Source organism: Delphinapterus leucas, chromosome 21 (genome assembly GCF_059928025.1).
Source record: "Delphinapterus leucas isolate spDelLeu-1000000601 "Yukka" chromosome 21, BTC_Dleu_Yukka2, whole genome shotgun sequence".
NCBI lineage: Eukaryota > Metazoa > Chordata > Mammalia > Artiodactyla > Monodontidae > Delphinapterus > Delphinapterus leucas.
Window position 1 is genome coordinate 32,285,502 of NC_143149.1, and position 142,434 is coordinate 32,427,935.

The 142,434-nt window shown below is 52.1% G+C and overlaps 1 protein-coding gene across 5 annotated transcripts; it reads right to left on the bottom strand.

The window, feature by feature from the left end:
- Positions 1-2,251: 2,251 nt before the first annotated feature.
- On the bottom strand, positions 2,252-99,554 carry ANK1 (ankyrin 1). 5 transcript variants are annotated; one of them, XM_089903788.1, is made up of 42 exons: positions 98,893-99,554; positions 93,128-93,229; positions 74,582-74,680; positions 70,545-70,643; positions 69,902-70,000; positions 68,736-68,921; positions 67,618-67,716; positions 67,140-67,238; positions 66,766-66,864; positions 64,370-64,567; positions 62,876-62,974; positions 62,356-62,454; positions 61,771-61,869; positions 60,150-60,347; positions 59,509-59,607; positions 58,590-58,688; positions 54,619-54,816; positions 52,147-52,245; positions 50,264-50,362; positions 49,946-50,044; positions 48,863-48,955; positions 48,321-48,393; positions 46,596-46,692; positions 45,317-45,395; positions 43,242-43,339; positions 42,936-43,160; positions 41,822-41,976; positions 41,299-41,510; positions 40,597-40,801; positions 40,212-40,308; positions 39,770-40,001; positions 38,204-38,329; positions 37,958-38,077; positions 36,858-36,936; positions 36,521-36,595; positions 34,825-34,956; positions 33,398-33,544; positions 19,447-20,005; positions 16,250-16,508; positions 12,003-12,086; positions 10,997-11,062; positions 2,252-4,629 (listed from the first exon to the last, which is right to left on the bottom strand). In XM_089903788.1, the coding sequence occupies exons 1-42, from the start codon at positions 98,929-98,931 to the stop codon at positions 4,603-4,605; spliced, it is 5,547 nt and encodes a 1,848-aa protein (XP_089759914.1). In that variant the 5' UTR covers positions 98,932-99,554; the 3' UTR covers positions 2,252-4,602. The 5 variants fall into 5 exon arrangements, with proteins under 5 accessions (XP_089759914.1, XP_089759912.1, XP_089759913.1 ...); XM_089903786.1 differs by having other exon boundaries at positions 10,922-11,062; XM_089903787.1 differs by lacking the exon at positions 98,893-99,554 and adding an exon at positions 93,360-93,601 and having other exon boundaries at positions 10,922-11,062.
- Positions 99,555-142,434: the final 42,880 nt, after the last annotated feature.

Below are 142,434 nucleotides of genomic sequence, written 5' to 3' on the forward strand. Positions count from 1 at the left end.
GAGAAGCAACATTTCCCTGATAAAGATGGGGCCCATTAGAATACAGACCCGAGACTGGCTGAGCTGCTCGAGCCGCGTCGCCATTGGTGGAAACCCTCACGGGCCTCACATTGGCTTTTCCTAGACAAATTGCACTTTGAAAGATTGACTGTAAAATCAGCCAGCGTGTGTGTGTGTGTGTGTGTGTGTGTGTGTGTGTGTGCGCGCGCGCGTCAGAGAGAGAGAGAAGGAGAGAGAGAGAGAGAGAAAGAGAGAGATGGGGGGGTGTGGGGAGACAGAGGGCGAGAAAGAAAAGAGAAAGTGCTCTGGAACCTATGTTCATTCTCAGAGGGTCCACCAGCTCCTGGTCCCCCAAGTGAGCATCTAGGAAAAAGCGCTCCGGGGGGCCCCCCCTGCGGGCTCAGGGGATGCTGTTCTGAGGTGTCCAGGCCCCTTTCTGTGCACATGCCCAAGCCTCTGGGGGAGTGTGCAGTCTGGACACGATGCTTCGCTTCCCTCCTCCGTGCTGGGCCGGGTAAGTGGGGAGGCTGGACTTTGGGGCCTGAGAGCCTGGGGGTGGGAACCTGCCCGGCAGCCTGGGGCAGGGGGTGGGAGTGGGGCATCTCTGGGAGTGCTGGCTGTGGGTGCTTCCTGGCTCTGCCTCTGCCTCTGGGCAGCCTTCCCTGATCCCTCTGTCCTCCCTTTCTCCTCCTCTGAGGACTCATTTGTGCCTCTGTCATGTTCTGCCTGGCTGGGCACCTGGGATGGAAACCTCTGAGGGCTGAGATGGCCGCTGATTCAGTGGCGGCACCCGTGCCGGGCTCTAGGTTGGTGTTCAGTAAATATTTGATGGATGAGACTAGGTTGAATCGCCGAGCACCCATATGACTTTCTTTTCCTAATGAATTTTTACAACATACAAGGCTCTACTGGGGTCTCTCTCCTGTTTTAGCAACAGGGAAAATGCAGTAAATAACTTGGGTCATTTCTGCATGGAACAGCATCCTTTCCTGCAGTTTTTTTAAAAATGGCAATCAGCATGTCGCTGGTCTGGACATGCAAAATGACAGGAAAAACAGTGGCTGCCTGACAGATGGACTTCTGTCCCTCCTCTGCCTGGCAGTCCCAAAGCCGCTTCTGACCAGCCCATGGTCACCCTCTGGCAGGTGGAGACAAGCCTGCTCCCGGGTTTCCTGCAGGAGGCCAACGGCCCAGGCTGAGGGGAGGCTCCCCTCTCACAGAGAGCCGGCTCTCCCCATGCTGCTGTTATCTGCTCGGGCCGGAATTGGCCATGACCCTGTAGCGTAGATGACGTAGGTTAACACAAGAAAGACCCCACCAAGGCTGTGGACCTTGTTTTTCTGGAAGTTTGGATTAAAAACGAGAAAATTTCTTATCGGTCTAAATTGGCTGCACTCTGAAGCTGCCCATCACAACCATTTGGGAAACAGCTCCAGTTCCCAGTGTTGCTGCAGGAATCACCTAGGCAGTTGTGATCCTGAACCTGTGCTTTACAAAACCCTCTGGGCGAGGCCAGTGCACAGCCATGGCTGGTCCCTTGGCCTGGATGTCTTTTCTGATGCTGAGAGAGAAGCTTCACAATCAGAGTGAGGGCGGGGAGTGCTCCTAGGACCCTGTGACTGTGATTTGGCCACCCCCCGACCCCCCACCAATGATGGGAACTTGTGAGGAGGAAAACCTGCAGTAAATAATTTTATTCTTATTTATCGCCAAGCTTGACAAAGGCATTTGTGTTCAGGACTCCCAGGATGAAAATCTGAAGAGACTTTTGCAATCACTTAATCCCTTCCCCCATTTGACAGATGAGGAAACTGAGGCCAGCTTGGTGACCAGCCTTGCATGAAGTGTTAGGAGCTAGTTAGGAACAGGGCGATTTTCTTGGAAGTTCTTGAACTCTGAATGGCATTGCCTGCAGGGGCCAGATGTCTTCACAGGGAGCACTGTGGGGGAAAGTCCCCCTTAGTGTATGCCCACTGTGGGCTCAGCCACGTACCCTGGTGCTTGTGGCGCGCCGCCCTCCCAACATCTTGGACTTGCCCCATCACATGGTCCTCAGGTGGGACAGAAATCTGCTCTACCATCTGCGGGGTGGGGAGTGCCTCTCCTAGACTGGGTGGTCCTGATTAAGAGGCTGTCCAGGTTTCCAGAGAAGGTGGACGCCTCCCTGCAGACTGATCACCCCCAGACTCCCCCAGCGCCCCCTCTCCACACTCCCCAAAGATGCGCCGGGAAGGAGAGATGGAGGCCTGTGCCATGAGTCGAGTTCTTTATTAATTTTGACATTTGTTCAGCTGGTGTAGGGAGAATGGTCTATACATCAGAGTGGAGTGGGGTGTGCGGTGGGAAGTCCCTCCCAAGAACAGAGCGTGTGGGAGTCAAGAAAAGAATCATTTTCATAACAATTTAAAAAATCAAGGTGATTCCAAAACTTCTAAACAGCGTCTAAGGTGCAGACTGCAGCATTCTCTAGGCATTGTGTGGCGACCCCAAACCTCTCCCCTACAGCTCCTACTAGCAGCGAACGCAGCATGCCGCCGAGGCCCGCGGGCCGGCGGGCCAAGCAGCCAAGCCAGACAGAGCGACGAGCCAAAGCGCAACCGGGGCCGGGGCCGCGGCTCTACAGGAGCTACTGGGTCGGCGGCGGCAGATCGCGGCGGGAGGCGGCCCTGCGCCGGTCTTCCTCGGCCTTCACTGAGTCCGGCCGGCCGCGGCGGGGCGGAGGGACCGGCCGGCGGGGATGCTCTGCGCGCGGCCCCCGCGGGGGTTGGGTCTGGAGCTCGCGGGCCAACGCGCGCGCTCAAGCTCCCACTCCACGCCCGCCCCTCGGGGAGCCCGGCCAGCCCCGCCTGGACCCACCAGAACACTTGTGCGCCGGGGCCAGCCGGGGCCTCGGGGGTTGGGGGGCTCTGACATCGAGGGAGCTTCTGTGCTACTTGGAAGGTTCGGATGTGTTCTGAGGACATCTCGGCAGAGAGGCAGGGAGGAAGGTGACCGGACATCCACACACAGTGGCCCTCGGGCGGGCGAGAAGAGCCTGCAGTCTCTCTCCTGGCCCGGAGGGTGCCGCGCGGGGCAGGCGCGTTGTGCTGATTCGGGCCTCCCTCTGCCGGGGGCTCTGGTGTAACTTAAGGCTCTTCCCCGATGGCACCGAGGCGAGCAACAGCCAGCCGCCGTCTCCGTCCTGCCCTGACGGGGCCCTGGCCCAGGAAGGTCTCCTTCCAGGCTGGGGCCTCCTGGTGGTCAGCCGTTTCTCCCCCTGCGCTGCCTCTCCAGGGGGTTCAGGGTGGGGTGTTGGTCAGATGGGGGCACTGAGGCTGCCCAGCCCAGGCCCCGCATCCCGCGGCTGCCTGGACTTACAGCACCAAGTTCGCTCTGGGAGACCTCGGGGCGGCGGCTGACCTGAGAACGGGCAGGTGCATTCCCTAGGCCTCCTCCCTTCCTTCCTCTTTCACTGAGAGACAGGCTGCACTCCTCCCGCAGCCTGGAGAAGTCCTCAGGAGCTGAGCTGTTAGTGCTTTGTACGTACTGCTAAAGTGTTCCTATTGGTTTGCATAGTATTTATTGTTTTTCATATACACAAGGCTGATTACTGTACAGTTGACACTTTGAACACGGACTATGATATAAGTGCTTGAAGATATAGAAAACCTCTTCTCTATTGAACATGCTGGTGCGATCCCGGGACAGCCGCCGGCCTTCCCCCAGCTGAGGGTGAAGACCCTTTCGGATGGGCACTGGCTCCCTTGGAGCCCTACAGCTAAGCCTGGGGGTCCTCGCCTCAGAGTCTTAAGTCCCTAACACGAGGAACCCCGAATGCACTCTGAAGGTAATGATTTTCCATTGCAAGATGATTAATACTGAAACTGGCAGAGAGAGAGAGAGAGAGAGAGAGAGAGAGAGAGAGAGCGACAACATAAAAAATTTCCAGTTTATCCCCAGGAGAGTCTATACAACTTCGGATGTCACAGTAAAATCTGTGTGTATACTGAGCAGAGGGGAGAGGGGTGTGTGTGTGTGTATGTGTGTGTGTGTGTGTATGCGTGTGTGTGTCCTGATGCCATGTAGAGCGTTCTGGAAGGTTCGGTCCACGGGGCAGCGGCAGGGCTGGTCACACGTGGAGCGTGGAGGTGTGGGGAAGGCTGGTGGAGGAGGGTAAGGGATTAAGGTGTGGAACTGATTTCATGTCTAGTTTTCTTTTTTTTTTTTTTCCTTTCCAGGAAGCTCACATGGATTTCTTACAGATGAGGTTGAAAAAAAAGTACCCTGTAACAAGTCGAAATTGAAATGATTTAAAAAATTATCTCATCCCAGCCACAAAAGAGCCCTTGTTTGCTGTTGCGTTCCATGCTCTCCTGCGCTTGTTTTACGTCCCCCTCTCTCTCTCCCCCCTCTTGCTGCTTCCGTTCAGACTCCAGAAAGAGATCCACCGTCGCCAGAGGCAGGATAGAGGACTGTAGGTCATGCGTCTACAGTCGGTCGTTCATGCGAACAGGTGACTAAAGGACGTCCCTTACAGAGGTCATGCCGTAAGCCTCCAGGGACGTGTGCGCGGCTTCCAGGGCCTCGGTCCAGCTCTCGGGTGCGTGGCAGAGTGTGTGGAGTTCAAGGGTTGGGTGTCGAGGTGTGATCCTGAGGGACACACAGAGAGGAGTCGCTTAGAATTTAGAGGCGCAACTCCCAGCCAAAACCCACGATGCACAGTTTTGTGCTGGCGGCTCAGGCAGGGGTGAGTCAGGAAAAGCAGCCTCCCTAAGCCAGGCAGGAGCTGAAAGGGACTGAGCTTGGCCCGGACCTTCCTGAAACACCAGCCATCCTTATCACACTGCCCGACGCAGAGGCTGCCACTAGCTCCGTGCCCATCGATGAGCTCCCCGGGAGACCCTCCTGTGGGGTACTCTGTGCCCGTGCAGTCACCTGGGGAGACGTCCCCGTGTACCCAGCACTTAGGAGAGGGGCCATGTGCTGGAGCCCAGCAAGGGCCAGGCTAGGCGGTGGCAGCACCCTGGCTTGTTCGGTTTGGTTCAGCCAACATGCATTGATGTCTCCTGTGTGCCAGCCTGGGGACCCGGGGATGGAGCAGACATGGCCTCGGGAACTCACGGCCTCAAGGGACCTTAGCGCCTCTTCGGCTCTGGTCCACAGCCCTTACTGTCGGGGCCTCGGGCTCCTCTCCCCGTGCCCTTTGGATGGACAACCTCTATTGGGGCAAAGAGATCTTTGAAAACCAGATGGCTTCTCCCCAGGGGACTACGTATGTTAGGCTGGAAGACAGCAATTTTGCCAGAGTGAAGTTCAACTCTGCAGCCTGGGAATCACAGCGACACGGGGCTCCTGCCACCCCGTGGGGCCTGCTCTTCCAGCCTGGGGGAGATGGGGGGACAACCCCATCTCCAAGCCCAGCCACCCAGGGTTCTGTCTGCAGGGACTTAACATTAAGAGGAGCTGACAATCTCCTGGGTGGGGTGGGAAGTCACTTGAGGCACAGCTGTGTCCCCGGACAGGGAGCTCGTCGTGGGTGCTACAAGTGCCAGGGCTGGGGAGGAGGCTGGAGGTGATCAAGGGGAACTCAACCCTGAGTGGTTCCCCAGGGATGGAGGGTGGGGCTAAGCTCCTCCCCAGAGCAAAAGGCCAGGCCTTCTACTGCCAGTGGCTTGAGCGAGCGGTTGCCCGGGAGGGGACTGTCCCATCACTGCCAGCCAAGCCCCTCCTCCAAGTCCAAAGCCCGCACGCCCGCCTTTGTCCTCGGCTCCCCCGTCAAGGACACCATCCAGTCTCTACTCGGCTGAGGTTCTGCCCACCACCCTTCAGACCTCTCCTCCACAAGGCCTTCCTGAAGACTTCAGCCTCCCCTTCTCTGTCCTCTCCTGCTGCTGCCTTGCGTGCAGAGTAACCTCAGAGTGCAGTTAAGAGTATGAACTCTGAAGCCGGTCTGCCGGCGTTCATATCCTGTCTCTGCCAAGTTCCTGCTGTGTGGCCTCGGTCAAGTTACTTACACTCTCTGGGCCTCAGTTTCCTCTGCCGTGAGACGAGGGCAGGAGCAGGACGTACCTCGTTTGACTGTTGTGATGCTGGAGCGCTAACGACCTAGGAAGTGCTCAGGATACTGAGCGGTACTGGATGCCGCTGTGCTTGGGCTCCAGAAATGCCCTGTCCTGTCTGTCCTCTCTCTTGTCTGCTTACTTCCCTGGCTAGAGTATAAACACTCTGAGGGCAAGAGCAAAGCCCTTACCCTTCCTACCAGTCCCACAGCGCCTACCCCAGCGCTAAGCACGCCACATAGGAGATGTTATGAAAGCTTGAGCCTGGGGAAGACAGGCTACCATCTCCCTCCCACTCTTCTGCCCGGACACAGAGCAGAGGAGAAAGTTCAAGGCTGAGAGATCATTCTAGCGTAACCGTTCTTCCCATCTCTGGGTGAGCTGAGGCTCCAGGAGGAGCAGGGACGGGCCCGGCGGGAGCACCCGGGCAGCAGCAGGGGTGGGAATACAGTGCGTCTCTATTAGTCTCTAATAGAGCCGCAATCTCCAGCTGCGTCCAGTACCCTGCCACCGCCCTGGGTGCCCCCGGACACGGTCTCACCCTATAAACGCTTAGAAAATAGCCTCCTGCCACTTCTAGTGGCTGTGCCGGTTGGGCTTTTTTCCTCGTGTCATCTCTCTGTGCTGTGCCACCTGCCCCCTCCCCCACCAGCGTCTGCGGCTCTCGCCTCTCTCCTCTCTCCTGCAGCCCCAGACTCTGATACACCTGCCGGGGCTGGCGAGTGAGGGTGGACTGTCAGTTAAAAGAGCAAAGTAAAACACGACCCCTGGCCTCCTTGCCCCTCCTATTGAGATCACTAATAGACGAATTTTCAAATTTACTAGCATACTCTATTTAGTCAGAGCCAACACAGGTCTTGCAACCACAGTGCCTAAATGGAAAGTGTCTCTTAAAAAGGGAAACAAAACAACAACAACAGCCGTCTCATGGGTGGTGCCACCCAGCGCCCGGCCAGGTGTCTCTAGCCCAAGGACACAGGCTGCCTGCTCTCTGCTGTCCTCTGGCAGCGCTGACACCCTGGTTCTTGGACCCATGTACTTGGGCACAGAGAAAAACCCACCAGCTGCTACTGTCTGCTGCACCCCGTCAGGCTTGACTCTGCAGCTGTTTTCTAACTGCTTAAGTGCAACCGGAAAGCACCCCTCACGCGCACGCCGGGCCTCCTGCAAAACCCTTCCCGAGGTTGGGCGTGATAGCAGGGGAATCAGAACAGGCGCCTAGGATTGGGGTGTTCGGCCCTTTGGGGCGTTCCACGGCTTTGAACACTGTCACCATCACTCATCTCTGCTCACCCTTTAGGTGTAAATTCTACAACTGTGCCACGGCACCTCTGGGAGGTTTGGGAAGGAAAACCGGAATTGGTCCTAGTAACCCACTCTTCAATCGGCATCAAAATCACTTGAGCTTACGGCCAAATCCTGAGTTCCAGAACTGTCATGCAGTAGGTGTGGGTCAGGGGCCAGGAGTCTGCATTCTAACCAGACTCTCGGGTGACTGTGATGCGGATGGCACTTTGAGAATTGGTGGATTAGGACTTGACAATTCAGAAAGCCCTCTCACGAAGAGAAACCCATCATCGATCGCCGAAGGGAATATCGGCGTTACTGCCATTTCACAGCTGGGGCGCCTGAGGCTTGGGAGAGGTCAGCTGACCCGCCCCGGGTCACGCTACAAGGAAGACCTGCAACTGGTTGAGCGCCAGAACACACCGTTCTCCTTACCCCTCTCAGCCATCCTCACAGTTACCCAGGTTATTTTTAAGCCTTTTTACACCAGTGTGACGCACAGAGGGACTAATTTCATCCTCCCTCGAGGAGAGGGAAGCTTAGGGAGTGAAACAACATGTAAGGTAACCTGGGAACTGGAGGAGCCAGGCCTGGACCCTGGGCCCCAACCCACTTTCACTCTCTCTGAAACAGTCAATTCCCCTTGTTCGCAGGAGGCATGTTCTCTCAAGTCGCCAGGAGCCCTGAATTAGCCAATACTGGGACCACTGCTCCCGAGGAAAGTAAGTGCAGGGTTCCTGCCAGCCTCTGGTCACAACGGTTTTGTCAACCAATGAACACACAACCTTGTGTGTCTCTCTTTAAAGACAACGTATTTCATGTACAGTTGGCCCTTGAATGATGTGGGTTTGAATTGCACGGGTCCCCTTATACATTGTTTTTTTCCAATAAATACAGTATCTGCATTTTCAGTTTACAGATCTTTACATGAACTAAGTGTGGGGACAAGTTTGTATTGGATTACAGATCACAACACATAGAAATAAAAGAACTAGAGTTTGAGCCCAGGATTCTATCCAAGCTGCTTCAGCTTCCCGCCCTGGGGGTGAGTCATTCATCAATTCCTTTACTTTTGAGGCAGAGAGAGCAGTGCTGGGATTTTCAACTGCCTGGGGGTTAGCGCCCCTAACCCCCGAGTTGTTCAAGGGTCAACTGTATACTGTTGCTTTATTAACACTGAACTCACGTCCGACAGAGCTATAACTTGTGCCTGAACGAAGCTCCTCTAAACACGACTTCCCACGCACGGCCCATCACGGCCCTGCCGCTCTTAGGAACACTAGACAGCAGGGCCATTTCAAACAGCAAAATCACCAACAAACAGCATAAAAATGCAAAAAAAAACCCCGCGACACTGAATAGACCGCAAAAAGGGCAATTGTTCAGAGTGTGAACTGAAACGGGGACAGAGAGAAGGCCTCCTTGTTTGACCTCAGCTGGGAACAGGCACGCAGGGCATTCAGTGCTTCACCACTGTGCGCGCGTCCCTGAAAGGCCACGGGAGGGAGGTGCTGGGAGTGCTGCGTTTGGGGTTGCAATAAACTGTAGCTAGTAGGCGAATTTGCAAGTTTGCAGTCATTTGGAATCCATCAATGCTGGGGGCCGTGCATGCTTGCGAGTGGCAGGCAGTGCGTCTGGAGGACCAGAGAGCCCTCGGCGGTCTTTGTCTTGTTCAGAGGGTAGAGCACGGCAGGCTGTCCCCTGGGCTGTCCCTCCCGAACGCTGGCTTCCGCACCACGGTCCCCACTGCACGCTCCCCTGGCCTCTTCTTGGCAGAGGCCCCGGCCCTGTGCTACAGCCTGGCTGCTCTGCTCCGCGTCCCCTAACACCCACGCCCGGTGGTCTGGAGCCACATCCCCTGGGGTGGGGGTTCAGCCACTTTGCAGATCACCTACAGAAACATTTTTTGAAAACTGTCTGGGTTCCTCCCTTCCCCTCGCCTGGCTTCTGGGCTGCCTCTCTCCTGTTCAGGAACATCAGCAAAACCTGAGCCAAACAGAAGCTGGAATTTAAAGCTTCAGTCTCTGCCCTAAGGAAAATAAGGCCCAAGAGTGTACTTTCCCTTCCACTCTCTGGTTTTTCGAATTACTTGCACCTTTGGACTATTTCCAGGACTGATCACAGCTGATGTCCTAAACCAGCAGCCCGGCGGACCCCTGGCAGTGCGGGGGTTAACACTGTGACCTCCTTAAGCTGCTGAGAAGTCAGGTCTAATTTTATCCTATAACTGGATAGGCCAGACCTTTTTCTTTTGCCCAAGTGCTGAGGGAAGCCCGGAGTCAGCACTTCTGGGGGCTCGGGAGGCAGTGGCCCTGCTTTTTGCCGAATGCGGAAGGGGAGGCTGCTGGCCACGGGCCCAGAGCCAGGCCCTGGGGGTGTAGGTGACAATAACCCGGTGCGAGCGGGAGCTGGGGCCACGTGCTTCCTGCTTCCGGCCGACTCCCACCCCGACGCGCCCGGTACTGAGCTGGCCCGAGCTGGGCACAGCGAAGGGCCTCGGGGCAGCTCAGTACAGGACCCCTCAGGGAGGACGGAGGTCCGAGCTGGCCCCAAAGCCCCCAGCGCTGCTCAGCCCGCTGAAGAGCCTTCGCCACGTCTTCTCGGCCTCCCTCCCTCCCTCACTGCACATCACGCCCCTGCCCCCCAGCCATCAGTGCTCCCACAGCCTCCTGTTAACTTTGCCTCTTCCTAGAAAGCAAGGGCGCGCATGCTTCAGGAAATACCAAGGAGGATGGGAGCCTTGGGTTCAAGGTTCAAGGCACAGCTGGGGTCCAGGCCTCTCCCTGTCCAGCTCTTCCTGGCCACGTGCACTGAAACAGCACAGCCTAGCAGACCCCACTGCACCCTCCAGGGCCCCGCCCCTCCTCCTCCAGGCCCCCTTGCTGGGCTTCCAGGATAACGTTCCTACTGAGATGTACCGAGTGCTTCGCACCCACGGAAGCACTTTTTCAAGTCTGTATTTTTGCGCTTGCCGAGGAACAGGTCAGCACGTGCTGCTGTTTCCTCTCGGAGGCAGTGGAGCGCAGAGGCACCGTTAGCAGGTGGGAGTCTGTGCTTGGAGCCCACAGCGGCGCCTGGTCCTCCTGCGTCATGCTGGGCAGCGGGGAGGGGCTGGGAGGGGAGGGAGTTCCAGGAGGAGGAGGGTAGGGGTGCGCAAGTCCGCAGCCTCTCGGCGGGGCGTCGCGGGGGACCAGGCCATGCAGAGAAGATGGAGAACGACGGCATTACCTCCAAAGAGGCCATTCCACTGGGAGGGGCTCGAGATCACTGTTTCCCCCTTTTGAGGCTGGCCCGCTTCACTATCTGAGCCCCCTTCCTGCCCTCTATCAGGTCCGGCTGCAGGCTACTGTACCCTCTCAGCTCCACCTGGAGACAGCATTGCAGACACAAGGCAGGACAGATCACACACAGAGATGGCAAGAGAACACAGGCGCCCTATGGAGGTGGGGGGAACAGTGCCACCAGGGGCAGGAGGCTCGAGGGGGAGCAGAGAGGTGAGAGGTGAGCCCCAAGGGGGCTGGCGCAGAGGGCAGCAGGAGTCATGGGCCGGCCCCTCGGAAGAGCGAGGGCCTGGGGGGCTGCAGCTCGGGCAGTACCTTGGCGTGAGTCATAAAGTAATCAACATCGGCCTCCATCTCACTAGGGTCCTCCAGGGGCCCCCCAGAAATCACCTCCTCGGGCTCCGGGGTGCCATCGGCTCCGGATGGATCGACGTGGAGAACGACTTTGCGAGTGATCTGCAGAAGAGAGGGAGGGCAGAAGGGGCTGGGGAAGCCGGCCAGACAGCTTGAAAAGAGCAGGTCCCGGAGTGAGCTGGGGGTTAGAAGCAGCCTTTGTCCCCAGGTGCCCTTCCCTGAGCGGTCAAGATCGCGGACGGCCTCTCACCCCCCATCGGGTGGGGAATTCGCACTGGGCAGCCTCAGAGGGGCTGGAATTTGCGGGGGGTTCTTACTGAGGCTCATGGATGATCGGGGTCTCACCACCGCCCCCCTGACTTCTATCTCTAGCCCAGGGCGGTCCATCCTGCCTCCTCGTGTGCTGGAAGTTTACGCCCTCCGTCTTCCCCTTAGGACTGGGAGCCCCCCGAAGGGCAGGGCGTTCCTGTCCCTGGGATCCACCTGTTCCCTATTCACGCATCCAGATATTCCAACGACAGTCTGCTCTGCACCTACCGTGTGCAAGCAGTGGGAGGTGAGAACACACACAAGCATGAAGCTCCCCGTGCAGGAGGGAAGACGGGGTCCTGCTCTGACCTAGCATGAGCCCCGGAGCAACACAGGTCTGCCTCCTGCCCACACCTAGCACCGTGCCCAGCACCTGTTAGGCAGAATCACGTCTCCTGGTGTACACCTACTGCCAACCCCATGCATTCCCACGTCCTTTGATCTCAGGAGCCCACAGGGGCCCCCGTACTGCGGTCACCCAGCTGTTTTCAGGGCCAGGCACCACAGGACTAGGTTTGGGGTGTTCCACGGGGCCCGGTCATTCTGGAACCCAGTCGGAGGAGCTGAATTCAGGCTGAATCAGGCAAAGTGGCTGTAAGGAATGTCACGTCTGGACTGTGACAGGTGCTTACCCCTCTGCTAGGGCAGCAGCAAGAAGCGGGGGTGAGTCCACCGCCTCTGTAAGCTTCTAGCCCGCCTGCCTCTGCCCAGCTCAGAGGGACTCTGCACCCACCTTCTTGGTGACGACGTTGCCCTGCTCATCCGTGAAATGCTCCTCTGTCACCTGCTCCCCTGGAATATTCTGAAGCTCATTCCCCTGGAATTAGAGAAAGGGAGAAAACTCGAGATTGATAAGTGGGAATTTGGGAATAAGGACAGAGGATGAAGAAATAAAGTAGCGCCAGCAGTAGCCACAGTCCCACAAGTCCCCATCCTGGCAGGAAACTGCAACTCGGCCGCCAAACCAGGCTCTGCATGAGGGGCACCCCGGGGGGTCCTGGGCCCGAGGACAGGAGGGAGCCCTGGGCTCCCAGGAACACCGCCACGGCAGCGGGGGTGGGCAAAACAGGGGTGATTATGCGGGATTTACGGAGACGGAGGGAGGCCTCCGATTTCTACTCCAACGGCACTTGACAGGAAAGAACCCCCTGCCCCAGACGCCTTTGCCCAGAGGGTGACTTGCTGCCTCACTGGGCTGGCTGGGGACAGAAGCAGGAGGGGGCCGGCTTCCTAAGTCCCAGAGCCGAGCTTCCTCTGCCGTGTCGGGGAGTCGGGGGTGGGCCGGGCAGGGAGTGCCGCCCAGCTCCGGCCCCGCACGTTCCACCCGAGGCCTGCCCGGCCTCTTCCAGCAGGCGTCCTCACCAGCGTCCCGCACATCCCGGCGCTGCCCCCGCCTGGGTTACCTTCAGGAGGACCCGGCGCCGGACCACCCTGGTGGAGATGGTCTCCTCGTCGTCGCTCAGGCCCTCGCTCTCCCCCAGCTCCTTGTCCAACTCCTGGTGGATGTGCTTCAGCACAAAGCACAGGGAGCCCCGGACGATGTGCATCACGTTCTGGCAGCTGACCAGAAAGAAGCCCAGCAGCACCAGGGTGACCAGCAGCTGGGTGATGAAGGTCCACATCGTCACCTCCTCACCAGTCTGGCCCTCCAGGGCCTGCGCAGCCAGGGGGCCACCAGGCGGGGGGCCAGCCTCTCATTCTCCTCTCGGACTCTGGAGGCCCCCTGGGACACCCTCCATTTTCTCCCCGCGAGGGAGGCTGCAGGGCCCCTAGTGGAACTGCCGCCAGAGTGCCCTCCTGCCGAGAGCCCAGCTCTGCCCTCGGCCCGGGTGACGTCAGGCTCTAGTAATTTTAGCTCCCAAGCCAGCTGCCGGGCTGTCCGGCAGGGCTAGAAGGAAGCAGGCAGGTGTGCATGTCCTGGGCGCTGGAGGCGCGTGTTAAAGTCACCGTGTGCGACACCAGCCCTGAGAGCCGGTGGCCCTGTGACAGCTAGAGGCAGCTCTGCCCAGGAAAACTGTCCCATTCGGACTTGGGAAAATAAGATGTCTCCAGAACGTGGCTACTTGTGTGTGTCCCTGGGCTGCTACTGCCATGATCAGAATGATGTCACCCCGCTCGCTCATGGGATGGGGCCGGCTAACACCCTGGAGGGTGCAGGGTTTGTTTCAAAAATAGCCCCTGGTGAGTGATTTGCTCAGGCCCAGCTCTGGGAATGCAGGCGTCCAGGGAGGGGCCTGGGAGCCCGTGCAACTCCATCAGCCCCTCCGGCCTCGGTCCCCGCTTATGCGGCACAGCAACCCCAAATGCAAGCGTGTCACTGGTGTGTCTATTTAAGGCCTGTCCTTAAAGGCTCTTCCCAGGCTGGGCTGTCAACACCAGGGCAGGAACCATGCACATTAAACTCAGCTTTGCAGAGCTGACTCCCTAATGCAGCCCAGCAGCTGCGGCTGAAAGGAATTCCCCTCTTGGGATCAGGCCGCTCCTCTCTGGCCTGCAGCCGGCGTGGCAGAAAGAACCAGGAACTGGACCTGGCACACTGACCCTGCGGCTTCCCGCTGAGGGGCTCAGGGAAGCGGGGCGCCTTCTCTGGGCCTCGGTTTCCCCAGCGGTCAAACAGGGGCGGGTTCAGGAGCTCTCCTCCCGTTCTGAGAGTGCCGGGGGGTCGCACGGTTTGTGAGCCCACCGCTAGGGGTGGTGACAGCAAACACCCCACGCAGCCCGCTGCCCAGGAGGGGCTCTGTGTGCGTTTCACACACTAACGGTTACGCCTGCAGCACCCCCCATCGCGTCTCTGATTTTCCCATCTCACACAAAGGAAACGGAGGCAAAGAGAGGTTGATAACTTGCTACGTGAAAGAGTAATGAAACGAGGGTCAGAATTCCAGCTCCGACCCCGGCACAATCCTGCCTCATCTCCACAAGAGAGCACCTGGGACACAGAAGCCACACGTGCAAGGGGGCACGAGAGCCCTGGGTCTAAGCCCAGCCTAGGAGTTCAAGGTCAGATGCTGCCCACTGGGGCCGCAGAGAGGGACTGGCTGCCTTGCAGGTTCAGGCCCCCAGTTATACCCCACTCCCCGACCCCGTGTTTTTTGAGACTCACTGGAAATACTAGCAAACAGGTGCTCTGCAAGCCGTCACCTTAAACAGGGCTCATTATCATCCCCTGGAGCCCTGGCGGATTATTAGGAAACAGCTCACCTACCCTCCCATCCGCCCTAGACAGGGAGGTGCTGGCTCACTGGGACTGGGGGTCAGGAGGTCCCAGACTCTCCTGGGCCTGACGCCGGCCTCCTGGGCCTCAGTTTCCCCATCGGTAAATGAGGCAGTTGGGCCAAATGACCTAGAGGGTTTCTCTCGCGGGCCCCTGGGGTGGTCCTGCTTCCTCTCCAGGCCTCCCCTCACCAAAGCCAACCGCAGAGACGCTCCTTCCCCAGGACTCCGGGCGGGGGGCGGGGGCACAGACCCGGAGTGGGGCCATCTGTGCTATGGGACAAGCGCTCACTACCGGGAGAGGCAGCAGAAGCTCCCGTGGAACAGCCCCTCGGCCAAGAACGCACGGGGTGGCCTGGGGTTAAAAAATGGGTGCAGCCGCTCAGCCGTCGGTAGTGCGGACTCGGCAGGGACGCCTTCTAAATACCACCCTGTTTAATTCCTGGCTGCACTTGGCAGCCAGCAGCCCAGGTCATCGTGGAGCCCGCCTGGTCCTGGGGTCCTCAGAGGTGCCTTCGAGGCTCGGGCTTGGACAGGAGCGAGGGGAGCGGAGGGCAGTGGAGGGGAGAGAGGGTGAGGAACCGATGCTGACCGAAGAGAAGACGCCAGGGAGGGCGGAGCACATTGTTACGTACGCGGTAAAGCCACACGTGCACAGAGCAGCGACGCGAACTTTATAAAAACGCACTAATTAAAAATACACGTTCGTAAGATGTCTGGGATTAACGTCAAGATAACGTGGGAGGACCCCTCGGGGGTGGGGGTGGGGCGATGAAACCAGGGGGCCGCCAGCAGGCAGTGGCAGCGCCTGGGCACTGGGTGCGCGCAAAGGTGACAGACTGTTCTGTCTGGTTTGGTATCTATTTGCAATCTTTCATAATAAAACTGTTTCCAAAACCACATTAAAATGATGTCTATGGGAATAGGGAGTGAAGATAAAAGCAAATAAATAAAGTAAATAAGTAGGGAGGACTGAAGGGAGGCCAGGAGGGCAGAGGGTGCAGGCAGCTGGAGCCTGTGCTGGGATCGCGCCCTCGGTCCCAGCCTGTTCCACCCAGGGAGCCCACCCGCATGGGCAAGGAGTCCCCAGTGAACCCTGGCGACAATCCTTTCTCTACCTCGTTTACACAGGGGAACCCGGGGCGGGACAGTGGCTGGTCCTCGTCCCTACAGACACGGTGGGACCCGAGTTAGCCTGGCCTCCAGGTCTCTGGTGCTAAGCCCTTCTTCCTAAACCACGGCGGAAAAAGAAAGCAAACAAAACTACGGCTTTGGGGCTTCCCTGGTGGTGCAGTGGTTGAGAGTCCGCCTGCCGATGCAGGGGATGCGGGTTCGTGCCCCAGTCCGGGAAGATCCCACATGCCGCAGAGCGGCTGGGCCCGTGAGCCATGGCCGCTGAGCCTGCGTGTCCGGAGCCTGTGTTCCACAATGGAAGAGGCCACAACAGTGAGAGGCCCACGTACCGCAGAAAAAAAACCGAAAAACAAAAAACTACGGCTTTGGCAACGGCCCTGCAAAGCCAACCTCTGACCCTGGGCACCTGGAGGGCAGTGGAGGGGAGTTGCCTGGAAGTCTCATCAAGGTGAGCCTCTCCCCTCCCTCTCAGGGATCAAGGAGGCAGACACGTGCAAAGAGAAAAAGATAAGCCACTGCCACAATTTTTAAAGCCGGAAAACACGCCCGGCTAGGGGCCTGAGCAAGTGAGCAGCTGCCCCAGGCCTGGCCCTCTGGCTGGAGAATCAGTGGCGGCTCCCCGCGGGCTCTCACCTTTACGTGGTGGGAGAAGGTGCTGACAGCCTCCTGCATCCACTCGCTGGGGCCCTGTGGTCTCCGGTCCCTGCCGGCCTCGGGCTGCTCCGTGTGTGCGCGCTCTGGTGCAGAGCCCAGGACCTCTTCGTGCTCCCAAGACCTGATGACGGTTCTCTGGAACGAGTGTGGGCCTTGCAGGGCCTCCTCCCCCCAGGAGCCTTGTGTGGCCTCTTGCAGATAGGAGACGATGGAGCCTTCCGCACCCCAGTCCTGCAGTCTGGGGCCCAGGAAGAGACCGGGGACACCAGTCACCCCCAGTCTCCGCTCTCAGAGACCCTCCCCCTCCAGAGCCCTGGCCCATCCAGGACGGATCCTGTACTGCCCACTGGAGGTCGGGAGAGCATGAGCTATCGCAAAGCGACTGCCCTGTCCAGAGAGGCCCACGTGGGCCATCCTTGCTGTCCCGGTGGAGAGGGCCACGGACACCGGTGGCGCTGGGCCCCACCCTGTGAATGGATGGCTCCACGCTCTGGGCTCCCGAGGCACGTGGCTCACGGTCCAGTCATCGGGGTCCCCACACCCGTCATCCCACCCACCACCCTCCAGCCCCTCAGGTCACTCCCACCGCACGGTCCTCACGCCTGGGCTCAGCTGGCAAAATGATCACCCCTCCCCCTTGAAGCAGGCTCTTCCACGGCCTCCGGGACACATGTGCCTGTTTTTCCCTCCCTCTCTGGCCGTTCCTTCTCAGCATCCTTTGTGGGATCCTCCTAATTTCCCTGGCTTCTGACCCTGGAAGGCCCCAGACTCAGTTCTTCTCTGTCTACACCCACGTGCTCCGCAAGCTCATTCAACCCGTGGCCTTAACCCCAGATGTGGGTCCCCAGCATCTCTTCCTTGAACTGCAGGTGTGCGTGTCCAACTGTCTCCTCGACGTCTGTCCTTGTGGTTTCTGATGGGCATCGCATGGGCAGCCCAGCCAAGTTCACACTTAGGGTCTTCTCCCCGGACATGTTCCAGCCGTCCTCCCACTGCAGTAGATGGCAACCTCGTCCCTCCAGGTGTCAGGCCAAGGACACCCGTGTCGTCTTGGACGTCCTTCTTTCTCTCACACTCTATATCTTATTTGCCAGGAAACCCTTTTGGTTCAACTTTCAAAAACACACCCTGAGCACGACCACTCCTGGCCACCAAACAGCCACCATCTTGGTCCACGTCACCATCGACTCTTGCTTCCAGCTCATCTTCCTTCTCTACCCTTGGCTGTGGCCGGCCGTGGCCAGATCACCTCGCTCCTCTGCTCAAAACCCTCCAATGGTTCTCCATTCCACCCAGGAAATGCCAGTCTTTCCAGGACCCCAAGGCCTGACATGTCCGGCCCCATCACTTCCCTGACCTCATCTCCCGTGATCACCCTGCTCTAGGCACAGGCACCTTCTCGCTGCCCTTCGAATGTGTGGGCCGCACTCTGCTCTGAGGCCTCTGCCCTGGCTGGGCCTTCTGCTGGCTCCGCTCAGGCGTTCACATCGTTCATCACCCGAATTCCTTTATGTCTTTCCCGCGAGTCACTCTCAGGTGTCCCTGCCCGCCCCGTCCCTGATTTCAACCACCCCCTTCCCCACTTTATTCTTCTGTTTAGCACTTGGCGTTAATTAGCACCTCTCTTTTAATCCCATTTACTTTATCTGCTTTTACCGCCAGTCTCCCCACTAGAACATAAACGTCTTGCACGTAGACTATGCGCTTTGCTCAGTGCCACGCCCAGGCCCCAGGGCACTTCATGCAGGGCCTGGCACACAGCAGCATTCAATGCACACTGTTGAGCGAGGGGATGAAATTCACCTGTCCCCACGGGAGAGCTGACCCAGGCCACAGAGCCATCCTGTAACGTTCTGAGGCCCGGCCCCCAGGCCTCTGGTCCCTGTCTAGGGACCCTGCTGTCACAGTGGTGCAGTGGGCGGCACACAGGGACATCCAATCAGTGCTTGTTGAGTGAACGGCCATCGCCAGCGGTTGGAAGGTCGGATTTCACTTTGAATCATCGCGGCTCAGTGTGCCCAATTTTCCCGAAGCATCGAAGGATTCGTTTGGGACACTAAATGAATCCTTGCTGTCTTGTCTCCTAAGCGACTTTGTTTTCCCTCCTGCTGGGGGATGCGGGCCACACCGAGTGGAGCCTGGGGAAGGGCCGTCTGCCCGGGCTTCTGGGAGGAGGATGCGGGTGGGAAGAGGAAATGAGAATAGATTTCCCACGGCCTGGCTGGATCTGAGCTCCCTGGGTGGCCACAGCCTTCTGGGAGCACAGGAACTATCTCCTTGCTCTAGGGAAATTCAGGCAGCAAAGCGACACAGAGGAAAGGGCCTTTGCCCCTCCCTTCCTGTGCCAGCCCCGGAGGCCAAGGCGATACCTGTCACTGTCTGTCTCTCTCGCTCCAAGCCCCACTCTGCACTCAGCCCAGCGCTGGAGCGTGGCGGATGTCCACTGCATACACGTGGCCTGGGGACTCTGTGTCTCAGAGGGGCATCAGGCCATCTGCCTGCACTGCCAACGGGCATCCTGCTGCTGGACCTGTCATCACAGGCCTTCTCATCGCAGGAAGGGCGGTAAGGAGCTACCCAGGAGAATAACCATCTTCAACAGCTGAAGCTCTGTCCTGCCCCTGATAAGCCCGCTGAACTCACTCCTTCAAAAGGGTGTAAGTAGAAAGGGCAGCGTTATCAGCTCTGTCACACGCAGGCTGCGTGACTGCACACATAGCTTCCCTGGGCCCTGGTGCTTCTAGGTTTCCAAATACGGTTTGATTTCAGCAATCAACACACAACAGCGACGGGGGCCCAGAGCACCCAGCTCAGCTGTACTTCAGGGACGTGGCTTCTCCCAGCCTTAAAATCTCTCTCCCAGGGATGCTCTCCCCTCTCCCAACACCCTCAGCCTCTCTCCTGCTGGCCAAAAGATGGGGCTGGCGAGGGGTGTGGGGTGGGGGGTGGTTCTGGGGGAGGGACTGGCCTTTGCAGACACAGCTCCACTCTCACAAGACAGAGGCCTGAGCGCGGGCTGGGCGGCTTCAGAGGCGAGCTGGCGCCTTACTGAATTTATTTGCGCCAGTGTGTTTAGAACACAGGCTCGGGGGACAGCGGCGCCCAAGTTCCCTCTGTACTCGCTGCCAGTAGCCCAGGACGGTGAAAGGCATCCCGCACAGCGGCCCAGCCCTTACCTGTCCTGGCTGGAGTCCATCACCCGACTCACGGTGTGGGATTCTGTGATGTGGGCTTGTACCCTCTGCTGGCCTGAAACAAGAGACACTTCATTCCCTGAGCCCTGCCCTGCACCTGTCGAGTCCTCCTGCCTCTCATGACCTGGCAGCTTCTCTTCTGACCTCTGACCTTCCTCCTGGTCAAGCAAATCGATAAGGCCATTTGCGGCATCTGAATCCACTGTGTCGTCCTCCACGAGGTCCAGAGAGCCCAGCATGGGGCCCTGGGGTCCCTCGGAGAGCGCCCCCTCCAGCTTCCACTCGTGGCCGGTGGCGTCCGAGTCCTCGGCCTTGCTGCACTCCAGAGAGGAGTCCTCAGCAGTGACCAACGAGGGCGTGAGGCCCGCGGACCACACCTGCATGTCAGACATCTCCAGCATGGCGTCATGCTCCGTGCCCGCCAAGGGGATGGCGTCTAGGACGGCCACCTCGTTCCAGTACTGGTCTGCGCGCAGCGGAGAGGGGAGCGCGTAGTGCAGGGAGGCGGGGGACAGCAGCTCGTCCTGCAGCGAGGAGTAACCTGGATGGGCAGACAGAGGACGACATGCTCCAGCTGTGACCTTCCATCACGCGCGCTCACGTGCCGGTCACGCGCGCACAGGCACGGCCACTGACGCGCATGCGCATTCCGGCGGTGCGGGCCTTCCCAAGCCTTGTGGCTTCTGCCCAGGCACCCGGGCAAGAGAACAAGGCTCTGGGGGCTGAGGAAGAGGGGGCAGCCAGGGGTGAGGGCGGGGAGGGGGCTCCTTTGCTGGACGCAAAGAGAAGAGGTTGGAATGCTTTCTCTTCCAGTCCAGAGCGGGGATCAAGACGTCTTGATCCAGAGGCTGGAGCTCGAGCCGTCCGCAATCAGGTGAAAGCCCCACTGCTCAGCGGCCGCGCGGAAGGCAGGGCTGCTGTCTCTTTGCACCAGCGTCCCTTGGGCACAGCCCTTGGGGGCTCTGTTAGGAATGCACCTCCAAGGGAGGGGGCAGCCCCAGAACCAGGGTCGCTGACCGAGCCCTGGCGGGGCTGGCGAGCACAGTGAGCATCCACAGACCTCGGTGCGGTGGTCAAACGGGAAACCGCTCGGTTTGGGATGAAGTCGCTTAGCCGCAAGCAGTGTATGGGTTCCCGGAACTGTGAATGAGCCAAAGTGGCACGAGGGAGGGTCCTCAGGGCGCACGAGGTCCCGGGCACAATGCTGTTTCCTCAGAACTCTGCCTGCCGATCCCGCCAGGTCAGCTGTGACCCGGGGGAAGGGAGCCAGCGGGCCCAGGCCCCTACCGCACAGCCCTGTGGTCAGCAAAGCCTGTTCCCAAGCCTGTTCCCTGGGGACGGGCTCGGACACGAGTCGGTGATAGTCTCCTGGTTGGGTCTGGTGTGCAGACCAGGATGCTGAGGGAGCAGCAGGTTTAAGTGTGGGATCAGTGTGCGTGTTCTGGACGGGGTTCCCTTGGGTGGGGCCTCTGCTCTCCTCCAGCTTGCGGGGGGGCGGTCCCTGCAGCAGGGGAAGAGGGCCTCTGCCTCCCCTTCAGAGCAGGTGCCAGTCTGAGGGGGCCTAGAAGGCAAGATTCTCCACTTGGCCCAGCCTGTCTGGGGACCCGGGAGCAGGTGTGTGCCCACAACCTCTGAATATCCAGCAGAGCCGAAGGGGACCCTGGGCATGGGTGGGGCTGCCCCTGCAGGGTCTCCAGGGACCTTCCTGCCACGTCCCGAGAGGCCCCTAACCCAGTGTCCGCAATCTTCATCCTGCCATTCAGCCCTCACTGCTCCCCACCCCTGCATCTGGCTTAACCTCTCTCCTGGCCAGACGGGCCCTCGTCACTCCCAGCTGGGCCTCAGCTCCTGTCCTCCAGCTTCTCTGCTTCTGATAGAACTCAGCTGTCCTCCTTCACTCACTTTTTCAACCAGAAAATATGAAATGAGGTCTGCTTCCATGCCAGGCACCATACATGCTAAAGGGCTGGGGATTATAAACACACAGACACACAGACACACACACGACAGGTTCTCTTTGTCCTCTTTCTTTCACAACGTTTTCCCAAAGACTCCAGCTCACCTTGGATTCCCCCATCTTTGAGCCTGTCCTGGTTCGCATGACTGTCAACTCCAAGAACAGGGAACCTGTCTATGCTGTCCCAGTGCAGAGCTTTCAGATGTGAGGGGGACACGGGAGCCAGAACCGATGACCTAGCCCATATGCAGTGAAACCGAAATTGCCAACGATTATAGGTGTTCAAGGTGCCAGCAACCAGGCCACGTGCTTGACATTCATTCTGCCTTGTAATCTTTCCGGAGAGCTTTCCTCCTGACTGATCTCTACAAGTCTACGTGGTTCCAGATTCCAAAATTAGGAGAACGAGAAACAGACCATGGCGGGGGGGTCGGCTGGGGGTAGGGCTGTGCAGTGACAGGGACCAAGGGACCCCTCCAGCTCTGGCCAAACTAGGAGGGACAAAGAGAGGAGGGTGGTGGGGGAAATGGGTGGGTCAGATCTTCCCACGACAGTAACACCAAGTCACTGCATGTGAAACTGTGACCTAACTGGGAAACCAGGGCAAATGGCCTTCCAACCCTCTACAGAAATCTCTCCAGATATCTGCGAGCAGAGCATTTAAGAATCACATAATTTTTTTTCTTCTTGAAAGCATTATTCTATTATTACCATTACTAATTGAGCTCTCTTTCATATGAAATATATCCAACGTGTTATTTTTAATTGTCACGACAACATTATTCCTACTTTATAGATTAGGAAACTAGAGATGGAGCAACTTGCTTAAGGAACACAGTGAGAGTGGTCCTTTCACTAGCTTTTGCCATTAATATCTTTTAAAGATAGATTCATGGAGGTATAGTTGGCATACAATAAATCCACATATTTAGAGTAGATAATCTGATCATTTCTGATACAGGGAAACACCCATGAAACCATCACCACAGTGAAGAGAAGGGCCCTTCATCATCCCTGAAAGGTTTCCTCAGGATTCTTTGTACTCCTTCATTCTGCCACACTCCCAGGTAACCGCTAATCTGCTTTCTGTCACTATACAGTAGCTGCATTTGCCAGAATTGTATATAAATGGAACTATACAGTGTGGAATCATTTTGTCTGTTTTTTTTTTTTCACTCAGCCTAATTTCATCCATGTTGTTGCGTGTATTGATAATTCATCCATTGTTATTGCTGAATGTCTAGATCACACTGCAGGTATATGTTTAACTTTTTAAGAAACAACCAAAGTTTTTCCAAAGTGATTGTCCCATTTACATCCCCACGAGCAGCGCATGGGCTCCCAGTTCCTCCACATCCTCAACACTTGGTATGTTTTTCGTTTTTTATTCTAGCTCTTCTTATAGATGTGTAGCGTATCTACTTATAGTTTTAATTTGTATTTCTCTGATGACTAATGATGCTGAGCACCTTTTTGTGTGCTTATTTGCTATCTGTCTATCTTCTGGGTTAAGTTCAAGTCTTTTGCTCACTCTAAAACTTGGGTTGTTTTCTTATTATTGAGTTTTGAGAGTTCTTTATGTATTGTGGATACAAGTCCTATATCAGATGATTATTAGCCAATACTGTCTCCCAATCAGAAGCTTTTTTTTCTTCTTCATTTTTTTAAACAGTGCATTTTAAAGTGCAGAAGTTTTAAATTTTGATGAAGTCCAACTTATCCATTTGTTCTTTTATGGATTGTACTTCTGGCGTTGCACCTAAGAAATATTTGCCTTATCCAAGATCTCTAATGTTTTCTCTTATGTTTAACCAATAATTTTTATAGTCACAGGTTTTACATTTAATCTATGATCCATTTTGTGGTAATTTTTGTATGTGATGTAAGGTGTGAATCCCAGTTCATTTCTGCATATGAATATCCAAGTGTTCCAGCACACATATTGTAAAGATTATCCACTGAATTGCCTTTGCACCTTTGCTGAAGATCAGTTTTTCCTATATGTGTGGTTTTATTATTTCTGGATTCTATTGTGTTCCATTGACTTATCTGTCTTTATGGCAATACCACACCGTATTGATCACTGTAGCTTTGTAATAAATTTTGAAGTCAGTGTAAGTCCTCCAACTTTGTTCTTTTTCAAAGCTGTTTTGGATGTTCTAGGTCTTTTCCATATGAATTTTAGAACCACTTTGTCACTTTCCACAGAAAAGCCTACTGGGATTTTGACTGGGGTTGCATCAAATATATAGATTGTTTCAGGGAGAACTGACAAAGTATCGAGTCTTCTGACCCATGAACACGGGTGTATCTCTACATTTATTTAGGTCTTTTAAAATTCCTCTGGGCAACGTTTTGTAGTTTTCAATGTGTGTCTTTCACATCTTTTATCAGATTCAGCTCCAAGTGTTTCAATTTTTTTCAGTGCTATCTTAAAGGGTATTCTTTTTTCAATTTCAATTTCCACTTGTTCATTCCTAGTATATAGAATTCAATTGATTTTTTTAATATACTGAAATTGTATCCTGCAACCTTACCAAACTCATTTTTTAGATTCCATTGGATTTTTATATATATCATGTTGTCTGGGAACAAAGACAGTTTACTTCTTCCTCTCCAATCTGGCTGCCTTTTATTTCTCTTACTTGCCTTATTGTACCGGCAGCACCTTTAGGACAAGGTTGAACAGAAGCCGGGGGAGCAGACATCACTGGCTTGTTACTGCACTTAGAGGGAAAGCACTCGGTCTTTCACCATTAAGTGTAATGCTAGCTTCAGGTTTTTTGTAGGTGCCCTTTTAGGGCTCTGCTATCAGACTCTCCAATTTGGGGGACAGCGATTTGCCCTAAGTCCTCACTTCTCTTACAGACCCTAGAAGAGTTACTGATTTTTCAAACCGTGTAGCTTTTTACTTGTCGTTAGCATGGAGTGGTGACATCCAAGCTCCTTACGTGCAGGACCAGATACTGATTTATTTTAGAATATTCAACCATTTTGCATTCCTTGGATAAACCCCACTTGGTCATGATGCACTTTTATATAGTGTTGGATTTGATTTGCTAAAATTTAGTTTAGAGATTTTTGCATGAATGTTCATGAAGGATATTGGTCTGTAGTTTTCCTGTAATGGCTTTCTTTTTTTTCACCAAAAATGTAATGCTGGCTTCATAGAATGAGTTGGGAAGCATTATGTCCTTTACAGTTTTCTTAATGAGTTATTTCTTCCTTAAATGTCTGGTAGTATTCACCACTTAAGTTCTCTAGGCTTGGAGTTTTCTTGGTGGGAATATTGGTTTTTTAAAAAATTTATTTTATTGAAGTATAGTTGATTTACAATGTTGTGTTAATTTCTACTGTACAGCAAAGCGATTCAGTTATACATAAATATACATTCTTTTTCATAGTTTTTTTCTATCATGGTTTATCACAGGATATTGAATGTAGTTCCCTGTGCTATACAGTAGGACCTTGTTGTTTATCCATTCTATACATAATAGTTTGCATCTACTAATCCCAGCCTCCCATCCACCCTTCCCCCACCCTCCCTCCCCCTTGGCAACCACAAGTCTGTTCTCTATGTCTGTGAATCTGTTTCTGCTTCATAGATACGTTCATTTGTGTCATATTAGATTCCACATATAAGTCGTATCATATGGTATTTGTCTTTCTCTTTTTTAAATAAATTTATTTATTTATTTATTGGCTGCATTGGGTCTTCGTTGCTGTGTGCGGGCTTTCTCTAGTTGCGGTGAGCGGGGGCTACTCTCCGTTGCCGTGCGCGGGCTTCTCATTGCAGTGGCTTCTCTTGTTGCAGAGCACGGGCTCTAGGTGCGTGGGCTTCAGTAGTTGTGGCACGCAGGCTTAGTAGTTGTGGCTCGCGGGCTCTAGAGCGCAGGCTCAGTAGTTGTGGTGCATGGGCTTCGTTGCTCCACGGCGTGTGGGATCTTCCCGGACCAGGGCTCGAACGCGTGTCCTCTGCATTGGCAGGTGGATTCTTAACCAATGTGCCACCAAAGAAGCCCCCTGTCTTTCTCTTTCTGACTTACTTCACTTAGTATGATAATCTCTAGGTCCATCCATGTTGCTGCAAATGGCATTATTTCGTTTTTTATGGCTGAGTAATATTCCATTGTATATATGTGCTACATCTTCCTTATCCATTCATCTGTTGATGGACACTTAGGTTGCTTCCATCTCCTGGCTATTGTGAATAGTGCTGCAGTGAACATTGGGGTGCATGTATCTTTTCGAATTATAGTTTTCTTCAGTCTTTAGTGATGTTGCCTCTCTCAGTCTGGCTGGATGCTTATCAATTTATTGATCATTTCAAAGAACCAGCTTTTGGTTTTATTGATTTTCCCTAGTGTTTTCTGTTTTCAACTTCATTGATTTCCACTCTGATCTTTATTATCTCCCTTCTGTTTACTTTGGGTTTAATTTGCTCTTCTTTTCCAAATATCTTAAGATATTATAAAGCAGAGGTCACTGACTTGAGAACTTTTCTCTTTTTTAATGTGGACATTTATTGCTATGAATTTCTCCCTAATACTGCTTTACTGGCATACCATACAGTTTGATATCTTGATTCAAAATACTAATTTCCCTTTTGCTTTCTTCTTTGACCCATGGGTTATTTAGAAGTGTATGATTTATTTTCCATATGTTTGAGATTTCCCATGTAGCTTTCAGTTATTGACTTGTAATTTAATTTCACTGTGGTCAGAGCACATACTTTGAATGACTTGAATTCTTTTATATTTATTGAGACTTATTTATAGTCTATAACATGGTCTATATTGGTTTGTTCTAGGGCCAACTGAAAAGAATGTGTATTCTGTTGTTATTGGGTGGAATGTTCTACATTTTCCAATTCCTAATGTCAATTAGGTCAAGACGAAGGACAGTGTTGTCAAACCTTCTATATGGTTACTCATTTTTCTACTTGCTCTATCAATTAGCAAGATGGAGTATTGAAATCTCCCACTGTAGCTGTGGTTTTGTCTATTTCTCACTGTGCTTTTCTGTTTTTGTTTCATGTATTTATAGCTATGTTACTGGTGCGTAAACATTTAGAGATTGTGATGCCCTCTAGATGAACTACTTATTGTTATGAAATTATTGTCCTTACCCCTGGTAATACTATTGGTTCTGAAATCTGCCTGTCTGATATTAATAGAGCCTCTTCAGCTGTCTTTTGATTAGTGTTAGCACTGTTTATATTTACTCATCTTTTTACTTTTAAGGAATTTGTGTTTTTATATTCGAAAGGCATTACTTATAGGCAGTATATATTTGAAATTTACCTTTATATCCAGTCTATCTCTGCCTTTTTTTCTTTAATTATTAATTAATTTTGGCTGCATTTGGGTCTTCGTTGCTGTGCTCAGGCTTTCTCTAGTTGCAGTGAGTGGGGGCTACTCTTCGTTGCTTTGTGCGGGCTTCTCATCGCGGTGGCTTCTCTTGCTGCAGAGCGTGGGCTCTAGGTGCACGGGCTTCAGTAGTTGTGGCACGGGGGCTCAGTAGTTGTGGTTCACGGGCTTAGTTGCTCCGTGGCATGTGGGATCTTCCCGGACCACAGATCGAACCCGTGTCCCCTGCATTGGCAGGAGGATTCTTAACCACTGTGCCACCAGGGAAGTCCCTGTCTCTGCCTTTTAATGTGGGTTACTTAGGCCATTTACATTTAATGAGATTATTAATATGGTTAGGTTTAAACCTCTCATTTGCTAATTTCTACTTTCGTCCCATCTGTTCTCTTTTTCCTCTTTTGGATTAATTGAAATTTTCCACTTAATCTATTTTGATTGCTTATAAGCTATAATTCTTTGATGATTTTAGTAGTTACTTTAGGACTTTTAGTATACATCCTTAAACTATCACAGTCTACTTTTAAGTGATGTTATATAACGCTTGGCATATAGTATAAGAACCTTACAATAATATACTTCCATATTTCTCTCTCAAATTTTTTGACTTTTGTACCATTGTTGTAATATATTTTACTTTTATACATGCTATAAACCCAACATTATATTGTTATTTTTGTTTAAACAGCTCTCTTTTAAAGAGATTTAAATAACAAGAAAATTATGTATTTATTCTTATAGTTAACATTTTTGGCAGTTCATTCCTTCACGTAGATCTGTATTTCTGTATGGTGTCATTTTTCTTTGGCCTGAAGGATTTTGTTTTTAAACTTTTATTGTAGCAGGCACCTCCTGGTGATGAATTTTCAGGTTTTGTGTGTATGGAAAAGTCTTTATTTGCCTTCATTTTTGGAAGTTATTTTTGCTGGATATAGAAGTCTACGTTACTTTAGAGATGTGTTTCTTTCAAGATGTGTTCTACTTTAAAGATATTGTTCCACTGTCTTACTTCCATTGTTCCTATGAGAAATCTTAGGTAATCCTTATCTTTATCCCCTTGTATATAACAGGTCTTGCTTTTTTACTCTGGCTACTTTTAAACCTTTCTCTGTCACAGGTTCTGACCAATTTGTTTAAAATGTGCCTTGGCATAGTAGATTCCATGTTTCATGCAGTTAACTGAACTTCTTGGATATGTGTATTTACGGGTTTTGTCAAATTGTAAAATTCTGGGCCATTAATTCTTCAAATACATTTTCAGCCCCCTTCTCTGCTGGAAACTCTAATTTCACAAATATTAGGTCACCTGATTTCCCCACAGCTCACTGATGCTTTTTATTTTTCTTCCTGTGTTTCATTTTGGAGTTTCTATTGCTATGTTGCCAAGTTCCCTTCTTCTGTAATGTCTAATCCCATTCAGTGTACTTCATTCATCCTATACCTTATAGTTTCATCTCTAGGAGATTGGTTTGGGTCTTTAAAAAATATCTTCCAGGGCTTCCCTGGTGGCACAGTGGTTAAGAATCTGCCTGCCAATGCAGGGGACACGGGTTCGAGCCCTGGTCTGGGAAGATCCCACATGCTACGGAGCAACTAAGCCCATGCGCCACAACTACAGAGCTTGCGCTCTAGAGCCCGTGAGCCACAACTACTGAGCCCATGTGTCACAACTACTGAAGCCCGCGAGCCTAGACCCCGTGCTCCACAACAAGAGAAGCCACCACAATGAGAAGCCTGCGCACCGCAACAAAGAGTAGCCCCCGCTCGCTGCAACTAGAGAAAGTCCATGCGCAGCAATGAAGACCCAACACAGTCAAAAAAAAAAAAAAATCTTCCAAGTCTCTACTTCACTTTTTAAACATCTGAAATAGTTATTAACTGTTTTACCATTCCTGTCTGCTAATTCTAATATCTGCGTCAGTTTCAGTTGATTGCCTTTTCTCCTTATTATGGGTTGTGTTTCCCTGCCTCTTTGTATGTATGTCTGGTAATCTTTAATTGGATGTTGTGACTTTTATCTAGTTGGGTGCTGGGTATTTTTGTATCCCTATAACAATTCTTGAACTTTGCTCTGTTATGTAGTTGAGTTCCTTGGAAACAGTTTGATCCTTTTGAGTTTTGCTTTCAAGGTTTATTAGGTAGGAGTGTTGACCAACCTAGGGCTAGTCACTCTCCATTTCTGACACAGGACCATTCTGTGTTCCCTATGCAGTGTCTGTGAACGATCAGTCTGCCTGTTGGGAACAGAAGATTAATATTCAACCAAAACTTGCGGGGAACCTTCTGGAGGCCTCCAGAGCTCTCTCTGTGTGCAGCTGTCTCTCTAGGGAACTCTAGCTGCCCTGGTCTCCTTGGACTCCCAGTGACTTCTCCTGAACCAGGGAGTCTTCTTGGATTTCTCTTCCTTCTGCCATGACTCAGAAACTCTTTCAAGGCAGTGATCTAGGCAACTGTAGGGTTCACCTCATTTATTTTCCATGTCTCATAGATCACTGTCCTTTGCTGCCTGATGTCCAATGTCTCGAAAACCGTTGTTTCATATAATTTGTCCATTTTTTGCTTGTTTCAAGCAGGAGCGTATATTCAGTCCCTGTTGCCTCATCTTGGCCAGAAGTGGAACGCATCACGGACAGTCCCTCAGATACGGCCGGATAAACATGTTCACTCCTGGGAATCTCAGTAAGACCTCATAAAGGCTGGGAGAGGGTAACTCTGCTGGTCACAGAACACCTGAGGCTCATTCTTGGTGACTTTTCCACCTTGAAACTTCCTGGGGTTCATGTGAATGGAATTTCACCCAAGCAAAAATGTGTCCATGAAGAGAACTTGTGCAACCCTCCCCCAGGACTTCTTTCTGCCTTGTGTTTTGTCCTGGAGGCCCTCCCCTGGTCGCAGTGTTTAGGGGCTATGCCCCCTGCTCCCTCTCAGTCTCCAGAAGACCCCGCTGACCCCACTCTCACCCCCGAAGCGTGGATCTGGGGCTGTAGGTGTCCATACTCAGTGGAGTGGGGATTACTGCTGATAGGGGCCATGCTCAGCGAGGGCCATCTCACACGGTCTGGGGTGGACCACAGCACAGGAAGGTTTGCTGAGTCCCCTGGGTTGAGCTCCAGAAGTGCCTGTCTCTCTGGCAGTCTCACGTGGCCCTGCCATACCTGGGTCGCCAGCCCATCCCTCAGTCTAGAGCTCTCCTCTCTGGGGTTGCCTTTTGGGGAAATCAGGTAACAGGCAACCAAACACACAGCTTTGGAGCAGAGCCGTCCAGCAGTGGCCCGCCCCCCAGCCTCCCCTCATCTGGGCTGTCACACTGGGTCTCTGTTAACCTAGGCCTAACGCTGCCCCCACTAGTTTGATGTCAGCAGCAAACCAGACAAGGGTGGACAGACAACCCTAACTCAGGCAGCAGCCGCACTTCACTAGCTGTGTTCACTAAGAGTCCGTAGAAATGAGACATATTGTATTTCCAGGTAGACATTGTGTCCAACTCATCACACCAAATGGAGTTGACCAAACAGGATGTGAGATGTCCAGTTTTTCCTTTTACATGAGAAACCTGTTTTATTTTTAGGAACATGCTTTTTTTTCGCTCCACGGGCAATTTTTTTTTCATGTTTATTCCAAGGGCCTGGGGTAGTTCCCTCCTGTGCAAGAGAAGCAAACTGGCTTTTTGACTTAAAGCCCCTTCTGCTCTGGCCAGTCCAGGCAAACACAGCAAGAAGAGCCAGGAAGGAAGGACAAGAGACCTCAGGTTCCTATCTTCCTGACACCACAGAGCAACCAGTCACTGCCTCGAGTGCCCACAGGGAGGCTGAGACGAGCAGAGAACGAGGTAAAGCACAGAGGAGGCAAGATGCCGCCGTGGCCATCGGCGCAGAGGCCTGGGCCGGCCCAGGACAGAAAGCCAGAGGAAGCGCAGGAGGCTGCTGTCCCCCTGTCCTTCCACCTCTGATCCCTCCTGCTCCTTCTCTCCGGGCCAGAAGGGCACCCACATGTGGGATGGTCTTCCTGGGACTGCAAAGAAGGCAGGAAAAATACACAGAAGCCAGCTCTGGTGCCCAGAAAGGCAGGATGGACCAAGTGGGCGTCTGTTCCTGAGCGTCTGCTCCGGCCTGGGGGAGCGTGCACACAGGGCACACGGCCTGCGTTTGCCGGGACACCTGCTGGACGAGGGGGTTCAGAAGGGCTGACAGGCGACAGAGCAGCCAGGAAGCACAGAAGCATTCAGAGTGTGACGTCTGCAACCAAAGCAGGGGAGGATCCCTTGTAAACTTGTTAGATCTTGTGACCCCTCTGCTCCAAACCTACAGCTGCTCTCCATCACTCTCCCAGTAAAACCAGTGTCCTCAGGAAGGCCTGGAAGAGCCGCCCTCCTGCTACCCCTGCCCTTTCTTCCTCCCCTCTGGCCCCTCACTGTACTGTGGATGCACCAGGCACGCCCGCTCAGGGCCACTGCCCGGGATGCTTGTATGGGTGCTCTCTCCCGAGTTTGCACACCCACTCCCTCCTCTCCCTCCAGCCTTTGTTCAGATGCTACCCACTCCCACCCCACTATTTAATCCCCCAAGCCCAGCACTCTGATCCCCCTTGCTTGAGTCTGTTTTTTCCCAGCATCTACTTGCTAGCGCATTATACAATTCACTTACATATTATATTTTTGTTTGCCTCTCTACACAAAAGGTAAGCTCCATGAAGGCAGAGTTTGGGACTTTTCTTTCTTTCTTTCTTTTTGTCTGTTTGAGAACTGACTTATCTGCCCCGCTTAGAACAGCCCCTGGCATGTGGCAGGTGTTCAGAAAATATTTGCCAAGTGAGCTGACCAACTGCACAGCCTTTCCACAGTCAGGAGCACAGGACCCAGGCCCACGGGGGTTCGAACTCTGCTCAGGCGTTAGATGAGAGTCTCCAGGCCCAACTGGAATCCTGAGGCCAGCGGAGACATTCATAAACACCTGGGTCCGTAACTGCCCTTTTAAACAGTTTTTTTTATTGTGATAAGAACACTTGACATGGGATCTATCCTCTTGACAGATTTTTGATTGTTGTAACTGCCTTGTTTATACTCATGTAATTTTATGGGCCTGGTGTCTGTAGAATTGGGGGACAAAACCCCCAAAACTTGAGTTGACTTGATTGAAACAGCTCTGGGGATGTTAAGAAACCCAACCAAGTCACCGGTTATCACGTAAAAAAGGGAGAAGTGTTCTGTCACTTGACTTCTCCCAGTTTGCAGCCATCAGCCCCCTTCCCTCGCTCCTAGTGAAAGGGAGTTTGTCACTTAGCAGTCCCTGCTGTGTCCGCCTAGTCCCCCAAGAGCAGGGAGAGGGCCAGCCTGGGAGCCCTCAACGCTGGGTCTGAGGGGCAAGCCTCCTCCATGGGAACAGCCCTGAGGGCACACAGGTCCCAGCAGGCAGTGAGGGCGCCCCAGCGTCAGGCCGGGGGCCCTTGGTGACATGCATCAGTGGAGGCTGAGGGCCCCTGAACACCTGGCCCAGGTGAGACAGTGGAGACAGGCAGTGGGGGAGAGAGCGGACTTGCAGGCCAGGTGAGGTCAGAGACAGAAGAGAAAGGCCACAGCACGCGGTCAACAGATGAGCCCTGTGCCCAGGGGCCCTGGACAGCATGTTTCAGGAGACACAGGATGTGGGAGAGTCACCCGTGTCAGGGGCGCAGCATCCCCCTGGACAGGGCCCCTGTCCCCACCCTCCACTCAAAAGACCCCCACCACAGGGCCCCACACGGCGCGCGCACGTGCGCGTGGCCGGGAAGGCTGGTGACCTAGGAGCTGGGGGAGGACAGCGACGCAGCTGCGGGATGGGGCACGTGCCAGCCTCATGGAAGCCGGTTCACAGAACCATATTGCTTTTCAAGGCCTGTGAGGAGCCTCAGGTCTCTAATCCAACTTGCTGATTTTAGAGAAGAGGCTGATGGCTCAGCAGTGGAGTCAGGAGGAAAGGGGATAGAAGCCAGCCTCCCGGCTCCCACTGCAGGGTAGGGCCTCCACCCTGCTTCTGCGCCCCTGGTCAGCGACAGAGATGGAGGGGCAGTGGGGGTCCCGGCCCTGCTCCTCACTCGGCCGCTTCCCCTGCTAAAAGGAAGGTGTCCTCAAAGGCCGCAGGGGTGGGTGCCGGGGGCAAAGGTCAGGGCCCCCCGGGGCCCGGTCACATGGGGGCTTCTTGGCATAACGAACCACATCAAAACGAGTCAGGGAAAGAGATGGGGCGAGAAAAAAGGGAGAGAAAAGCAGAGACCGGGCTGAAGAAAAGATCCCGCTTAGTCTCAGAGAAGGGGCGGCAATAGGGCTTCAGGACGCCCCCTGGCTGGTCCCCACGGGACCTGCGCCAGAACCTAGCGCCCTTGCGTCTCCCCACCGACTGGGTCGCCGATGGGTCCGCGCATGCGCAGAGCTGGGGAGGGGGGGCGTGCGGCACGCGGGGCGTTGAGCGGGGCCTCGGCTCCTCCCGTCCTGCCTGGGCCCCGGGCGCCCCCCCCCCCCACCTCTGCGTTCACCACCGCCCGTCCAGAGAGAGACTGACCTCCGGTCACCGGGAGAGAAGGTTCCAGGGAGGGTCAGGAGGCGGCGGCTCGGCCCCTTCGTCCAGGAGACACTCACCATTCATCTGGGAGGGGGACGACGAGTAGTCCCGGTCCGTGGGCCGGCGGTCGGGCTTCAGGTTGCGGCCCTGCCTGCCCGAGCCCTCCAGCATGTTCACGATCTCGCCGCGGTCGATGTGCCGCAGGGCCGCGTACAGGTTCTCCACTGCGGGCAGAGGGGAGGAAGGAGGGCGCTGGGGGGACCGCTACCCATCGCAGGGCGCGCGGGACGCCCGGCTCTGAACTCAGGTGGGGTGGGGGGAAGACTGCGAGGGGGGGGATTGCAGGCCCCCGCTTTTGTCAAAGTCAAAGCAAACTACCTCTTTGGAGAAGACGGCAGATCTGGGGACACTGCGGTTCCCGTCCGGCCCACGCAATAAAGCCAAAATCGCGGTAAAGCGAGAACACGAATGTTGTTGTTTTCCCAGTGCATATAAAAGTTATGTTTACACTCCACTCTAGTCTATTAAGTGTGCAGTAGCATTCTGTCTAGAAAGACAAGGCATCTACCATACCTTTAAAATATTTTATGGCTAAAAAACGCTAACTGTCCTCTGAGCCTTCAGTGAGTCTTAATAGTCACATAAAGATCACTGATAACAGATCAGCGTAACAAATGCAATCATAATGAGAAATTTTGAAATATTGAGAGCATTACCCAAATGTGACAGACACGAAGTGAGCAAATGCTGTTGGAACAGACCTGCTGAATTTGATTGGGAAAAAAACACAGTATCTGCGAAGCGCCGTAAAGTGAGGTAGACCTGTGTTTTGTTATCCTTTAACAGATCTTTCCCAGACCCTAACAGCGGCGAATTTCAAGGCATGGGAAGTGTTTTTTTGTAACCGAAGAGGAATACTACAAGAAGATGAGTGAGAATGATTGGATTCTGTCTTCTGGAAATCCTTGGTCCTTGCCAGTTGATTTGCCATGCAAACGTAAACACTCAATTTCCTCTTAGCGCTTTGTATTTGGGAATGGGGTGCAGGAGGGGCTGAAAAGAGTGAGACAAATCTTCCCTCCCCCGTTGGAGACAATCCTGGAAGAAGAACTCCATCCGAGGGGGGACTCCTCACTGGGCTCTGTCCCGAGGGGACAATCCTCATTTGTTTGAGAGATTCAACCGGAAGGCACACACCCTACACAGATGCTGTCTGTCTTCTAGGGGTCCTGGTGCGCTGTGAACTCATTCTGAGGATGGGAAGAGATCACGGCCAAGATTCTCTGAAATCCCCTCCCGGCAGCCTTGCCCAGAAGACCAGGGATCCTGAGAGGTGCATGTGTGCGTGACTGTGCGTGTATGTATGAGTGAGACAGAGTGTGCAGAAGAGATTGGTTCCAAAGGCCAACACCACCCAGGGAATTTGGAGGGAGAACTACTTGGTGAGAAGAGGTCCTGGCACAGGCTTTGGGGAGAGAAGGCTCCCCAACCCATTGGTACTGACTCTTTGCATCTTGGCCTTCACGGATGACCCAGAGGTTCAACAAGGCCACGCTCTGCTCCAGCAAGGAGTTGGGGTTCTCCACGCGGATCCTGTTGATGTCATCCACGCTGAACTGCAGCTCGCGGGCCAGCTCTGCGCACAAAGAACCAAGACCGGGTGTGAGCCCAGCCAGAGCCCAGCCCCGGCCCCCGAGCCCGCGCGTGGAGTGGGGCGCCCGGCAGGGACCAGGAGATAAAGAGCAGTCTCCCTCTGGATTCTGTATTCCTTCTTCCCAAGGAATACCTAGTGAAATGCTGACACTTACACTGTTGTATCCCCAGGGAACGAGCCAGGAGGAGGCATGTGCCCAGGAGAGTAAATAGGTATTGAATGAATGAGACTGAGCCACTCATCCAAGGTCACAGGACAGGCTGGGGCCACAGCGGGAGAGGGACGGACCCACTGACTCCCTTGGTGCTGTCGGTGCTGCGCTGCATGCCACTGCCTTTCCCGGGAGAAGCAGTTATAATGGAAATGCATCACTGTGTTTACGTTTCTTCCCGGAAAGGCGGTATTCACATTTAAAATGAAAATACAATTTCCCATCTAAATGCAAGGCAATAACACAGAATGCTAGCTCTTCCCCTCCCGTGATTTTTATTGTTATTTCTCGCAGGTGCTTTAGATGAGAGAACAGCATCGGAGTCTCATTTCAAGGATGAGGAAGACCGGAAGGGAAAGTGATGGTGAGAATCAGCATATGCATGTACCCCCTCCACACACACACACTCACACACACCACATACACACCACACGCATCACATACGCACACCCACACACAACACACAAGCCACACACACATACACACCACACATACCACATCTCTCACACACACCACATACAAGCCACACACACAAACACACACAAAACCAAGAAGCAGCAGCAGACGTGCTTTTCGGGCTTAAAGGAGGAGCCGTCTCTGTTGTGAGCTCCGCCACGCCGCCTTCCAGGAAGTTACTGCTAAGGTTTCCGAGCTTGTCTGAAGCCCTCTCTGCAGGTGGCTGAGTGAAGGGGGCCTGTTCATCCAAAATCTCACCGGAGAGCGGGGATTAAGTCACAGGGCCTGCGACCGAGTAGAACGCAGCCTGAGCTGTCACTGCCTCAGAGTCAGGTCTCCCCTCGTGGTGGACGGGACTCGTGTATGACTTCAGCCACGGCCAGAGATGACAGATGAAAAACGTCCAGACTTGATCTTCTTCCCTCCCTTCCCTCAGCAACGCCAGCCTGTGGGGACGGCGGCGTGTACGGTGCCGGGAGCCCTGGGCAGGCAGTCGGGATGCACATTTTTTGTTTGCTTGTGTGTGTGTCCTTGGTTTGCTGGCTTTGCAGGGCTCTGTCACTAACTCGCTGCACAACTAAAGTCACCCCAGTTATCTAGGTCTCAGCCTCCCCATCTGTAAAATGGGCAGCCTGGATCCATGCTAAGGTCTCCTGTAACGTCTGAAGTTGAGTTTCTAAAAAGGAAAACCAGAGAGAAGTGGGGGAGGGAGGGAGCCCCCCTCTATTGGTAAACCATGGCGACAATCCCAGATCAGGTGCACACTGGTGGTGGGAAGAGGTTTAGAAACGCCTTCACCAGCTGGCCTTTAGCGGAGAGGAGGTGTAGAGGTAGGTGTAGACAGGCAAAGTGCTCTTCTGCCCCAATTGCCCCACTCACCGGCCCAGCTGAGGCCCAGGTGCTCTGATATAATAGCCATCTTCACGTCAGCCCGGTCTGCGCCGCTGAGGAAACCTGGGGGGAAGTATCGCATTCCATTTAGTAGCCTTGGCGGGACACAGAACCGACAGGCGTGGGCGAGGGACCTCAGAGGGTGCTCGGGGCCCACTCCGTGTCCACCCGATTGGTGGCTGAGCCTGAGAGGGTCAGTGGAGACCCCAGCCAAGGGCTGAGCCAATGGTGTCAGCTCGGAGCTCCCGTCGGGCTGAGGGGACGCTGCCTCCCTCACCGTCCCCGGGAAGGGAGTGAGCACAGAGAGTCACAGAGAGGTTGGTACCCAATGTGGACTCGCTGAGGATGCTGTATCTCAGGGCCAGCGGCGTCAGGGTCCTCCTCCGGTCATCGGCTCCACTGCCCTGCCGGAGAGAGACCAGGAAAGGGTGCTGTGGGTGCAGGCGGGGAGGACGCCTGGCCTGGCAGACGATGGGCAGCTGCACTGCCTGGAGCCTCGACACACAGGGTAGAAGTGTGGGCAGAGGGGGGTCAAGAGGGAGTCTCATGTACTTTATTATTATTATCATTAAGGATAAGCTCACATGGCCCTTATCACGTGCCAGGCCCTGATTGATGGACACAATCCCCTATGAGGTAGGTACCATCATTCCTCCCATCTCACCGGGGAGGAGGAAACTGAGACCCAGAGGGCGGACTAACCCGCCCAAGTTAACTCAGCCAGTAAGTGGGTGGAGCTGGAGTTTGAATTTTAAAAAAAGTTTTTCTTTTTGGATTCCTTTCTGCTCAAAAGACCGGGTTTTGATGCCCAAGCCTTCGCATGCTGTGGCAAAGCACCGGGATGCTTGTTCAAGGCTGTGGGAGACCCGCCTGTGAAAGAGAAGTCGGTTCTCCCTAGTCCTCAGACAGAAAGGAGAAAACGAGCCTCGGATGTCTGGATGTGACCTTGTTTGTCTAGTTCGGCGTGAAAGGCTGATGACGAAAATGACAGGACGACACCAGCAAAAGAGACCACCCCCTCCAGTGCAGTGGAGACTCAGCTGCTTCCAGGCACCAGTGATGCTTGGTGCTCACACCTCTGCTGAGCTCAGAGCCCTGGGCGAGCACAGGGCTGAGACACCAGGCTTCCCTTCTCTGAGGGCCTGGGCAAGACAAGTAAGTAGAGGAAAAAGAGGCTCCAAAAAAGCCCTGACGTGGCTGGGACACCTTAAGCCACCGGCCACCCGGCTGTCAGGCCTCGCCTTCCAATGTCCTGGAAGGGGCGTCCTGGGGAGCTCGGGGCCTCAGTGTGAACACGCGCGTCACCCTCACACCCTGACGTTTGTCCCCGAGCTTTGCGGGAAGGGCTGGGCCACAGCCCATGTCGGGGAAGAGCCCAGGGCCTTTCTCCACCTGTTCGGCTGAGAGTCCCAGCAGGGCGCTCACCTTGGTGCAGGGTGGCATGGTGACGTTTAGGTGGCAGAGGATGTGCTGCGTGTCCTCGTACTTCATCGCCTTGCGCAGGAATGACAAGGACCCTGCTGGATCTCGACTGCTGTCCCTCACCTAGACTCAGTCACACAAAAGGGAGAGTCAGGGGCCGCCCCACTGGCCACCAGCCCACCTGGCTCAGAGCTCTCCGCCTCCCGGACTTCTAGACCCGGGCGAGGGGTGGGCGAGAGGAGGCCGCACCTTGACAGGAATGGCCAACCGGCTCTCCCGGAAAGACTGGAAGAGGAAACTCCGCTGCTGGGCGGCCTTCTTGATGGGCACCAGGTTCCCGGAGAGCTCTGCGAAGAGGGGCATTCCTTCCAAAACCTGCAGGAAAGGGAAAGCAAATGCAGCTGGTCAGGAGCAATGCCCAGATGCCCGGTCCCGCCTGTCAGCTCCCGCCTCTGCTTCCCCACGACCCCCCAGGGGCCTTGCTCTGGGAGGCCCCACTGGGTGTTTCGGAAAGGTTATGGTGGATGCTTCCTTACTTCAAAGGAGTTTATAATAAGCAGAACTCTTCACATATCCCTGCGTGGTTGATCAGCGTTGCTATCAGAATACTCTAGAATTCCACTAGGAAATCATAATATGGCTTCCGAAAAACATTTATCTCTTTTAACACCATCCAACAATGTTTACTTTATATGAGTGCCAGAAGGACCATGTTGTGGTTTAATCTCATCCATAATATAATGATCCCTACTGTGTATATAATGCTTTCAACTGAGAAGTTATCGTGAACCCATTTGACAGTGGAGGAAACCGAGGCCCAAGGAGACTGGTTAGTGCCCAAAACAGCATTAGAGGCAGGTCCCAGCCCTGTGGTCCTTCTTCCGGGCCCTCAGAGCCCCCAGAAGGCTCAGCACAGCCTCTGAGGCCAGATCTTCAGAAAGGTCCTGCTCTGTCACACATCTTAACCTAAGTGAGGACCCTGGGACGGGTAACAGGTTCAAACCTAGTCCCCGTTCTTTACTGCTCCCCCATCTGCCCAGCCCCTCCCTTGCTTCCTCATCTGGGTGCTGCCAAACCCCCGGCGTGGCAGGGAAAGTGGGCTCTGCGGTCAGACTCCTGGGACAAATCCTTTCTCTGCCATTTACTCAGCTGTGTGACCTTGGGCAAGTTGCTTAACCTCCCTCAGTCTCGGTTTCCTCATCTGTAAACGGGGGATAACAAAAGGACACACAGTTATGAGAATCAGGGGAGATGACGCCACTCAAGCACTTTTTGCTTTTGGGCCACACGGTGCGGCACGCGGGATCTTAGTTACCCGACCAGGGATTGAACCTGTGCCCCCTGCAGTGGAAGTGCGGAGTCTTAACCAGGGGATGGCCAGGGAAGTCCCACTCAAGCACTTTTAAAAGTACCTGGGGTGTAAGAACTTGAATAAATGTCAGCTCCTAGCATCACAAATCACTGGGCTGACAGCCTGCTCTCTCCTTGACCCACATGGTGTCCCTCGGCTCTGGGGAAGCTTCCCGCTGATGCTTCTTAAAGGGACATGGCCCAGGAGCCCCTCTGCAGAGGCTGCCCTCCTGACAGCCCTGGGTCCTAAAGGCGCCGGCTGCCCGCGAGGCGGGAGCCCAGGGGGCCCAGGCCCCTACCTCTGTGTCCCTGCTCCGGGCCACGAGGCGGGAGCCCAGGGGGGCCAGGCCCCTACCTCTGTGTCCCTGCTCCAGGCCACAAGGCGGGAGCCCACGGGGGCCAGGCCCTACCTCTGTGTCCCTGCTCCGGGCCACGAGACGGGAGCCCAGGGGGGCCAGGCCCTACCTCTATGTCCCTGCTCCGGGCCACCTCCACGAAGTTCTCGTGCTGCTCCAGCGTCTTGTCCACCCTGTCATCCGTCGTCATGCAGTAGCAGCGCAGTCGCCCTTCTCGGGGGTCGTTCATCTTGGCGAAAATGACAAACTTGGCCATGTAGGGCACCGCGGTGAGCTCCTTGTACAGCAGGGTGGCGAAGTTCACAGCTTCAGCCGTCCGAGGGCAGTCCGACAGCCAGAACCTGAAAAGAGGGCAGCCGTGAGCCTGTCCCTAAATGCCTGAGGGGGAGCGTCTCCCCCATCCAATGGCCTGTAAGCCGAGTGGTGGCCTCTCTGACAGCCCCGGTGGTGGGGTGGGCAGGTGACGGCCTAAGCATGGCCACCCATGGGGACAGCGCTGTCCCCTCACGCAGGGCCCGGGGACCCATGGCACCGGGCAGGCGGGGTGTCACCTGGCAGAGACGTTGGTGGTGAAGGTGGCACACTCATTGGCGTACATAAGCTTGGTGGTCCCCGTGATGTCTTCCCACTGGGCCTGGTCTGTCCCTCCTGTGACAGCAGTAGAAAGGGCTTGGGGGACCGTCGCCAGAGGCCAACGCGGGACGTGCACACCTGGCTGTGGCCCCGAGAGCACACCTACCCCTCCGCCCCTCCCCTCGGAGCAGCCCTCCTCTGGGGTTAGAGGGCTCTTCGGGGACAAGGCAGCTCTACTCGGACACAGCTGCCCATCCCTCCGAGGAGCCCATCACTCCCTAGCTCTGTGTCCTCCCGTCTCCCCAGGTGTCGGTGGAAGGAGCTGCTGCCCAGAAGGCAGGGCGGGGTGGGGGCACCGCTCACCAATGACGCTGCAGAGCAGCCGCAGGCTGGTGGTGTCTCCCTCCCCGCTGTCCCGAGGGTTATCTGTCCAGGAGGGAGGGAGTGGGACGCGAAGCCCGATGGGGCGGTGGAACTTGCGGCGCCTCGGCTCCACGGTGACAATGGGGCTGAAGGTGGCCTGGTTGCCCAGGAGTTTGGTGACCAGCTCATCGGGTACAGGCTGGGCCTGTGAAGTGCCGAGGGGGTACACTCAGCCCCGGAGCAGCAGAGGGGCTCATGGACGGAGGAAGAGAGCAGCTGTCTGGGCAGGTGCGAAGGCTCCCGGGGCGGGGGGGGTGGGGGGTGGTCCCACTCCTGCTGACGGCCAGCCCGGCTCTCCTCTCTGAGCCCCCGTCCCCATTTCCTTGCTGCTCCCCACTCCTGGGGGCCTTGCTCAGCATCAGGCACCTCTCCAGGAAGCCAAGTGGCTTCACCTCACGCTAAGCCTGTGGTTTAACACGTTATCTGGGGTTTTCTGCAAGTTACCAGGGCGACTGCCCTATCTCACCCACCCAACTTTCTTCTGAGCTTCAAGGTCAGGGCTCTAATGGGACTTTTCAGGCCCTAGACCAATGGGTGGAGATGTCCTGGGGAGGAGGGTCATCTCTGAGCACCCTGACGCCTTCCATCCCTGAACCCGGTCCAGGTGATGGGGCCCCAGCAGGTAAGGAGAGGCTGTATCACCTGCAGGGCCAGCTTCACTTTCTTGGTGACAGCATTTTCTGGGAAGGTGGCCTGCACCAGGGGGACGAGCGTGCTTTTCAGGGAGCCCCCCTCGGGGCCGATGGTGTCGTAGTCCTGGTAGAGCCTTGACATAATCACGAAGTACAAGGGGAAGTCGGTGGTAACGATGCGGCAGACCCTCTTCTTCTCCAGCTCCTCCAGGCTCCCCAGCTCTGCAACCACAGGCCCGTGCCCGCCCGTCACCATGGTGGCTTCCCAGGGCCCCTGATCCCCACTCTGGCGCCCTCTCCCCAGGCCCTGGCAGGGTCAGGAGGCTGGGCCACCTGGAAGGAGAAAGGTCCTGGCCCAGGGGGTCCTGCACAGGACACCAGGCTGCAGGGGCCCGGGCGCCGGAGCTGGGCCATGTCTAGCCTCTCAGGGGGTCCCACACTCCGGGAGACCCCGAGAGCCCACCCCAAAGTGCAATCCCAAACCCCGTACTCCAGGAGGAGGGCCGTGCTCCGGATCCCTGGGGCTCGCGCACCTTCGTCCATCCCGTTGAGGATCTGATCCAGGTAGCTTTCTCCATAGCGGTTCTTGTGTTCCTTCCACACGGAGCCGTTTTCACTCCGCAGCACCACGAGCTCGCGGTCCCCACGGCCTTGGGAGGCGAAGTGGGGGACCTCCACGATGACAGGGCTGGGGGGACAGGGGACAGTGGAGAGGGGCCCGGACGCAGGTGTGCATGCCATGTGGGCGGCAGCCATGGGCTCAGTAGGGAAGAGTAGCCGGGTCCTGCCTGGAAAGAGGCTGTCCCGTCTGCAGCCTGGTCCTCACAGATGGACAGACCTGCCTCAGGTTCCAGAGAACCCCCATCCCCGGACCCTCTAGCTACCCACCAGGCCCCAACCTCAGTTCACAGGGGGCTCTCCTGCCATGGCCACACGGCCGAGGCTCAGCAGAATAAAGCTGCCCCTGGACCTGACCCTGAGGGCCCGCCTGACATCCTAGACGGGGGACCCAACCCCTCTGAGCCTCAGCTTCCTCCTGTGTCAGTGTGTGAAAGGACATTTCCTTGGGAGGATAGCTTTGAGGACTACATGTGAAGGGGAAGTCAACATGAAAGCGTTTTACAGCTGCTCTACAATCGGTGGATGAAAGCTTGGCAGCGGGGACAGGCTGTGGACGGAGACGGGAGGGCAGGGCCTCCTGGGCAAGACCTGTTCCAACACAGAGCCCGTGGCGCCTGAGGGATGCAGAGCTCCAAGGAGAAGCCCTTCTGCTGCGGGAAAGGTGAGGAGGGAGGCTCTGAAACCATCAGTCCTGTCCTTGGGGGCCATGCTGCAGGGCCGCCTTCTAGGAAGACCGTTTCAGAGCTTAAATAATCAAACCCTGGGGGCCCCGAAAGGGGCCATCTTCATCCCCCCTCTAGTGTCACACAGGCGCTGAGGGCATTAAGCTCCCCCTGGGGAACAGACTCCTATGTGTACCTAGAACAGGCCGTGGAAGGAACACATGGACCCCTGGCTTTGACCGGTCAGGACACAGAGAGCACGGGTGCGGGCTGCAGGCTTGCCTCCCCTCTGCCCGGGCTGGGCTGGGGCTGGGTGGTCGCAGCGCAGCAGGGACAGGTCGGGGGCATGGGAGTGGCCTCTCACCTCAGGAACTGGACTCCTGTGGGGCCCAGGGCGATGACCCTGCTGGCCAGGCCCTCCTCCTCGGCCAGCGGGGGCGGCGTGGGCAGCTTCTGGGGCTTCACCAGGCGGCAGGTGATGCGAGTGGGTGCTGCGCACGTCCGGGGCGGGACCACCACCCTCAGGCCGTTGTGCCTGCTGCCCCGCATGGAGCCCCCGCGGGCGTCCACCATGAAGCTCACCAGGAACCTAGGGCACAGCGGGTCCGTGTTGGCTTCTCCTGGGTGGGCGAGCAGGGCCAGAGCTGCCAGCCCCTCCCAGGCCACTCACCCTGTGTGCACAGGGCTGGCCACCGGGCTGATGTTGTCTGAGGTCTCTGTGGCCGGGCTGCTGGGGATCAGTGAGTCTTCATCATACTCCTTAGATGCCTGCAGAGGGGAGAAAGGCCAGCGGTCCTATCACCCCCGGGCCACGGCTGATGGTCTCGGCCAAGGTTGGGGAGGCTCAGCCGTGAACCAAGGGGCCCAGTGTAGGAGGCGCTCCCCACTCCCTACCAACCCATTGGGACAGAGCTCACCCGGAGTCTAAAAGGAAGCACGGGCTTCCTCATACCGACACGGACGGCCTCTCCTTGGCTCGGGACCCTGGGCCAGAGCTTTGGACGATGGAGCGAGTCCTCCGTCCCATCCGGCCTCGGTCTCAGCTCCTACACCACGTGCGCTCCTGACCTGCCCGCGTCCTCCAGTTCGTCCCCACCGCTCCGCCCCTGACGCGAACCCTCCGCTCTACGCAGCTCGGTTTCACACTAGAGCTGGCGTTGCTTCCCCCACACCGTCGCCTACGAGCTGTTCGGCTCTGGGCAAGCCACGTGTCCTGGGGCATCGAGGGGCACGAGGGAAACAGACCCTCGTCCCGGGGGCTTCCTTATTCCTCAACTGCAAATGGGACAGCCCCTTCCTCGCAGTGACGTTGTGACTCGGGGACCACGGGGCTGCCTCGCCCCAGGCCTCGTACGTGGCGAGGACTCACGAAGCCAGCAGGTCGCCTCCAGGTTTCTTCTCAACTCTGCCCTCGCTCTCGCTTCCCCGTCGGTCCAGACACCCACGTCCCTCTCCTTCGCTGGACACCCCTGTTCATTTTTCACCTCTCGCCTCCTGTGCGAAGCCTTCCCCTTGACTCTGATCTGGAAGGGCTCCCGCCACACAGATGGGCCCTGCGGTAGTCACCCTCCCTGCATTCTGAGCCCCTCCCCAGCTGGACCGTCTCCTCCCACCCCACACGGGGCACAGCGGGACGCCAGGAGACTCGGGTTCATGACTTAGGCAAGGACTCAGGGCACGGTTGGCCAGGGAACAGCAAGACCCGGGTCCGCTCGGAACTTCTCACTGTCGTCTTCAGCGGCCCCCGGGGAACGTGCCACAGCAGCCCCAGGGCCACGTTTGACCGGGTCTCCCAAATGCCACCCGGGGCGTGACACCAACGTCACACCACTATGATGTGCCCGAGGGTGGAACAGCGGATTGGACGGCGTCACAGCCGCCTCCGCCTGGTGCCACTTTCGGGTCGAGGCGACGCGCGTGCCTTCAGTGGCAGGGGAAGAGACCAGCCTCATCTGGAAAACGGACAAGCCCGGCTCGGTGATCGGGCCTCAGGGTGGCCAGTCCCAACCTTCAAATACCACACTGCTTTCTTTTTACCCTAGAAAACCCCTTTGCCCAGGTGAATAAGTGCCAAATGGCCTAAGATTAAACCAAGAGGAATTACATTGTTTTAAACCATCCCACCGATCTTGGAGACAAATTCAGGTGGCATCCAGGGAAGCCACAAAATAGGGTATTGTAATGAGTAACAGCCCACGCCGGGAACAGCTCTCCTTGACGTCCTCTTTCCATCTGTATTGGTATTTTAAGCTCCCGGTAATCCCTTGAGGAAGGTGAGGCAGAAACTGTCCCCTTTTTTTATGGACGTGAAAGAAAAAAAGTCCAGAGTTCCAGAGTCGCCCGCAGCTTCACAGAAGAGCAGATGCAGCCTCAGGCTCCCTCTCTGGCGCCGGGACCCTTGGCCCCAACAGGTGCATAAGGCGTGTGCTCAGGGGCTGTGGCCCCGAGAACATGGGCTTCGGAGCCAAAACTGCTGGAGTCAGTTCTCAGCCCCACTGAGACCAGCGTGAGGGTGTCCCACGCGCCCTTGGGCTCTCGGAGACCCATATCATCAATAGCTAGGATAAGAGCACTGACAGCACAAGTGCCACCAAGAACACGTGGAATCTGGGACCTGCGGGGCTTGGTAAACGCTGCCAGCTTTCAGCTGTGAGTTCCTATTGTCCTGCAGGTCGCCTCAAAACAATCACTGTCCAGGGGACCTGCTCCCTGCCGAGGCGAAGTAAGAGAAAGGATGCTTCTTACCTGCTCTGGCTCTTCAGATCTGATCACCACTGTCTCAGGTGTGACGCAAGGAATCCGAGGGATGGCTGGGGATTCCACCCTGTGTGCCGAGAACATTGGGACATCAAGGGATGATCCTTATGAGTAGCCCCCCTCTTCCTCGGAAGGCCTTAGTGAAACACTTCTGTACCCCCAGGATCACCTATCCGATTGGACCGCTCGCCACCACTTGAACCCCACTGGCACATGTGGTACATCCTGGCCTTCACACACTGACCAGCCTCCTCCCTCTGCCCCCATGCCTGTCCCCAGAGCCTGACTGTCCTGGCTGAGCGAAGGACCTGCCTCCTCTAGGAAGTCTTCCTGCATGCACCACCCCTGTTCTGCAGCCTTCGACCCCTTGGTGAGGGAACCCTCGCTCTGGCCATTACATCTTATTCTGCGTCACGATCTGTCCACTGGGTGTGTGTTTTGATTCTACCAATATATCTGTAGGTTCTCCATGGTCAGGGTCCGAGTCTCAAGTTTCTTTCTAAACGAAGTTCAGTAAATACTAATCATAGTTTTCCTTCTCCTTGGTCCATTGCCCTATTTTGTATAAGCCCTGGGACCAAGCTGGCACACGTCTGTCTTTTCAGAAAATACCAAGGGCTCAGTGTTTCTAGAAAGTTGTCACTTTTAGATTCATTCACAAAGTCCCCGGGTGTGGCGATGCACCCACATCGCAATAGCTCACAGCATCTCAGGGAGGAATGAGAAACACAGGCAGACACAAACCCTCCGTGGGTCTTCCCTAATGGACAGGCCGACGGAGGGACGTGGCCGGCCTCTGAGGCCAGCTTGGCAAAAGTTCCTTTCTTTTTTTTATTATTTAAATTCTTTCAATTGAATGAAAGCTTTTAAAAATTCTGTAGTGCTTTGCAATTTTCAAAAGTTTCCCACACACGATTTCATATAATCCCACAATGACACACACCCCCTTTTTTGGCAATGGTTTCTAATGGCAATCTCCCTTGGTGGATTTTTTCTGGTGAGAAGCTGAGTGTGTGAGAGGGGGAGGGGTATGGAGACTGAGCGAGGAGAGAAGGAACAGTGGGGGGCAGGGACCCCTGAGAGGGTGGCTTGCGGTAGGAAAGACCTCTGCGCCTGCCTGGCACCCCTGGTGCAGGGCTAGCTCATCCTAAGGTACTGGACCAGCACTCCGTCCGGGCTCGGCCTTCCTGGAACCTTCCAGCTCTGGAATCTTCCTACTCAGTCCCCGGGGTGGACCTTGACCTACCCCGGTGTGAGCATTACTTACACTTGGTCCAGCTTCGGCACAAAATCCAGCAGCTCTTTCTCTTCATCTATATCCCTGGAATCCTGCTTCTCAGCCTTGAAGCCAACAAGTTCTTCCCCTGAAACCGCACAAGTTTAAGTGAGTGACAGGACGGAGATTCCCTCTTTCTTTTTCAAAAGAAAAGAGGGAATCTGCTGCTCTTCTCAACGCTCACCCCCAAGGAGTGGGGGAAGGTCTCAGATGTTCCAGGAGGACCATAGCAACGTCTTCAACCAGCCCTGACCCTGTTCCTCCAGCCCTGGTACCTGGAGTGGGGCAGCCAGCCCCTGATATCTTAGTCTGCACCAGGCTTTGGAGAAGAAAACAGTTCCCTCAAAAAAAAGAACTTTTTTTGCCTGACAAGTTCCACTTCAAAACAGCCCTTGTGGCGTGTGCAGTGACACCAAAGAAAGAGGTGCTTCTTTTCTTTTCCACACCACACGAGACAGAAGAATAAACGACTGTGGAACCAAACCCATCCATTTTGAGAGGCTCTAGGAACTTTAATAACCATGGCAGCTGAACCCTCATTATTTCCTAAGCGCATCACCAGGAGGTTCAAAGTCTGTCTGCAAACCAGACTGCCTCTTTGTTTCTCTCGCCTCCTTGAACTGGAGTTGGAGCCCTGGACCTTGCAGGGTCCTTTACTGCCCCTCAGCAGTGTGTGTCCTGGCGTTGTGATCTGGAGCCGACAGGATGGAATCACAGCAGCTCATGCAGTTATGATCACAGACACAGTGACATGGGCACAGACACAGACATGGACAGGTTGGAGCCGTCTGCCAGGGCACGGATTTACGGATGGAAATTTCCTGTTTTAGTCAAGCTCTGATTGTTATGAAAACCAGGGATGGATTAGTGAGATCTTGGATTGCTTAGAGTGAAATGCACTTGTGAGAATGGACCACAGGGAACAGAAAGTGTTTCATACCCATTATGGTTATATGAGCAGTTCCTGGAAAGCAAAGAAGAGCCAAGTTTAAGGATGGATAGGATTGAAGTCAGTTAAATTAAGAGGCATATCATCAAAGGGGATACAGGAGAGCTTTCATCGCCTAGTTGACAAAACTACATGACCCCTGGGTTACTGATATGCAAGGGGCCAGAGAGAAATCTGATCCAGCCCCACCCTTTTTGTTTATCGCGATTTTTCTCTTCCAAGTTAAGTGGGAAGACAGGCTTGCCTGGGGCAGGAAAAATCCCATAAGTACCGGTGGCCACAGAAGTTGAAACTATAGTCATTTCATAATGACTGACTGTCGACCCAGCGGGTGGTTAGAAGAGCAGCTTATGAAAAGCAATTCTTCCAGATTTTAAATGAAACAAGCTTTGTTCAAAGCACAAGGAACACACCAAGTGGAATTTTATGACAGTTCCTTACAGCTCTGAGAGTTGACTGAGTTGAACCACAGTCCTTGTATGATATAGGCAGACACACATGTATTTGTGAAACTTTGTGGGATTTTATATTTTAATCCCTGCGATGTAGATTTCCTTCTTCTAAAATCACATTAAAGGGGTCTTTTGGATAACGGACAGCATCTTTAGAGCGTGGTTCTGTCCAGCTCCGACTAGGTCGGCAGAGGTGGGCATGCTGTCAGGTGCCCCGGGGCGGCAGCAGGGCCCCCCACCCCCGGAGTGTTCAGAGCCCCGACCACCCCTTTCAGCCTGACTTGACCCGGACGCGGTGTTGATCCCAGCCTGTACCTTCATCTTCAGAGACGTCCAGGATCTCATCCACCGTCTCGGGGAAGCTCATCCGGTGCTTGTCGCTGACCAACTAAAAGGAGAAAAAGCAAAGACTTCAACCCAAACACAGCAGTGGGCCCTTTCACCCATTCAGCAGTTACCTGGTTATGAGTGTGGAGACAGGAAGGAGACGGCAAAGGATGTTTGTCCCAAATGAAGAAAATGACAGCTAAGAGGGTCTCTGGGGTCTGGCAGGAACCGCAGAGGGATGAACGGAACCCCAGCTTCCCGGCGCCTGGTACCTGCCCCCAGTCCCATCCAGGGCTGCCCGCTCCGGTCTGGTGGCGGCCCCTACTCCTCCAGCCGCTAGGTGGCAGTAAAGACCCGCCTGATGAAGGAGGAGGCCCGCCCCCCGTGCCCCGTCCCCAATTCTTTTGGCTCTGAGCTTCCCGCGGGAATCCTAGGACACCTAGGCTCCCTTTCCCGGGGTACCCCAAGGGGCGCCCTGCGGCCAGGCTGTGTGTGTCCGGGGTAGGGGTGCAGGGGAGGAGCAGACGTACCGCGACACTGGTTTCATCCGTGACAACCTTGAGCACGTCTGTTACAGAAATGTAGCCCAAGCGCTTGGCTATGGCCAGAGGTGTGGTTCCATTCTGGGGAGAACAGCAGAGGGAGGGCGAGGTCAGCCCGAGCTCACGCCCCAATCGTTCGTACCCAGAGCAAGACCCCTGCACACGCGTGGGCCCAGATGTGTGTCGCCGACGCCCGCAGCGACGCTGCAGGGCGAGAGGAGGCCACGGTGCGCGAGCCTTGAATGGGAGCAGGGGAGATCTTACCACCGAAGTCAAGGGTGGCCAAGAGGAGAGCCAGAGGGAAGGTCAGGGTCAGGGGGGCACCAGATGCAGTTGTAGGAATAGGAGGGCACCGGGCAGTACTGCCCAAGGCTCCCAAGGCCGGTTCTTTGGGTGTCAGTTACTGAGCATTCAAATAGTTAAAGTAATCCACATACTTCAGTGAACTCTTCTCAGGCCAATCAGAAATCACGAGTCACCAGAAACAGGGGAGGGGCCTATTTCTACTCTGATTTTAAAAGGCAGAGCTAAGTGGCACTAAACGGATACTGAGGCTTTCTCTTCTTCTAAGTTCTCTGGTCCCAGGGTGTGCCCCGCTCCGATTCAGCCCCATCCACAGTTACACGGTTTCAGCAACCGCACCTACAATCAAAGGCCTGCATGCTTGCTGAGCTGGAAGCGGCCGCGGCGATAACCTAGTAAAGCTGACAATCGCGTTATCCAGGGCAGGAAGTTCACCCTGAACTGTGACCACGGACATGGATGAAGACCCCGAGGCCCCCAAACCTCACACACCACTCAAGACATTTGGCTTTGTTCACTCCCACAGATTTCAGAAAGGGTTTTGACAATATTTTAAAAAACATAAAAAGGGGGGAGGGGAAACAGTGCTACCAGGATAACCTTGTGTCTTCCAGAAGGAGGAACTAATCCCAACAGCCCACGCCCTGGGGAGCCCGTCCAGGCCCCAGACGCACAGGAGGATGACCCGAGCTTCCCTGGTGAAGGGATATCGCATGCGGCTGCCCGTGAGAGCAGGTCTCTGAAATCAGGAACCGGGCGGGTACTTACCGAGCTGACCTCGTTTGGGGAAGCACCATTTTTGAGAAGCAGTGTCACGATGTCTGTATGGCCTTGTTGAGCTGCCTGGTGCAGGGGACTGTATCCGAGCTGTAAAGCAGGCAGACGTTTGGCAGGATGAGCTAGCTACGAGAGAAAGCACTGCCCACCTGCCACAGAGTGTGTGCGTCTTCTGTGTGCAACGTAGAAAGGCATTTTCCCCATTTCCTCCTCCAGCGTCAAAGCTGAAAGTTGTGGTGGGGCCCCAAGTGCGCCCGGAGTGACCCTGGCTGCATCTGAACTTGGCACTGCTCTCAGGCATCCCAGTACCTTAGTCTTGGCATTGACGTCCGCCTGGTGCTGTAGCAGGAACTTCACCAGCCTGATATTCCCATAATGGCTCGCCACATGGAGTGGAGTGTAACCCATCTGGAAAGCAAGAGAGGAGACAGGGTGACCAGCAAGGCTTCAGGGGACACCACGAGCCGTTCTGAGCTGGACAGGAATGAAAGTCTCACGACAGCGGTGACTGAAAGAGAGGATGGACGAGGAGGCCCTTTGCAAGGTCGGCAGTGGGGCACAACGGGCCTGGGAGGGACAGGGCTCGGTGTCAGTCAAGTGCAGTGTGAGATGACTAGGAGAGACCCAAGTGGAGAGGTTAAGTAGGTGACTGGAAACCCGACACTGAGCCCGGGGAAGAGGGCAACGCAAGGAGGCACCTGAGGGGAGTTGAAAGTCTTGGAGGTGAGAGAGGTCCCCCAGGATAAGTGTGGAGAGAAAAAGTGGGGCCCATGGACTGAGGCAGTACTTACAGGGAGGTCAGAAAGGAGGACGGGGAGGGAGCAGCAAAGAGGAGGGAGGAAAGCCAGGAGAGGCCCGTGTTACAGAAGCCAAAAGGGGTCACCCCCAGAAGGAGGGAGCCGCCAGCAGACCCTGGGAGGGCAGCAGACTCAGATGAGCACAGACAGCAGTGCAGAGATCACTGCCGACCCAGACAAGACCTGCTTTGCACACCTATTTCCACTAGAAAGCTGAAATCCCACTGAAAAACTTCCCAAAAGGCTGTCTAGGTTACAGAGTTGTACCATAATGGAACTTATAGGAACTGGCCATGGCTTTGGGCATTTATTCATTTGAGTTTTGTCTGCAGAGGAGGTAATTGTCAAGAAAGCCATTCTGCTGACTATTTTAATGCTCCCTCCAAACGCCAACAAGCCAAGGCTCTCTGGGCTCCTAAGTGTCCCTGGGGAGCCCGGTCCCAGAATGATCTGGACCCAGACCCTGCAGGCTGGACCTGGAGTGATGGGATGGCTTTGGGACCCCCAAGTTCTAACCCACAACATAAGATCTCTCAGGGCAGGACCCCAAAAGACTAAACCAGGCCCACAAAAGAAGCCTCAAAGATCCAGAACATTCTTGAGTTTAAAGCAGGTTCCTTTTGAAGCTATAGGCAGCTGGGGATAAAATATGTCTCTGGATTTTTCTCAGGGAGGCTTCAATGTCACACTGCTGCCCGATGTGCTTGAGGAACACTGGAAGGGGCTGGAGCTACAGGGGCGTCACTCTGTCCCTTCCTTTGAATACAGTTGCCTTTTGGTGAAAAGGAACAAAATGCCACTTCTTCCAGGAAGCCTCTTCCTTCCACCAAATGGAAACACCCTCTCCTCCCTCTGTGCTCCATGGGTTCACGAGAAGCCCCCTTGCACCACATGTCACACCGGCTGTCCCTTCCTGCCTCTTATGTCATCTGCAGATGCCTTGAGGCTCATTGCACTGTGCGCTGGGCACTGGGTCATCCTCCACCCAACCCCCACCCCCGGAGCTCCCTGCACACACAGAGGCTCAAAGAATGCTGACCTGCTTTTAGCCAAATGCCAGAGGAGAAGGGGCGGAATTTTCCAGCACATCCTGACATTTTGATACCTTGCTCATGTAAGACAGGGCTTGGAATCATGATTAAACTTCTTTTCACTACAGAGGATCAAAGGTCTAGCCAACTTTTTAGACTCCCCACTGGAAAGTGAGCCCATTGGCCTGGGGTCCTCAAACTCCACTGCCGCCCCTAGGAAGTGGCAGACAGGAATGGGCCACTGGGTCCTCGGGGTATCAAATATCCTCAGATGGACCAGTGATGGAGGCCGGAGTGGGTAGGCCTGTGGGTGCAGGGGGAAGAGGGGAGTCCCCGTGGACAGAGTGCCGGCTGCTGGCCTTACCCGGGTGGTGGCATCCACCGTGACACCATGTTTGATCAGCACATCTGCCACTGGAACGTGACCTTCTTGTGCGACCAGATGAAGGGGAGTGAGTCCACTCTGGAAAGGAAAAGCAGTTCATCAGCTTGGAGCCAGGAAAGAATTCCAGGCGACACTGAAAGAGCACTGAGGTTTGGGAGTCGAACTTGGCTTTGCACGCTCCAACCAGTTGTTTGACCTTAGACAAGCTCTTCTAGCCCCGCCCCCCCATCCTTAACTAAAATATGAGGTGGTTAGACTGAATCAGAGGTCAGCAACAGTTTCTGTTAAGGGCCAGATGGTCAATATTTTAGGTTTGTGTCTCTCTTGCAACTACCCAGCTCCGTCAGTTATAGTGAGAAAGCAGCTATGCCAACATGTAAATGAATGGGCATGACTGGGTTCCAATAAAACTTTATTTGTACAAACAAGTGGTGGGCCAGATTTGGACCCCAGGCCGTAGTTTGCTGATCTCTGAACTAGATGAACTTTATGATCCTTTCCAGTGGTAACATTTCCTATTTCCATGACTCGAGATGAGCTTCAAAGCCTTGGTTTGCTTATCGAGAAAATCGGGATTATAACTGACGAATCTCAAGGGCAAAGGAGGGCTCACTTGAGAAAACAGACGAAAATGCATTGTAAACCACGACGTGACATTTAAATGCAGCCTGTGATCAGCACATCCCAGCCAGTAAACAGGGTGGAGGATCCTGCTGGGACCGAAACCCCCAGATTCTTGGAGTTTTCATCACAGCTTTCTCACGAGGATGGTGATGCTCCAGTGATCTTGACTGACACGTGCGCATTCACGCAAAAATGCCAGGAAAGGCTTCCCTCCCCCGGAGCCCGCTCAATACGCCTTACTAACCGTGGGACAAACAGGGCTGCAGCTCCTCTGTCATCGGAGCCAGTGGGCAGGGCCTGCCCCCTCTCCAGAGACTCCACTCGCCCTCCCCTGCCGTCTGCGCTTCCCCCGAGGCTGATGGGAGGCCCAGTGGTGCGCCTGCCTAGCTGAAGCCTGTGCAGGCAGGTGGGGCTGCCCATATAAGAACAGGTCCTGGGTCGGTCACAAGCGTCCGGGTGCCTTGCCTGATCCTTGGAATAACACAGTAACCTGACTGGTGAGTGTGGATGTGGATGAGTGGGGATGTCTCAGGGCAGGGCACCCCCATTCTCCTCCTGGCTCATTTAAATGGCACCAGCAAGAAACCAAGAGTCCTGTCCAACACAGTGGTCCTGCCCTAACAGTTCCCTCCTGGGGGTCACCTGTCCAAAGCTGTCCAGATAGAGCCAATGGATCCACACGTTTTTAAGAAATCTTAAGTTACCCTCAAAATGCTTGCCTTTCTGAAACTGTATTATGTTCATTTGTCGTCTAAAGAAGTGACTCTTCATATCGTATGATTCCATTTGTACGAAATGTCCAGAACAGGCAAATTCATAGTGACAGAGAGTAGATTAGTTGCCAGGGGATGGGGGTTTGAGGGAAATGGGATGTGGCTGCTAATGGGTCTGAGGCTTCCTTTGGGGGTGATGGAAAAGTTCTACAGTTAGACAGTGGTGGTGTTTGTCCAATTCTGCAAATAGACCAAAAACCCACCGACTAGTACAGTTCAAAAGAGCGAATTCTATGGTACGTGAATTATATTTCAATAAAATTGGTGTTTAACAAAAGAAGTGACTCTTAGTCTTTCTTGGGTCATGCGTTCTTTTGAGAAGCTGATGAAAACCATGAGGGTGTCCCCTGGGAAACGGCTCCCACGCCCATCCTCCCACATGCCAGGTACACCACATAGAGGGTTTCCTGCTCACACGTCAACAGTCCCTGGACTGAGACTCCATTGAAGGGACAGGTTGGCACTGAAAACAATATCTTCCTCACAGAAAAAGAATATTTAGTCCCAGCTTACTTAGTACATTCCTGAATGTAGACACTGGCCTATACTTGGGAAAGCATGCAATGGATTTCAGTAGTGATCTTTTTGTAGATTCTTGAGTCAACCTCTTTAGAAAGGACCAGCCAAAGCTTTGGCATCAGGTAGGCTTGGGGTCCTGCAATCTTGGAATAAGCAACCTTTCTGAACTTGTTTATTCATTTACAAAACTGAGATAAAACCTACACAGGGGGACTTCCCTGGAGGTCCAGTGGTTAGGAATCCACCTTCCAGTGCAGGGGACGGGGGTTTGATCCCTGGTTGGGGATCTAAGATCCCACATGTCACGGGGCAACTAAAGCCCGCGAGCCGCAACTACTGAGCCCATGCGCCACAACTAGAGAGAAGCCCACACACTGCAACGAAGAACACATACACACACACACGCGCGCGCGTGCACATCACCTGATTCAGAACCGGGGCACACAGCAGGTGCTTGGTCCTGAGGTGCAGTGTGTCGTCAGCTGACCCCCTAATGTGATTGAGTCTGTAGGGATATTTGCAAACGCGTGTTTACCTTGTTGCCCAGGTTGCCGTTGGCCTGTTTGGAGAGCAGGAGAGCCACCATGTCCGCGTGACCCTCCTGGGCCGCCAGGTGGAGGGGTGTCACGCCTTGCACGGACTCTGCGTTCGCCGAGCCCCCGTACTGCAGCAGGTTGCGGGCCACCTCCATCTGGTTCTGCTTGGCAGCGATGTGCAGAGGGGTGTAGCCGTTCTGAAATAGAAGGGGCCACCGGAGCCTGGTTACAGGAGTGCTGAGTTGACAAGCTTAGCACATGCCTTATGTTTTAGATCCTCTGAGGAGGGGCCAGGAGGCCTGGTTCAGGGCTGGTGTCACCTGGGAGGGCCATTCCAGTAAACAAACCAACCAACCGAGTCCATTTGGTTTGGAGAGGCTCCCAGAGCCAGCAAATGCCCTACCCGTTCTCTCCATCTATCTTCTGTGCACAAGGTGCCCTGTCCCCAACAGATGCTAGGATTCAACCAGGCAGCAGGCCTACAGAACACCCAGCAAGCTAGGCACACAAGTAAATGAAAGGCTTCCATGCCCTCTTTCCTACAGTAAGAAACATGCCCCCCAAAGCCAGTTCATAGAGGAAAAGGAACAGAGCCCTTCTCTCCTCGTGATGTTGGGCCAAGAGCTCCCCCTGGGCCTGGTGGCTTCAGGCAGGTGGCGTTAAGAGTACATGTCCCCAGCAAGGGACCTGGGGCTGTGGAGTCAGTCCTTGGTCCACTTTAACCGGCCATGTGACTAGGGGCAAGATGGTCAACTAGACTTCCTTTCGTATTTTTTAAGCCATTGTAAGAGGACAGTAACATCTACCTTGTTCTTAAAGCTGTTGAATGGATCAAATATGATAATATATGTGAAGGTGCTTTCCAAAATTGAGATATAAAATTAATAAAACCTTTGTATGGTTTTGCAGTGCCCTGGTTCACAAATCTGTTAAGTCCGTTATGAGATGAGGAGATTGGTCCCACAGTAAATCAGCTACGTCACTGTGCACTCTCTATTCAGCTGGCTTTCCTTTCCCCTTTGTCTTGGGAGGAAGACTTTCTCAATGAAGGAAGCAGTGCATGGGAGCAAACTCCATACCCCACTGCAGGCAGCCTACTTTGATTATCACTGTTGGAAACCACTTCCACCTACATTATCCTTTTTGAGCTTCACTGCAACCCACGTACAGCAAGTAAGACTGGCATTTTTATTACTACCCTGCTTTCTGGATAAAGAAGCCAGTTCTCGGAGAGGTTAAACGCCTTTTCTAGTGTCACATAGTAAGTGAAACAACAGAGAACCCAAGTCTGGTCTTGTGACTCCAGATTCCAGGTTCTTTCAACTGGAGCAAGATTCCACTTGGAATCTCCATAAAATGCAGATTCTGACTCAGACGGTATAGGGAGGCCCTGGACTCTGCATTTCCAACAAGCATATGGGTAAGGCTGATGTTGTCGGCCACAAAGCATTCAGGGCTAAGGGGGATGCCAGGCCTGAGGACCCCTGTGCTGGACCCAGGAGTTTCCAAGCATATGCCCACCCAGTCCCAGAGCAGATGGCATAAGGCATATGGTCTCCTGCCACGGCCAGCATCCTTCTGGCCATCCCACAGAACTGAATCTCCTTTGCCAGCCACTGCCTTATTGTGGAAACCAACATTTCTGATTCTGCCAGGATCCACTGATCAGGAAAAAGAAACAGAAAAAAAGGGGCTGACCAATACAGTAAAATCCCAGTTTAAAGCACTGGGGGACAGAGTGAGATCCATCTGTCTGCAAAGTAGATTTTGGGGAAAGGAAAGTTGTCATCTACCCAAAGAATAAATTGAATAATAAAAATCATTCTCTCTGAGTAATTATGTAAGATGATTCATCCTACTGTTCCTCCTTTTAAATTTGATTATGTTATGAGAAAACATTAAATTCTTTGTAGGTTGTGTTCCCCTGACAAGATTGGCATTTTGACTGTAATAAAATTAATTAAACAAAATGAGTTTTGTACTGTATCAAAAGGGAGCAAAGAAAAGAGGTGTGGTTCAGTGGATCAGGCCTGAGATTTGGAGTCATCCCCAAATGGAGATCCTTCTCTCTGAGTATCAGAGAATCTTCCGACTCCAGAGCCCAGGTCTTTTAGCTGGAGCTGTGCTTCTCAAACTTGAATGTGTATGAAATCACTTGGGATCTTGGTAAAGTGCAGATTCTGACTGGGGGGCCCCAGATTCTGCATTCGTAACAAGCTCCCAAGTCAGGATGAAATGGGGTGAGGCTGCTGCTCACCTAGGGCGCGGACTGCAGCTTGCCTTCCATTCCCTGCCTGGAAGCAAGGATTATTAGGGCCTCTTTTACTGAACAAAGGACAGGAACTTGAGTACTTATTCACGTTAGCATTATCAGGAGTCCAGGCCACTTGGGCAATGGAGGATGTCCGCACTGGAAGAACGGCATCCCGTCCAGGTCAGGCTGCCAGGTGACCCGCAGTTAAAACCAAGATACAAGAACAACCGTCAGTCTCAGATCAGGGACCAACCCCTGTGAGCTTTCTCCAAGCTGGGACTACAGGGCATGAATGACCTTCTGTAGGTGACAAGGACAAGGGGCAGGGAGGCAGGAGAGTCGGGGTGGTGGTGGGGGGAAGATTCAGGAACAGTGTGAGCCAGTAAAAGGCTCCTCTTTCCCAAGGAAATGAGCTCGTCCAAAGGAATGCGCACACTAGAGAGAGATCTGACTAAACATTAAAACAACATTAGCATCAAAATTAGAAAGGGGTGGGTTTGGTTTGGGTGCAGAGAGACTTGCATGTGAGATTCTACAAAATTGCCAGACTGCTTTGGAAACTATTTTTTGCCATGGAAACAAAACCCATCTGTGCAGGGTTTGTGCTTGGATAAAGCTCCCTTTAAATACCATGAGCCTGGTTCTGATTTCTTTTATATAAGGAGCGGTGTGAGTCCAGCGTTTTATTTTTAGAAGCAGGAGTAAGTCATGTCCCAGCAGGGCTGCACGCTGTCTACACAGTGATGTGGGCTCTGCTACAACAGCGTGGGACCAGAGCCCAAGGAGAAGGGGTGTCTGGGAGATGCTGCGTCTGCAGGAAAGTGAGGCTGTTAAAATTCAGATGAGCATCCATTCTGAGAGGGGAACTGAAGCCCCGCCCTGACTTTCCCTGCGTCCCCATGGAAGTCAGCAGGTGTCGGCTGGAATCACACTCTGACCCACCCATGGCTCCCTCCTGCCACAGGGCTGAGCACTGTGGTGCGCTCAGGGACCGCGATGTCCTTTGCACCCGAGCCCTGCCCCCTCTCCTCGCCCCTCATCTGCGTGGCCACCAGCCCCCTCGGCCCCCCTCCCCTCACAGACCCTGCACACCTTCTCACCCCACAGGAGACGGCCTGTCCCCCCAAAATGATCCTCGCGCTCAGCTTTATCCCTGTACCTCGTACAGCACCTTCTCAGTCCACTCTTACATAAGCCCCATCCACTCTCTACACTCCCGGTCCCTCAGGAGCGATGCACCACCCATGGCTCTGAGCATCTCAGGGGCTGGTGTGAGGGTGCACGCCGGCCACACCTCAACGTGTAAGGTGTGTACAGAAACGGTACCATCTCAGAGCCGGAACTCCAGAGAGAAACAGATTTGGGGGGAGACTCCGCATTCAAGACAGGTTCCTCGCTCCAAGGTTCTGGTGAGTTCACCCCCAGCCCTGAATATTCTCCAGGTGTGGCCCTGGTCCTGGAATCCACGAGCACGCTGTACATGCTGACCTCTGACACCAGTTTGGGGTACACATTAGTTGTGTAAAACGAGCTCCACATCTGCGAGGTGACCTGTGGCTGAGAAGTGTTCCCCACTTCCCGGCCCGCTCCGGTTCCCAGTCAGCAGCCATCGCACTGCAGGTAATCGGGCTGCACAGCCCTCCCTGAGGGGTGGCGGCCGCCTGCTGTCCCGGGGTGGGGACAGGGTGGGGACGGGGTGGGGGCCAGGAGGCTTACCCAGGCCACGCTGTGCGGGGAGCTGCCCCGGGGCAGCAGCAGCTTGACAATGTCCAGGTGGTTGTGGTGCACGGCGACATGCAGGGGCGTCAGGCCATTCTGCGGGGAGATGGACAGGGGACAGCCTTCACTCAGGGGACATCCCCCTGGCCATGCCTGTGGCTCCAGGCAGCGCCACGTGGGGATCCGTATCACTTCTGTTACACAGGAAATCTGCTTGACACCATTTCAGAGCCAGTCTGGAGCTGAAGTCACTAAAGAACACACCAGCTGGACCTGGGCCACCTCCGCATTCCTGGGGTCGCCTCCTCAGTCCTGGGGCCACTGCCTCATTCCTGGGGGGTCATCTCCTCAGTCCTGGGGGGCCACCTCCTCAGTCCTGGGGTCACCGCCTCAGTCCTGGGGTCACCGCCTCATTCCTGGGGTCACTGCCTCAGTCCTGGGGGGTCACCTCCTCAGTCCTGGGGTCACCGCCTCAGTCCTGGGGTCACTGCCTCATTCCTGGGGTCACCTCCTCAGTCCTGGGGCCACCTCCTCAGTCCTGGGGTCACCTCCTCAGTCCTGGGGCCACCTCCTCATTCCTGGGGGGTCACCTCCTCAGTCCTGGGGCCACCTCCTCATTCCTGGGGGGCCACCTCCTCAGTCCTGGGGTCACCGCCTCAGTCCTGGGGGGTCACCTCCATTCCTGGGGGTCCTAGGGGCTGATGGGGCAGTGCAGCAGCCTCGCTCAGAGGGGCCACCGGGTCTTTGTAGAAGGGCAAGGCCTCTGTCAGAAAGATCTGTCTCCCCAGAGGCCATTCTTCCTGGACGGCTGCCCATTCGCAAGGGGGACACAGTCGGCTCAGGCAGAGATGACCACCCAGGTGCAGCTGCCCCTCTGCCCCGGGTCCACCCTGGCAGGAGGGAAGGTCAAGCTCACCTTCCCGGCGGCGTCTGGGTGCGCGTCATGCTCCAGCAGCAGCTGTGCCACACGCACCTTCCCGTACTTGGCCGCCACGTGGAGAGGGGTAAATCCTTTCTGAGGAGAAACACAGGCCGTCAGAACCGTGGGGAGGCCCGCCATCCTCCCTGGAGAAAGGGCCCACGGCAAAGGAGGTGTCCCACCCCGACTGGTGTGGAGATGCCAGTAGAATAAAGGGCGCAGAAAGTGTGATCCTGCTGAGACTCCCAGAGCCCAGGGGGCTGCCACCTGCCCCTCTCGTGACGGAGTCAAAACCACTGGTGCTGTTATTTGACAGCCAGCTAGTTGCGGGCAGGGCCTGGGCCACCAGCCTTCTCGCATCCCAGAGCCTGTCTGGTCTGGCCAGAGCAGATCCTGAGCCATTCCATGATAAACAGACAAAGGCTGGTGGCTGGAAGAGAAACTACAGTTCACCTTCCTGGGGAAGGACGGGACACATCCAGCTCACAGGTGGCGGCCAGTCCTGTGGGTCCATTCCTCCCAGCAGCCCTCAGCACAGTCAAGGCAATACAGAGGACCAGATGGGAACGCCCTCCCCTGCCCCAGGACCCGCTGGGACGAGCCTGCCGCTCTGGAGAACGGGAGGAGGAATGCTGTACCTTGGTCATGCACGCCTGGGACGCCTCCTTTTCCAGAAGGGCCAGGGCCGTTTCCACGTGGCCCTCTCGGGCCGCGATGTGCAGGGGGGTGTGCCCGGCAGTGGTGGCCAGGTTGGGGTTGGCGTCATTTTCTAGCAGGAGCTTCACCATGTTTGTGTGGCCAATGCGAGCTGCACAGTGAAGTGGGGTCTGGTCATCCTGGAACCCAAAGCAAAAACAAAGAACAGGGAACGCTAAGGTTACCTAACCCAACTCTTCATTTTATAAAGAAGGCAGGTGAGGCCCAGAGAGGTTAAGTGACTTTCTCAAGGCCACACAGCTAGTAAGAGGAAGAGCTGAGGTTCAAATCTCTGAGTTATGGGAACCAATATGTTCTATATTATTTAATCCTTATAACAACCTTTCAAGTTAGTTGTTATTCCTACTTAATTGCCCAAAGGCTCAGCCTTCCCATCTGTAAAATGGGAATAATGGTATTGACCTCATAGGGCTATGGTTAGGATCAAGCAGACAGCGTGTATAAGATGTTTCACACCACGTTTGGCACAAACTATACATTGTGGTTGCTCTTAACGGGCAGACCTCGGAGACATTGTGGGCTCAGTTCCAGACCACTGCAATAAATTGGGTAACAGAGTAAAGCGAGTCACATGAATTTTTTTGGTTTCCCCGTGCATATAAAAGTTATTTACACGCTATTACACTCCATTATGTGTGCAATAGGATTATGTCTAAAAAATACACTTACCTTAATTAAAAAATACTTTACTGCTAGAAAAATGCTATCCACCTGACAATACGGGGTTGCCACAAAACTTCAAATTGTAAAAAACACTTTATCTGCAAAAAACACTTTATTGCAAAAAACACTTTATCTGCCCACACTAAAGTGAAGGGCAATCAAACAAGGTGAACTGTACTGTCTCCCGAGTCCTGGCTAAGAGTCCACTTGTCTTTCTGTCTGAAGGCTACTCTGGTTTTCTCTACGCCAGGGGCAATGGGAGGGTCAGACCTGGGGAAAGATGACTTTTCATCCCAGCTCCCGCCCCCCCCCCGCCCCTTCCAGTTTCCTCCGGAAGCTGAGGGGGTCAGTGGGCAGGGTCTCTGTGTTACTGGGCCCAGCTAGGGGCCTCCCTCACGTGGCTCAAACCCAAACCACAGTCCTGACACTAAACAGAGGCTCCGCGGTCTGTGCGGTAAGAAAGCCTGATCCTGGCCAAAGCCAGATTGCAAACTCGGCAGCTCTTCTTACCCTTTGCTCACTCAGTACCTCAGAGATGCCTTTTACATCGCGAGGGCATCTTGATTTTCACCGGCAACGCTTTCTTCAAAAAGTTGCTTCTCTTCTGACACTGTGACTGTAACCACCACGCAACCTTTCAGCCCGCCCCGCCCCCCCCCCCCCCGCAATACTGTTTCTTGGCCTTTTGTTGATGCCAACACATCTCTGGGCTTCTCAGAACCCTTGCAAAGCAGAACCGGAGTGTGTGCTGCAACCAAGCAGGTGTGACAAGGAATCTCGGCACCATGAGCCCTGCAGCCCGGTCTCCGATCAGGGAGGATTGCTCCTCCTGCGCTTGAATTGCTTCCGTCTGGGATCCCTCCCACCTCCAGAACCCACCTTGGCCTTGGCATTGACTTTGGCTTTGTTCTGGAGCAAATATTTGGCCACTTCCGTGTGTCCTGCTCTGGCTGCCATGTGTAGCGGGGTCTCCACTTTCTGTAAAATAACAAAATTATGGAAGTGTTAACACCTGCTGGGTTTGCAAAAGGGCACACACAGAGCTCCGCAGTGCCAGCCTGGAGTAGCTTGGCGGACATTCATCCAAGAGGTGGAGGTGCCCCAGCAAAAAGCAACTTCAGCCTTTAGTCTGCTGATGCCTGGTGTGTGTGTGTGTGTGTGTGTAAGATACACTTAAAGGTAAACCCCAGAGCTAGGGAATGTTTAAAAACATACATGTATTCCCAGATACCACTCACAGAAATTCCCAAATGATCGTCCAAAATAAAACCCCCAAGACTTACACATGGGTGACACATTTAACTGAGAAAGCGTCAGTACGTACAGTCATCTCCCCAAGTCTGAAGCGCCTGCTATTCTGAGAATTCTACCTCTGTCCTCGAGAGGAGAGCTTGGGATCGCTGGCAAACGCTCGCCTCTGAGCCCTCCGTCCACAGGAAGGGCCTGCTCTCCCCACAGACTCACCACATTGGAGACGTTGGGCGATGCTTCCCGCTGCAGCAGGCTCTTCACGATGGGCAGGTGCCCCATGAAGGAGGCCACGTGGAGAGGTGTCAGGCCAGACTGGAACAGACCAGACAGGAGTGAGACGGGGGAGACTTGCCCACTCCTCCAGACACAGCCAGATGGAGCTTAAGCTTTCCTGCCTCTAGGGGCTCCAGAAGAGTCTTCCAAGGAAAGGGAGTTCTATGAAATGGGTCTGCTTCTAGGAAAATGGCCGGAGGGGGAAAAAAAACACTGCAGGGTGATTCCACCCACATGTACAACTCAAAACATTTTGCATCTGACCTTGGACAGCTCCCTGAGATCTGACACCAGCTCCCGGTCTTAGCGACCCCTGATGTATTCCTGAGAGTTCTAGACTAGCACACACACACACACACACACACACACACACACACGCAGCCACAAAGAACAACTCTCAAGATGGCTATTGGAAGAAAGCCCGCGGAGACCGTCCACTCGTCTGCGGAGTTTCTCCTACCTCAGTGACAGCATCGATGGAGGCCCCCGTCTTCAGCAGCAGCTCCATGACGCGGATATGGTTCTTCTTGCAGGCGATGTGTAAGGGGGTAAAGCCATTCTGCAGCCCCACACAAAGGGAGACAGGCAAGCAGGGGCTCACACTCAAGCCCAAGGAACACCCAGACCACCCTGCTGATGAAAAGGCAGCCCCTGCCCAGCCTAAACGTCAATCACTGTGCATCACGGAAGAGGCGGGTGGCTCTCACTATGCACCAGGCGAGGTCCTGGATATGTTGTCTGTAAACCCTTTTTCCAAATTTAGTCACATTTTTGGACGCACTGAAAGAGCCTGCCGTTTGAAGTTTCCTTAAGGGGAAATTTACAGTAAAGAGAACTGCTGTGAAGCCCAGCAGGTTCCCTGAAACCGCCGTGCGTTTCTAGTCAAGTGGATTTCTGCACCTCAGCCCTGCTTGAACACGATACGCTAGGATGTAAACTCCACCAGGGCAGGGATTTCTGTTTGTTCGCGGGGTTTTGCTAGTCTGCTTGTTTTTTCAGTGCTTTAACCCCTAGGGCAGTGGTTCTCAATGTGAGGGGAGGGGATTTTGTCTCACCACCCATCCCCCGCCCCGGGACACTTGGCAATGTCTAGAGACGTTTTTGATTGTCACAAGGAGGGGAGGAGTGCTATTAGCGCCTAGTGGGCGGAGGCCAGGGATGCTGCTAAACATCTACAACAAAGAACATCGGGCCCCAAATGTCAGTAGTGCTGAGGTTGAGAAACCCCGACTACCCCAGACAGTGCCCGGCAAGTGGGGACTGCTCAGTGAAAGCTTTCTGAACAAATGAATGAATAAATGAATGAACGAGCCATCCTGGCGGCCTGGAGGCTGTCCGGCCTTCTAAATTCTCCTCCTCTGGGAATGGGCAGAGGGAAGATGGCGGGTGTGGGCAGGCTCCGTGCAGCGCTCCGGCCCCGCCAGCAACTTCCCCGGGAGCCCCCGGCCTGGGGCGAGCGAAAGGAACCACAGTCCCAGGAGGGAATTTGCTTTAGGCCTGAACTCACCTCTGCTCAAGCACCATGACCACTGTGAGCCCCTCTGCAGAGGAAGGATGCTTAGCTGAGCCCATTTCACTCGCCCCCAAAGCAGGTCAAAAAGCCAGGCAGTCGCTAGAAATCACCAACCCTCAGCTCTGGGCACAGACGGGAGTGACATCCCGCATACCTACCGCACACACTGCTTGTGAGTCAGGTGTCCTGGGCCCAAACCCACCCAGACCTCAGCCTGTTACGGGGGCTCAGTCATTATGTGTGGGATGCGGCAGGGAGTAAGGTCACATCCGCCGGTGCACTGCCACGCCCCGCGGGCCTCAGCGCCCCGCCCCCCGACACTGTCCCCGCCCTGAGTCTCCAGGGCAGCTCCAGGCACCAGTGGGTACCTCCCTGGGGGGCTCAGCCATGCAGCTCTGGCCCTAGCCCCTCTGGCACCTTTTCCGATAGCCTCCTACTCACCAGGGCTCTGGAGTTTGGTTTGGCCCCTTTATCCAAAAGGACCTTGGCCACCCTGTGGTGGCCGCAGTGGGCAGCCACGTGGAGCGGGGTCAGGTGGTCCAGTGTGATGTCGTCTATCTCTGCATTGTATTGCAATAGGAGTCGGACACAGTCAAGGTGGTCTCCCTGAGCCGCCATATGGATTGGGGACAAGCCATTCTGGTGAAGAGGGAAAACAACCAGTTGCAAAGGAAATGAACATGGAAATTCAAGGCAGGCAATGATTCCAACCTCACTTCCCACCTCCTCCCTACACAGGGCTTCCATGTGGCTCCCGGGTGAGCCTGGTTCATTCCGGCCTCCGCGTTCCTGCTGGTCTCTGATTGCAAACCTCCTTCTTCTCACCCCGCCAAATCCTCCAGGCCAGCTCTAGCCAGGCCCACCTCTTTCACGAGGCCTCCTCTGGCCACCTTTGATTCCTGTGGGCTTTTCTCATCTGTACCCCTCACTCGGACCGTACTTATATACTTGCCGAATTGTTTTCATAATTAACTTTTCAGGTGTATGTATCTTCTCTCCTTCCTTAGAAGCTTCTTAAGATCAGTGACTGTGCCTAGTATCTCTTACACGCCCCACGCATGCATGTAACACACACAGTGGTCCTTAATCAGTGTGGTCTTGAATGAATGAATGATGCTAAAATGGAATTTGGATCTAAAACCCTCCGTTCTTTGTCCTTGACAAGTGCACATCACTTTAAAAAACTGTTAAGGATCCTCACTATTTCTTAAATAGCAATTTATTTCAAACAATTAAAGACAGAGAAGACTCACTCATTCATTCAGACATAAATTCAGCAAATATTAAGTGATTAAAGTGCATCAGGTATGGGATAAGCTCTGGGGAAACAGAACAGACAGAATTCCAGGCCAAGGAAGCTGGCAGACTAGTAGGTTAAAGATGGGAAAAGAGATACATTGTTGTCACTCCGTGTGGTGACATCAGGAAGGCCTGATAAAGCACAGAGGAGCAGGGGAGTGTGGAGTCATGATGCGGTCGGGGGGACATGGGGAGAGAAGGCTTCCCAGGGAGGTGATCCCTGAGCTAGGATCTTGCCAGGAAGACGACACAGAAAGAGCATCCCCGAGAAGGGAATGGCGTGTGCAGTGCCACAGAGGCAGCCGCCCTGGGACCCAGGGAGCTCCATGCAGGTAAACACGTGGGAGGCCAAGGGCATAGAGCTGGACACCAGGGGCAGGCAGGAGCTGCATCATGAAAGCCCCTGAGCGAGGAAACTGGGACGTTAGGTTTTAGCAAGAGACAACTGAAAGAAGGATTTTCAGCGAGGAAGAAACACAATCAAGCTGCATGATGGCTATTGTTAGTGATTGAATTGAACTGTGTCCCTCAAATTCACATGTTGAAGTCCTAAAGCCCAGGACCTCGTGATGTGGCCTCATTTGGAAACAGGATCATTGCAGATGTAGTTAGTTAAGATGAGGTCACTGGTGTAGACCTTAATCCAATATGACTGCTGTCCTTATAAAAAGGGGAAGTGTACACACACACACGACAGCCTGGGCCGTGAACATGACCCAGATTTCAGAGAGCTCCACTGAACACTCACATAACCCTCGGTCAGGGAATAAATTGCTCTTATGGTGTAGAATCTTATGACAGGGAGCTGCGCACAGAAAACCTCAGGAGTGGCCATGGGTGGGTCTGGTTTCTGCCTTGCTTTGCTCTGACCACCTTCTAAATTCACCCCAAGAATGAGGCAGTGGGCCTGGAGGCGGTGTAGGCAACACCAGGTAGTCTGACAGCTTTGGCCCCAGTAAGACTCAAGACCTCATGTTAGAACTGAGGGCTGGGCTTTTGCTCTGGCCCCGAAAGGACCTCGAGAAGAACCGTTTTGTTTTCTTTTCAATATTATCCAGTCCGGTCCAGGCTCTGAAGACTCCCCGAGTGCTTAGTTCCTGTCTTTTCTGGAGCCAGGGTAAAAGAGATGAGGCCTGATCTCGAGCTGTACAGACAAATGACAGCCCATGGGACAACTCCAGCCTGCTGCCTGTGCTTGGCAATAAAGTTTTACTAGAACAGGGCTGCTAGTTTGCACATTATCCACAGCTGCTTCCCCATTACAGTGGTAGATTTGAATTGTTGTGACATTGACCAGGGCCTGCAAAGCCTAAAAATATTTACTATCTGGCCCTTTAGAGAGAAAGGGTGCCAACCTTGATCTAGATAATAATTAGAGCTGAGTGCCTCCTGTGTGACAGACATTGGGGTCAACGTTACACACACTGGCTGAGTTAGTAGAATTAGCGTCTCTGTTTCTCAGAAATGGGATTCGACCCGGGTCGGCCTGACCTGGAGCCCTGCCTAAGAGATGCTCCTTGCAGAAAGGAAGCTCGCACCTTGGTTTTGGCTTGGATGGGCGCCCCGTGGTCCAGCAGGATCTCTGAGATTCGCAGGTGCCCATTCCGAGCTGCACAGTGGAGAGGTGTCAATTCATCCTTTAAAAGACAGTCAAAAAGAGAAAGCCCCAGAGGCACCCATCAGAGGTCACTGGAGAGAAGGCACTTGTGGCACCATTCCAGCCGGAGAGGCACGAGAAGGCTTCCTTAAGGACCAGCTCGATGGAGCAGTCTGGTCTCCAGCTGCCCCTGTGGGCTGTTCTAGAGGCTGGACGCCCTTCCCTAGCTGGTCACGGGGAGCCCACTACCTGGGTGGAGCCCTGGAAGGCAGCACTCGCTCCCCTGGCCTTGCCGGGCAGCTGGCTGGCACCCACCTTGGTCCTTGTTTCTATCTGGGCCCCGCGGTCCAGCAGAAGCCGCACCATGATCACGTTCCCCCTGCGGGAAGCAATGTGCAGAGGCGTGATGCCGTTCTGGAAGGGAGGAAGGGACTGGTCAGGGCGTGTATCCTCGTCTGGGAGGCAGCTGCTCTGCGCCCTGCTCCCCTGTGGCCCTGCCCCAGCCCAAGGCAAGCGGCCACTCAGAGCCCGCTGTTAGGACTCTTGTCGCCTAAGAAAGATTTCAAAGCCTCTAAGGACACGCCAGCCTCTTGGTTCATCACAGCAAGCTGGCTGAGCCCAGGTCCCCCAGAATCAAAAACACAGGCTGCAATTTCTTAGAAACCCATCCAGGGCTGCTTCACCCGCAGGCACGTCTGCAGTGCGGGGATGTCCTTGGTGCCACAAGAGGGGGGCACTGGGTTCTAGAGGCCCAGTCCCCGCACGCATGGGCGGCCTCACCAAAGGGCCTCACCTGGGGCGTGAAGTTGACACTGGCTCCCCGGTTGAGGAGCAGCTGGGCCACGTTGAGGTTCTCGTAATGAGCTGCGATGTGGAGGGGGGTGAATCCCGTCTGGCACACAACAGAGGGGGACAAGGCGTCACAAGCCACGTACTGTCATTTCTACCTCAGAATCAGCCTGGTGTTCTGAAAAGCCGGCAGGACCAGAGGACCTCACACAGCAGGCAGATTCAGAAGGAAGGGGTCAAGAGATGTCCCACGTCAATTACATCCAAAAGTGAGGTGCTACCTCTGGGGACACCCAGTCTCCGTGGTTCACATGGACAAACCATGGACCAGGGTCGCCTCCACCCTGCAGGCAGGGCCCGTTCCTCTGAACGGTTACTTCTGAAGAGATTTTAATGAATGAGTGAGAAGTGTTATGGGGTCCATGACCTTAATCCTCGGGACGGTTTCAGCCCCCATAGGGGTGCGGTGGCCCCTGGGTGGCCAGCTGGGGGGGTCCCTTGTCATCCTTCTGTGCCCAACCCCCGAGCACGCCTAACAATCCAGGCAGCAGTGTTCCTGGCGGAACCCCGTGACCATGGGGCAGGGGCCTGCGGGACTGACTCAGTGCAAGTGCGTTCGCAGCGGGAGGGAGACGCTAAGTCTAAACTTACAGGGAGTGGAAACATCGGACAGCGTGTGCAGATGGCGGGCTGTCCAGGCCCCTGGGAGGCCCCTCTCCGGTCCCATCTCCATGTGGGGACCCTTCCCTCCCTCCCTCCAACCGGGGGGAAGCTGGGAAAAGAGCTGGAATAAACTTCTAGAACACCACCTGGGTGGGGGGGATGGACTGCAAAGTCCTCCTCTGGCCAGAGGCCCCTCCTGCCCCGCCTGGGCGCTGTTCTGGGTGACCTGGAGCCACAGTGAGCACACGTCCTTCGGCATTGCCCGGGGGTTTAAAGGGGGGCGTCCCCTGTGGCTCTCAGCTGGCTGGTGGAACGGCGGGCGTAGCGGGGCGGGTGCTTGGGGTGCACACTGGAGCTTCTGTGGTCTGGCTGGTTCCAGGTAACTGCCGGAATCGGTGGAGACCCCGAGGGCCCCCGGTACAGGCCCCGGCATGATCCCGGCCCCCCCGGCCGCCTCACCTTGGAAAGCACGTCGGGGTTGGGGTCGTTCTGCAGCAGCACCGCGGCCGTCCGCGTGTCATCGTTGCGGGCCGCAATGTGCAGGGCCGGCAGGCGCACCTTCCCCTTCGTCCCGTAGTTGATGAGGTGTGCCACCACATTCTCGTGGCCCTGCTGCAGGGCCACGGCCAGAGGGGTGAAGCCGTCCTGACCGGGGAGGGGGAGAGGAGGGACCATTTGCTCTGACCGTCCTGACCACTCGGTCCTCAGGGCAGGACACGCGCTTTCAAGCTCAGGGCTCTTGCCCTGTGCCCGAGAGGACCTCCCTCCTCCACAGCCTGCGAGCTCGGCTGAGATGCCACCTCCTCCCTGACGCCGCTCCTGGCCCTGCTTTCGTTCCTTGCCGTGTCACAGCACCTCCAGGAATTTCCCTTTGGCGCGTATTTAACTTTTCCTTTAGGACGTGCTCCTAGTCGGAGCGTTGATGAGAGTTTTACTGCCCTGTCTGTTTGCCTCCCTCTCACCCCATCACCCGGTGTCAGGACAGTGCCGTGAACTGACGGCCGACCATTATTCCTTCATTCATTTCACAAATATTATTGAACGCCTACCAAACACTGGAAACCACACCAGGCACCGAGGTTTCAACTGTGAGCTACTGTTATTAATCTCCTCGGTGTGTACTAGGGGTACAGGGCCCCCTGAACTGGCAAAGTAGATGTCATCTGATGCTAAGAGTCAAGAGAAGCTTTGGTTCCATCTAGTCTGATTTCATCATTTCACCAGTGACAAAACTCAGGGTCGAGTGACTTGTCCAAGAGTGTACGTGGGTTCCCGGCAAGAGTCTTTCTCATTAAGGTCCTAGGCAGACCTGTGACACACACGTGCGCACGCACGCACACACACACACACGTGCATGCACGCCTCCCACCCCAGCCCGGCCTCCAGTGTTTGTCACAGTGGGAATGACAGGCTCACCCCTGCTGTCACTTCTCTGGCACGTGTCTGGGCATCCCTCAACGACCATAACTTTGTCTCTTGCCCCCTTGCAGGGTCCAACAGCACCCAGGACATTGATCATGGCAGAGAATGCATCCCGAGCCATGTCCCAGGAACACACTCCCCTGGGACCGTGTCCTCCCCCCGAGAGACATTCAGCCGTGAGGCCGCATCCCCAAGGTACTTACTTCTGTGGCTACATTCTGATTAGCTCCGTTTTCCAGCAAAAACTTAACCACCTCCAAGTGATTCTCTTGTGCTGCCATGTACAGGGGTGTAAAACCTTTCTGTAAGCCAAGAGAAAAAGCCATTGGCATTCACCCATGTTAGTGACAGATGCTAAAACCAATGCAAGATCCTCCAAACTCGCAGACAGCTCTCCCTGCATCCTGTTTCCACCCAGCCCTTGTGGCAACATCCCCACCTGTGTCTCCAGCTATAATAACACACGGACACTCTGCAATGGTGTAGCAGGGTTACTGCAAAAGGCCACCAGGTGGGGGTGATCCTCTCCGGAAGTCTGTTTCTGCCCCTCCCAGAATGGTCAGCCTCTTCTGCACACCCACCCCCTGCTAATTTCACTCCTTTCCTCATCCGCCCTCATGTCCCCCCCATACACAGATGAGCCACAACTAAATATATTATTCAGCTAAAGGAACAGAGATGGGGTCCACAGTGACCCACCCCATCGTGCTTAGAACGTCCACTGTGAAGCAGGAAAAAGCAAGAAGGTGCTTGGAGACATTTGAATACATTTGGACTCGGCCACACAGCGTGTCCACCCGGGTGAAGGGGACGGGCAGCCCCACCGCCCGGGGTCCTGAGCATCACCTGTGACTGGGCGTTGACGTTGGCACCATAGTTGACGAGCTCCCGCACCACCTGGTCCTGACCCGCCAGGGCGGCGATGTGCAGCGCCGTGTTCCCCTTCTGAAACACGGGGAGGGAAGACAGGAGGTTCCCAGGGGCCCGTCACAGGTACAGGGCTGTCACAGGTGCGGGATAAGGGTGTCGTCTGCGGGGAGGCAGCGGGCTTCCTTTATGGCCCCAAGGGGTGGACCACACACACTTGTGTGCCTGACCCATCAGACATCATGAACAGCCCTGGAAACCTATGGAGGGAAGTTCTTCCCGTTCTCCTGAAAAAAGAATGCCCCAGAACAAGAAAGCCAACTTCTCAGCACGGATCTGCTGCACTTGGGCTCGGCGTCCTGACATCGGCTGACGGGCAGTCAGAATTCCCCAGGCCACCTGCGGAAGGGCTGCCAGGCAAGATGGCTCCTTGGACGTCCAGCTCCTCCGGGGCTGTGGCCCTGCAGGACGGGGCGGAGGCCCCGAGCTCCAGGGAAAAGGAGGTCACAGATCCCGCGGGCCCAGCTCCCTCGCGCCATTACAGCAACACGCACCGGCCAAAGGCTGGACCAAAGGGGGCACTGGGTGAGGGGTAGTCAAGCATCAGATAGAAGTGGGAAGGGCAGAAGTAGGTAAAGGAGTTGGGGGGAGGGTTAGTAAAAGGAACTATATAATGTACGTAGAAGAAAAGAAAAATATGAAACCAAGTGCAGAAAAATAAATAGAATAGAACCTGGCAGAGGAAAACCCAAAGGAAGAATATGAATAAGTAAAATACAGTGAGTCAGAGTTCACCAAGTCAGAGAGGAGAGGAAGGCCGGAGAGAAGAAACATTAGAAGCAAATGAGATTCACAGCTGTTTTAAGGTAAACTTTTCAGAAGCTGAGAACTGGTAACAGAGACTAAGACGCCAGGCAGGCTCTGAAGGTGGTGGTAGTGGCGGAGACGTGTGAGGTTTCTTGTCTGGATCCATCCTGGGCATTTAACAGCACTTCCTGGACGGGCGGGGTCAGGTCCGGCAGGTAGCTTCCGTTTCCGGGATGCACCTCCCTGCCAGGCTCCTTCCTGCCTCCCTCCCAAGTCCCTCTCCCCGACATGATCCCACGGGCATCCCTGCTCCGGGAGGGGCAGGCGGGGCAGGCCCACTTGACCACGTCCATCAAACAGGGACCACAGCTGGACCCATCTGTCTCTCTGCTACGTAAGGCGCACAGATCTCACACGACCTCACGTTTTCTAGTTCAGACGGCATATAGTTTTTAACTAAATTACATGAACACTTGCCAATCCATCTCAGGAAACCCACCAAACAGGGACTTCAAATCTAGTCTGTGCGCTGGGGCCACCGGCCACTGGGAGCCAAGCGCCTCCCCCAGGGGGTCTGAGCATCACAGGGTCTGAGCATCACAGGGCCACCCGGCGCCCCAGGGCTCATGTTTCTGTCTCTAAAGCGTGGCCTGTTTCAAGCAGGAGGGTCCTCTCGTTACCTCCCAAATGTGTCTTTCTGATTTCTCCTTAAGTTCCACTTGTTAAGCAGAAGGGTTCTTCCTCAAATATCCATCAGAGAATAAGTGTCAGAAATGAGTATAAAGATGCTAAGTAATCTTTTTTTCTTCGAAGTCCGAAGAGCCTCCACTTAGACACCTTGGCACCTGGGTCCAACTCACTAGCTGTACCAAGTGGAACGGGGCTGCTGGCACCAGAACCTTCTCTAGGAATCAAGACTCAGACCTCCACGCCTCCCCACCTAGAAGGAGGCGTGCCATGTCCATCCATCCACTCACCACACGCTGAGCACATCTGAGTCAGGCACTGGGCCAGCTCGAGAAGGGAATTTCAAACATTTCCTTCCCTCTGCCCCTTCCTGCCTGAAATCCCACGACGACAGGACTCACCCCGTATAAACCCACGTGGAGGGAAGCTGGCCAGGGAGAGATGTGGAGGCCTGGCCGTGGGACTCGGCCCGTGACGTCTTCAGAACCTGGGCTGAGAGCAGCCCTGGTGAGGAATGTATGCCCCCCTCCACACACACATGCACGCGCCGCAAGGCTCAAGAAGACCCCCAGCCTCAGGTCCGGAGTCACAGGGAGATGGGTTTTTCTGCTCCTCCCGCAGCATGAAGGAACGTGCCCTCAAAGAAGCAGGAAAAAGTACTTAGCTATATTTGGATCCACAAAGACCCAATTTCTCCATTTCCAGGGAGTCCCAGAGCTCACGGCAGGGAGGGTGGCTGCAGTGGGTGCTGAGTGAGTGCCCGGGCTGGGGAGGGGGGTGCAGGGGGAGGCAAAGAATACATTTGTTTCACACTTTTAAATTTTCTAAGCACAGTTTAGGAACCTATATTGGTTTTGGCTTTTTAGTCTTTTCTTTTTTTAATCTCGCTCCTGCTTGCGAGACCCATTACAATTCCCCAATCTGTTGTGGCTCTTGTTTTGCCCACGGTTTCAGCTTCACCCTGTTTTTCCTCCCTCTGTTGGGCCCTCAGAAACCACGTTGGCTTATACAATTTCTATAAATAACAGAGACACACCAAGTGTTCGCTTGCAGAATACCGATCCAAGGGGGAAATTCGGAGAGAGTAAACGTGCTGAAGCATAGTGTTTCTGCAGCTCTTGTGGGGATGCCAGGGGGAGGACAGCCACTCTGGCCACCACAGCCCGTCAGATGGCACCATGCTTGCGGCCAGGCAGCTGACAGCATCAGATGAGAAATAACCACATCCCTTTCATCCACAGAAGAAGCCGGGTGGAAACAATTGGTATTTGTCATGCGGTTAGAAAAAAAATGCCCTGTACACGTTCAGAAAGAGCAAATCAGTCTATTTCATCCGTGAGATCTTTTCACCTTTGGGAAATGACATGAAAATTGCAGAATTTTACCTCGAGAGATGAGTCTACCTTCATAATATTTTGGAAGTTCACTTCATAACCATAATTATATCTGTTCTCTACCTGTTGTTCTTCTGGTTCTCTGCTCACGAGGTGGTAAAACGTCTGCTGCGCGGAACTGAAATCGGGGCTGTGCATGAGACCACGCTGAATAAACAGCAAATGGAAAATAAGAGGCTGCAGGGACCAGCCCAGGAAGAAAACCATGGGATGTAACAAAGGAAGGGGGAGAAGAGGAAACAGCACTTGACACAGTAAACAGAGGTGATTTTTCTGGTTTAATTTTGTTTGTTTTTAAATGCTGGCTGCTTGTTGCTTAGTAAACAAATAAGATGCATAAGAAATGAAACTGACTTTGCAACATGTAGGTGCATCAATTCCATGACTGCAGTTTCTGGACTTAAGTCACTGGTGTTTATAATCTACTGCTTTGGGGAGAACCGTCCTGCTGTGAGAGGTGTGACATCACACAAATGCTTGGAGTAAACGGAACACTGTTCACTGTTCAAGGGACCCAGTAAGGAGAGGAAATGGGTTTGGGGCTGACCAAGGAAGACTCAGGGTTGGAGAAGGATGAACGAGAGGGGTGTGGACTCTTCCACAGCCCTCATGAACGACACAGTCACCAATATTTATTGATTTCTTCCTATGTAGGCATTATATATTCACTATCACATTTGATTTTCATACCAATCCTGCAACTACATATTATAATCTCCATTTTAAAGATGAGTGAACTGAGGCTTCTCACTGGCTGAGTGACTTGCTTCAGGTCACAGAGTATGAAACATCTGAGCGAGGATCTGGACCCAGGGCACCTGCCTGTGGACCTCTTAGCTTGGGAAAGCAGGAAGCCATCAGGCAAACGGCTTTATTTTTAGCTTTACAGTTGAGTGATGAGGATAAAGGCCCCCTGAACCCTTGTGGAAATGGGGTCCTGTGTTTTTCAGGTGACTTCAGGGGCTCACAGGGCTAGGAAGTGACTGGAAGGACGAGAGGAGTTCAGAAGCGGGCTTGGGTTTCTGTCATGAAGGGCTGGTTTCTATGTCTTTAGGGTTTGGGACAATATGTGAATTTTGATGGAAAACTCCCGCCCCACCCCCCACCCCCCGCCACCAAGAGACGTACCTTGGTTGTCGTTTCCAGGATGATCTCTTTGTGCAGAAGTTCGACCACCATCTTCACGTGGCCTTCTTTAGAGGCCAGATGCAAGCCGTTCAGCCCATTCTGTGAAGAGCAGAGAGGCAGGGACGGTGGGGTTAGAGGGTCCGTGCGTCCTGCTGGTCCAGGCGGCTGGACCGAGGTCCCTGACCGCGAGGGGCTGTGCAAAGGGCCCGAAGGGGAGACCCCGAGTGGTGTCGACATAGGCGCAGGGCAGAGCCAGCCTGTGACCAAAGCTTGTCTGACAGTTAAATTTTAGGAGAAAAAAACCAAGCAAACATTTTCCAGGGCCAACCATCAAGTCCACAAAAGCAGAACCCTCACTGGGTAGTTAAAGTTCCAGCCGCCCGGGCTCTAAAGAAAGCAGCCAGCACAAGGCTCACTGGTCCCCTCCTGCTTCGGACCCTTCTGACCCTTGCACTTAGATGTCTTGAAACTTTCTGGCAAAAGCTGCCTTCAAAGAGAGCTACTCAGAACACAAATAACTGACGACACGATGGAACTAGCTTTCAGTTCCAATGGAGAAATAGATCTCGGCTCCGCACAGAGAATGATTTTCATCAGTCAGTGATCTCCACCCCGCTCCCTCCCCACCAGCAATCTCCTCTCTTCCCATCTCCTCCTTCCTGTCTCCTCTGCTGGTCAACTCTGTTCTCCCACGTCCCTTTTCAGGGGGTACCCCAGGGCCACCGTGGGCTCTGGCTGACAAGAAAGACCCTCATCACCAAGATGGAGGGGTTGGTTCCTGGTGGTGTGAATGGAGGGGTCCCTGGCTCACCCAATATCTCTGCAGCCCCACCATGGGGTCCTGAAACTCCCACTCTCCCTTTGTATCAGGGCATCATTTTCAGGAGATTCCAATTAAAACACAAATATTCTGCCTGGGAGTTCTAGTGCGTTAACCCATTAACAGATTAGCCCTATTGCTTTGCTAAAACCAGCACTGGAAAGTACTGAGTGATTACTGCCGTAACGCGACACACGTGCCTCACGATGGGAGAATGGAACATGTGTAAGACCCTCTTTACGTCGGGGGCCTTGGACGGGGCAAATATAACAGGTGCCTTGGGTGTCAGAGAACAGCCCAGAGTAGGCTTGAAGGGAACTTTACCTACTTCCTATTTAGACCGGACCCGCCCTGCGCCCGAAACCCACAGAGTACAGCTGGCCAAATCTTTGCCCGTCAGCACAGCCAGCCTTGCCAGGGTGGGTGTATGTGGAGGGGATGGGAGAGCCCGCTGCAATATTTCCTCTCGCCAACGCCTGAAAATCTCCGTTAGATTTCTTCCTCTTGCAGACTTTGGACACCGTGAAAATGTAGGGTCCAAAGAGGTGTGAATAATCCACACCCCAGTGTGAATGAGTTTATCAGATAAAGGCTAGGTCAGAGCCCGTTTTGATAACAGAAAGGGAGAAAGTGGTTGAAGGCAAGACAGCAGGTCTGTGACTGCAGGAATCTGAGGGAGGGGAGGAGCTCGGGGCTGAAGCCAGTTCCCCTCAAATCATTCTGCAAAATACAAACTTGCAGAAAAGCCTTTGTCAGGCGACCTGCTCCGGAGGCCTGGAGCCACTCTCTCCAGCTTTGCGTCCTGACTCTACCCCGGGGAAGGGTCTGCACCGGAGGGAGCCCCTCCTTCCCCAGCGCTGCCATCTGCAATCCCCTCTTCACACCCAGCAGCGCCTTGTCTGGAAGGTTCCGGGCGCTGAGCGCAGGCACCCTGTGGTCACGTGGGAATCCGGGGTGGGCATACCACTGTGGGAATCACAGTCTGCTCACTGCAGGGGACTCGGCTGGGGCTTCGAGCGTGCGTGTGCTGACTGCGGGGCTTTCAGCGCTCCCGGGGGGTGCAGTCACTTTCCAGGAGCAGTCGTTGGTCCTGAATGCCTCAAAGCTGGGGAAGTGGCCAGTCTACAAGGAAAACACTAACGTTTGCTGCTAACACCCCAGGGGTGGCTGTCCCTGCTCTTTGGAGCCAGAGTCAGGATCTCAATCCACAGGGATTCTAGACACACAGTCTGCCCAGAGGATGCTGGCGTCCAAAGGGTTATTGGAGATCCCTGAATGCTGAGGAAACCAAGGCCCAGAGAAGTCAAATGATTGGCTCAGGTCACACAGCCTTTCTAGGTCACAGCCACATATAGAACCAACCTGGATGCCCCAGGAAGAAAGAGTTTGGGCCTTTTTTAACCCGAGGAGCTAGTATGTTTCTTTTCATCAGCCGATGAAAGCACAGGTTCCCTCTGTGACTACCAGGCAGCTTAGAGGGACTGCTCAGTCACCATAACCATCCGTGCGGGTCTGGTCACGACCGCTGTAGGTGGTCCCCAGGATTTTACTCGCTGCCCTGGTCCCTAGGAAGCCCCTCTGCTTCCCTCCCTGGGTCACATACCCCCCTCCCAAAGCTGAACTCTGGCAGAAGGCAAGGGACCATCTGAATATCAATAGATCTGTGTCTCTAATAGTTTTACTCAGCTTCCACCTCGGATCCTGGTTCAAAGATCTCTTTCTTCTTTATGACTTTATTTTTCTTACTTTACCTTTGATTTGTTTCCAACATAGTCACACTAAGTTACTTCCAAGTCCATTACTGTGATGATCTGAATCCAACTCCCTCACCAGGGCCACAGAAGAAGCCCATGTGGCACAGCTATGACGGGTGTGCAAGAAGACCCAGGAATCTAGTGCAGAACAAAATCACACAGGGGCACGGCTATGACAAACTCTTGTCCCAACTACAGTTACCTCACACCGAGCATGCACTAAATCCGCTTCAGCAAACATTTACTGAGAAGCTATTCTGTGCCTGGCACTACGCTAGGGATGCCTAAAACACAAACCCTGACCCTCAAAGAACTCAGTTTAAGACAGAAAGGAGATGCATAAAAATAAATGCAAAATCACGTGAAAAACGCCCAAAATGCAGGTATAAGACTGAAAGTAGCAAAGAGGAGAAAGGAGCTGCTTGGTTAAGGGGTCAGGAAAGCTTCGCAGAGGGCTTTTCGGGGCAGTCTGCACACAGCCAGGGGTGCAAGTCCATTAACAATGGCAACGTGAGTTTAAACATGTCTGAGTTTAAATTCTAAACCCATGAGCTCAGGTTTTAGAAACTATGCTCCCGGCCCTTCTCATCAAGTGCCCTCCTCTTTCTTCCATGAAGCATCTGGATTCCAGGAACGTACAAACATCCACTGCAGCAAGTTTTCTCCAGCAACTGGCCTCAGCAGATGGATGGATGGCCACATCCAGCAGCTGAAGTCGCTGAAAGCCTGAAAGCAAGTTTAGGGCATATGTACCCAAAGGAGCTTGTACAACTGTCTTATTAGAGGCATAACTAGTCTAGGCAGGAGACCACTTCCAGTATTTCAAAAGAGCGTTTCATGGATAAATACTACATTTCATACTTTCTTTTTCTTTAAGCAGACTTGTTATTGCTCAGATCTGAAGGGGGGAGGGGTGCAAATTCTGGGAGCTACTCGTTCTTAACTAAAACTATGGACAGAGACAAACTGCAATCTACCACCTCTTTAAAATCAGGATCCGTGTGGTGTGTTTGAGTCAAATCAAGTTTAAGTTATTGGCTAAGAGTAAAAGGCAGGCCACTGAATCTTCCTGGCACCTTTGCAGCTAGTCTCGCTAACCTGACAGCCACTCCACTCCACGCTGAATGGCAGACAGAATACTGAGGGGGATTATGGGGAGAAATCACATATTTCCTCCCCCAAATAACTGGGTGTAGAAGATAAACAAGAAGGAGGTGGAGGGATATTAGAGGAACTTCTTCAGCTAAATTAGAAGCTAGGGAGCAAAGCAGTAGCTACTTGTGGGCATTTTTTTTAGCCACACGCTTTTCTCAGGAAAATGCCAGCTTGCCAAATTCTTCTTCCCGAAGACCTGCTTCTGCGTCTCCAGTTACGCGCACGTTAGACTAACTGATTTTGTTCCACAGCCCTTGGCTGCTCTTTCCTGTTTTTCTTTCATCACTCTTTTTCTATTTTTTGTTTCAATTTTGATCATTTCTACCGACATGTCTTCAAGTTCTTTGATTCTTTCCTCAGCTGTGTCCAGTCTACTCTGGAGCCTGTTGAAGAAATTCCTCATTGCCTGAAAGTTTTTAAAAATTTCTAGCATTTCATTGGGCTCTTTCTTACAGTTGCCATCTCTCTGCTGAAATCCCCTATCTGTCCATGAACAGTGTCCACTTTTCCTACTAGATCCTTTAACATATTAAGCATAGTTATTTCAAAGTCCATCTGATAGTTCCAAAATCCAGGTCATCTCTATGTCTGGTTCTGTTGATTGCTTTGTCTATTGACAATTCTTTTTTGCTGTTTTCTTCTTACTGTGTGTATTGTAATTTTTAATTGAATGCCAGACACTATATATAGAAGAGCAGTAGAGACTGAAATAATTTGTGCCTGGAAATGGACATGCCTCTGCTTCTGTGAAGCTGTTAGCACAGGGCTGGGGATGGGGGCTGAGTCAATCTAGTCAGGAGTTGACCTGCGTCTGGGTTTTGTTGTTACCACTGGTGCACACAGCCTTCAGATTATTCCAGAGGTAGGCTGCTGTCACCTGGAGCTCAGAGTAGGAGCTAAGGTGCCAGAGGGTTGTTCTGTGATCCTGATTGCCGCTCAGCTTCCAGCCATCCTTATGTTGCCTGTGCCTCAGTTGGGGTCTTTCTCCACGCTCTTGCCCCCTCCCAGCAGTCCTATGCTCTTCCTTGTTTCAAGGTAGGAGCAGAGCTTCTCTTTTGTCCTGCTCCAGCTTCAGTCTTAGGCAGGCTTTGCTCCTGGGCCTCAAAGGTGGGAATTTTTTTTCATCATTTTCCCCCTCTTCTCTGCCTTGTCTCTATACTTGGTGCTGAGTGAGATTCCCTCGCTCCTCCCCCAGTGGCAGCAGACCTCTGCTTTTTATTTGTATAAGGCAGTTAGTTAATGGCCCCAAATGGCTTCCCGCCCTCCCTGGGAGTACAGGGGGTGTGCCTCCCCCTTTCCTGAAGCAGCACTGGGTCTCTACCTATGTCCTGGGGCTGGAAGGTTTCCTACCCTCCCCAGGGGCAGGGGGAGTTTGCCACTACTCCCCCTCTGGAGAAGGGATTTTGCCTGAGGTCTGAAGGGGAGAGGGTCTGTTTTGGTTTCACACAAGGGAAGAGTCTGGGGCCACGCCCCAACCCCACAGTCACAGGTACCACCTGCTCTCCTGTGCTGCCCATGGGTGTCCTCTGGTCAGCTGATTTACCCCACTATTTCTCAGGAGCACCTGCTGGAGGCCTGGGGTTCCAGACACACTCAAGCCACACCGGCCTGCAAGAGTCTGTTACAACTTCGGCTTGTATGGCAACTGCTTTTCTCTCCTGCTTCTGCCAAAGCTGAAATGGTGGCCCTCTCCTCGGAGGGCTCAGCCCTTTCTGGAATTCAGCTAAAAGTCCATTGCCTTGTGGCCTCAGCCCTCTGATGGGCTCGGGGAAAACTGTAATTCTGTAGATTATCCAAGCTTTTCTCTCTCTGTTAGGGTGGGAGCAATGTTCTTCGAAGCTTTTTACATCCTAGAAACTCCCTATCCTGAGCCCCTGAGGCCACCTGGTCCCATATGATCTCGTCCCACATGGTCTTAACACGGCAGACAACCATTTTAGGATCTTTTGGGCAAAAATGTTCATGCCAAACATGCACACCTGGAGTTTCTCATCTGCCTTTGCTCTGTTTTTTTCAGGTAAAATGTAGTCTAGAGGATCCTTCTGAGCAGCAATCTGTCTGATGGGAGGGGAGGAGATCTCAGCCAGGCTGTGTTTCTTTTAACATTTTTAAGAAGAAGAAGAAGAAAAATAAAGTCTCATTCAGCCTGAATGATTTAATTTGGAGTATTTTCTTGTACCAACTGTGAGAAATTCCACTGGCAAAATAGACAATTCCAGACACTTGTTCTCAGTAAATGATCCCTCTGTTTCACGTCTCCGATTGCCCCAATTACACTAATTGATTTCTCAATGTACAAATCCAGTAGACGTGTCACAGGAAATTAAACTCTCATCCTGTCCAGAGCAGAGGACGATTTCAAACCTAGAGGCCTTGGTGTCCGGAGATCCTCTGCCTCTTTGAAAACTCCAAGAACACCTCCGAGGCTGCTGCTGGCGTTCTCGTGTGGACACGCTCCGTTCCACTCCTTTTCTCACACCCGGTGATTTCACGCACACACACACAGGTGGTCCTGGAGCAGCCTCAGGCTGTGTCCTGAGGACCCTCCTGCCCACCTGCCCCTGCCACCCCACAGCCCCTGAACCTCATGATTCCAGGCCCTACGCCCTTTCTTTGAGCTAAGCAGTGTGTGTTCCTGTAGCAGCTGGGAAGCATGGCCTTTTTATTCATAAGCACCTACTACCCTGTTATTGGCTCTGCTTAGCAGATTAATTGGCTGCCCTATTATCAGAGGTTATGGAGCCTTGGGCAGGGGAGGCTTCGATGGGGAAGGAAAGGAGTGGAGTCCTGGAAGAATAAGCCAGAGCAGCAGCGGCAGAGAAGGCCAAGAAGCCGAGGGCCCCAGAGGGGAACAAGATGCAGTGGGGGAGGAGTTTCTAGGTAACTTGCCTTCAGGCCACACCCACTTTACCCAGGCAGTCAGCCAGGAGTGAAGGTCTCACCCATAAAGGACAAGGATGTATACACAGAGGATCATGCACCTAGATCTTATATTTTATATGCTACTTTCCCATCCAGTCCGGATCCTCTAGTAGCTTGTTACGTCTGTCCAGGGAAGATGAGTATTATACTCTATGTTACAGAAGCTTAATTCCCCGAATAACAACCCGCCTGTACATTCATGAGCTCTAGCTTTGCTCTATTATTGGTTCCTATCTGTGGGGCACGATCACTGACACTACGTATTTCTGGGTCTGCAGCCCTGAAACAGAGTAGGAAATAAGAATCTAAACAGGGCTATGGAGAGAGAAAAGGACTGAAATGGTTGCCATCCCGACTCCGAATCCTGAAATTGATGAGAAAGAGAGAAAGAGGGAGGGAAGAAGGAAAGGCAGAGACCATGGAAACCAAAGACAGAGGGAAAGACGAGCAACAAAGGTGACGGGAAAGGAAAGACGGAGCGACTGTCACTCTGGGCTCAACGACATGAGGGCATGAATGAAGCTGTTGGCAAAGAAACTGCTACAACAATATAAATCTTGGGTCCTCTCCTCAAATTGCCTGCATTAAATTTTCAGCCCAAACAGAAATGAAATCAAAAGGGAACAGGGGTTCTCCCATCTTCCCTTCTCTTCTTGTTCCCGTCCCTCACCTCCCAGCTGGAAGATGCTGGCATCTGAGGAAGCAGGACAGGGAACCGGAGGGGTGCCCTGCAGAGGCATCTGAGAGGGAGGAGGGGGCCGCTCTGGAGTGCTTGGGAGGTTGGCATATCGAGCGAATAAACAAACATGTTAAGGATGATGCGAATCCGTGGAAGTCAGATTTCTCACTGTCTGAAGGGATTTAAAACCTGGAAAGAGGAAAGGCTAGGAAGAACCCTGAGGTCTTGGACCAGTATTGGCTTGATCCCATGGGTTTTTAAAAATACACATACACAGATAGATGTAGAAATAGTTACAGATGTGTGTACACACATGACTAGCAGTAGCAGTGGGCACACCGAGTGATCAGATTTTGGTGTCTACATACCAGCCTCCACTAAAAGGAAACAGGGGGCCTTGGAAAAGTAGCTGATCCAGGGCTGGGGCAGGGCAAGTACAAAATGCCACTGGGATAACTTATGCCAGAAAGTAAGGAAATCAAGAATGATGCAAACACGTCACATAACACAGAAGCCCGCTTATTGAAAGGGCTCCCAATGGCCTGGTTTAGATCTGAACATCAAAATAAGTCATGAGAGTATCAGATTACAACCCATCAAATAAAACAGGAATCCATGAGTCTGAAGAGACTCATTATAAGTAAATAATGAATAAAAAACAAATCAATGAGGGAGAAGGGAAAGCTTATCCTTCAGTGGAATGCCAGCTAGTAAACGTAGAAGAAATGATGGAGATGGAGAATCACTCCTTGGAACCACCATAGTGGTAGTGATGCAGGCAGAGGTCATCCGTGTATGTGCCAGGAATGGTGGCTGGGAGTTTGATGAGGGACAGGATATGGGCATTACATAGGAATATTCCTCCCCAAGAAAATACTGATCAGAGGGAAAAATTGATGATATCACAGTAGAAAAACTTGGCAGACACCAACTTCAGCAGGTGATCAAGGCTAACATCCTTGGAGTGGAAAGGGAGCCTGATTTCTATGGGATCCTGCTAGGAATGCTCTGCCTCTGCCTGGTCACCAGGAAACGGAAGACAGTCAAAAAGAGTAGAACACAGGCCAAGGCTGAGGAAGCATTCCAGGTTGAAGGAGGCCGATAAGACATGACAAGTGATCCCAGAGGGGCTTCTTGGAGAGACTCTGTGTCATGTGGGAAAGTGTCCTGACTACTGGGTGGTACGCACCGGCTCTTTAGGGGTGACGGGGAACTCCATCATCTGTAGTACATATTACAGATCAATAGAGAGGAAAGGTCGCAGAGAATCTGGGTGAGGGAGATGTGGGGATTCTTTGTACAGTTCTTGCAAATTTTCTATAGGTTTGAAATGTTACAATTTTAAAAAAGAAAGTGGGGGGTAGGAAGGAGCCGTGTGGGAGGGGTAGAAGAGGTTGTCAGAGAAGCGGACGCAGAGCTCTGCATTACTCTGGGCTCTGGCTCTGGTGGGAGAGGATGGGCAGCCCGTGGCGGTTCCCGCGCGTGTAAGGATCAAAGCCAGAGTGAGAGGCTGAGCACGCACATCCCTCCTATTTTACAGGCCCCGCGAGGGGCGACCTTTACCGGAGTTGAGAAGACCGTTCTAGGCTGGAAACCCCAGAGAGCAGCCGAAGCCCCACGTGGGAACCAGCGGACAGGAGGACAGGGCAGGGCCCCCACACACCTCACCGCAGCCTCCTCCTGACCCGGCTATCACGTGGCTCCCTGGAGACCGCTTGGTGGGAAAGGTCTGCTAAAAATATATGACCCTGGGTCTAACACATCGGAAGCCAGAAAGAGCTGAAGCAATTGCTGTCACCCTGGCGGGAAATCAACCCTCATCTCCTTTGCCATCCTGTCTCCGGTCCAGGGCCAGGGAAGGTAGAAGCAGCTCAGAAACGGAGAGGAAGGCGTACAGTCAGAGGGAAAGGCACAGGACCAGCTCTGCACGTGCCCCTGCTCTGCTCTATTACAGTCGAAGTTTACCTCCTTACCCAGGCAGAGCTTATGATTTAGAGGTTACCGGATACTCGCAAGGAGAAAAACACGTGAATGCTTTCATTATCTTAAGAAAAAAAGAAAAGAAAGAAAAAACCAGAAACCCACACCTCTTTGGGAGCTCCGGGAGGAGATGCCTCGACCCGGTCCCCTTCCCTCTCCTCTCCGTACACACCTGGGCAGCTTCCTTGTGCTCAGCAGCCCAGCGGCCGCAGGGGCTGGAGGCCCTTGGGGACACAGAGGAAAGTGTGAGCTCAGGTTAATGAGACAACGGGACTAACGGGACTCGAAAATTCAGCTCAGCAGCTAAGAATATCTCCTGTGGACTAGAAAGAGAATCCACATCCGAGATCTCAGCATTCCTTTAACAGGATAAAAGGAACCAGCTCTTCAGAAGCAGGGCAGTGGGGTTTAGAGGCAAGAACGTCGGACACGGGACGAGGGCCTCTACACTGTCCTCCTGATGTCTAGACATGTCACTTCACCTGCCAGGCCTCAGCCTGTCAATCTTCAAAATGACAGGCCTGCTTCTCTTAATTCCGTAATTCCAGAATCAGTGCACGCACGCACTCTCAGAAGACAACTAAAATAGGGGAGGGCGGGACGAATTGGGAGATGAGGTTTGACGTAAATACACTACCATGTGTAAAATAGATAGCTAGTCGGAACCTGCTGTATAGCACAGGGAGCTCAGCTCGGTGCTCTGTGATGACCTAGATGGGTGGGATGGGGGATGGGAGGGAGGTCCAAGAGGGAGGGGATATAGGTATACATAGAGCTGATTCACTTCACTGTACAGCAGAAACTAACACAACATTGTAAAGCAATTTTACTGCAATAAAAAAAAACATATGTGTTTTTGCACATAGAGATGCAGAAACACATACGACAAGACTCCTGCCAAACTGTTCACAGTGATTTGGGGGGGTTGGGAGCAGAAGGGAAGACTAACAGAAGACTGACTTTCTGTATTTCTGTAAAGTGTGAATTTTTCAACAACCACCCTGCATTCATTTTGCTGTTAAATGAAAAATCTCAAAACACACTCAGGGACATGGTTGTCACAAATGACAAAAACGGGCCTGGCACACACCGTGTGTTCCCTAAGAGTTGACGGAACTGAATTCACACACATGCAACCTGACACACACACAGAGCTATCTTTCTTCTTAGTCTCTCGAGACTAAGAATGCCACATCTAGTCTTCACGTTGTAAATTCACAGCAATCAAACCATAAAGTGGACTTTGGAGGGTGTGCTTTCCTTGTAATATGTTCCAGATCCTTCCTGACGATGCTATCACTCTTTCTAGTCCCTCGGATCCCAGAGATGTCCCCGTTGTTGCTACAACTGGACATTTTTATATACCTGAAGCAGTCAGTTAACTCTCCCTTCACCAAGAGGGAAGGGAAATGAAAATAAAACCAGTCAGCCTGTCCACGGGGTTCGGTGCACAGAGGCCAGGCTAGGGGTTGGGAGGCCCTGGCTCCAGCTCAGGAAGACTCTTTGCCTCTTCACCGACCTCACTTATCAAGCACCTGCTCTATCCACTCCACAGGGGTGATGTGAGCCTTCAAAGCGGCCATGCCTGGAAGGGCTTGGGAAAGCAGAGACACCAGAGAACTGAAATCCGTGATTCTTAAAACACCGTGGGTCACTCTGATTCATGTCAAGCAATCAACTTCCTTTCCAACTATAAATTAGCCACTGTAATTAGCAAGAGGAACCCCAAATAGCTCATTTCTGCCACGATGCAGAAGTCATTTACCTATTTAAAATAATTCAGGGGAAGGAGGTTTTCAGGTTCTGTCTTTTTCACTAGTACCTTTTCTAGCAGGAACCGGAGCTCCAGAAGAGTCCCTGGAACCAGGCTCTGGGGCGTCTAGTGTTCCCCTTGTACACCTGCACACCCCGGACCACCACTCTCCCACATGGGGGGGGCTGCAATCACACACCCTTCCCCTTGCTTCTTCACTCTTCCAGAGCTGCGACAAACAGCACCTTTCCAGAAGCCTTAATGCTACCATGTGATCATATGGTATACCATGTATTGAGAGGCTTTCTGTGTGAGCTGGGGGGTGCAGGTAGAATTAGGGAACAATGTAGTTGAACATGACCTCTACGCCTGTCAGCAGTTCCTAAGCAAAAGAGGATGCCAGAGGGGACTTCCCCGGTGGTCCAGTGGTTACGACTCCGACTTCCACTGCAGGGGGGCCTGGGTTCGATCTCTGGTCAGGGAACGAAGATCCCGCGTGCTGAGCAGTGCGGTGGAAAAAAAAAAAAAAAGATGATGCCAGAGAAGACTAACAGCCTGCATACTGGCCCTGATCCAGGTGCACCCTCCTGATCGCCCCATCCTCCCCTCTTACATTTCATGTACCCCAAGCTCACCGACCTCCCCGCTGCCTGTGCCCTTGGCCACCCCTGCCTCTGCAGAGTCCGCTCCTTCCCACTGCAGTTCCCCGTTCCCAATTTCCCTGGCAAACTCCCACTCTTCCTTCCAGGGCTTTCTCTGACTCACCGCAGCCACCACCCCCAGACTAGAAGTGATAGCAGAGCACTCACTGTGAGTGGCTCGCACGTGGCTTAGAGGAGCAGCTCAAGAAATGTGTTGAGTGAATGAATAAGTGAATGAGGACAGCCTCATTCTGGATGGCGCTGGATTTGTAACCTTCTATTTACAAGCTGGACTTCTTTACTGGCCTCCAAGTTCTTTGAGAGCAAGGAATGGTTGAATTTAGTGTTTCCCAAGGTCCTGGGGGTGTTCTAAGTGCTCAGTACATGTTTATAGAACTATGGTATAGAGAACGGGTAAGGAACAAGGTCCTGCTGTGTAGCACAGGGAACTATACTCAGTATCTTATAATAAACTATCATGGAAGAGAGTATAAAAAAGAATATATACATGTATAACTAAATCACTTTGCTGTACACCTGAAACAAACACAACATTGTAAATCAACTATATTTCAATAAAATTTTTAAAATAAATAAATAAATTTTAAAAACTCAAAAAGAAAAAGTGGCAGTGCTTAGATGGAGTTCCTACATGGGCTAGGCGTCAAATAAATAAGGTTTCATCATTAGTGGTTACAGCAGACTGGAGAGCTACTGACTGATTTTATGAGCACCTACTACGTGCAAGTCAGAATCCTGACAAGGAGCGCTGAATAAAGCAAAGTCCTCTCCCTTCGAGGTGCCTCCACTGTAGCAGGGAAGACAGAGAGTAAGACACAGACGCATAGCAAGTCAGGCAACAGTAAGTACCATGGAGAAGAATAAGACAGGCTAAGGGGATGGAGGCTGCCTGGGATGCTCCAGAAAACCCTTCTTCTAACTCTTTGCCTTATGCCAGCGCTGCAGACAAGGCTTCTCCTGTCGGAGTGAAATTTCCTTTATTCCTATCAGGAAGGCCAATGAGCCAGGGTTTGTGAGCGTCATAAGAACAGAGCAGAAACCTAAAATAGTGAGGCTTTTCGCCCCTGGAGTTAGAGCTGGCCGTTCCCAGTGGAGCCCCATGTAGACCCAGCAATTCTAGGAATTCGGGAGAACAGAGGCTCTTGACTTGCTCTCCTCTCGTTCTCTTTTTATTGGGCTAACTGCTAAGCACGTAAGGTCTATGAGTGCATCCCAGAGAGTATGTTTTTCTCTTGCTATGGCCTCCATAATAAAATATTTTAATTTGATATAAGTAATCTAGCAATAATTCTGGAAATTGGACACATGAGGCTGCTGTTAGTATGTGTCTAATTATGGAGCCATTTATTCAAGCCAGTATCGACCATATGACACGTCGTGTGCTGGGTGTTGAGGGTCAGAGGCAGCCATGGGCTTCGCCACCAGGTCGCTTAGCATCTACTACGACAGATAAGACGACTTTGCTATGCTCTACGGTCGGACACGGCCGAGCTGTGAGGGGATCGGGGTGACGACAGCGGACATTGCTTCAGGCCCTGGGGACAACTGTGTCTTCACAATGGCTTTTGAGCTGAGACATGACCCAACCAGCCCACCGCCATGTGCGAGAATGACACGGCCCCAGGCTGAGTCAGGGCCCCTGGCCCCCAGATGCCCTGTGCCGTGTGTGCTGAGACCGACACAGCCAGGGCGACAACCCGTGAGCCTGGTGCGGGCAAGTCCCTGGGCTTCGCTCCCAACCTTCTCCCGCCTTATTCAGAGCCCCCTCGGGATTCTGCCTGGGCCCCTGCCTCAGCTTCCCCCCCAAGTCTCCCCGCTTCTGTCCCTGTGCCCCAAGTCGATTCTCCACACAGCAGCCAGGGCGATCTCTTAAATACCTAAGTTAGATGGAGTACCTTCCAGAGGCGTCCCATCACCCTTGAAGCAAAATCCAAATCCTCACCGAGGCCTGAAAGCCCTTCAAGATTCCGCCCCAGCAATTTCTCCCACCTCCCCGCCTACCATGCCTCCCTTCCATCCTTCCACTGCAGCCACACTGTTCCTGTTCTTCCCCAAACAAACCAAGCTCACCTCTGCCCCAGGACCTTAGCATATCCCCTCCTCCAGGAACACTCACCTCCAGAAAGCACATGGTTCTCCCTTACTTCTTTTTAAATCATCCCCTTAGAGAGGCCTGCCTTAACTACCCTCTAGATGAGGCCCCTTTCCCTCCCTCCTTCATGGGATGTCTCATTAGCTGATGTTATATATCTGTTCCTTTTCTTGCTAACTCTCTGTCTCCTTCACCAGCGATAAACGTCACGAGGGCACAGACTTTTGTCTCTTTTGTCTATCTTGCTCAGTGCCTGATACCTGGCACAAACAAGGTGTTTAATAAATACGTGTGAAATGAGCCCCATGAAGACACTGGGGGATTAGATTCAACACACCTCTCGGCCCTGTTCTCATGCGCCAACGCCAGCGTTCCACTTCCTTGAGTGCTGAGCGGCTTCCAAATATCTCTCTTTGGGTTGGACCTCTTATCTGAGTCCCAGGCTCAAATACAGCAACTGCTTACTGTATATTTCACTGGATTCCTCAAAGACTCCCTAAGAGGATGCCCGCCCAGCCCTGCACACACCGAGGCTGCTCCCGCTTCTTCTGTCCGTGAGCGGTGCCAGCCTCCACGGCCCGCACAAGCCAGACACCCTTCAGCAGAGTCCCTGCTGAAGCCTCCTTCCCCTCTCCCAGCCCCTTCCAACTCATCCATCCCCATGGCCACGACCCTGATCCAGGCCTCCGACGTGTCTCTCCTGCACTACTGCTGTCATCTTATAACCCAGGGGTCCCCCACCCCCGGGCGCGGAGCACTACTGGTTCACGGCCTATTAGGAACTGGGCTGCACAGACGCTCCCTGTCGCTCGCATTACCACCTGAACCGCCATCCGTGGAAAAACTGTCTTCCACGAAACCGGTCCCTGGTGCCAAAAAGGTTGGGGACCGCTGTTATAACTGGTTTCCCTGTATCCACCTGTGGGCCCTTCCACCTGTCGTGCTCACAGTGGGCACCTGCGGCCTTGTCACTCCTGTGCTTGAATCTGTGGTCGCTCCCCTCGGCTCTTAGGATAAAGAGCAGAATCCTTAACCGGGTCTCCAAGCGGGGTGGATGCTCTACCAGGACACACGGATGCAGCTGTGCAGGTGGTCAAAGGCTGAAATCCCTCCATCCTTCTTGGTCAGTCCCCCTACTCCTGCCGTTCTTGTCCCTCCCCAAGACCCTTCTCCTCACTCGGCAACCAGAGGGTCAACGTGGGGCTTGGCAGGAAACAGTGGCGCACACGTGCCCACACTCGTGATGCACACACACAGGGCTCGGGCCCTGGGGCACGCTGACCCCTTTGTTGGCCGCTGTTGATCATTGCCCCTGCCTCTCCGGTCCAGCACAGCCCTGAGGTCACCTCTCCAGCCTCATCTGGTCCCTGTTCTCTCCACCTGCAGCCGTTCTGGCTGCCACTAAACTCTCCAGGCTTTTCTCTGCCTCTGGAATGTTCTTCCCTCCCCTCCCTCATTAACCTCATCTCACCCCTCAGCTCAGTATCTCCTGTTCTAGGAGTCTTCTCTGACCTCCAGCCCTACCCCACATCTTTCTTACACATTCTCCTAACACCCCCTGCCTTTCCTCATGGCTCCTAACATAGTTTGGTCTGCAGATCCATTTGCGTGATTACTTGATTTAACAGCTCTCACAGCCAGTAGACTATAGTTCAGAGACGATGAGGATGATGGCTTTTTTCTTTTTTTAACCACTAAATTCCTAAAGCCCAGCTCTACACGTGAGGAGGTATCCAGGAAGACACTGGTTACCCGGGTCTGAAGGTGGAAAAATGCTTGGATCAATGAAAGACGCAGGTATTCATGGAAAGATACTGGCGTAGGCACATGTAGACATGTGTCCTTGCGTGTGGACTTGTTCTTTTCTATAACTATAATCATGGCGATCAAAATCAGTAGACATAATCTATGCAATAAGAAAGCTGCCCTGAATATTCAGATGTCTCTTAAATAAGCCTCTTTTCACACTACTTAGCGTAATTATTTCTGAGTATGGCAAACAACTCCTATTCTTTCCACGAGACATACTCTTTGAAAGCGTGTTGCTTATATAAGGATCAGCATTTGCCGTATTACTGCTATCATGGTCCACTGGCTCCAAAGATTCAAGCAAAAGCAAATTCTGGAGCCATGACCCCAGGACAAGAGCCTGTTTTTATCTTCTCAAAACAGTGAATGCGCGCTTTAAAAAGAAGAAGCTCTCATCCCGTTAGGAGGACGGGTCTGTGCGCATCACAGGGCAAGGGCGTTGCCCGGATGGTGTGCTGAGGTTAACCGAGGTTCCAGTTCTGGCCCCGCTGCGCCCCACCGTTCAGTCCTCTCCCCCCTCCCCCGCCCAACACACTCCACTCAGAGCAAAAGCCAAATCACCCGTTAACAACAGAAGGAGGCTCCAGCGACGCTGGCACTCCTGGGCGGGTCTGCAGCTCTGCCCCTGCGGCAGCACAAGACAAAGAGCAGCGGGGCCCAGATCTGGGGGAGGGGGTGAAGGAGCCGCGGGGCTAAACCAGTAGGAGGGGCTGTGCACCACGGGGAGCCCTCCTTTCACACACCCGCCCCCCACATCATTTCCTCGCCTGCAGCAGTTAGCAGTTTCCTCTGGCGCTAAGCCCATCGGAAAGCGTGTCCATGAAGTGCAAATATTGCCTCATGCTCGTGGAGCCTGAGATGAACCGAGGAGGTGCCTTAGAGGAGCAACGGCAGAGGGACAGGCCATCCACACGCCGGGGCCTCACCACCAGCAGCCCGATCAGGACCGAGCCCCTCCCGGTGTCATCAGAATCTTCCAATTTCACACGGAAAATCAGCTCTGGCTCAGGGCTTAGGGACATGCGGTTGCCCCCATTTCTGCTAAGTGGCTCCTTTGAGTGCTGGCGTCTTAACCCTTGGAAGGCCTCTGAGGGGCTGGTGCGTCTCAAGTGGGCGCACTGCGGACACTCAGCTGGGTTTCTGGGCCTGAACAAAGGAAGCCAGAACTCGCATCCCTGCCGCCCAGAAATGCATCCGCGGGTGTCCCCACGGGGCTGGGGGGTGGTTGGCGACACCACAAGGACAACTCACACAGCCCCTCTCCTGAGCCCTCTGATCTCAGGACTCTCCCTTGGCCCCCAGACTTTGCTCCTACTGTCTCTCCCCATGAAAGAAATGGGTCCAGAGTGTCAACCTCTCCAAAGGCGACCTTTAGGGCTGTGTGTTTACTTAGAATCACCTCGAATGTCCTCAGGCCTGTGGACGCGCACAGGCTGGGATATTTGGGTGGAGGGATGACAGAAGGGGGCTTTGCTTCTCCCCATCTAGTTTGCACCCCCAAGTCGGTCCACACGCCTGTCTCCCCTCTGAAGTTCACGGCCATGGCTGCTCCTTCATATCACACACCTACTTGTTTCCCATCACACCACCCCCCCCGCCCCATCCTCTCTGATCTTCCAGCTGTGGATTTAGACCACAGAAGACCAACTGGATCCAAAAGGAGTCTTGGCACAGGGTACTGTACACCTTAAGTAGGATGAGGGCCAGGAAAGTGAAGCTGAGGGGCCGGGGCCAGAGGCATGCCGCCAGCGTAAAAGTTAAACTGCATTCCTGGTATTTCCCCCGCTGGCTTGTAAAAGTCATCCAGTCCAGCACAACACGGATGGACCCTGAGGACACCGTGCTCCGTGAAATAAGCCAGTTACAAAAGACATACACTGCATGAGTCCACTGTTATGCGTGAGGTACCTGGAGCAATCAGATTCCTAGAGGCAGACAGGAGGTTGGTGGTCTCCAGGGGCTGGAGAGGAGGGAAGGGCGAGCTGCTGATTAATGGGTGCAGAGTCTCAGTTTTATGAGATGAAAAGAGCCCTGGGGATGGAGTGTGGATGTACTTAAGGCCACGGAACTGTACACTTACAAACGCTTAAGATGGTCGATTCTATGTTATGTGCTTTTCACCACAATTAAGAACAATTTTTTTAATGGTTAAGATGATTTTTTAAAAAGTCACAATTGGTAACTTGCTTCTCAATCAGAAACGGAATCAGCTGTGTACGTGAACAACTGGCAGAAACAAACAAACACAACAAAAGTCATCCATCCACAGCCCTGGCCACACCCCTGTCCTCCTCCTTGGGAGTAAGATGCTCTCTATTCAGTCAGTGCCTAGATTTCTGGCCCCAAACCTGACTCTCTGTCTTCCAATCCATCCCGCACACTTTCAGTCCCCTCCCCCTCTCCAAACCAAGCCCTGTCACTCAGCACCAGAAGCATCCAGAGAAGCCCTTTCAGCCGCACTCCTTCTCGGTCTCTGTCAGCACAGGACAGAGCAAGTCCTCAGCACCGTTTCCTTCTCAGCCCAGCAGCACACCCACAAAGCCCGCTGGTGGACAAAGGAGATGAACGGCACCACTGACACAGCATCCTTCAAAGGCCCTTCCTCCAGCCCACTTTCAAAGGCCACAGATTTTAAGACTGAGCAGGGGCCAGCCGGAGACTTCTAAGGGGAGAGGCCGCAGGGGATGGAGCTGGGTGCAGCCCACACTGTTCGGGCACCAGCGCTTCTCTATGGGGCCCTGGGCCGCTGCAGGGCCACAAACTCCAGGGTTAGGGCCTTCAGCGGGCGGGAGCCCCGAGGGATGTTTGAGGCCACTGGGAAAAGGTGAACAGAGGCAGATTCAAGCCTTCAGGAAAGGGCACCAGGCAAGAGCCGCTCTTCAGAGACCACATGCCTGCCTGCACCCTGCATCTCACTTACCTGATTACAGGTGTTAATGTCTACCCCATTCCGCAGGTGGTCCAAAGCTTTGTCCAAGTTACCTGATCTTGCTGCCCTCAGAAAGCTGGTAGCAGCATCGGCCTGTGAGGAGAAAGAGAAGCTGTGAGTGGGTCTGTGTGACAAAGATCTCACGATCCATTCAAGCCCAGAGCTGTGAAAAAGGGCCAAGGTCACGGCGGCAGCCAGCACACCCTCCTGTTCAGGTGCCCACCATGGTCCCCAGGCGTGTACGGGCCTGGAGCCCCTGGACAGACCGCTCTCCGCCCACGTGCGGGGCAGCCTTTAGAGCTCAGCCTCCCTTCCTGTTGGTGTTTTTATGAGCAAGCGATCTTGGCTAGCACCCGGGAGGGGCCGGCCTTTGAGAGGGTTCCCATTCCACCAGTGACCACTCAGCAGGCCTGGCGTCTCACTGCCTCGATGCTTCCACGGGCTCCGCCTTCCTCCTAAGGAGCCCAAAGCACACTGCCCGGCCCCACCCACTGAGTCACAACTGGAGGCACCACAGGAACCAGACGCAAGCTCTTTGGTGCTATTCTGTGGTTTTGTTTTTAAGTAAACAGCGCGTAGCACTTACTACGTGCCCAGAACCATTATCAGCACTTGACATATAATATGTATCAACACACACACACACAGATGCATTTCGTCATTTAAAATATCCCCAAGAGGTAAGTACTATTGCCGTCCCTATTTTACAGATGAGGGAACGGAGGCCCAGAGAGCCCAAGTGACTTGTGCAGGTTCACACAGCAGGGAAGAGGCACAGCAGGCAGTCTGGCTCTGCCACCTGACCCGGCAGGTGCCCCTCGCCAGTTTTCCTGAATGACAATAAAGCACTTGGGGTCTGTATGCTGAGGCTCAGCCACCTACAGGCACATCCAGACCCTGCCCAGAACATTGGTTTGTATTAGAGATGAATGATGGCCAGAGAGTGAGAGCTGGGGGGATGGAAGACAACTGCAGGGGCTCTGAGCAGCTCCCCTGCATCTAGGGGGCCCCTACAGTCTGCAGGTACCTCTGCCCCTGTGTTCTTATCTGGAAGCCAGGGAGGGAGGGGGACAAGGCCTGGCTGTGAAGCTGAAAGGAAATATTATACATGACTATAATTATTACATCAGCACAAGCATGGAGCACGGTGCTTGCACACAGTGTGCACTCTGGGTGAGTTTAACAGGTGAGAACTGTCAGGTGACAAGCCACGTGTGAAGTGGGTGGAGGTTAGGGTTGGGGGGCTTATGCCGTTCCTCCAGAAGATCCACCCAGGGGTGCTCTGTCTCCTTCCATGCTCCCCTCGTCCAAGAACGTGCTGTAGTGGGCTGAACCGTGGCCCCCCAAGATACGCCTGCACCCTAACCCCTGGAGCCTCTGAATGTGACCTTACTTGCAAAAAGCATCTTCGCAGATGTAATTATGTTATGGGTCTTGAGATGAGACTGTCCTAGATTACCTAGGTTGGCCCTAAATCCAGTGATAAGTGTCCGTACAAAAGACAGAAGAACACACACACACACACACACACACACACACACGAGAGGTCGGAGTGAAGTGGCCATGAGCCAAGGAAGCTGGCAAGCAGCAGAAGCTAGAAGCTAGAAGCTAGAAGCGGTCAAGAACAGTCTCCCCTGGAGCCTCCGGAGGGAGCGTGGCTCTGCTAACACCCTGATTCAGACCTTTGGCCTCCACACTGTGAGAGAAGATATTTCTCCTGTTTTAAGCCACCGAGTTTGTGGTACTCTGTTAGAGCAGTCACAGGGATGATGGTCCCTAAACATGTTAGATTCAAAGTCTACAGCTGACAATCTCAGCGCCCTACAATGAAACCGAAGCAGGCCTGCACACCTTCACCAATTAAACAGTTAATCCAGGGCAGGAAAGATTCTCCAGGCTTACAGATCTTCACACCGGAGGGCTGCCCCGTGCCCCCATCCCTGCCACCTCAGGCGAGGATTAATCTGTTGGTTCCTCATGAGCTGGATTCCCAGAAAAATCAGGCTCAAGGTTCAGTCCCTCCGAAAATGTCTGTCTGTGCCTGCTGGTTCAGAAAGCCTGTCTGGACTCAGCTGTCTGGAAAAAAATATAGTACATTATTTCCCCAAAATGAGAGCATTAGAGAGAGACACATCTCCCGCGTGTCCAAACTGTCTTCTGCAGCCCAGTCACAGGATGTGGGAGGAAAACCTAAGCATGGTGGATACAAATAGAGGCAACACCAACTAAGGACACTGTCACTATTCAAAGCATCGAATCTAGGAAGCAAAGGAGAACATTTATGACGGACAGACAAGCAGATACACAGAGGGCTGGGGAAGCCCAATCTGGATGAGGCTGAAGAAGGCTCGATAGTTTCTGTTGTGTGTCTAACTGAACCATGAAATTATAATACTAATATCAATCAATTCTATCTTTCAATCCTGATCACAACCTGTGAGGCAGGTATAATGATTATGTCCATTTTAGAGGTGACAAAATTGAGGTTTGGAGAGGTTAATAACGTGCCCAAGTTCTGTGTTAGTTAACACTCAGGGATTCAGCCCAGGACTCCCTGAATCAAGCCAAAACCTTCCTACTGCCCTTGACCCCGAGGTGCATTCTCAGCGATTTCAAACCTGAGGGTGACCAGAAAGCCATGACAGGTGTAGGGGCTGGGAGGGCCCCCATGCCTTTCCCAATTAAACAGTGAATCTATGGCAGAGAAAGGGTCCCCGGCAGGTCCTGGCTCTGACCCTGACCTGCTGTGTTGAGGCCGAGACAGGCCTCTAGGAAGGAATCATCCAGTCCCAGGCCTTCCCTTCCCTGATGATAAAACTGATGGTAAAAATAAAGTGACCGGCTAAGGTCACCTAGATAGTTAGAGGTGAAGTTCAATTGCTAAGGCTTTTTCATTTTCTTTTCAGTCTTCTCTGGGCATAGAGTCATCAGGACCCAGGTAGGATCCTCAGGGTATCTTACAGGTGGATTGTAGGTAATAATGGTGTCATTCCACTGTGTATCCCCCAGTTTTAATTCTACAACTTATTTCCTGAGGTCCTGTTTCAAGTCCAGAATCCTGCTAGGGCAAAGAGAGAGAGTAAAAATCCTGAATATAGGTCTCTGCCCTCGTGACTTGAAAAACAAAGTGACAGAGTTAGAAAGTGATCCATTCCACAGGCATGCAGTGGGCACCTCCTAGGTGCCAGAGAATATTTCAGCTGCAGAGCAAATGGCCCTCTTTGGAATATGAGACCCACTCTTGCCATCTTGTTCTGCTGAATCTCTAACTCAGTTTCCTGCAACTTAATGACCTGTCCTAGGTGCCGTTTCCTGGTGCGTCTAGGAACAGCCTGTAACCCAGTAGGGCAGAAAGACAGTCAAAAGAATCCAATATGCTCCATTCAGAATATTTACCTGAGTAAATACCAACCAGCAAAACAACAATAATGACAAAATACGAACCAGACTATCTCAGCGCTAGGATAAATTGGAGCAGAGTCTCTGGCCCTCCCTGAGTGCCCCGTCCCTGCAGGGCAGCCTGAGAGAGGCCTCTCTGTGTGGAGGGACCAGAGGAGCTAAAGAAAGCTGCTCGTTGCGTCCAGAAAAATCAGTCCACGATGGCCCTAAACCCTGTACCACCACCGAGAGCTGTCACCCCTGTGAGCACACATACCAAGGCTGCCCACTTGCGCCTTTGCCCCTTCCTCATCTTGAGCTTTATTTTAACCTAATTTTACCCTTGAGGAAACTGCCGGCACTGAGGGGAGGAGGGGTCGCACACATCTCATTGCATACGCGGCCCACATCCCTACAGATTAACCCACGTGATGTCCCCGAACTTCTTTTCACAATGAAACAAGTCACCTTTATAAAGCCCTGCCTATGTGTTAAGCCCTCTGCACCAATGACTTCACTGGCTCCGCCCAATAATCTCCAGAGGCAGGTACTTTCATTGTCTCCTCTTCACAGATGAGGTAAACGAGTCACAGAGACGTTAAGCATCTTGTCCGAGGTCACACAGCGAATCCTGGCTGGGCAGGAATCTAAGTAGTGCTTCCTCACTAGCCATGTTCTAGTGCCCAGAGATTCCACTCCAGTTCAGCTCTGGCTGGAGAGAGCCTTCCGCCTCTCAGCACTCAGAGGCTGTGCCCACTTCAGCCCTCGCTTCAGGAGGAAGGAAGCAGAGGGGAAAGGAAGGGAATGGAATTCCTCTTGGGACTCAAGTTCTCATCAGGGCTGCTCATCAGAAAAGGGAGGTGAACCCTTGGTTACCTGAGACGCCCGACTATTATTAAACTTGCACTTCCTGAGTGGGGCAGATACGAATATAGCAATAGATAAGTAGCAGAGGGGACTCCAGTGTCCGGGGAGGGAGAGCCGGAAGCAGGGAGCTAAATGTCAGCAAGCCTGCACCCAGGGGCAGGGAAGGCTGCCGAAACACCGGAGCCAGGTGGAGTCTAGGTTTAGACCAGTTGGGAGAACCCAGGGCCTCCTCACGCCTTCTCTGGGGCTTGAGATGGCCTCAGTTTTCCCAGAACAAATCATGACTGACTTTTTCAAGGTCTCCCAGTGCAAAATCTCATCTCAAAAGATGAATGGAAACTGAGCTCTCATTAATTTCTGTAAACAGTGATAAGACAGTATCTCCTTCCCAAAGGGTCTTGCTTGGGCAAAAGGCAGAGTCCCTGTCAGAACTCCCAGTAGAGGTTCTGGACCTTTTCCTGAGGGGCTGCAGCACATCCAGAAGACCCAGTACAGCAGGCGGTGTTTGGCCTGTATATGGGGGGTGCCCTTCACATCTGAGAGTGCCTTCATACCCAGCGCCCGGGTGTTCCTTGGAGCCCACGTCGGGCCTCCAAGAAAGAACAGGCAGTGCCCGCCCGCACACACCTGTGTGGCCCCTGCATTAGGCTACTGACGACAGAGACACAGACGTGAACCCTGGGCCTCAGTGTGCGCTTTCATTAGGTTTCTTTCCAGAAGTTGTGCTATTAAAGGTGTCACTGAGGAAACGAGATGTGTAAGCCAGAGTCCCGGGTCCTCTTATGACCTCTCCGCACAAGTACAAGGCCTTGGGGAAAACCCCGACCGTTCCTGCGCTTTTCCAGCCTCATGCTGGGAGGCTGGGTGATGCAGGATGTGAGAAAAGCCACAGTGGACCCTGACGTTGGACAGACCTGGCGTGAAGCCCCGCTCCGCCACTTGATGCTGTGCCTCGCACAAGTTCCCAGACCTCAATTCCATTAGTAAAATGGGGACAGTGCACAGCTCGCCGGGGGGTCCCCCGGCTCCCTCTCACCCCCATTCATTTCCCGCTGACTCTGGACCTCTGGGCGCTCGTGTTTCCAAGGTCTAGGGCTCAGGCGTGCCGCGGGCGCCCGAGGCGGCCCTTCTCTGGCCAAGGCCAAGGCCGGGGCATCCCCGCAGGTCCGAGTTGGTCCCCGCGAGGGGCGGCCGGTCGCCCCGCACCGCAGAGTCAGCCCCGCGGGACTGTCCTCCAGGCACCTCCGCGCGCCCGCCCGGCCGCCCGGCCACGGGTCCGGCCGCCTCCCGGCACCAGCCCCTCCGCGGCGGCGGCCTCCAGGCCAGAGGAATTTTCCTCTGGATCCCGCTAGAAGCCTCGGCGCCCGCGGACGTGAGGCAACAGTAGGGCGGCTGGCGCGCGTCCCCGCCCGCGCCCGCGCCGGGAAAGTTGGTGGCCGGCGCCCGACGAGCCCGCGGCAGGGGGCGCGGCGGCGGGGACCCCGCCCGGCGCGGGCCGGCCTGGCACTCACCGCGGCGTCTGGACCCGACCTGCGCGGTCGCGCTGCCATCGTCCGGCGCCGGCGCGGAAATCCGAGCCCGCGGCCGGCTCCCCTCCCCCGTTATCTGCTCGGCTGCGCGCGGAGCGCCAGCAAGTTAAGCGGCATCAGGCTAAAAATACAGGCGCCCGCCGCTCGCCTCGGCTCGGCTGGGCTCCGGCGCGCGTACCCTGGCGCCCGCCCGCCAGCCGCTAGTGGGGCCTCTTCATTTCCTCCTCATCCTCGCGTCTGACGCGAAAGGTAACGCGGAGCGATCTCCGGAGACGAGGCCCCTGCGGCCGAGCCCCGCGGCGCGGGCGCGTGGAGGGCCGCGTCCTGCGGCGGCAGGCGGGAGGCGCACACGTCCAGGCGAGGTGAGGAGCTCCACGCTGCATGGCGCTCCCGCCCTGCCTCTTGTCTCCCCGACCGCCCGGGTGAGTGGGCCCCGGGGCCGGCGGAGACGGCCAGGGCGAGCTCAGCAGAGGCTATTTATGCCCCATCACCGATCTGCATGTTTCCAGCTCTTGCAGCGTGTCCTGAGATGCCAGCTCATCAGCCTCTTCCAGCTGCTGCCGGGAGCCGCGAGGCGGAGTGAAGCTGAGACGCGGATCTGTTACTACGTCTTCCTCATCCCCCTGTCTGACGGTGTTTTAGGGAATGTCACCCAAGGCCGGAGGAAGCTCCCAGATTCTGCTCCGGGACCACCCTCACCTTTTCGCGTGGTCATTTCGGGGACAGATGTCAAGAGCGTGTGGGGGGGGGGGAGGTGACACCAGGGATTACGCTGAGTGATGAGCAATGGCTTGCAGAAGCAGTGACAGAGATTGTCACAGCCGCTGGCGATACTGCTTGTCCCAACATGGATGTTCTGTATCATGAGCCCAGCTTCATGCTCTCTTCAAATAGCAGTTTAGACACGACACCAAATGCTCTTTTCCCACCCCTCCTGCCCCGAAGCATGGGGGGCACCGGACAGCTGTGTGTTTGGGAAGAATTAACCCACTGAGTACCTATTAGGTGAAGGACATATTTCGTTACCTCATTTAACCGTCGCAGGCGCCTCTTGAGGTAGAAGATGCTATTGTAGTTGTGTGGATGGAGAAGCTGAGCCCAGGGAGGTTAAGGTCAGGACCAAGGTTACTACCGGTAAACAGAGGGGCCAGCTGACCCAAAGCCCTTCCATTAGCAACACTGGCAAGATCCCCAGCCCAAGTGTGCCCAGTGCCAGGAGGGGACAACGCGCGGGATACCCTGAGGTTAGAAAAAACTGAGTGTTTTCCACGGTATGGTGCTCTTGTAAATTGGTGGAGCCACTGTGGAAAACAGTATGGAGGTTCCTCAGAAAACTAAAAATAGGACTACCATACGATCCAGCAATTTCACTCCTGGCTGTTTATCCAAAGAAAACAAAAAACACCAATTTGCATGCACCTCAGTGTTCATAGCAGCATTATTTACAATAACCAAGACATGGAAGCAACCTAAGTGTCCATCAACAGAGGAATGGATACAGAAGATGTGGTACATATATACAATGGAATATTACTCAGCCATGAAAAAGAATGAAATTTTACCATTGGCAACAACATGGATGGACCTGGAGGGTATTATGTTTAGTGAAACTGAGTCAGACAGAGAAGGACAAACACTATGCTTTTTCACTTATATGTGCAAACGGAACTGTAAAACAAATGAATATTAACAGAACAGAAATAGATATACAGATACAGAAAACTAGTGCTTACCAGTGGGGAGAGGGGTGAGGGAAAGGCAAGATAGGGGAAGGGAATTAAGAGGTACAAACTACTGGGTATAATATAAATAAGATATCAGGATGTAATGTACAGCACAGGGAATATAGCCGATATTTTATAATAACTTTAAATGGAGTATAATCTATAAAAATATTAAATCACTATGCTGTACACCTGAAACTAAAAACGAATATAATATTATAAACTATCTCTACTTCAAGTAAAAGAAAAAAGTAAGGTGCTCTTCAAATCCATTCGACAATTAGGGGAACGTCCCAAATAAATGGAATAAATAAAGATCAAGAGAGAAGGACAGGATGTTGCCGAAAAAGAGTGATCTGAAGTGTATAATGCAACTAACCTCTCCCATGTGGATGAAAACACTGGAATTTGAAGACAGCGGCATCAGAATTTTCCAGGCCTGAGACCCTCAACACCATCAGAGGACAGGCAACCTCTGAAAGGTGGAAAACGCCACACCCCTGTACCAAAGGCAGGTGTCTGGCTGGGGGAGTCACCACGGCCCCTTCTCCAAGCACAAAAATGCACACATTTTAAAGACACGGGTTACCCTCCAGGTCTCTTGCTCTGTGCTTCTTAAAACTGCTTCTCAGATTTGCTAAAAGCCTCTACGTAGAGAGCTTCAATTAATAAATTATGGTTACTGGAACAGCCCTGATCATAGCCCAGCGCAATATCTCAAGGGATTCCAAAGCACTGTTCCAACATTAATATTTAGAGAGAGAGAAATGCCCTACTCAAATGGCAGGTGCACAATATGAACAATGTAACAGTTTCAAAGCACTAATTCAATTGACTCACACGATGAACTGAAAAATAGACCATTTTTAACAGCTGTATTGAAGTGTAACAACACACTGTAAACTGCATATTTAAAATGTACCATTTAGTAAGTTTTTATATATATATATATATAAAACCATCTCTACAATCAAGACAATGTACCTCCAAAATCACCTCCAAAAGTTTCCTTCTGCCCCTTTGTAGCCCCTCCTGTTGGTACCTACCCTTGCCAACACTTGGTAGAGTTAGCCTTAATTTAGACATTCTAATAGATGGGTAGGAGTATTTCATTGTGGTTTTGATTTGCATTGCCTCATAACTAATGAGGCTGAACATCTTTTCAGGGGCCGACTTGCCATCCACATAACTTCTTTGGTGATGTATCTGTTCAAATCTTTTGCCGATTTTTAAATTGGGTTGTTTGTTTTCTGATTACTGAATTTTGAGGGTTCTTTCTAGACAGCACATCTATTTTAAAGGTGAGATGAACTGAGATCTTACACGTAAAGTGAAATGTTCAAAGTTAAATAACAAAAATTCCCAACCCAATTCTGATACCCACGTAGTATAACTCCTAAGCCCTGGGTTCTTTATACCATAATTGCTATGGGTTATATACAATCACAAAGAAAAAGGATGAACTAGTCATAGTGGACCAGAAGCTGAATACAACCCATGGTACTGTTGAGAGAATGGGAAAGGGACTTAGGTATTATCAGCGGACTTGAGTACTCAGGACTGCCAAAAATTCTGTTTGTTTTTTTTTGGCCACGCTGGGTCTTGGTTGCTGCGCGCGGGTTTTCTCTAGTTGCGGCAAGTGGGGGCTACTCTTCATTGCGGTGCGCGGGTTTCTCATTGCAGTGGTTTCTCTTGTTGCGGAGCACGAGCTCTAGGCAAGCGGGCTTCAGTAGTTGTGACACGTGGGCTCAGTAGTTGTGGCTCGCAGGCTCTAGAGTGCAGGCTCACTAGTTGTGGTGCAAGGGCTCAGTTGCTCCGCAAGGACTGCCAAGAATTCTTGACTCTGGTTGTGACCTCAGTAGGGTTGACGTTTTGCAACTTAGATACGCAGAGTCGGACAAAGCCCAAGAGGAGAAGAAGGAAGCAACTTCAGGCACGTTACCCAATAAGTCCTGAGGTTAAAGGACCTGGGATGATCGACATTAAAGAAGAGAAGGCTCAAGGAGATAGCCCTTAAGATGTAAACCCCTCCAGCACTAGAGCCTGGATCTCAGATTGGGACTAATTCTATGGTACCCCTTTCCAGGTGCCATAACCACCATGATTCAATTATAAGCTTCCTACAGGTAGAGGCAGCTTGGTTCATGTGTCCTGTATTCCCAGTCCCTCTGCTTCACTTTTCCCACCTGCTCCCCTATGTGACTAGCACAGACCTGGGCAGTGGTGCTGACTGCTGTATGAACATTTCCTCAGGTCATAAGGAAACTGTAAATCATGGGGTTAAATTGATGTGGAGAAGGTTTAGATCAGAAAGAAAGAATTTTTTCCAGTGGTAAGGGATGTGACTTAACAGAACTCATTATTCAGAAAGAGCTGAATCTTTGCTGGGGATCTTCGGGGTAGCAGAGAAACGTAACTCATCATTTGATATGGTGTAGAGAAGCGCGGGATAAACTAGATGACCTGGAAGGGTTTCTTTGGGCTCTAGGGATTCAGAAAGATAAGCCCTTATTTTTTTTTTTACCATTAATTGACTGTCCCTCCTCAACCCTCCATCACTCCCATACCCTTCGACAACTGCTCCTTGCCTGTTTCCTAATTTTTTTCATACCTTAGGGCTGTGCTTTTATTATAGGTATTTAGTGTACCCAGGAGATTGCCTGTGAGAATCACTGAAACCAAAGCAAACAACCAAGGCAAAGGACCAGAAAGGAATTGATGGGCTAAAGAAAAAGACGAGGGGTGCTTGGTAAGGACCCCTTGTTCTATCTTCCAGGTTCATGGCGTGTGCAGTTTTTTTCCATCGTGCTAAATATTTTACCAGCTCTTCACAGTTCCTCACAGACGAGCGTAATGAGGTGCTGGAGGCTTCGGCCGTGGAGTTCTGTTCTCCAGGCCACATCAGCTACATCAGGAAGAGACAGTGTGGGGAGAAGAAAGGGATGCAGCATGCAGAACCCCCGGATGGAGTGGGAGCCTGGCACGGCTCCGGGGCCCCCCTGCCACGAACTCCCCCGTGAAACTCTGGCTCTTCCAGAAACTGGGAGGATGATGCTTCTTGCTCAAAAGCCTGAAGCAAAGGATCCCAGGTGTGCGGGGCTCTCAGATGAACCCCAGGATGCTTTGGGGGAACAGAGCTTCAGGCGGCAGCCAGCCTGGACCCAGGCTGGCTCCTCTCTACAGCGACGTCAAAGCTGAGATTCAGGGCAGACCCGGGATTCCAGAGACGGGCCACCTGGCACCTCATGCCCCAAGCAGTGACCACTTCTCTCCCCCTGCAGGTCACTGGAGGGCAGAGGGCCTCCTGCTTCTCTCATTTTAATCCTCCTCTGCAGTCAAGTCAGACTTGGGCCTCACTGAGTTGCAACGTCATCATTTGCTTTTCCGGGCATCCTTAAAATACTCACAATTAGCGGGCCGCCGACAGTCGAGCTGTGTAACTTCTGATAAAGGGAAGTAACTTTTCTGAGCATAGGCTTCCTCATCAGTGACATGAAAATAACCTTCCCCTGTCCCCCACCCCCAGGTATCGTGAGGATTATGTAAAAATGCCCAGCACCACTGCGGGCACGTAGTAGGTCCTCAGTAAACGACAGGGATGCTCTTTTCTCCTCCGCCCCTCCCTTCCTTCACCAAAGCTTGGGTCAAAGGTTAACTCCGGCCTCCCGCTCCGAGGTAGGGGGTGTGACTGATTTTGCTTCTACGCTGGAAAATTAGGGCCCCGTCACCGCTTCTGCAAGGTCAGAACACCCACGGCGGGATACAGGCCCCCAGGCACCCCCAGCACGCTGCTGGAGCCACTGGACCTCTTGGGCTTTCTTTCACTGCATCATTTTCAATTTCCATTGTCTCTGCAGTGGAGAACCAATTCTCAGGGTGCGTGTACAGCTGAAGCCTTGCTCCCGAGCCCAGCCCGGGTCCACAGCTCCTCCCCTGCTGACAAGGCTCGCTTTGCCCCCCGCCATTCTTCTATCTGCGTCGCCCCGCGCGCGCTCAGGGAGTTGCCCCGGCCCCCCCGAGTCTCTGTACGAGGCCGATAAGGGCGCGCGCCAGGAGCCCCGCCCTTTCCTCAGAAAGGCAGGCTGGCTTATCACCACCTGGGGCAGCGGTCAACCACCCGGGGAGTCTGCGAACCACCTAGAGCATCGCCGGGCGGGGCCGGGGGAAAATGTCTTTCGTCGTGTGTGCCCTATTGCACCCTCCTGCCCTAACCCCCTCCGCAGTTAATTAGGAAGGAACTTCACAGGATAGATGCTCCAGCTGGCGTGTTGAATGAACCAAGAAATCCGGTGTGACTCCTCCAGACCTTTGGTAGTGAGAGAGGAGAGAGAGGCGAGGAAAGAGAGCCTGGCTTGTTTGTCCATTTAACGCTGTGTGGTGAGCTCCGCGCCAATTCAGCTGGCACAAGGACCCCGAGCGCGGCGCCTGTTTAGGGAAGTGATCGGAGCCGGGTATCAGGTGCCACGGTGCTGGCACTGGGCTCTATCGTGTTCCCCTTAAGAGGGTTCGCAGGCCCGGAGTCTATTTTTAAACCTATGAGAAGGTGCTGCATGGATTCCACGGAGGGCCAACGTCAAACCCGAGATCACACCGGGGAGGCGGGGAGAGTGCAGCTGAATCTCGGATTTTCTCTTCACATACATACAGGGCTTCCTCTTAGCCCTGGGACCAGACAGATACTGACGGTCCATCGAAAGGATCTCTTTAGTTGCAGGCCCCTCTTGGACGTGACCTTGTGGAATTTGACTCTTGACCATGAACGCTTGAGCTACTCGCTGGGACTATGTTTCAGTATTGAGATTTTAAAAATATACCCCTCCGCCCTGTGAAAAATCAACATGCCTTTTTATATATCTGTCATCTCTCTTCTGATTTTCAAATCAGAAACCCGCACATTCCGCCCGCCCCCCAGCACTGCACGCCCACAGTCAAGTTTGCCGATGCAAGGAAAGCCTGACCTCTGCAGGGGTCTCTGTGCCCACCCCCCGCCCTGGAAATCTCGTCCCTGTGCTGAAGAGAAGGGTGGGAAGGGGGCTCGAGGGGCGAGTCTGCAGGGCACGGGATTATTCTCCCAATAGTGAGAAGCCAACAGGCACCAAACATCAGCTTCTCATCAAGTAACCAGATGAAGAGAACACAATGTTTTATGTACAATAACAGGTTTCAGCTTCAGTATCCATTTCTCTTTTTGGATAAGAAATAGACCTGGAATTCCTAAGGAGCAAAGTGCCCTGAGAACAAGCACGTGCTTCTGCTGAGCAGTTCTGGGACCACCCGGGACCACCAGACAGGGCAGTTAGGATGCGATGAGGCATCTTCTCCTGTGCATCTCAGACTCCCCATGCCCAGCACAGAAGCCACTCTCAATAAGTGTCTCAACTGAATGGGAGCTGCAGCCAGGCCGGGTCAAAACGGGTGTTAGCACGATCCTGGCCACACACCAGAGGCTCAGTAAACGTTAGCCAAATTGGAATCTGAATTGATTGATTCCGATTTGTAACTGTCACATCAGTGAAAAAAAGATCAGATGTCCAGGGCTGTTAGACAGACTGTTCATTTCCCCATAAGCCATGATGGTCCCTGCGGATACAGCCTTGGAACCACTGTCGTTTCCTAGGTGGGGAGGTTACGATCCTAGGTGGACTGGGCTGCAGGCAAGGATCCCAGACCGCAGCCCGCACCTCCCAGCTCTCACCCACAGCCTCCATGAGCTGCCAGCCCAGGCCCCACAGAGCAGCTCCGTCTCCTCACTCCCGGGACAACGGGGCAGACAGGTCTGCAGGAGTTCATACCTCTCTGCGGAGGCTGGGAAGGTGGTGAGCTTTCATGAGAGGCGTCAGTATCCTGCCAAGAGCATCCCCCGTCGTCAGGTGCACTGGTCCACATCGGACCATCATGCTTCGCTTTCCCCACAGTGTGAGGCGCTGGCTACGTTCAGAACTGACGCTTCAGAACACGTTGCCTCACTGCTGATTGCGGAGCCCAGACGCGGGGCGGAAATTACACACATTTTGGAAAACGTGTGTGAGGTGCTGTGTGCTGCCGGGATGGTCCCGTTGACTGAACTGTGCCCGCCCAGTGCTTCCACACCTCACGGAACCTGCCCCTGTAGCCTGCTGGCACGGGGAGAAGAGTGTGATAACTGGAGAAAATGCACAACTACACTCACCTCTCACTTGCACATGCTAAGATGGAAACCCCTTTTTTTCTTTCAAATTGCCCAGTGGGCTTGCGTATTGGCAATGAAACCCATGGTTCCAGAGTTTCTGAAGGATGCTCAAGTGTCATTTCAGACAGCCCTGCATAGCCACCCAGTAGATCCTTTATTTGAACAGTTCTCCCTAAAGGGACAGAGCCAGGATGGGTGGTGGCCCATTGCCAGCCACCTGGAGGCTTTCCTGAAGAATTCCAGAGGGGCCCCAAGTTTGTCCAGCCTGTGTAGCAAGGCTTTCCCAGATTGGCAGAGGTGGCCTTGGGACATCCACTAGGAACTGGGGCCTGGGAAGATGATGCTGGGTGACCCCTTCCATGCCCTGTGGCCCATAATACTTTACTGTAGTGACAATGCAATACAGATGAAAGGACAGGAGAAGGAAACGATTTGAAAATAATAATAGCTGAAATTTACAAGCCAGGCACCATTCTAAGCAATTTAGATGTCTTAACACCTTTAATCCTCAACAACCACCCTATGAGGTAGCTTATTGTCCCCATTTTACAGAAGACAAAGTGAAGGCACAAAGACATTAAATAATTTACCCAAAGTCACCAAAGAGTCATAGGATGCTTGGGGTGGTGTGTGGAGCAGAGTGAAGGTGGTTGCCCTGGCTTTTGCTCGATTACATGAGCCTAAGGTATTTTTAGGGTATGTGAGAAACGTGAAGTTCAATATTCTCCAGAAAGAATTGCTCAGCCTTGGAAATTTGAGTGCAACTAGGTCCTCTCTATTAATTTGGCCATTCTCTCTAGAAGAAAAGACCCCAGCCACTGCTCCAAGGCATGTTCAATGCAGAAATGTTAGACCACTGTTTCTATGAACCCAGGCCCTAAAGTGTTATTTGTTTTGTTTTTAACTGAAATATAGTTGATTTACTGTATTATATTAGTTTCAGGTGTACAATGTAGTGATTCAATATTTTTATAGATTATACTCCATTGAGAGTTATTATGACATTTAGCTATGTTTCCCTGTGCTGTACAATGTATCCTTGTATTTATTTTATACATAGTAGTTTGTGTCTCTTAATTCCCTACCCCTACTGGTACCAATAGATTGTTCTCTGTATCTGTGTCTGTTTCTCTTTTGTTATATTAAAGGTTTAATTAGAGATGATTGAAACTGTCCTTCCCAGAGGGTTGGGAAAATGGAGAGTCTTGAAACTATAAGGTTGACCTTAATCCCAGGCTACCCCAATTGAGTTCTCTAGAATCATAGCCGTGACTTCAGTACCAACCCCTTCTGAACCAGGCGAGGAAAGGTCCAAGAAGCAGGTGCTAAGCCTGCCCAGCTGCCATGGGTGCTCAGCCCCAAGGCAGTGGAACCCTTAGGGACCCTCTGCAGTGGAACCAACTTCTCTCCCCTTTCATTCGGGCCTCGATGGTCAAGGGTGGACCCAGCTGGCCAATTGCTGACTGAAGAGGTTTCCTCTCTCTTCCCGGAGCCAAAACATTTCAAGGCAATCAAACCCAATTAAGCTACCACCCAGCCTACCTACGGCCCCCCGAAGTTTGCCATTTTTCACAACTTGACAACAGGAAGGCAGGCTCTTTCCTTCGAGATGCTCTTAAGCTCCTTTCAGCAGGGTACTTAGTGGCTACCACAGAAAAGCACCTTGGCATCTGCCTTCTACTTCTTGGTCCTATTTTCTCTTTACGACCAAGGCAACAGGGCAGATGCCACACATAATATCTCACACAGGGCTCATCATAGTATTCTTAATAATTGAATAGAGACCATTATCTTTCTATTTAATCCTCTTGTGAATTCTGGCTGGCTTCTCTTTCGAATATCTTTTCATGCAGTATATTTATCACCCCTTTTATAATTATTTAAATGAAAAAAGGTGAGGAAATAAGCTATAAGTCATCAGCCTGATCTACATTTCTCTACATCCTGCTTCATCTGCAGAAAACCCCACCTACCACAGGTGAATCCTGAGGTATGTTTCTCATTTGGACATTTCAAATCTAGACAATGATGAAGCATGACTAGATGGTCCCTCTCTGAAATCTTGGCTTCATATCTTTTGAAAGAAATAAAATGTTATAAATGTATTGATGTTCTTTCCATCTCCAAAATGTTATGACTTTATGAAGACCTCATTTTTACTCTAAAATCACCCTTGACAACCACTCCCATGAGCTACCTTTCAACATGACTTTTCTTAGCACCCTGACTTTGAACTCCTAAATAAAGGAAGGATAAGTATTAGAGAAAGAAAGTGAGAAATGGGCAGTGAATCAATTGTCACTAATACAACCATTATTGTTTCTGTAATGACTGAGCTAGTCCTTAGCCTTCAGAGAAAGGCATTTCCAGGATTTCTGAAATCAGATACCTAGAGGCCAATCAACCTTTCCAAAGGAAAATCATTGTCAATATCCACATCGACCTTTAGCTCCACAAGCGCTTTTAGGGTGGCGGTAGCGGAGGTCAATTATCGACAATGCAGGACTTAGTGGTACTGATAGTCTGCTTCTCCTCATTCATTTACCCTTCCAGTCAAACTGCCGAATTGCCATGCGCAATCTGAGAACACGATGGCAGACGCGAATAAGCATATTCTGTGGCTCCTAGCCTTGGGAAGATTGCAAACTAGTAGAGGTGAAAGATGTAGTTATATGGAAAATACATAGAACAATAAATGGGTTAAAGATTCAGTAAGACAATAGCTCAAGAGATGAGTGTATGATCTCTTGAGTGTATGATTAAAAGGAAATGAGGGACTTCCCTGGTGGTTCAGTGGTTAAGAATCCACCTGCCAATGCAGGGGACAGGGGTTCAAGCCCTGGTCCGGGAAGATCCCACATGCCACGGAGAAACTAAGCCCGTGTGCCACAATTACTGAGCCTGCATACCGCAACTACTGAAGCCCACGCGCCTAGAGACCGTGCTCTGCAACATAAGAAGCCACCGCAATGAGAAGCCCGCGCACCGCAACGAAGAGTAGCCCCCTCTCGCTGCAACTAGAGAAAGCCCGCACGCAGCAGCAAAGACCCAATGCAGCCAAAAATAAAAATTAATTAATTAATTAATAAAAAAGGAGGAAATGAGAATGTCCATCGACAGAGGAATGGGTAAAGAAGATGAAGTACATATATACAATGGAATATTACTCAGCCTTAAAAAAGAAGGAAATAAATAATGCCATTTGTAGCAACATGGATGGACCTAGAGATGATCATACTAAGTGAAGTAAGTCAGACAAAGAAAGACAAATACCATATGATATCACTCATATGTGGAATCTAATTTTTAAAATGATACAAATGAACTTACAGAAACAGACTTAACAGATATCTAAAACAAACTTATGGTTACCAAAGGGGAAAGGTCAGGGGGAGGGATAAATCAGGAGCTTGAGGTTAACATATACACACTATTATATATAAAATAGATAACCAACAAGGACCTACTGTATAGCACAGGGAACTCTACTCCATATGTTGTGATAACAGCCTATATGAGAAAAGAATCTGAAAAAGAGTAGATATATGTACATGTATAACTGAATCACTTTGCTGTACACCTGAAACTAACACAACATTATAAATCAACTAGCCTCCAGTAAAATTCTTTAAAAAAAGGAAATGAGAGTTTCGAACAAGAAGTTCCAGGAATTCAAAGGGAAGGTTGAGATCAGAGGGGAATATGGCGCTCGGAGGAAATCTTTTATTGAGCAGTGAGATTTGAACCAAGCCTTAAGGGCTGCCAGTTCTTAGGGAGTCACCGGGATCAATTTCAATGCCACGGATGCTTATTTGGAGCCCCCTGTGTTCTAGGTGTTTGGTTCTAGAAGATAAAGGGAATGCATTCTTCCAACAGAAGGCGGGGATCCAGAAACAAACACTTGTCAATTAAAAACACGTATGTTAGTCAACAAAATAAATATGCCTACTCTAGGAAATGGTGTGAAAATTACGTACAAGAATAATTTATTTCTAACGGTAGTACAGCCTTTAAAGTTTGAAATGTCTCCCATCATGAGGTTGAAGGGAGTTTCCATCTCTCACAAAGATGGTTATGCAAAGAGGAAGATGAGATGATAGTTGTTAGATTCAATTCTTTCCTTAAAAAATACTTGTGTGCCTGTTAGGTGTTGGGACTGTTGAGGACCCAGCATGTCCACAGACTGAGAGAAAACCTGCTCTCACAGAGCTTGCCTTCTGATGGGAGAAGGGAAGTGGTTAGGGCGGTAAGTAAGACACAGGTACACGTCTCCTATGGGGAAGTGATAATTGCCAAGCAAGGAAAGGAATGGAGAGCCATGTGGGATGCAGCCCTAGACACACGTGGCCTCTCTGAGGAGGTGACACTGGAGCAGAGGTCTGACTGCAGGCAGGGATGGACATTGTGTGTCTGGAAATGCAAAGTTCGTGAGAGATAAGCTTGATGCAGTCAAGAAATGCTCTAATGCCCTCCCCACCCCTCTCCCATCACAGGATACACCTCTTGCCGGGTCTGGAATGCCCTCCCCTACACCCACAGATTCTATGCGCCTTTTGATGCCCATGGGACCAGAAGAGGTACTGGTAGAGAAACCAAAAGAAAGAAAAAGAAGTAACATTTTGGGGGTGCCTACTGCATGCTAGGCACAGTTCTAAGCATTTTACGAGTGTGAACTCATTCAATCCTCACAGCAACATCGGAAGGTAGATGCTCTAATTGTCCTTATTTTCTGAGCGGAAAACGGGGGCACAGAGAGGTTAAGAAACTTGCCTAAAGTCACACAGCATATAAGGGGTAGAGTCAGGATTTGAACTCCGCAATCTGGAGCCAAGCCCACTGCTGTAAACATTGTGCTCTAGGGGACGATGAGACTAGAAGCATAGAAACCCTGGGGAACTTGGAGAAAGCAATAAATAAGAGATGGCAGTTCTGGCTGGGAAAGAGAGGAGAGAAAGCCTGGGAAGGTCTCTGTTCTCTAAGGGCAGCTTGGTGTGTTCTATGGCCGTGCAGACTGCAGGCACTTGCTCTAGTGATCATCTCTCATTTGCTAAGTGCCAACTCTGTCCCAGAGCCCATCAGGGAGGCTGCAGTCACAGACCTTCCTGGGTCTTCCCGGGACCTCACCTGGAACACAGCTGGCTAATCAGACCAGCTCGGAGGCCCAAGTTCACCTCCTCTTCATTTTGAACCAGTATCTTTCCATGATTTCCTCTTGGACTCTGAGTTCATAAATAGCATGAACATTTTTCAAGTGTCTGTAGGAGTTTGTTGAGTTAACCTGCGTGACTCATTGTGAAAGCATCCAGCTTCTTCTCCTCCCTGGGATGGGATGACACATCCTCCTACACCCCAACACCCCACCCCGGCGGCAGGAGGGGTGGAGCAGACTCCTCTGTTTTACTAGATTCTTCCCACCCATGTGATTGATGCTTCTTGGGCCACAGGGGGTGGTTTTCCTAGACTCCAAGGCCGGAGTGGCTCCAATACTTGCCCAGGGAATGGGTGTTCATCTGTGTGCGTGTGTATGCACGCGTGCACACGCGTGTGTGTGTGACTGTGTGTGAGTGCGTGTGGACTGTCACTGTTAGGGCAACCTCAGACATGGAGACAAACAGTGGGTCAGAGGGCGTTAGGCTCCGAGGCTGGGGGCTGGGTGGGGGGAGGTGCTGAGGAGGGCAGCGGCCTGCTGGGTTCACCGTCTTTTCTGTGGGTGGATGTGTTACAGTTTTACTAGAGAGGTTACTGGAAGAGGGTAAAGGCAGGTGGGCTGGGGAGGAGGCTACACCACGTGTAGGGTGGAGTGTTTTTGGCATTTAACGTCTCACCATGCCTCACTAGAAAACGGGTGAAATCCCTAACCAGCATTGCTGGTTCTCTAAAGAGAAATGTCTCTAAAGAGAAATGTCTCTAAAGAGAAATGTCTCTGCCCTGTGCTTCTACATTTGTGGGAAGTCTCCCTCTCTGGGAAAAAAAAAAAAAAAAAAGTCATCCTTTTATGTTTTAACTGGGAGGACTCCGTTTGGAAGGCTCGAGAGAGGAGAAGAAAGTCATTTGGAGGTTGTGATGGGGAGTGGGGTTCATGTGTGCCCCTCGCCCCCGAACCTCGTCGGCACCTCCACCTTCCCTGCTCTCTGCAGTTTTCCTAGACGGTCAGCAATCTTTGGATCGTCCACAAACAATTAGGAGTGCTTCCCTAATTGCTTTGGAATCCCCCTAATTTTTGTGTGATCCGAGAGATCCCCTTCAGGCCGGGTACCACAGGAAGCATCCCCTCCCAGCAGGGGTGCCGCCTGCCTTCTGCTTAGGGACCACACCCCAGGGATCCCAGCAAGACCACCTTCCCAGGCTCCCTGACCCTGGTGCTCAGGCTCTGCTCTCGCCACCTTCCCTCCCCACCCTCTTTTTACTTCCACCACACACACCGCTCTTGCCTTCTGCAGAGGAGTCAGCCTGCAGTCGTTCCTGATCTCAACCAGAGTGGAAATCAAAAAGCAAATTCGGAGTCGCACGCTCTGAGTGCAGATGAAAAGGCACAGATCTTGGGACCCAGGAACAACCCTTCAACTCTGGGTCTGGAAAGATGAAGTGATGGGCTCAAGGTCACAGGTCACGGTGGAAGTAGGACCAGAAACCAAGTCGTCCGTCCTCTGGTCCAGCACCTTCCACACCCCTGGATGGCCACACCCCTTCTCCCTGCCGTTCCTGGGTGGGAGTGTGCTCAAGACATAGAGCTAGAACCAATGGGCGCAGGAGAGGGGAGCAGGGGAGGGGAGGCACAAGGTCCCCAAAGCCCACAGGGTCAAGTTCAGGTCCCATCCCAGAGTCCAGGGCTCGGCAGGTGAGAGCAAGTGCTGGGAGTAAGGAGCAGATTGAGTGGGGGCTGGGGGCCCATGGCTGTTCCTAGCTCACTTGCATGAGCAGCTGGGGAGGCCCCCCTAAATGAAGGCCAAGGACAGAGCAGTCAGAGACAGCTCTGGCCAAATGGGGAATGGAGCTAAGCAACCCAAGGATGTAAATCATTGGTACAAAACAGGAGCTCAGCCAGTATATGCTGAGTCCTTGGTTTGGAGACGGTAGACCCTTCATATGCCAGATACCAGCTTCTTGTACCTGGCACCAGCCTCAGGGCGCCAGGAGCCCTCCAGCACAGGGATGCGCCTGCCACGCCCTCATCCCAGACAGGAAGTCACCCCCCAGCCCACCCCAGTTCCGGGAGAGTCTACCCCTGCTCTGAGGTTGCCTGACGGAAGGAGGAATATTTCCTGGAGGGCTGTTAAACTGAACATGCACACTCTCCAGCCCAAATACAGAGCCAGAAAAAACAGAGTATGTTGTAGAAATGCACATCGGTGTTGATGAGGATGTGCCTGGCGTTCCCTGGTGGGTATTTCAAACTGGGAGAGCAAAAAGCTGCCATCCTTCAGGCTTCCTAATATCACCCCTGCATGTCTCCCTGGATCTGTATGCCGGCAAGCAAGTCACCCAACCATTCCGCTCTGTCTCCACCTCCGCGACATGAGACCTTATTTCCCAGCGGGAGCGGCATACCGAGTGAGTCACTTCTGCGTCCTGCAGGTCTGTCCCTCAATATCCGTACCACCCTCCCACCCCCCAGGTATTTCCTAATGCCAATGGGGGAAAGGTGCTGCCTGCTGAGAAGATCTCAGGGGACATCTCTTGGATCCTTAGTGAATCAAAATCTGAGCATTTTATCTGAATCAAAAGATAGCACATCACATAAATTAATTTTTATTTCATCTTACATGTTTGGAACTAGGACCTCTCTATCTCTAATGACCTATGCAAATCTAAGTAAATAAGATGTAACTCTGGGACGTCCCTGGTGGCGCAGTGGTTGAGAGTCCGCCTGCTGATGCAGGGGACACGGGTTCGTGCCCTGGTCTGGGAAGATCCCACGTGCTGCGGAGCGGCTGGGCCCGTGAGCCATGGCCGGAGCCTGTGCTCTGCAACAGGAGAGGCCACAACAGTGAGAGGCCCGTGTACCACAAAAAAAAAAAAAAGATGTAACTCTGGATCCCAAATTAGATGAAAGAATTCCATCCTATTCAGCTTATAAAATTTCAAGGATATCATCGACTTGATCATTAGACACCAGCTAATCAGAACGTCCCAAGATTTTTAACTGCCGTATATACTAAATGGTAGAGGCATTCCTAAAATACCCACACTGGAAAAAGCTCCTTTGCTCATCCCAAATCCATTTCCCCTGATTGAATGATTTTCTCATTTCCGCAGAGAGCTGTTAAAACAGCCATGCAAGTATCAAGGCCCCACAGACCCAGCAGGAGAAAGAAATTAGAGGACGTTTAGATAAGTCAACCCCCTAACAAAGTAACTGTGCACCGAAGTGAACGCAGCACATGGAGTGTTTGTTAACCGAACCCTGCTTCCGGGCTCAGTCATGTATCTTATCATCACGTCATTCAGGGCTATCATTTCCAAGGTCATCTAAGTCCTCCCCCCCCGGTCCACCTAGCTCCTCTTCCTGACCTTCTTGACAGGCCTCTGATCAAATCCTTCCCTCTTTGGAGAGTTCTAACCGTTGGAAAGTTCTTTCCCATTCAAAATTTGGACCCTACATATGTACTCCAGTGATCGACGTCTGCCCTGAAATGAAAATCTGAACACCATCCTCTCCATGGAAACTGAGACTCCATTTCCCAAAGTGTGTTCCCAGGAACACCAGCCTTGTGCAGTGTCACCCACTGCACCCCAAGGGTGCGCTGGCCAGGTAAGCGTGGGAAATGCAAACTTTATCCTTAGAGATTCAAAAACAATGGAGCATATTAAGGCTGTGAGCCTTCTTAGGGAAACCCTAATCAGGGGTGTTTAAGCCCACGTACCCCCATGGCATTTGACTCTGTTTATTTTCGCCCACGTGAGGAAAGGCTGGTCATTTCACTCTGACTGATGTCCAGCTAGTTAAGCCTTATAACACTTCATTGCTCTGTCGCCCTAGCCTCCCCGCTTGACCCCCGTCTCCTCGGCCCCCATGAACTAATAACATAAAAACAAGAACTGCAATAGCAAACTATATTTAGTGGATTCCTTCCTAAGGCAAAACATCCCTTGGGGATGTAACTAATCAATTCCATAATTCTCCTGTCTGGGACATGTGAACTGGATTACATCTTCAGTTCTTCAGTAAGACCTGTAAAACAGTTCAGTGCTACCACATGGATACTTTTTTTAGGTGATTGATGTTTGTCATTAAATTCACTGACAAATATGAAAGGTGAGGAGGAAATTGGAAACATTTTTAGGTACTTTCAGCATGTACAGTATATCCGAGTCTATTCAGTTAAAGCTTTTTATTTCCTTTTTTTTTTTGCCTTCCATGGAAGTTTAATTTTCCTATGCACTTTTATAATAGTAAAATTTTATAATTTATATTAATTATAATATTATAATTATAAAATTTTATAATTTATATAATATAATTTATATTTATATAAAATTTTATAATTTTATAATTTATATTAATTTAATAGTAAATTAAATTGTTAATAGTAAAATTTTATAATTTATATTAATTATAATATTATAATTATAAAAATTTTATAATTTATATTAATTATAATATAATTATAATATTGTAATTTTCCTATGCACTTGGGAGCTAGCTACTTAAAGAAATCCCACGGTGAGGCTTTTGCAAATTAGGTAAACATCCTGCCACACACCTGGTTTTTGAGTTCAGATGGGTACCCGCTTACTGAGGTGGTCCTGCTTTGGTTTATAGAGCACAGGGGGCCCAATAAGCCTGGGCTGAAGGAATGAGTAGAGGGGGTGATGCGAAAGGTCCAAAAGCCAGGCCTGCAGGATCCCGCCACAGAGCCACACACTGGCACCCTGGAGTCAAGCACTCAGCCAATGGGCTCGAGAGTTCCCCATGAAATGCCACCACAGGACCCGGCAAGATGGATGCCAGCCGTCCCCAGCCCCTGCCTCTCCTTTTGAGCCTCCTGCTTCGGCAGCTCGCATGAAAGCAGAATAAGGTACTGGCTCAGAAGCCAGGCTCTGGGGCCAGCTTTCCTGGCCACTTACCCTACTCCCACTGCATACTTGCTGTTGCAGCCGTGGGCAGATTCATCTCTCTGTGCCTCTGTGTCCTCAGCGTCACACGCAATGACCTCACAGAGCCGTGGCTGGGATCCTGTGTATCCTGAGAATAGAGCCTGCAGGTCATCCCCAGGCCCTTCCTGGTCCCCTTTCCAGCTAAGCTTCCAACCTGACCTCATACCTCCATTCCTGTCCTGCCCCGAACCGACTGAAGATGAGCTGACCACTCAGGGCTGTCCACACACTCTGTTCCCTCCCTTGGGACACCCTTCCATGCTCTCCTCTCCCTCCACCCTCGACTGTCTGCACCAAACCTGTCCCTTACAGCCAACTTGTACTATCTCTGTGGAACTTCCCTTGATTTGCTCTGCTCGAAGTATTCTCTCTCTTCTGAATTTCCAAAGACTTTTATCCCTTGTGGCAGGTTCCTTCCTTCTTTAGAATCTTGTGGTTTCTGTACCCGCCTCCTCTCCCCTTCCTGGCTGCAAGTGCTTTTTTTTTTTTTTAAATAAATTTATTTATTTTTGGCTGCATCAGGTCTTCGCTGCTGCGCACAGGCTTCCTGTAGTTGCGGCAAGCGGGGGCTACTCTTCCGTTGCAGTGTGCAGGCTTCTCTTGTTGCAGAGCATGGGCTCTAGGTGTGCAGCCTTCAGTAGTTGTGGCATGTGGGCTCAGTAGTTGTGGCTCGCGGGCTCTAGAGCTCCGGCTCAGTAGTTGTGGTGCACGGGCTTAGTTGCTCCGTGGCATGTGAGATCTTCCCGTACCAGAGTTCGAACCAGTGTCCCTTGCATTGGCAGGCAGATTCTTAACCACTGCGCGACCAGGGAAGCTCCTGCAAGTGCTTTAAGAGTGGCCACCCCAGGCTTAATGTCTGCAGCTCCCCAGGACTTTCCCCATCTCAGGAGCTCAGTAATCACTCACCAGCTTGGGAAATGATCCAGAATAAGACTCTGAAGGAACAGGAGGGAGGGCAAGGCCTGCTGGGGATGAGGGAAGGAGGAAATTTCAGAGCAAGGTCTCCATGTGGGAAAGGCATGATGGAAGGGAGTCTTCAGGCAGCTCTGCATGCCACCCTGGGCCCCGGCACAGCTGCCTCAAGAGGAGACCCAGTAGATCATGGGGGACCCCAGAGACAGACTCCCCAGCTCAGCCATCAGCAATTTCTCTAAGCAGGGCACACCTGCATTGTTACACAAACAAAATTAGACACCAACAAACAAAGACTCTGTTGACTTTCAATCAACAACTTGAGGCTGAAGACATGGAAACAACCTAAATGTCCATTGACAGATGAATGGATAAAGAAGATGTGGTACATATATACAACGGAATATTACTCAGACATAAAAAAGAATGAAATCATGCCATTTACAGCAACATGGAGAGACCTAGAGATTTATCATACTAAGTGAAGTAAGTCAGCAAGAGAAAGACAAATACCATATGATATCACTTATATGTGGACTCTAAAATATGACACAAATGAACCCATCTCCAAAACGGAAACAGACTCACGGACATAGAGAACAGACTAGTGGTTGCCATGGGGGAGGGATGGAGTGGGAGGCTGGGGTGAGCAGATGTAAGCTATTACATAGAGAGTGGATAGATAACAAGGTCCTACTGTATAGCACAGGGAACAATATTCAGTATACTGTAAATAACCATAGTGGAAAAGAATATAAAAAAGAGTGTATATATTACATGTAGAACTGAATCACTTTGCTGTACAATTGATCGTAAGTCAACTATACTTCAATTAAAAAAAACCAAAAACCTTATGGCTGCTCTATGCACTACACACTCCAAATATATCCCATTTATTCAACGGCTGGAGACGAAGTTCCCAGTGGCCACTTTGGCGATGAATGGGGTACGGAGAAAGGGTTCGGACAGGGATCCTAATCCCAGAGCATCTATTTGAGCATCGCTGTGTGCCCGAGACGTGCAGGACAACCTACTAACATGAACTCAGTGCCTGACACGAAACTCCTTTGTGGTCCTCGGTACCAAGTGCATGTTTTCATATGGAGAAACAAGCACTTTCAAAATGAAGTGATTTTTCAAAACACTACAGGAAGAGAGTTTAGATGGCGACTGAAAACCCAAACCTCCCAGCTTGTCAGTTCACCACTCCATCTGCAAATGTTTTTTAACCAAATCTGAGAAAGGCTGCAATTCTCCTTAAAGGCTGTTTCAACGAGGGAGGGGTCCATAAGGAGAAGAACAAAGGCAGCGGTGGAACACATGCCACTGACTTGTCATTCAGTGCAACAAACTCCACACATTGTCGCATTTCACACACACACACACACACACACACACACACACAGAGGTCAGAGGTGTTGTTCAATGGTTATTCACTTTTTTCACACCGTAAATATTTATTTATTTGGTCCAGAGCCATCCCAGTGCAGAGGTGCATCGCCTGCTAGATGAGGACACAGCCTGGGGAGGACAGGAGGGCAGCACGGTCATGGGAGCTGGCGAGGGGGGATCGTGGGACCCTCTCCGGCCCAGAGGAGGGTGGCATTTGGATGGGCACAGAGAGATGGGGGTGGAGACAGGCCCGGCCCAGAGGCCAACAGTCCTGATTTGTTGGTGATTCTATCAAAACTTTGGTTGGGGATGTTGGGCTGGAAAGCTCCATTCTAACAGGGACATGCGTGGCAACTCACACATGTGTGGCGATGAGGCAGCCTCCACTGTCATCACTTCAGTGCCAGGGGGCAGTGGGCTCCATGTTCCCACAGACTGGGGTCTGCGCGTGGACCCTGCCACTTCCTGGCTCTCTGACCTGAATTTAACCCCTGAACCTGACAGTGGCAGCCAGGAAAGACATGTGCTATAATCTCACCCTCTGAGAGTTAACCAGCAAAATCAATACCCAATGCACAGCACTGGTTCGCTTCAGACGTCTACTTGACAGATTGGATGTCTCTCAAATAAATAGCAGTCAGAACATGGCTCATCTGAATACGCCTCAAACAAAGAAGGAAAACAGAGGGAAGAAAAAAACAACGATGGCCAGAAATGGCTGCTATTAACACCCCAACCCTCCCCCACCTGGCGCCCCGGAAGACGCTGCTAATTTATCACACATGCTTCCCCACGAGCCTGAAAGTGGCTCCAGAATCTCTCATCACAGCACCCCAGGCAGCTGCTACCAATCGGATCTGTGTTGACACAGGCAATGAGACCCATTTTCTATTGCAGTGTTGTTTCACAATGTGTAACAAGTGTGATGTTCTCAGCTGTGGGGCAAGAGTAGATCATCAGGCCTCACCATGGTCTCGATGACATGTTCAAGATGATTTCCCCCCTGTTCCTCTGACTGCACGCTCACCAGACACTGCTATAACTGACTGGCCATTTAGATTCTCTTAAAGGGACGAATGCACTGACCAGAGAACACAAGACAGCAGGACACCAGAGGACCAGAAAAGCCATACTTCTCCTTGTGAAGTTGGTGAGCCAGTGCCCACACCAGACTCCTGTGGGTTGAATTAGCATTAAGTCACTTCCCAAACCTGCTTGTCCTCTGGTTGTGCCTCCAAATCAAGTTGCTGAGACTGCAAGCTGAGGACTGGATCCCAGACCACAGGGGCACCCTTATGATGCCCCAGACAGCAACCTTATTTCCTCGCCCTTCCCGGCTGCAGCAAGACCCGGTTTCCTCGTCGATAATGCGGGTAGTGATTCCTGGTGGGGCTGCTGTGAGCACTGCATGAGCTGAGGTGTGTGACTCGCACAGCGTGGTGGCTGGTACCCTCAATAATGTCAGCCGTCCGTCATCCTCTTAATTAGGACCTCATCCAGTCTCTCCTGGAGAGGGCAACATTTTCCTAACTGGTTTCCACTCCCCACCACTCTGATGGCCCCTCTTCCTCTCCCGGCCAGAGCCAGCGTTCCAGTCATGACACTGTCCCACCCAAAGCCCTTTGCTGGCTCCCCAGCAGCTGTCGAAGAAAGTCCAGAGTCTGAAGCTGCCGCTCAGAAACATTCACACTCCAGCCTCTAGCATTCTCTGCATCCTCATCCCCTACCACGGTCCACCACCTGCCCATCCCTGAGCACCGGCCTCCTGCCCTGGCCACACTCATGACCACCACCTGCCCATCCCTGAGCACCGGGCTCCTGCCCTGGCCACGCTCATGACCACGCTTCCTCCGATGCCCGCGCCTTCCCAACCTCTGTGAAGTTCTACTGGTTCTGCCAGGCCCGTGCAAAGTCCTCTTCCTCTGCGGCGCTTCCCTGATCGACTCCCTTGTTCTCCCGACAAGCGGACCTAATTCTGCCTCATCCCAGTCCCCCAGTAATGGCTCACTTACCACTTCTTGAGGGTTTTTTAATCTTGTTTCCTACTCAGCAGACTCTGTTGACTTGAATTGAAGATACACTGAAGGTAGAAAGATTTTTTTTTTTTTAATTCCCAAAGTTCTTGGCATGTTGGAAGTTAGGGGTCCAGAGCCGAACGTGTGATTCTCCCAAAATCGTAATAACCAACATTTCCTGGTACGCCAGCCTCCGATCTCATGTACAACTCCAGGACAACCACCATTGTCTCCAGTTTACAGAGGAGAATATAGAGGTACGGGGAGGGTTTATAGCAATTTGGGTATATAAACAATTTGGTTTTTTCACCAAATGGCTGGTAGAACAACACCTGAATAGAAAACGGGTCTCATTGCCTGTGTCAACGCCGATCCGGTTGGTAGCAGCTGTCTGGGGTGCTGTGCTGAGGATTCTGGAGCCACTATGAGGCTCGTGGGAAAGCGCGTGTGATAAATTAGCAACGTCTTCCGGGGCACCAGGTGGGGGAGGGTTGGGGTGTTAGTGGGAGGGTCATAGCAGCCATTTCTGGCCATCGTTGTTTTTCTTTTTTCTTATCTCTGTCTTTTTCTTCTTCCATTGAGCCGTAATCAGATGAGCCATGTTCTGACTGCTATTTATCTGAGAGACATCCAACCTGTCAAGGAGACATCTGAAGTGAACTAGTTCAGGGTGCCACCTAGAAAGTGGCAGAGCAGGAATTCTAACCCAGGTGATCAGGCGGCAGAGCTCAGAGGCTGGACCACTGCAGTCACAACGTCAGCCTTTAGTGATGCTCGTGTGAGACCCCTTGCCCTGCACAGCTTGGGCATTGGGGTGCAGACCAGTGGGGAGACGGGCACATAAAATAATGATTTCAGCATGACCAGTACGTGAGATGAGGAAGGTTCGCACCCGTGAGCATCGTCTGTAGGGTGTTAGGAAACAGACAAGAGCCAGGAACCTGGCTGTGGGACTTGGGCCAGTCCCACAGAGGACCACTCAGCCTCTGCTTCCTCATCTGGAAAGTGGGGATAATAATACCCACCTCACGGGGTGGTCTCAAGATCCCATTCAGATGAAGTATGCAAAGCAAGTGCTACATTACTCTATGTGGATTAATGTAATAATGCAAAACTACATGACTCCGCACAGCATTTCAAAGTCTAGTGGAGGGCAAGAGATAAAACCCTGGGCACCGAGGCTGAGAAGCCCAGCCGACTCCTGGGCTGACAGCACAGCCACCTGGATGGCATGTGCATGAGGAGCGGATTCAAACTCCACGTAACTCCACCACTGGTCCCTACTTCCACTTTTAGTCCAATATCATTTATCAAACTCCACACTGTGACAGGAACCCAGACCTCCTGGAACCCACATCCTAGGACGTGTGAATATCTAGGAAGGAGTCTTGGGCCCAGTCACTGTCCTAAGCAAGGGGTGAACTTTTCCTCCCTTTAGCCCCTCTATCCTCACCTCATCCCTCTCCATCCCATTCGATGAACCTGCCCTAAATCCCACTCCCCGCTTTTGCCTAATCCTCAGCTCCCACAAGATAAGAATTAGATCCTTGCATCTGCACGATTCGAGATCCTATTGGAAAGACTTAAGTGTATGCAATGAATGGAAGACTTTCAGAGATGAAAATCCCTTTAAGAGCCTACGGGATGCTTTCTAATGGTGGAACTTCGGGCTTCACAGCTGAAGGGTACCTTAATTTTTATTTATTTATTTTTTGCGGTACGTGGGTGTTGTGGCCTCTCCCGTTGCGGAGCACAGGCTCCGGACGCGCAGGCTCAGCGGCCATGGCTCACGGGCCCAGCCACTCCACGGCATGTGGGATCTTCCCGGACCGGGGCACGAACCCGTGTCCCCTGCATCGGCAGGCGGACTCTCAACCACTGCGTCACCAGGGAAGCCCCGAACAGTACCTTTAAATCACAGCACTTAGACAGACATGTCAGCCAGCCCCGGGGGGTGACATACAGATGACAGCCCCCCCACCCTGCCCCCGAGCCATTCCCTTCCTTTGGAGAAAAAGAAAACCACAGGTACACACCATGACCCAGCCCACCGGGGAGGTTGCCACAGTGGAAAAGGGAGTGGAGCCCAGAATGGGTTTTCAGAGCAGCTGGAATTTGTTCTGATGTTTGCAAATCATCATCCCCTTCCATCAATGGCTGGACCAAAGCCAGCTTCTTTTCAGCTTTTATAGGCATGAGTTTTCCAAAGGAAACTGAAACCAGGAGCTCTTCCTTACAAATTATGCGGCTTCACAATCCATCCATCCTGGAAAGGCAGAGCGGTATTCTGACCAATACGGTCTTGGGGAGGGGGGCAAGACAGGCTTCCCGCTGCGCGCTCTGTATCCTGGCAACTCTGGTGCCTGCAGCTTCCTTAGGACAGAACCGAGTTCCTGCCACCGCCCCTGAGCAGGAGAGAAGGGCTGGGGGGCAGAGGGTTGTTTGCTTGTTTTGTTTTCACTCATCTCTCCATAAGCGAGTTTCCCGTCAAGCCATCCAGGCAGCCTCCATCCCGCCCGCCTTCCCCTGCCGGCTGACAGATTTCAGCAGCAGGCTGCTCAGGCCCATGAGCCGTGGGACCGCTTCCTCCCTGATTGCGCCTTCCTTCCTGGGCCGTGACAGTAAATTCAGGAGATAAATAAGCCTGGACTCAGAGAGCAAGCCGCAGAGGGATGGTGGTGGTCAGGGGTGAGTGGGAGGCAAGGGAGAAAACAATTCAGTTTCTCACTGGAGCTCTAACTGGTTGTCACTGCCTGTCGGGAAATGATGACAAACTTCGAGCCTGCCCTGGGCCAACTCACATGGACCTCCATCCACGCCGGGCATCTCAGAGAAACCGGGCTGTATGGCCTGCTGGGCACCGGGCTGTGACTGCGGCTTCTGCATGGGGTCTGCAGGAGATTGATTTTCCAAATACACGCCCCGATATATTCCTAACACTCAGTCAGGGCTCACAGTGTGGGTAAGTGAAGGAGAAGCAAGAGTTCAGGCTCATTCATTGGTTTTAAACGACTTCATTGAACAAATATTTTTTTTTCAGACCCACGTTCAAGACCTGGGTTGGTGCCTGGGAACATAAAGTGACTCAGACATGAGTCAGCTGGGCTGTTCCCTCCTCCTGCCGCCCTGGCCTGTGGGAGATGATACCCATGTAAATAAATGAAAGACGTCGAAAATGACAAGTGCATCAAGGGAGGTTCCAATAAAACACAAGGAGGCTTCAGAGGAAGGAGAAACTATCTTGTGGGTTGAAAAAAAAAGTCCCAAGAGCAGAGTATCTAAAAAGTCACACACACAAACCGCTAGAGCTCGGACTGCAGGTTTGTGACCAAGCTAGTGAGCAGCAATCAGTCATGAGGTGCTTTTTGCAAGTAATTTTTTGTTCATTCACACATGCAATGGTATTTCATGAGCACCTGCTATGTGTTGGGCACTGTGCTATGTGCCGAGGAAACAACAGTGAACAAAGCAAGCACAAGATCCCACGTGTGAAGTTTACAAATGTAACAGAACAATTTCCAAGTTTGGAGGAGCTGACAGGTCTGGAAGCACAGAGTAGGAAGCAGGGCGGGGAAAGATGGGCGGGCAGGGCGGGAGGGGTCCCAGGAAGCAGTTTGGACTCCAATCTAAGAACAAGGTGAAGCCATAGAAGATTCACAGCAGGGCAGTGACAGGGTGGGATGGGCTCGCTACAGAATCACCTTGGTTGTGTGTAAAGAATGGATCCTGGGGGTTTCCCTGGTGGTGCAGTGGTTAAGAATCCGCCTGCCAATGCAGGGGACACGGGTTCGATCCCTGGTCCGGGAAGATCCCACATGCCGTGGAGCAACTAAGCCCGTGCGCCATACCTAGTGAAGCCAGCGAACCACAACTACTGAAGCCCGCGCCTAGAGCCCGTGCTCTGCAACAAGAGAGCCACCTCAATGAGAAGCCCGCGTGCAGCAACAAAGACCCAATGCAGCCAAAGATAAATCAATAAATTAATTTATTAAAAAAAAAAAAGAAGAATGGATCCCGGGGAGCAAGGCCTTCTATAGGAAGTAGACCATTACTACTTTTCAAAACTTAGAGCAAATTCAAGCTTCCCCCTCTGGCAACTCTGCTTCCTCATGCTTACCCAGTAAGCTTTCTGGGCAGCCTGAGCTCCAGAACCTCAGTCTGCTCCATCCACACAGAGGTCCAGAGAAAACAACGAAAGACCAACAGCGGGGATGGCAACTTGCTGTACTGCGTGTGAATTGTGATTTTACAGTGGCTTCTGTTTCCTTTTTAATTTTACCCATGGCAAGTTTTTAAGTAAAGAGCATCTGTGGCACTATTTATTTTCTCATTAAATCGCAGAGTGTAAGAGAGAGGGGTTTATCAATACCCGGGGGGTGGCCGTGAAATCGATCATCCACAACTATGTCAGCGGTCAGCCTTGTGCATCCCAGAGGGAAAAAGGCTGAGAACAATTGCACGAGAGGTCAGAGATAACTCCGTCCCTCGGAGTTTGGTTTCAAAGGCATCAGAAGGTCATGGGTCAAGGGATAAGTCGGATCACACCATCTGTCCTATCCCAAGCCTGTCTAACGTCTCTTATCTTGCTCAGGGTAAAAGTAATGTCCTTCTGATGGCGCAGGAGGCCTCACGCATTCTGTACCACTGCGCTTGCCCCTGCCCCATCCTTCCCTTCTGCCACCGCTGTGACCCCACTGCCTCTTACTCTGCCTTCCTCTTGCTCCAGTCATGCCTGCCACAGGGCCTTGGCATCTGTCATTTTATTTTTTTAAATATTTATTTATTTATGGCTGCATTGGGTCTTCATTGCTGCGTGAGGGCTTTTCTCTAGTTGCAGCGAGCAGGGGCTACTCTTCATTGTCGTGTGTGGGCTTCTCACTGTGGTGGCTTCTCTTGTTGCAGAGCACGGGCTCTAGGTGCACGGGCTCAGTAGTTGTGGCTCGCGGGCTCTAGAGCGCAGGCTCGGTAGTTGTGGCACATGGGCTTAGGTGCACTGTGGCATGTGGGATCTTCCTGGACCAGGGATCGAACCCGTGTCCCCTGCCTTGGCAGGCGGATTCTTAACCACTGCGCCACCAGGGAAGCCCGGCATCTGCCATTTTTTCCAGAGCCCTGCAGGACCTCCCTCACCTCCTTCAAGTCTTTGCTCAGCGTTTTTTTGTTTTTGTTTTTTAAATAGGAGGTGTAAAGAGTAATATTCTTTGTTCTTAAGAATATTCCTAACCAAGATCATTATGTTTGTTGGTGCCCATGACACATCGAACTAGCCACGCTATACAAGTTCCCCACCTCCCCAAATCACAACGGGCAAATACAGTCGTCAGCAGTTTGAGGTGAGAAATCCTGGCAACCCAGAGACAAGAGGCCTAAAATGCCATCCATGCAGCTGGGCCAGCCAGAAAGGTGAGCATCCAGCCTGGGACCACCGGAGCCTCACAGGACAGCATATGCAAGCATCACAAATTCTGCTGGCTTCTAAGGGGACCGGTCTCAACAGTGATGATGTAACTGAGAAATCTGTAGCTTCTGACAATCAGCACAGTCTGATATTTAAGATTCTGGACAGCAAATTACAGTCCTTTATTAATAGTCCTGTGGAATCTAGCTTTGAAACACAATAACCAAAGTCAACCTCCCTGAGGCCTGCTGAGTGCCTTTTTTTTTTTTTTTTTTTTTTTCGGTACGCGGGCCTCTCACCGTTGTGGCCTCTCCCGCTGCGGAGCACAGGTTCCGGACACACAGGCTCAGCGGCCATGGCTCACGGGCCCAGCCGCTCTGCGGCATGTGGGATCTTCCCGGACCGGGGCACGAACCCGTGTCCCCTGCATCGGCAGGCGGACTCTCAACCACTGCCCCACCAGGGAAGCCCCTGAGTGCCTATTTTAATGGCATAAGTCCCCATGCATCTTAGCCCCTGCCTGCTCCCTGCCTCATAGCAACTCTCATCTTTTAATAAATGAGGACTCATTTATTTTGTGTTTAGTCTGTCTCCAGACCCTGCTGGATCGTCAGTTCCACAGGGCAGGGATGTGTATGTTTTGTTCACGGCTGTGTCCCCAGGGCCACACCAGGACTGACACAGCGGTACGTGAGGAAAGCTGCTTAAATGCTGGACAGACTCTGAAGACGGCGATTTTCTGTTACTTTGCCTTTGTCTTTGCCTCTCTTATCTTTCTTACTTTCTCTCTTTTATTTTTCTGGCAACAGCAACAACGAAAAGCCTGCCTTTCTCAACGTGTTCCGCTCGAGATAAACCAGCTGATTTTGCAAAGACACTGGGGGGTGAGGGGTGGCAACCTGGGTTTAGAAGCTCGTAATCACTGACCCCTGAAGTCAGGGGTCAGCTGAGTTTAGACAACCCTGCTTATAGAAACCACCCTCAAGACTTATTTCCTTTCCTAAGATTTTCACATTCAGCTTCAGAGCAGACCCAGTTTCCAGAGAGAGAGAAACACACAGAAAACAGTGACTCGCACAAGGCAATTTGCTCGATGAAGGTGATCACGCTGATTTTAAGCATGTGGTTCATAAGCCGTTCCTCATTCATTCCTGCAAAACGTCGGGCGTGTATTTGGCTCTGGAGATAGTCCCTGTGTCCTATGTGCCACAGCCACTTCCCTGCGTCCTGAGGTCCGGAGGGAGCGGACCTCCAAGAACTCAATGCGAACCTGAGGCCCAGGTGACCAAGTGAAAGGAACAGACTCCGGTGACCTTAACCTGACTCGTGCTGCTGAAGGGACTAAAACGGGGTCCCTGGCTTCCTCCACAGACCCTCCCCCTTCCTGGGGGGGAAAAAATCAATCATCAGAAAAGCAAACCGTGAAGATGCCAAACCACTAAAAAGAAATTCCCACTAAGTATCGTTTCCCCGCACCCAAAGACTTTCAGACGAGGGGAAGGGCAGATGTCCTTCCTGGAGGCTACTCCAGGGTCCCTCTCAGCCTGTGGCCTGGGGTCCATCTCTGGCCTGAATCCACCACCAAAACCAAAGAACCTCACCCTGACCCAGGACACCTTACGAACGGCACAGCTGGAGGTACTGTGACACGGTGATACGTCCTATCATCACTGGGAGAATCAGGGGTGGGGTGACCCCTGTAACGCTCTGTGGCCGCTTTAAGAGCACCCTCATACCCTCTATCCCAGAGCCACCTTCAGCCCTTCTTTCTTAGACATTTTCCCTCTCCTTAGTCAGTAACATGAATCCAAAGTTCAGTGTTTCAACAACGGAGCAGTCGTGACAATGAGGTGACTGGCTTTTGTGGGTCTTTGAGAAAACAAGCCCCTTCCGGACAGGGGTGACCCAGCCCCCTTCAGAGCACCCCGTGACAGGTGCCCTTATGCTCCCTCAGGGCCACAGGCCTGTGACCACACACCTGGCAACTGCACGGCTCAGTAACATCAAAGGAAAGCTTCTAGAATCTCCACAGACAGACTGAAGAAATAGAACCCAAAGATTCTTCTTCCCAACCCCTAATGCAGAGAGAACATAATTCAGAGACCCAGGTAGGCGGAACTCAATGTGACAGCAAATTTCGGGTTGTAAAAAATATGAACTGGATTAATTGAGTCAAGCAGAGGCCACCTGCTACCTTCGGCAACGAAGAGAATGAGTGATGATGTGATTGTAAAGCTCAGAGCCCAGGGGTGCGTGCCCTGGGTGAGCACACAGGTCCGCTCCTTCCCACCCACTCCTGCTTCCTCATCTTTCCCGAGCACCCTCTCCCCTCAGAGCAGCTGCTCCAGTACTCACTTTGCTGAAGCCCGGGAAGTGCATCCCTACCAGGATCTCTGAGATCAGTCACCACTGGCTGCGGGAACAGCTGGGGCTGCTGCAGCCACGACACCTCTGCGGGGCCTGGTAGGCTGGAGCCTGGGGACTTTATCAGCAGCAGAGGCGCTATCGGGCCTCGGAGCTGCGCAGAGGGGAGGCGCCCGCCTGGGGCGTGCAGATTGCAGGGGTGCCCTCGCCCGCGCGCTCAGCCCGGAGGCCTGACCCCACTCCCCCAGGCCCCTCGGGCTGTGAGCAGAACGGGCAGCTCCTCCAAGAGCTGGGAGCAAGGGCACCCCTTGCCCACCTCCCCCTGGTTTGGGTGCAGGAGTCCTGCAGAGACGGGGCTGCCTGGAGGAGGCGTCTGGAGAGGACAAGTCCCCCAAGTGAGGGTGGCACCCCATCCACGGGCAGAGGGCTCTCCGGGAGCTGCTTAACCAGCCCTGGGGCTGCAGGAACACGAGGTCTAGGTTTTGACCTGCTTTCACTGGGGCCCCTGTCTTTCTTCACTGCTGATTTGTAGGCAGTCTGGGCCTGATCTTAATAACACTGGGGTCCAAAATAACCATGTTCCTGGGAACCAGAGGTGAGTCACCACAAACAGCGGCTGCCAGGGAAGGGGACCAGGATTCTTAACCACTGCACCACCGGGGCTGCTCAGCGGGTCAGCCATGGCCATGCCCCCGAGGCCTGGCTTGGAAGGCTTCTTTTGCAAAACCTGTCCATTGCCCGATGGGATGAGGGGGCACCTGCTCGGAGTGGCTTTATCCGGTGAGGACACGGTGGTGTGGAATTGCAGTCAGTGGCTGAGGGTGAGGACAAAATGGGAGGCCTGGAGGGTGGCGTTTCCCGTGGGCCTGGGGGTGGCCTCCCCTGTGTGTGGGCCGCCACTTAGGTGTTCCACATCCGTGTTTTTGCTTCTACAGGTGTATGGACACCGCTGAGTTCAGTCCTGCCTGAGAAGGGTCTCTCCAGCCTCCCTCCTGTGCCCCTCGGCCTCCCTCTGGGCTGAGGCTGGTCCAGGTCCCCCAGTGGGCAGCCATCTGGCCTCCGAGCTTTTCTGCAGATCCACGCAGGCCCTGCTGTGAGGCCACAGCTGCCGTGAGAAACGCCACCAAAGGCTGCTCTGTGACCCACTGTTTCCACAGCAGCCGGAAGGTCCCCAGTGGAGGCCGGGCCATCCCCCAGCAAACCAGCAGCTGACATGGCTATGGAGGGCAAAGCAGGCTCCAGGCCACATTTAGACTAAAAATACCCACCACAGTCATTATAGCATAGAATTCAAAACAATGGCTGTTTGTTTTTTTTTTTTTTTTGAGGGGCCAGAAAGGTAAAAAATGTAACAAGCAGGTCATGTGAGGCTTGCCTTCAAACAAGTCGACCACAGGACAAATGGTCTTATATGGTGACAATAGTTGGGCTAGGCTGGCTAACGGTGGCAGGGCCCTGCCCACAGCCACTGGGCGTGGGAGGACTTTGCAGTCCTAGGAATTGGCACAGAAGTGCTTAGTGGCGGTTCTGGACGGATCCACGGTTGTCACCAGCGGGATGATGAGACCAAGAAGCCGTTTCCCCATCCGGGGAAGAGGAGAACCTGTTTTCCTCTTCAGAGTCCCTGAGATCTGAGGAGAACATGCCAGCAACACCTAAACGCAGAGCGTAACCATGACTTAGAAAATGCCTGTAGTAGAAACTATAATTTCAGATCTTTGGCAAGGAGGCCGTCAGGCAGGCTGGGCTCTGCGAGGCCCTTGAGTGGTGCTTGCAGTAACAAGATGGACCTCACAGGCCCCTGAGCCTTGAACTTCCAGCAGCTCTGGGTCTCCGGGACCCAGGGTGCCTTGGAATTTACCCCAGAACCAGCCCTGCGGGCAACGCAAGGCTCTTCTCCCATGGATCCATCAGGAGGGAAAGGCCAGGGCTTCCCTGGTGGCGCAGTGGTTGAGAGTCCGCCTGCCGATGCAGGGGACACGGGTTCGTGCTCCGGTCCAGGAAGATCCCACATGCCGCGGAGCGGCTGGACCCGTGAGCCGTGGCCGCTGAGCCTGCGTGTCTGGAGCCTGTGCTCCGCAACGGGAGAGGCCACAACGGTGAGAGGCCCACGTACCGCAAAAAAAGAAAAAAAAGAGGGAATGGCCAGGCGCACACAGGGTAAACCCAACAACCAGGCTCCACTGGGCTGCAAAGAGCTGGCCTCACAACGCACTGAGACCCCGATTCTTCCCTGGAGCTGGGTTTCTGTGACAACCAGTCTAGGGGTGGGTGCACTGTGTGATGCGGGATGAAGTGACATTGTCACCCCTGGTCAGCAGACTGCTCCCAACAGCTTTCACAAGTTTTCTGCCTCTCTTTTTTCTTAATCTCTTAAAGGGAGCCACAGAAGCTGTCCCAACCCGTGAAATGCAAGGCCTGGTTATGTCAGGATCGCAAGGATCCCCTCAAAATTCAGCACTGCCCCCTTCCCAAGCCCCCGCTCCTTCGTTCCACTGACTTATTAATGCACAAACTTACACCTGGGGCTTTCTATGTGCCAGGCTGTTCTAAGCACGTGACATTCACGCATATAATCCTTATACTTACCTGTAAGGTATTCATTGCCTTACACCCAGCTTACAGAAGAGGACGATGAAGCACAGAAAGAACAGGAAACCTACTCAAGAAACAGAGCCAGTTTCCAACCCCAACAGTCTGCACCCGGGGCCTGGAGTCCAAGTCACCATCTTGCTTTGGGATGAACATTAATTCCATTCAAACAGCTGGCCAGTCTGTTTCCCTTAATAAGCATGGAATTCAACAACTGTCTGAATGCTTCAAGGGTTCTTATCTCAGTGTTCCATTTTTAGAAGATGATAAATAAGTTGATGGAAGAGATTTTTAATAGATTTTTAATTATAAAAGTAATGACTCCTTATTGAAAATTTTTTGAAAAATGCAGGGTATCACCTATAATCTTAGCCCCTGCACCCCCAACACGACCACACCCAGATTTTGATGTATTTCCCTCCAGACTCTCTTTCTACACATTTCTTTATATATATAAATTTAATTAATTTATTTAATTTTTATTTATTTTTGGCTACGTTGGGTCTTCGTTGCTGTGCATGGGCTTTCTCTAGTTGCAGCGAGCAGGGGCTACTCTTCGTTGCAGTGCGTGGGCTTCTCATTGCGGTGGCTTCTCTTGTTGCGGAGCACAGGCTCTAAGCGCGTGGGCTTCAGTAGTTGTGGCTCACGGGCTCTAGAACATAGGCTCAGTAGTTGTGGCGCATGGGCTTAGTTGCTCTGCGGCATGTGGGATCTTCCCGGACCAGGGATTGAACCCGTGTCCCCCGAATTGGCAGGCAGATTCTTAACCACTGCACCACCAGGAAGACCCCTGCACATGTTTCTTTTCCTTTAATATTTTTATTAGGAAATATTTCAAACAAAAAGAAAATTACAGAGAATGTCTATACAAATACTCCTGTGCCCATTTCCCAGCTTCATCAAAATTTTGCCACATGTCAGGTTTTCTAAAGAAATAAAACATAATTGATACTTTTTTGTTGTTTCTTTATGGAATATCATCTCTTGCTCAGTGGAACTGATGGGGTTTACATCTATTCTTTCCTATTAGATTGTGAGGAAGAGCGATTTCACATGCTATTGATATGTTCTCACAAATATATATATATATATTTTCAACTTTTTATTTTATATTGGAGTATAGTTGATTTACAATGTTGTGTTCATTTCAGTTGTACAACAAAGTGATTCAGTTATACCTATACATGTATCTATTCTCCTTCAAATTCTTTTCCCAATTAGGTTGTTACATAATATTGAGCAGAGTTCCCTGTGCTCTACTGTTAAAGGCCCAGTGCAATGCATCTCAATCCCATCCCCTTCTTGCTTGGAGGTAACAACTAACCAGACCTTGGTGTTTATCAGTCCCGTGAATTTTCAATACAAAAAACCCCTATTCCATGGAAGGCATAAAGAAAGATATTCAAATGAACACCAAGTACCCTGACCCAGGTAATGAAGAGAAGGTTATAGGTGCCCACGCCCACGTCTTCCATCTGATTCCTTCTACCTTATGCCCTCATCCCGCCCCCCAGATGCAAACACTATCCTAAATTTTGTGTTTATCATTCTCTTGCCTATGGTTTTACCACTTCCAGATGTATCCTCAAAAATATATTGTTTAGGGCTTCCCTGGTGGCGCAGTGGTTGAGAGTCTGCCTGCCGATGCAGGGGACACGGGTTCGTGCCCCGGTCTGGGAAGATCCCACATGCCGCGGAGTGGCTGGGCCCGTAAGCCATGGACGCTGAGCCTGCGCGTCCGGAGACTGTGCTCCGCAACGGGAGAGGCCACAACAGTGAGAGCCCCACGTACCGCAAAAAAACAAAACAAAACAAAACAAACAAACAAACAAAAAATATATATATAGTTTAGTTTTGCATGTTTTCTAGCTTTGTGTAAGTAGAATTATGCTGTACAAATTCTTCTACTGCTTGCATTTTTTATGCAACATAATTCCTGAAATTCAGTTGGAGTAATTTATTCCTTTCCAGTGCTGGTAGGTGTTCTGTGGGACGCGAATATCACAAACTATTTATCCATGTTGCAGATAATGGAATTTGATTGGTCTTCAGATTTTTGCTATTTACTGCTATGAATGTTCTTATAAGCACTTCCTGCTGCAAGTGTGCAAGACCCATCTGGCGTGTGTGCCAGCGGGAGAGAAATCACGGGATTGTAATTTGCACACTCTAGCTCTCAGACCCCGCTGAGCTGTGTGTGAAACTCCCAAGAGCAGAATATACAGTTTCTCCCCAGTCTGATTATCAGCACTTGCTACTGTCAGACTTTTACACTTTTGTCAGCCGGGTGGGTGTAAGATGGTCCGATGTCATGGTTTTAATTTGCATTTCCTGGATTACTAATGAGGTTGGGCATCTTTTCACATGTTTCTTGGCCATTTATTTCTTGTCTCCGGTGAAATGACGTGAAGCTCTTTGCCCGTTTTTGTGTTCTGTTGTTTGTCTTTTTCTTAGTGAGGTGTAGGAGCTCTTGACATAGTCTGGATACCAATCGTCTCTCAGTTACACGCATTATAAATAGCTTCTCCCAGGGTGGGGCTCAGTTTTTCACTTTTTAAAATAGTGTCTTTTCATAGAGTACACTTGTGGTTGCCAAGGGGGAGGGGGTGGGGGAGGGATGGACTGGGAGTTTGGGGTTAGCAGATGCAAACTATTACATTTAGAATGGATAAACAACAAGGTCCTACTGTGTAGCACAGAGAACTATATTCAGTATCCTGTGATGAACCAGAATGGAAACGAATAAGAAAAAGAATGTATATGTATAACTGAATCATTTTGCTGTACAGCATAAATGAACACAACATTGTAAATCAACTATACTTCAAAAAAATAATTTAAAAAAAAATAGTGTCTTTGACTAACAAACGTAAGGTAGATAGCTAGTGGGAAGCAGCCGCATGGCACAGGGATATCAGCTCGGTGCTTTGTGACCGCCTGGAGGGGTGGGATAGGGAGGGTAAGGGGGAGGGAGATGCAAGAGGGAGGAGATATGGGAACATATGTATATGTATAACTGATTCACTTTGTTATAAAGCAGAAACTAACACACCATTGTAAAACAATTATACCCCAATAAAGATGTTAAAAAAAAAATAGTGTCTTTGGATGAACAGAAGTTGTCAATTGTAATGTCGTCGAATGAATCCATCTTTTCCTATTTAGTTTGTTCTTTTTCTGTTCTGTTAGGAACTCCATCCCTACTCGGAGCTAATAAACCCATTTTTCTGTATTTTAAGTATTTTCTAGTTTTGGATTTCGTATTTAGGGGTTTAAATCCACCTGACTTGTGTTGATGTGAGCTAAGAATTCTCTTTTTTTTCCATATAGATGGGCAGTTATCCCAGCACCATTTTCTGAAGAGTCCATCCTTTCTGCCCTGGACCGCAATTCCTCTGACATCATTTGTTGAGTCTCTGTGTACGTAGGTCTGTGGGAGCTGCCTCCCATCACCCACTGGCCTGTGCATCTATCTCAGCGCCAGTATCACAGTCTTCACTGCTATTGCCTCATCATGAGTTCAGTGTCATTTGTGATAAGCCTTAATATCAGTGAGGTAAGTCTCTTGGCTTCATCCCTCTTTAAAAGTGTCACAGCTTCTCTTGGCCCTTTGCTTTTCCATGTACATCTGGAAAAAACTCTGTAGGGATTTTTACTGCAATTCCATAAACTTGTTTACCAATTTCAAGAGAATTGACAACTTTATTATACTTTGATATATATACAAGGTACAGTGTATCTCTCTTCAGGCCTTCTACAATGTTTTATAATTTCATAATTTTCTCCATCAAAGATCTTGTCCATTTTTATTAGGCTGGGTAAGATATACAATGCACTGTTGAATGGAAGCAGTGATATCAGCCTATGTATCTAGTTGCTGACTTAAATGGGCTGCTTTGAAAGCTTCACCATTAAGTGTGATGCTTGTGTAGGTAACCATTTATCAGTTAAGAAAGTTACCTTCTAATCTCAGTTTATTAAAAGTTTTTAACCATGCATAAATGCTGAAATTAAAGTTTTTGTTCTCCTTTCTGTGAAGGTAGTACATCGCATTAACAGATTTTTCTGAAGCTAAACTATCCTTGCATTCCTGGGTTAAACCCTTCTTGGCTATAATGTATTATTTTTAATCTAACACCACTGAATTAGAGTTGTGAGGTTTTATATAGAATTTTTGCATTCATAAGTTATATTGGTTGTATTAGTTTGCTACTGCCACATAACAAATTACTCCAAAATTTTAGTGTTTTAAAATACACACAAATTTATTACTTCATGGTTCCTGTGGGTTAAGAATTCATGGGCAGTACTATATATAAAACAGATAATCAACAAGGACCTATTGTATAGCACAGGGAACTCTACTCAATATTCTGTAATAACCTAAATGGGAAAAGAATCTAAAAAGCATATATATATATATGTATAACTGAACCACTTTGCTGTATACCTGAAACTACACAACATTGTAAATCAACTATATTCTGGTATAAAATAAAAATTTAAAAATAAAAGAAAAGAATTCAAGAGCAGCTTATCTGGGTGATCAAACTCAGGGTCTTTCATGAAATTGCAGTCAAGGTGTCAACTAGGGCTGCCGTCACCCAATGGCTCAACTCAGGCTGAAGGTTCTGCTTCCAAGGCTCTGCTTCTCAGGTGGGTCACTCAAGTGGCTTTTGGCAGAAGGCTTCAGTTCCTCACTGCATGGACCTCTCCATAGGGCTGCTTGAGTGTCCTCATAACATGGCAGCTGGCTGCCCCCCAGGACACAGGAGAGCAAGGCAGAAGCCACAAGCCTCTTTTGACCTAGTCTGGACATCATACATCATCACTTCTACCAGACTCTATTTGCTAGAAACTATTCACTAAATCCAGCCCACACCCAAGGGCAAGAGTATTGTCAAAGGGAAGTGTAACAAAGAATCTGTGGACATACTTTAAACCACCACATTGGTCTACTATTTTCTTCTCCTGTATTGTCTTCAGTTTTCTTATCATGCTGTACTAAACTCACAAAATGAGTCGGATAGCTTTTCTTTTCTGCAATGGTTTGTCTATTAGAGGGGTTAATTGTCTGCAAAATCATCTCGCCCTCTGTCTTTTTCAAAGCGAGGGTGACTATTGGCAGGGAGAATAATGACTTGTTTTATTTAATGTTATACATGTATTCATGTTACAAGTTTGACAAGAGATCAATATTTTTATATCCATATTCTATCAACATATTCCAGACTCTGAAAACTTTACTCCCATTTTCTTAAACCTTATACATCTTTATCTGCTCAGCACTGGCCTAGTGCTACTGCAAAATTCTTACATTCAGGTGAAACACTAAAACAGAGAAGTGACCTCACTCACTTAAAAAAGTATTTCAGCATGAAGAGTTGGGGAAAGCAAAAGGTTAAAGAGGTTAAATAATAGACACTTGGTTAATAACAAGTAATCCAGTGGTAGACAGTCACTCATTCTGGTAAATTTAGGATAGTGACTCTCCAACTTTTCGGTCTCAGGACTGCTTTATCTTTTAAAATAATTGAGGACCCCGTAGAGCTTTTTCTTAAGTGTGGGTTTTATCTATTGATATTTACTGTATTAGCAATTAAATCTGAGAGTTTTTCTAAACTAGCGTTTACTAATTCACTTGAACATGGCATAATAAGCCCATTTCACATTAACATAGGTAACATTTCTATGAAAAATAACTACAGTTTTTTAAAACGTCAGAAGAGGGTCGTTGCTATTTTTGCAGATCTGTCTGATGTCTGGCTTAAAAGAAAAGGCAGCGGAATTCTCATCTACCTCGGCATTCAGTTGTTGTACTATGTTGTTTTGGTTGAGGTACATGGAGATCTGGCCTCACTCAGGTGTGTAGGTGGGAAAGGGAAGAGTATTTCACAGCCTTTTAAGTTAATCATATAAATTCTAGTTTCAACCTTGGACACACACCTCATCTCCCACTCCTGCTGAAAGCACCTGGTGGACTCCCTAAGACTTTCAAAACTGCAGATAGGGGTACTCAAATATTCTCTAACGCTGAGCTATTCAAGAATAATTGCAGAACCGGAGCATGAGAGACTGATCACGACTCAGAGAGCAACCACGCTTGTGTCTTCACTGTGAAAATGAAATTGCAGCCCAGGAGATAGGGTGACCTGTTCAGGGCTTTGGCAGAGCCAAATCCTGAGTCCTCTACTTTTCCTGCTCCTGGGTGAAAAAAAAGAGGAGGAAGATGGAGAAAAGAAAGACACAGAGGGGCTTCCCTGGTGGTGCTGTGGTTAAGAATCTGCCTGCCAATGCAGGGGACAGGGGTTCGAGCCCTGGTCTGGGAAGATCCCACATGCCACAGTGCACCTAAGCCTGTGTGCCACAACTACTGAGCCTGCGCTCTAGAGCCCGCAAGCCACAACTACTGAGCCCGCGAGCCACAACTACTGAGCCTACGAGCCACATCTATAGAAGCCCACGTGCCTAGAGCCCATGCTCCGCAACAAGAGAAGGCACTGCAATGAGAAGCCCGTGCACCGCAATGAAGAGTAGCCCCCGCTGGCCCCAACTAGAGAAAGCCTGTGCACAGAAACGAAGACCCAACACAGCCAAAAATAAATAAATTAAATAAATAAATTTTTTTAAAAAGGAGAGGAAGAGGATAGTACAGCAGCAACACAATGTTCTAAGATAGCCAACTACAACAGAGCCCTCTTGTATTGTTTTACGTGCTGATTTTCCAACAGATGGCTTTTTCAGGCCCTTCTCTTCCTCAGAAATCCCTTGTTAATGCTGCATCGGACCATTCTCTTATTTTGAGCAGTTTCACCATCAGTAGTCAGGAGAAAAACAGGTAATCAAATTCAAATCGACAGAACTGTACTTCTTATCCTTTTAAGAGGAGGGGTGGAAGAATTAAGTTCTTGACAATAATAATAATAACCTTTATTAAGCTCTTATCATGAGCTTGTTCATTCATTCATTCATTCACTTTTATTTCTTCCTTCCCCCTTTCCTTTCTCCCCTCCTTCTTTCTATCTTTCAATGTTTACCAAGCACCTATTACATGCCACACATGGAACCAGGGACACAATGATAAAGAAAACAGACACAGTCTAAATGCTTTGCATCCATCAAATTACACCATCAGTTTGATGGGGTAGATGCTGTGATAACCCCCATTTTCGTGATGAAGTAACCAAGGTAGGAAAGGTGCTTACCAAGGTCATGGAGCTAGTGAAGGAATGCATGTCTTACTCTGGAGCAGTTTCCCTTCACCACAACGGTGCATTGTCTGCAAATGGCTCTGAGTCATTTGCAGTTCATTTATCTGAATTTATACCCCCCCTGAAGTCCAGTGTGGAAAATAGAGTCACTGTTGCCCCACCCCTTTCAACCCTCTCACCTTCTTTCTCTGAGTGTCTAACCCAACACTGTGACCTTATATCCAAGAGTATGACATTGCTGCTGCAACTTGACAGGAGATGGAGCTTAAGAGACGGCTGTGTGCTGCACCATGATGGATCTCATGGTGATGGTGGTGGTGGTGATGACGACAGTGACGGGGCAGGGTGGTATCCAAACCTCCGACCATCTCTAAGAGGTCCTGAGATAATCATTAAAAATCTAAGGACATTAAGTTCCTCTCTTTTATTTTTAAATTGGAGAATAAAACACTGGTCTTCAAGGGGCCTGAGTTGAAGAAGGTCAGATTCATGTCGGTGAAACTTCCTTTTCTACAAGTGTCTACAAGAAGGAGAAGAAAGGGGAGAGTTGGATTTCCCTGTAGGAGAAGGGGGTGTGGAAGAGGAGCAGGAGGGGGAGGAGGTGAGGGAGGAGGTGAGGGAGGAGGTGAGGGAGGAGGTGAGGGAGGAGGTGGGGGAGGAGGAGGGGAAGGAGGTGAGGAGAAGGGGGAGGAGAGGAAGGGAAAAGAGGAGGGGGAGGAGGGGGAGGAGGTGGGGGAGGAGGGGGAGGAGGGGGAGGAGGGGAGGAGGGGAGGAGGGGGAGGGGAAAGGAGGAGGGGGAGGAGGGGAGGAGGGGGAGGAGGGGGAGGGGAAAGGAGGAGGGGAGGAGGGGGAGGGGAAGGAGGAGGAGGGGAGGAGGGGAGGAGGGGGAGGGGAAAGGAGGAGGGGGAGGAGGGGAGGAGGTGGGGGGGAAAGAGGAGGGGGAGGAGGGGAAGGTGGAGGGTACCTTTCTGGAGAAAGAGCCTGTCTGGCCCATCTCCAGGTCAGCAGCTCTCTGCTCTGAGCCAGACCCAAAAAGTGTCCTCATGGATGGAATCAGGGCACGACCTCCTCGGGGGCACAGGGCTTTGCTTCCTGCTGCACCGACTCAGACATCCCTGCTGCAGACCCACCACCCAACTTCAGTCCCACCCAAACTCCCATGGATGTGTTTCCACTCCAGCACAGCTCTTCCCGAAAAAAACACTGGACTAGGAATCATAGGGTCTCAGTTTTAATGGAGCCTTTGTTACTTCGGGCCATGGAGCCTGGGACAGGCCACTCACCGTTTCTGAGCCTCAGTGTTCCTCATCTACAAAATGGGTATAAAAATACCTTCCCTGCCTGCTTCGTGGGATTGTTATGAGAACAACAAGTGCTTTAGTATGATCCACTGAACAATGTCATGCTCCAGGGTTATGTATTCCCCTGTTCCTACAATTCAATAAGCTAGGGCCATATTCAAAATGCCGGTAGTGGGCTTCCTTGGTGGCGCAGTGGTTAAGAATCCGCCTGCCAATGCAGGGGACACGGGTTCGAGCCCTGGTCCGGGAAGATCTCACATGCCTCGGAGCAACTAAGCCCGTGTGCCACAACTACTGAGCCTGCGCTCTAGAGCCCGTGAGCCACAACTACTGAGCCTGCGCACCACAACTACTGAAGCCCGCACGCAACTAGAGCCCGTGCTCTGCAACAAGAGAAGCCACCACAATGAGAAGCCCACGCACCACAATGAAGAGTAGCCCCCGCTCGCTGCAACTAGAGAAAGCCCGTGCACAGCAACCAAGACCCAACACAGCCAAAATTAAATAAATAAATAAATAGATAGATAGATAGATAAATTTATTAAAGGACTTCCCTGGTGGTGCAGTGGTTGAGAGTCTGCCTGCTAATGCAGAGGACACAGGTTCGAGCCCTGGTCTGGGAAGATCCTACATGCCGTGGAGCAACCAGGCCCGTGAGCCACAACTACTGAGCCTGCGCGTCTGGAGCCTGTGCTCCGCAACAAGAGAGGCCGCGAAAGTGAGAGGCCCATGCACCGCGATGAAGAGTGGCCCCCGCTCGCCGCAACTAGAGATAGCCCTCACACAGAAACAAAGACCCAACACAGCCAAAAATAATAAATAAATTAGTTGATTAATACAAAAAAATTATTTAAAAAAATGCCAGTAGCCTCTGGTACCCAGTCATTCTCTGTGTTGAGTTCCCCATCTGATCCAATCGGGAGGAACATGCTTATGTTTTAAATACACACGCAATGAGAATTTATCATCAGATAAATGTTTTTTAAAAACCAAGTAGTTTAGAAAAATAATAAAAGTAACTTGTAATCTCACGGTTCGAATAGAACTACTACTGAGAGGAAGGTTGTATCAAAATAGGGTTGTCAACCCCAGCTGTGGAGTCAGACGGACCTGGTTCTGTCCCTTAGCAGCTGCACAAGCTTGGGCTGCTTACTAACTGCTCTCAGCCCCTGAATTACCTCCCACTGTGGGATAAGAATACACCTGCTTGCTTCGGGGGTCGGTGAGAGGTCTAAATTGGATAACGCATGTGTGGAGCCTGCCCTGTAGCCAGTGCTCCAGAAGCGTTAGGGGGTATTATTATTCAAGTGACTACACCCCAGACCTCTAAAAATGCACACATAACACCTATGAAAATACATGTGGCTCCAAAAATAGGATTCATGGTGCTTTATATCCTGCTTTTGTTAACATGTTTCATATTTTTCAATATGAAATATTACTTCATATTAAAATCAGACGTGAGAAAAATACAGATCTGCTCATCTTTTATTAGCTGCAGAGAAAGGGTTCTTAAGAAGGTTTGCTATTTCACTTAACCCATCCCCTATTGCTGAACACTTAGGTTCTTCCTAAAATATTTTGCCAGTTTAAACAATGTCACAGTCAATACCTTTGTGTTCTTGAATGTGATGATTTCTTTAAGATCGTTCCTGGGTTTTTTCCTAGGCTGGCTGGAGTCAAATGTTATAAACATTTCTGGGGCTTTGATGGGCATTGTCAATTTTCCTCCAGAAAATGGGTGCAACTGTGGCACCTAGCTGGCAATGGGGATTTATTATTCTTTTTAAACTCTTTGAAAAGTGAGGTTCTTCCAGTAGGATTATCACCCCACACCACTCAGCCAGCAGCGTGCCAGCCCTGCGAGTTGTGGTCTGGCCTGGGGGCCAGATGTGGACAGCCAGACTCACCACGGTGATGGGGCTCCACCCAGGGCCTGCGCGCCCTCAGGGACGGCTTTTGAGAACCGTCCTTATCTGGGGAGTAGCGCCAACTCCCCACTGTGCTTGCATTCCTTACTGCTCCTCTGTGTACATATTACAAGGTAAGGGCATGACCACCTGGTTGGGCAGTTACACATCCTGGCTTAGCAGAGATTTATTTACATAATTATCCCACCCTTTGAGGAGCCATAAAACAAAACCTTCATTTACAGCAAATATGCACCTCTGTAAAAAAACCTCCAAAGCAGCAGGAGGTTTCCATCTTATAATAGTCATGGTAATAATGTACATTTGCAGAGCCGTTTGCAAACGCATCGGCTCACACTGTGAAATAAAATCCCGGATTTTTTTTTTTTTTTGCGGTACGCGGGCCTCTCACTGTTGTGACCTCTCCCGTTGCGGAGC

What these genes read in the sequence shown, in the direction of transcription:
- ANK1 (XM_089903786.1), bottom strand. Translation starts at nt 98,931, where the DNA reads ATGGCAGCGCGACCGCGCAGGTCGGGTCCAGACGCCGCG. An exon ending in AAGTCAATGCCAAGGCCAAG is followed by an intron (nt 60,348 to 61,770) that starts GTGGGTTCTGGA and finishes TTTGGGTTCCAG; the next exon opens with GATGACCAGACCCCACTTCA. An exon ending in CCTCAGCGAGTCCACATTGG is followed by an intron (nt 36,596 to 36,857) that starts GTACCAACCTCT and finishes ACTTCCCCCCAG; the next exon opens with GTTTCCTCAGCGGCGCAGAC.